Here is a 144179-nt window from a genome sequence, read left to right as displayed (position 1 = left end):
CCGGTGTGTGGTCAGCGGCTGGTAGGGCCAGCGCACTGGACCTGGTGATCGTGGCCGACTGGGCCAACGTGCGCGCCGCCCCGGTTGCCGTCGTGGCAGGCGTGCCGGGGGCGGCGTCGTGGCGCCTCCTAGCTCCGGCAACAGCTCCACCCGGGTGGTGCTCGCGGTTGCCGCAGTTGGTAGGGCCCGAGCACCTGTCCCGGGTCGTCCCACGCCGAACATCCGGGGGTCGACTCGTCGAGGTGGCCTTGCGGCTGACAGGCTCCGCGCCCTGTTCCCAGGTCGTAGTCGGCCAGGCGAACTGGAGGTCTGTGGGCCCGTCGGGGTCGTTCCGCGGGCTCGCTGGCGGGTTCGCTTGTCCTCAGTCGATGTCCCGGTCCGCGGAGGTCCTCCTTCGGCGGCGGTTGACAGTTCGTGGACTGATACGGGGTCCGTTCCCGTTCGGGTATGGCGGCTGATGCTGAGGCGGCGATCTCCGAGTCGGTCTCTCCGGGTTGCGTGACGATCGGCGTTGGCCCGTCGTCGTTGCATGCATCGGATTTACCTATGCTGTGCGACAGCTCGGCGATCTCCACGGCCTCTTCGTCCTTGCCCCGTGGGTAGTATTGCGGTGGGGGGCTCTCGTACAACACGCTCCCCTCCCAAGGTACCACTGCCGTCTCCGGTGCGTACTCGTGGACCTCTTCCGGCTCGTCTGGCACGTCGTGGGCAGGGTCGCCCCCGGTGTCCCCCGTGGCCGTGCTAAGTGCGTAATCGTCGAGGTACGTGGGTGGGCGCCGCCACAGCCGTGGTTGTGGCATCGCCTCGTCGTCTGACGCGGCCTCTGCGGGTGATGTCACGGGCGTGTCCGCGGGTTCGTCGCGGGGCCTGTTGGACGTGGTGTTCGTGAACACCAGGGTGCGGTATGGGCGCGGTTCGGGTCGGCTCCTAGCGGGGGTCGCTTCTGGCGAGTCGTCCTCTTCCTGGACTACGTCGCTCTCCGGCGTACGGCGTCCGTTTTCGTCCGGAGTGGGGGGTCCTGCGTCTCCGTCTGGGTTACTCTCCCCAGGTAGGGCGGTGAGCCGGATGTCGTCCCTGTGCACCTTCTTCAGGCGCCGTCCCTCCGTGCGGACTAAGTACGTCGTCCTGCCTAGTCGTCGCCGTACCGTGTATGGCCCGCCCCAGCGCGGGGCCAGTCCCGCGCAATAGTTGCGGGGTGCGGCTGAAAGTGGGTGTAGTCGCGCGAACACCTGATCGCCGACCTGCACGGCGGGTGGAGGATGATCTGTGGTTGGGGTGATCCGGTTGGCGTACCTCTCCTGTCTACGTCTTGCCTCGTCGTGCAGAGTCACCCGTCGTTGGTCACGTTCCTCCGTCGTCTCGTCGGGGTGTGGAGTGCCGTGTGTGGCCCATTCTCCCGGTAAGGGCAGGTTGTGGCCCTGTATCATTTCGGCCGGTGTGCGGCCGGTTGCGGCGTTGGTGCGGCGTCGTACACAGAAGAGGGCGTCAGCCACGTGCAGGTCCCACTGCGTGTGGTCCGCCCCCAGCCGGATCCGGAGCTGTGCCTTCAGTTCCTGGTTCCGGCGCTCTGTCGGGTTCACTCTCGGGTGGTAGGCGGGCGTCGTGTGGTGCTCGATCTGGTGTTCGTCGCACCAGCCCTTCCAATGTTGCCCCAGGAACTGACTGGCGTTGTCCGTCAACACCGACTGGGGGTATCCCCAACGTGACAGGAATTCCCTGGTCAGCAGGCTGATGATGGTAGGTGTGCGCACGTTCCCGCATGGATACGCCTCCGTCCACCGCGTGAAGAGGTCTGTCACGACGAGGAGGAAGCGTTTGCCGCGCGGCGTGCGGGGGTAGGGGCCCATTACGTCTAAGGCTATCGTTTGGAAGGCGGTGGTGGGTTCCCTGGGTCGTTGTTGCTCCTCGCCGTCACGCCGCCTCGCTTTCCTCGCCTGACAGACCTCGCATTCGCGCACGTACGTACGTACGTCGTACGTGACGCGGGGCCAGTGGTAGTGCCGGGTGACTTCTCGTCGTGTCTGATCGGTCCCCGGGTGTCCAGCGAGGTCGTGGTCGTGGAAGAACCGAAGGACTGCTTCTCGGGCTTCCGTCGGGACGTAGGTCCTCCAGTCTTCCTGGTGTCCGGGTGTGTGAGTCTGAATCAGGCTGTCTTGCACGCGCCACGCCTCATGTCCGGTGGTCGCTTGCTGGCGGCGTCTTGCCGTGTCTATTGACGTTTCCTGTGCTCGACGTACCCGGTCTTGGACGTCGGCCACGTTGTTGGGTGGGTCTTCGTCCCCGTCCGCGTCGGCCGTGATGCGCGCGCATGCCGAGTCGTGCGATGCGTGTCCGTGTGGTGTGTCCGGGGGTAGAATCTCCTCCCAGTCGTCCTCGTCCGTCAGCTCTGTTCGGTCGTCGGGTTCCCTCGACAGTAAGTCGGGGAGCTGGTTCTCCGTGCCGGGAACGTGCTCGACGTCGAAGTCGAACGACTGGAGGAATAGCGCCCATCGTATGAGTTTGCCTTTCCGCCCCTGCATCGTACGCAGCCAGGTGAGGCAGCTGTTGTCCGTCCTCAGTGTGAAGCACTTCCCCTCCAGGTGGGGCCGGTACTTCTTCATGGCCCAGACTACGGCTAGGCACTCTTACTCGTTGCTGTGGTACCGGCGTTCGGCCGGTCCGAGCTTTGCGCTAGCGTAGTCGATGACCTCGCGGACCCCGTTCGGGTCCGTGTGGAAGAGCACCGCGCCCACACCGAGTGCGCTGGCGTCGGTCTGGAGGTAGAGGCGGCGTCCGGGGTCTACTCGTGTGAGGGTGTGACAGCGAGTGAAGGCGGCTTTTATTTCTTCAAAGGCGCGTTGCGCGGGTTCGCCCCAATGGTACCGTGCCCGTGGTGACAGGAGGTCGGTCAGCGGTGCGATGGTACGGGAGAAGTCGGGAATGTACCCCCTGAGCCAGTTCACTAGGCCGATAAACCGTTGGAGTTGCTTCCTTGTCCGCGGTGGTGCCGCCTCAGCGATCTTGCGCAAGTGAACGGGTTGGGGTCGGTTGCCAGCCGCGCTTACTAGGTGGCCCAGGAATTCGACCTCCTGGGTCCCTATATGACACTTGTGGTGTGCGGCCGTGAGATGGTGTGTGGCTAAGCGTTCTAGGACCAGCGCCAGGTGTCTGGCGTGGTCCTCCCACGTCTCGGAGAAGACGATCACGTCGTCGAGGTACGCGATCGCAAACCGGCCCAGGTACCCCTCCAACACTCGGGTCATCATTCCCTGGAACGTGGCCGGTGCGCACTTTAGCCCAAAAGGCATGGCGCGAAATTGAAACTTCCGCCCGTCTGGTATCGTGAACGCGGTTTTCCCCCTGTCTTCCGCCCGTATGGGCACTTGCCAATACCCAGCCTTCAGGTCGAGCGTACTGAAGACTTTCGCGCGGCCGAGTCCGGCTACGGCGGCGTCGACGCTGATTTGAGGTGGGGGTGAGCTAATCGTGATCGCGTTTAGCGGCCGAAAGTCGACGCAGAAGCGTAGCGAACCGTCTTTCTTTGGGGCTAATACGACGCAAGCATTGTAATGACTGTTGGACGGTTCGACTACCCCGTCGCGAAGCATGTCCGCCACTTGCTCCCGGATGGCCCTCTGCTCCCGGAACCCGTAGCATCTCGGGGCCTCGTGTACTGGGTTGTCGTGGGTGGTCGGGATGTGGTGTTCGGTGATGGTGGTGCGCTTCAGTGGGTCGGCTACCGCGAAGACGTCCTGCCTTTCTGCCAACACGCGTTCCACTGCTGCTCGGTACTCGTGGGGGACGTTGTGGCGGAACTGGTCTAAGAATACTTTCTCCCCCTGACTCTCGGGGGTAGTGCCTATGGCGTACACCGTGAGCCGCTCGCGGGTGCCAATGTAAACTCGTCTGGGTTTCATTTCGATCACCGCATCTTGTCTCGCTAACCATGGTTGGCCTAGTACTATCCCTTCGTGTAAGTCCTCTACCACTAGGGCGGTTACCGTGGTGACGTCGTCCCGAATGCGTACCTCGAGTTCGGCTTGCCCCACTGTCCTTCCCGGTTGCGTACTGGTTGCTAACCGTAACTCGGCTTGGTGGGGCTGCAGCGCGCCGGGGGGTACCAGGTGGGGGGCCACAAACACGTGGCTCGCGCCCGTGTCTACCAGGGCCGCCGTGGGTTGTACGTTGACTTCCACGGGGATGCGGAGTAGGCCGTCGCGGGGACGGACTAGCTGGTTTAGTTGCGGTGTGGCTATTTCCGCGGCGGGTGTGGGTTGGCTCGGTTTGCTCGGAGGCGCGGGTTTTACCGCCGTGCCCCCGGGTGGGCGTTTCCCGACGTGTTGGTGACGTGTGGTGTTTGCCGGCGTGGGCAGTCGACATGCCAGTGGCGGGTACCTGCGGGGCAGCCCAACTGGCATCGCGGTAGTGGGGGTTCCTGCTGTGTCGATGACCCATCGGGCCTACCAGGTGGTGGTGCGTCCTCGATGGCTCGTCGCGGGCGGTCGGGTGGGTAGCCCCCTGCTTCCCGGTTCTGGACGCTGGCTATTCTCTGACCCATTGGGCGTCTGGCCAGGTCCCGGTCGGTGTTCGGGGGGTCGTAGTGTCGCAGTCCCCGGGTGTTCCGTTCCGTGTCTATGGCTTGTCGGACGTAGTCCTCAACTTCCTCTGCGCGGTAACACCGCATGAACGGTTGCAGTTCATTGTGTAGGAGGGTGGTAATGGTTGCGAGCGCGGTGGCTGGCGCGGCGCCGGGTGCTACTCGATTGAACAGTTGCATTTTCTTGGCCAGAAACTGCTCGACGGGTTCGCCGTCGCGTTGGCGTTCGCCATAGAACTGTGTCGTGCATTGGACCAGTGCGTGTTCCGTGTCAAATCGGCGGTTGAACGACATGGCAAACTCCTCCCAGGGCATGCCGAAGCGTCCCCAGGTGTTCCACCATTGGCGGGCGGTCCCCTTCAGCTGTTCGCTCGCTCGCCCCGACCACTCATCGGTCGGTATTCCGGACCGTGCCAGTCTGACCTCGCAGTGTGTTAGGAAGTCTCTGGGTACTTTGTGCCCTATTCCGCTGAACTCGGGTAGTGCTAACTTCCCTGTGTAGCACGGGTTGTGTGTATGCATCCCCGTGTTTGGTCCAGTGATTGCGCTTGGTGGTGGGATGTATTTGGGTGCCGGATTGGTCTGCGCACTCGTGAGGCCCACAGTCGGTAGTATGCCTCCCAGTGTGACGTTAGCTTGTGCCTCCGTCTTAAGCGGTGCCCATGACCATGGTAATAGGGTGTGCGGCTCGCCGAGAAACGTCTCGCTCCAGGGCTTGCCCCAGGTCTGCTCAGTGACGTTGTCCCGGGTGTTCGCGCATTGGCATGTCCTGTACCACGGCAGTGATCCCGTCAATAGGTCTATTTCCCTTGGTAATAGGCAACGCGTGCACACGAGGTCTGTAGGTGGTGCCTGCATGTAAAGTTGTATGTTGTACGTTCAAGTTCGCCGTCTGTGACGGGCTGTTTGTAGTCTGGGCGCGTGTTGTAGCGCGCGGGTTTGAGATCGGCGGCGGGCAGGTGCCCGGACAGCCGCACAAAGAGGAGGCGAAAACGGTCCGCGCGGAGTGGGGGTATCAGGATGGTTGCCCGAAGCGGAGAGCGTGAAGCGGGGTGACGAGGTGGGGGTAGGTGCCCGGACAGCCGCACAAAGAGGAGGCGAAAACGGTCCGTGCGGAGTGGGGGTGGTGACGTCGCTCCGTTGCTTGCCTCGCCGTGATGACGTGCGGGGGTGGGGGTGGTTGGAGTGTCCTTTGTCCGCTCGCCTCGTCGCGCCGGTCTGTCTGGCCTTCGACCCTTCCTGTGTCCAAAATGGCCGTTTCGTGTCTCCGCTGTCGCCTGTTGGTGAATTTATTTCGAAAATGTCCAGAAGTGAGAAAAAAAAAATTTTTCACGTTATTTTCTGCCCCACGCAGCGGGCGCCAAATGCCGTCGTCCGGGGTCTCGGGCTCGAGTCCCGGTGTGGCTCCTAGTGGGAAAAGGCGGTTCTTGATCTGTGTTGTCCGGGTGGGCGCCAGACTAGCTCGTTTCTAGTCGTGAATTTGGGGTCGTGGATGTATGTGCCCCTGCGTGGCCCACTAGGGCCGGCGGCGGTGTTGCGTGAGATGATTTTAAATAAGAGACGTGGAGTTGAGGTGGCGGTGTCGTACCTTTTATTCAGAGGAGCGAGTCGTACACAATACAACACGCTACAGAGGTCCCCGGGGGGTTTTATTTGTTATTCCGTGGCGCCGTATTGTTTGTGTTCCGCGTTACGTGGCCTCGGATGCTGTTATGTCTCAGACGTCTCACTGGGTACGCAGGTAACGTAATTTTGTAACACAAAGGCGGGACACAAAATACACTGAATTAAGGGGGCGCGTACAGGTTACGTGGCACTTGTTACTCGGGTAACGTAAGTTAGCAATACAAAATACGGGATACAAAAATACACTGAATTAAGGGGGTGCGCACAAGTTACGTGGCACTCGTTACTCGGGTAACGTAAGTTAGCAGTACAAAATACGGGATACAAAAATACACTGAATTAAGGGGCGGGCGATTGGAGACGGCCAATCCCGTATGCAAATGTCTCGGCGCGGGTATTGTGCCCACTGTGGTGAAACACGCATCGCAATTAAGTTTGTCCAAGTTCCCTTGCGGGTTTGTGGTCAGCGCCGTGCGCGTGACCTTAAACAAAGTTCTGTACGTTGCGGGAGACGGCCCGTGCCGTATGCTGAAGAGCAGCCCCGCTGACCAAGTGTGGTGCGGGGTGTCCTTAAGTTGATGCGGCCGGATTAGGTCCGGGACCGAAAAAAGGGACCGGGTACTCACGGAGAGGTTAAGTAATAAAAGGGGTTTGGTTAATTAGTGACTATATTTACCGGACGTTACTTTCAATGTAGACAAAGGATGTTGCCTCTCCGTGGGACGTAGGTCCGCCCCGGTCCATGAGCTGCGCTGAACTGCCGAACTGGCATGGCGTCCGAGGGAGGCTCGGCCTCTCTCGCGCCAGGCGTGACCTCATTACGCTAGACTCCAAACGGGTGTGTCTGGAAGAGATTTTATTGTTGCTAAAATCCTCATTTAATGTTTCAGGAGGAATGGGTACGGTTCTTCTCTTGTCTACTCAGGTTTCCGCGGCTTTGTCTTTAATTGCTGTTCGGGTCGCCTGACTCGGGTGGGCCATGGCCAGGGGTGTGTTCTGTTAGCGGGAGCGTATACTGGCGGGTGCAGGTCGGGCTCTGGGGTGGTCGTCGGCCAGACGACGTCAATACCTAATTAAACCAAACAAACGAACTTTAATACGACACTGCTGAGGCATAATGTAGCAAACGGTGATACGAAAATATAGCCAAAATTAAACACAAGAAGTTACCGCAAAAAGGACGGTGTAGGTATGTATTAAGTTATATCTGAAGTATGACACAGACTCCAAAAATAACAATAATTGTAACTACATTATACCTACCTTCTGCTTGGTAAACACACAGATCGTACCTAAATATTGATGAGTAGAACAAGTAAGTTGATTATTAAGCTGTAGAAGAATACGCAATTATTTTTTTTTTTTACTTTTTAGTGTATATTAATTTATTTGTTTTGGAATAGTTTTTTTAAGTCGTTTTTTTTGTTAAAATTTGTGTTTATTATTTACATCGGCGAGCCTTGAAATACACCCTTAGTCTATAATTGTCCTTGCAGATAATTTACCATATTTGGAATATCTGAATATTGACTTCATGTGTCAGATTTATCTTCAGTTACTTCCTAATGCTTGACGTCATTGTCCATTCACCTGTAGTTGTACACTTTATTGTGTGATGCAGTTGTAATACAATAAAACGCTTTCTCAAAATAAATTATAACTTCTTTCTCTACTATAACTTAATATCTAAAGGAATTGTTCATTTCTCCTTCAAGCTTCATCTCCTCTGTTTGTTAAAACCAAAGACTAATACAGTACTTTGCCGTCCGCCGCGGTCTCTTGTTCGAGGTCGGGCGCAGGTCCTAGCGGGGTGCCTGGCTTTCTTAGAGATTTCTGTTCCGGGAGGGTTCCATGCTAGCTCGGTGTCTAACCGTGTGATGGTCGTGGGTTTGTTTCCCCAGCGTGGCCCGCTAGAACCGTCGGCGGTGATGGAATTTGTTTCCTGATTAGGTTGGGTTGTTTAGGTTAATTTACATACACTGTTCTGGTTGTTCTACGGGTCGCACGTCGCGCACGGGAGGTGCGGTGTGGACGTTTTATTGTTCACGATTTACACTGGTTCATCACATTGGGCGCGAGGTCTACTCGGCGGTACATGACTGCCAATGAGGCGTCGGAACACGTAGCAGTTTTGATTACACTATTATTACAATTACACTTGACAAAACGGCACCCTGTGGTGCTCTTACGTACACGATTACATTCCACACGTTATCTGAGAGGGACACCTGCGTGCCTCTACGTGCGTTTACTTATTAAACCCTCACGCCAGTCGCAGTTGAGGGAGAGCGTTCGATTAGCGTCGGCTAATCTCGTAATCGGTAAATTGCGACGCGCGGGCCCACCTGTGTGGACTGCGGCTCGCTACAAAATTAAAAACACGTTTAAGCTTGGATGTAGCCTGTGCCTGTGCACTGGGCGATTAACTAAAGTTCTGGGGTGGCGGGAGATGGCCCGTACCGTATACTGCACGGCCCCACGTAATGCTTTGTGTGGGGCGTGTTAAATTGACGCGGCTGGGTTAGGCCCTACACCGGAAAAGGACCGGGCGCACACGGGGAGTATTTAAAAAAAGGTTTTGGTTGTGACTATAATTACCAGATGGACGTTCGGTGAAACAAAGAAATGCTGGCTCCCCGTGGGACGTGCGTCCGTCCCGGTCCGCGAGTCGCGCTGTACTGGCGTCTGGCCCTGGCGCGAGGGAAGGGGTGAGCTCCCTGTCGCACCAGAGTTTCTAAAGTTTCGTTATTCGTAAAAAATTACATTAATAATAAAAAGCAAGTGGCTCTAAATTCATACAATAAAACTTAATGATTAACTTAATATCTATATATGTTTTAGAATTGACATTTAATAAGTTTGTCTAAAATAAGTTTGAATATTAGAGTCAAGCTGGAGACTGTCTGTTTTTTGATAACTACTCCAGTGGCGAATGATAATGCTAATTTGGGGTGGTTTGCATTACGTCACATGTTTCACTACTGAATTTAGGCTGAAGGCCGCAAGGGTTGCACTCACAGCTGTTTTAGTAGAAAACTACACGTGAGTGACCCGGGCACTCCTACATCACACTCTATTAATTAAGGGCTTTTGTTTGTTTCTGATTACTTTATTATTGTGTGGGGAATTTCGTAGGCACGGGGAGTGTGTTGCATGCGTAATTAAAATGGTTCGCTATTCTCTACCTTGGGCTGCGGTCCGCTCACTTGACTCCGGTGGGCCATGGCTAGGGGTGCTTTCCGTTAGCGGAGCCGAGTACTGGCGGGTGCAGGTCGGGCTTTGGGGTGGCCTTCGGCCGTACGATGTCAACATTAAACAACTCATGTAAAACAAATATAGTCCTTTCTAGAACACAATAAGACAAAATAATATCAGTTTTACAATTAAAACATGAGTTCTGGGTTAGTGCACATGCATCAAACATATCCTAACGGACATAGAATTTTCATTGATATTACTTGTATATTTACAGTTAATATTTGATGTTGGAAATAAAACATATTGATGAGCCTTTCTGGGATATATTACAGCGTATGCAAATGACACCAAAAATACAAATTGAACAAAACTAATGTTTCGATTAATTTCGTGATTTATTTTTTCAGTGTCCTAAACCATGTTCAACTCTCACATACCATTTGCGATTACTTCTAGTAAATTTATAAATTCAGAACATAAAAATTATTGTGAAAAAATAGGAGTTTGCCACAGTATTGTTTATGTAATATGTATCAGTTTTTCTTATTAGCAGTTCACATGAGCTCTATGTTAGCATATAATATTTGTTGAAGATTACTGTTACTTTAACAGGAATAAAATAATTAATTACTTACTTTAAGAAACAATATCACCATAGGCTGATTTATTATCCCCCTTCGCCCCCTCCCCCTAACTACAAATGTAATGGCCTGCAAAGCTGTAAAATATTACCTGATGACATACGTGCAAAAATATGAGGGACGGAAAAAATTTCGTGTGAAAAATCGACACCAATGATATTTCATTGTACAGTATTTCCTTCGTCCCATTGTAGTAAAAGAACTATTAAGAAATTTTTAAGTCTTAATAGTTCATTTTGCTAGAAAAACGTAACAATTTTTCACTATACGCACAGTGCCTATTGCATCACAGCAACGTATATTTATGGTAAACCCAATAGAATATCTGAACTACGCTTTCGAATTGAACATACATATATTTAGTTCACATAAATATTCACACTGTCGACTACAAAGTTATCACGTTTTGTGTTCTGAACTTTCCGGCGCTCTTCGTTCACTTGGAAAAGAACAGACGAGTACGTGACAACAGCACGGCTTCCTTAGCCCACTGGCCGCGCGAAGCACCTCCCAGCAGAGCACTCCGCGCATTCTAGCGGGCTCTTCGGAAGCAACCTTTACCCTTGCGGTATCCAGAATAGTTTGTTTTTTGACTCCTGCACAAACTAATTACCTTTCTTGAACGCAGTAAACGTACGAATGGGCCCTAACTCTAGCTCTACCTATTTGCATACATGTTTTTTTGCAAATTCGTCACTACGATTTAATAAGATCAATTTATAATTCCATAAAATTTACAATAGCCAAGTAAATAATTTTTTATTTATTATTTATTGCACCACACTAATTTCTATCTATTCTAGGCTCAAGATAAAACCCTTAGGAATGATAAAACAGCAAAATATGTTCGCTAATTATACTTTCATAAAATTTGTAACATAAATATAAATGGTGCAAGAAAAAATTATTAGGTATAATATGCATGAGTTTTCTTTTGTTAAATACATTTATATTGCAGTTAAGTACGCATTTGCGGCTAGAACAAGGTTTATTCTTAACATGAAAAAATTCACAAACACCTGCGATATGTAAGGAATTTATAAAATGTAATTTTCAGGACCCTAAAACGCCCAAATATCTCAACTGCACCCTTAAGGACCATGTTACAATAGCCAATGATGATCGTAAATTTATTTATATCATAATATTTTGAATAAAGTATTATTGTTAATGTGTATTTAAGTTACTAAGGTTTTATTTGGAGTATATTTATATTGACGATTTACGTTCAATAACATACAAATAATTTGGTTACGCTCTCATCATTTGATCAAAAATTTTAGGTACTACTCCACCAGTTAGACCTTTAGTTTAATCTCAATTTACAATTGTATTTTTGAAGACATCTACTTTTGTATCAGGTAAAAAATTTATAAAAAAAACATCAAATGTTTTTTTTTTGCCGATATGGGAGTTAACAACACTTTTCGTATTCGGGGTCAAACTAAAATGGCGAGTAAAACAAACGCTATATTCTGTATTCCGGAACTCTCATTTTGAAAAAAAAAAAAAGGTAAATAAATGCAGACGACTTTTCAATAGTGTTTATTTATTTTGTGGCGTGCTCCTTTAATCGCAATTTAACGTATAATTTTTTAAAAAAATAGTTTTGACTGACCTAAATTTACATGCTTGATTTTGAAAATCTTTAAAGTGATACGCATTTCCAATGAAATGCCTCGCTATTTAATATTTTACTCGTACATTGGTTCTAATTTTAGGTTGGGTGTTTGAATAATAACCACACAATGAAGATTTATGTACACATATATTTCAAATTAATTTATATACCACCAGTATTTCAAGTGGAAATAGATTAGGTTTGGAACGTAGTTATACGTTCTTTGTTTATTCCTGTACTAGAGTTATTAATTGTTTTTGTGTGAGGATTGCCATTTTATAATTATTTTGTTTTTGCAGTTCTATAAAATAGGAATGTTATAATTGCGTGATTAATCTTAAGTAATTTGTTATGTGAGGGGCTTATCCTTAAAGATAAAGAAAAAATTTCATAAATTTTCATAAATTTATTTATTTATTATTTAGTTAGTTCCCGACGACCGCCTAATGAAATGTGAAGGGCATTTATATATTTGAAGTGCGTACGTAACTTTAACTAAGAGCGTAACTAGCAGAAAACAGGAAGTATTTGGGGTAGGCCATTTTTCGGATATCAAGATTGTTAATGGGAAATGTGGTTCTATGATTTAGACCAACTGACACGTTTTATCTGTTTTATAATTAGTTAATTTTAAATTGTTCAAATGCTTAAAAAAAAAAAAATCTCAGTAAATGTTTCATAAGTATATTGTTTGTAATAGGTATATTTTTCTATATTTTGACACTTTCAAAAGGAGAAAGGAGGTAGCTGCTCCCCCTTTTCCTCCATTAGATACGCCCTTAGTTTTAACAGTTTCTTAGATTAGTTAAGGAACATTTGAAATACTGTAAAGGTGTTAGCAAGCTGTGGTTTCTGGAGTAGTGTATAACTATTGCAATTACAGGGTTGCTACAGGTGTGAAAATTGGGAAAATAGGGAAAAATCGGGGATATTAAAATGGCCAGGAAATACCTGGAAAAGTCAGGAATCTCACCAAATATTGCTGTAATTTTTTGTGTGTCAGCAATATTAAACCAAAAATACCATTACCACAAATGTTCAGGTGCTCAAAAACTGCTCAAAGGTCTACTAATTGCCAAATTTTGTTGATCTTCCTTTTCCTGAAACCCTGGTCTTTTTACGGTTAACACAAAGGCATGACACAAATGCTTACTTACAAGTTTGATAGCCTACATTTGATAGTTTTAGGTGAGTCTAATAGCGATTATTTACAAACATGTTTATCTATTTAAAATGGTGGTAATTTTGCTAAGGTGACACATTTGAAAGCAAGTACGTATTTTCCCCTCAAAAAGCAACATGAAGTGATCCACGGAATGATTCGTGTCTGGAAGGTCAGGGAAACTTGTTGATTCAGATCGGAAAAAGCTGTAAATGTCAGGGTATTTCGGAATTTGAAGCTTGTAGCAACCCTGAATCTGGTATGCAAATATGAACTGTATAATAATGCAAGTTCTTTTTTTTTTGCAGAGGTGTGCAGAAGCAAGTGTCGAAGAATAACCCAGCGAAAGCTGATCTGAGTACCATCCAGGGACTGCTTGAGTACGTGGCAAAACTCTTCAGATCCGACACAGAGTCTTCGGTGTATGTCTCCAGCAGGCAAGTGCAGCAGTCTAAGAGTTAGTGTCATCTTTTGTTGATCCTGCTGTGTCAGCTTGTGTCGTCTCACCACTGACATCTAGTACGTGAAGTTACGAGGCTGAGAAGGATGAGGGGAGGCGAGTAGGAATGTGCGAGTCCAGGGTTTCAATGGCAGGCAGATTCTGCAATGGTTAGCCACTGCATTCCGCAGTATGGTGTTGAAAGGGACAACCCAACACACAGTCCTGAACCCGAGAAAGGAAACTCTCCAAAAGTGAAAAATCCCGGACCAGCCCGGAATCGATCTTGGGATGCCTTGCTCACAAGTCAGTAGCGCTAACCAATGAGCCAACCATTTATTCTAAGTTTACACCCGAGTTAAGAAACCTTTCCTGAAAACTAGGGTCGGTCCAGTACAGGTACCAAGGTACTTATCTGTCTTTTTTTGGGTATCTGCATTTGGAAGTATTTGGTAATATATCCAATGTACCAATACTTTATGGTGGTAAAAATAAACAGAGGATTTATTATCAATATTTAATATAAATAAATTGATATCTTGGAAATAAAGGGATACCCTATTAAAATGTGAATGACTTCCCTTTGTATAAAATTGTCGCGTACCCGCCTCCGTAGAATGCGTGGAGACGTGGCAGACGTCGCTCGGTCGTTTTCTAGTGTTGCCCGGCGCCAGCTCTCTCGCGTAGAGCAGCCTCCTGCGGGGAGGCAGGGGTGGACCGTCCGGCCCGTGTAGCTGCCGAGGGACGTCGCGCGCTGGAGAAATGTGCGGTGCAGGCTAGTTGTGTTAGTCCACGTGTTTTGGCCCGCGGACACGCCAGATACAAAACAACACTCACGCACACGGTAAAGAAAACGATAAAAGAGATTATACACACTATAGAACAGAATCCAAAAGCGATAATAGCGGCGAGTTTATGGAGCGTCTCGCGGGCGCGTCTAGCCTCGAAGGTGGCTCGCACGGGACTGGAGACCAGGACGCCGGCGCACTGCTCTCGCGCGCACGGAGCGGAAGTGACGTCATTCCCAAAGCCGCGGCGCGCTGCGGACAGGGCTGTGATCCGGGCTTTAACCCAGAGGCACGGAGGTACGACGTCAGATGCCCCCCCCTGGATAAGCCCGGGTCAATGCCGTCCGTGCTTCCACCCGAGGCAGCAGGATCGGGACGCCCTCTCCCACGGCGGTCGTTGGAGTTAGGGCCACCTTTCTCGCCCCGTACTCGCCGGGTTGTCGTACACAAACGCGTCCAGCTCCGAGCCTGTGACATAGTCTGCCAAGTAACGTGGGGCTCGCCGACGTCGCCGGTTGCGTCTCGGGAACGTCTCAGCCGGCTCCTCGACTGTGACTCTGAACTCTGCATCGGCGATGGAGGCACCATGTCCCCATCCACCTCGGGTGGGGGAGAGTGGCTCAGCTGCCTCCTCCTCGTCCGGCTCGGTCACCAGAGGTTGTTCGCCCGCCGCATCGGCGCCCGCCTCGGGCATCCCGGTGACGTCATCGATCTGTGTCCGCGTCGTGCGTCCCCAACGGCGTCGCCTCGGACTTGTGGCCGAGCTTCCTGCTGTTTCCAGGGTCGCTGTTTCGGGGCTGGGGATGGCATGGAACAGGCCCCGCATGCCTCGGGGTGTGATCGAGTCGTCTGAAGTAGGCGTTTCGTCCACTTCTACTAGGGTGACATCTTCAGAGACCAAATTTTCTCCTGGGACTGATGTTCTCCGTATGGTGTCTCGGTGCACTTTTCGCGCCCGCCGTCCATCAAGGCGGACTAGGTAGGTGCTCCTACTTAGCCGTTTAAGAATCGGGTGTGGTCCCGACCATCTGGGGCTCAACCCGGCACTGTAGTTCTTCGGCGCGCTGGACAGAGGCTGCGTGCGCACGTATACCAGTTCTCCAGGTTGGAGTTCCGGTGGCATTCGGGTCGTCTGCGGTGTTATCTGGCGAGTATAGGCCCTCTGGTGTTCGAGCGCTGTTGTCATTTCTGCCTCTCGCCGTTGACGGCGCTCCTCTGGATCTTCTTCTTCATCGGCTACCCCGTGGGCTGTCCATTCTCCTGGCAAGGGCAAATTGTGGCCTTGGACCATTTCCGCCGGGGTCATTCCTGTGGCTGCATTGGTTCTGCGACGGATACAAAACAGAGCCTCTGCAAGATGGTTGTTCCACTTAGTATGGTCGCTACCCAGCCTTATGCGCATCTGGACTTTCAACTCTTGGTTTCGCCTTTCCGTCGGGTTGGCTCGGGGGTGGTAGGCAGGTGTGGTCCGGTGTTCGACGTGCCACGAGTTGCACATCTCCCGCCACTGCCTCCCGACGAATTGGCTGGCATTGTCCGTCAGCAGGTCTCTCGGGTAGCCCCAACGTGGGAAGAATTCCGTTTGCAATATTGTCCCAATGGTGTTGGCCCGTACATTGCTGGTGGGGTAAGCTTCTACCCAACGGGTAAAGAGATCGGTCACTACCACCAGGAATCTCTTGCCCCGGGCTGTGCGGGGATATGGCCCCATGACATCCAGCGCGATGACTGGAAAGGGGTAGTGGGAATGCGAGGCTGTTGATGCTCCATCCCGTCGCTCCGCCGTGCTTTCCGCTCTTGACACATCTCACAAGTCCTCACGTACTCCCGCACGTCCCGGGCCATGCCGGGCCAGTGGTAGTGCTGACCGACCGCCCGCCGTGTTTGGTCTGCCCCAGGGTGTCCGGCCAGGTCGTGATCATGCATAAAGCGCAACACCGCTTCACGTGCCTCCGGTGGGACATAGGTGCGCCACTCCTGATCGGGTCCCATTCCTCGTATGTAGAGCACACCGTCCCTCGTAGTCCAGGTCTCACATGGTTCCGCTATTTGCTTCGCGCGTCTGCGCTCAGCATCCTGAGAGGTGCGTTGGGCATTGTGCACCCGACGTTTCAGCTCGACCATGTCCGCAGGAGGCGGGTCGTCGTCTACACCTAGAGCAAGCAGGCGGCAGGTTGGGTCCCTTGGGTGGTGGTGATCCGTCTCACGGCCAGGTGGCAGTATCTCGTCCCAAGATACCTCGTCCTTCAGGCACGATCCCTCATCAGGGTCCCGTGACAGGGCATCCGGCAGCTCGTTTTATACTCCTGGAACGTGCTCCATAACGAAGTCGAACGACTGTAGAAACAGCGCCCACCTCACGAGTTTGCTTTTTCGCCCCTGGAGGGTCCGCAACCATGTGAGGCATTGGTTGTCCGTGCGCAATACAAATTGCCTACCCTCGAGGTAGGGACGGTATTTCTTCAGTGCCCATACCACAGCCAGGCACTCCTGTTCATTGCTGTGGTAATTCCGTTCCGCGCGGCCGAACTTGGCACTGGCGTAGTCGATTATGCACCTGTCCCCATTTTCGTCTCGTTGATATAGCACCGCGCCCACCCCCTCGGCGCTCGCATCCGTCTGCACGTACAGCGTCCTCTCGGGGTTTATCCGTGACAGAGTGTGGCATCGGAGAAAAGCCGCCTTCAAGCTGTCCAGCGCCTGCTGTGCAGCCGGTGTCCATTGGTAGCGCTGTCGTGGTGACAACAGATCTGTCAGAGGGGCAGTGAGCGTGGAGAACTGCGGGATATAGTTCCGCAGCCAGTTGGCGAGGCCCAAGAGCTTCTGCAACTGCTTGCGGGTTCTAGGGGGTTCAGCTTCTGCAATTTTCGCCAGGTGCATCGGGTGCGGACGATTACCCTCAGCATCCACCACATGCCCCAAAAACTCCACCTCTCTCCGTCCAATGTGACACTTCTGTGTGGCACAGGTCAAGTGGTGCATCTGGAGCCGCTCCAGGACCAGGGACAGGTGCTGCACATGGTCCTCCCAGGTCTTGGAGTACACAATCACGTCGTCAAGGTAGGCTGTCACGAACTGGCCAATGTACCCTTCCAGTACGCGGGCCATCATAGCTTGAAATGTGGCCGGCGCGCACTTGAGCCCGAAGGGCATGGCACAGAACTGAAATCGTCTACCATCGGGCACCGTGAACGCAGTCTTTTCTCTGTCACCTGGGTGTATTGGCACCTGCCAATACCCCGAACGTAAGTCAAGGGTCGTGAACACTCGTGCATTGCCCAGGCCTGCCAAGGCCTCGTCCACACTGATCTGCGGTGGTGGAGAACTAATGGTGACACTATTCAGGGGACGGAAGTCCACACAGAAGCGCATGGTCCCATCCTTCTTGGCAGCTAGGACGATGCGTGAGTTGTATGCGCTGTTGGAGGGTTCAATGACACCATCTCGCAACATTTCGTGCACTTGCTCACGTATCACCTGTTGCTCGCGGAAACCATATCCCCTGGGGGCCTCATACACTGGTTGGTCATGCATAGTGGGGATTCGGTGTTCTGTCACCGTTGTGCGCCTGAGTGGGTCGGCAGTGGCGAAGATGCTTTGCCTTTCCCTTATGAGGCCCCTGAATGCATCCTGATACTCTGGGGGTACATCATTGTCCACATATTCTAACTTCGTGGGCTCTCTCGGGGGAGGTGGTGCTCTACCTAGTGCATACACTGCCAGGCGCTCATGTTTGCCAACATTCACTAGCCCAGAGGCCGGCGCTATCACTGTGTCATGCTCCACCAATCAAGGCTGTCCGAGCACTAGGTCCTCCCTGAGTCCCTCTACTACAACTGCTGCCGTCTGGGTAACCAGCTCCCTCACACTCACCGTTATGATGGCGTCCCCGATTGCTGTCCCGACTCCGGTGCTCGTGGCCAGACGCAGTGCACAGCGTCTCGGTGTGACGTCCGCTGGCGGCACCAAGTGTTGGGCCACGAACACGTGGCTCGCACCTGTATCTACGAGAGCAGCCGTCTGTCTCCCGTTCAGAGTGACGGGTACCCGCATCAGCCGGTCGTCTGGGGTAGTGAGCTGTCCCAGTGTTATGCGTGTCTCGGCCGTGGCTTCGGGAAGGAGGTTAGGTGGTGTGGGGGGCAGAACTGTTGGTCCTACACCCCCTGCTGCCCGTTTCCCGCCAGTTGTTGTTGTTGTTGTTGTTTTTGTTGTTGTCTTGGGCAGTCCTGGTGCCAATGGAACGTGTCCTGCGGGCATCCAAGGCGACACTGGGGTGGTCGGCCTCCGTCCCGCAGATTCCCCGCGCTCCGCCACTCTGGTGCGGTGGTCTGTCGTCTGCCACTCGGTGGGCCTTCGATTGCCCGTGCTACCATCTGCCGTGGACGTTCGAGCTGCATGTCTCCCTCTGGGAGAGCGGGCGCTCTGTACTCGTGTCTGGGCTCTCGTCCGGGAGTGGTCATAGTTGTCCGTCGCCCCAGAAGGCGCTGCAGGTTGCCCTCCGTGGCTACGGCCTGTCGCACATATTCTTCAACAGACCCGTTGCAATACGCCCTGAGGAAGGGTTGTAATTCTTCCCGCACTAACGCGGTCACGTCCGGCAACGCTTGCTCCGGCGCTTCCCCTGGGGCTATGCGACGATATAGCTGCAACTTGCCCGCCAGGAATCTCTCCACCGATTCCGTGTCCCTCTGCGCCTCGCCGTAGAAACGGGCCTTGCAGCTTAAGACTGCCTGGCGGTCATCAAATCGCTGCATGAGACGCGTGGCGAACTCCCGCCACTGCATATCGTATCGCCCCCATAGAGTCCACCACTCACGAGCTCGACCACGCAACTGTTCGCTTGTGCGCTGGGTCCACTCCTCTACCGGCACACTGCACTGTAACATGCGCCTCTCACACCACCGCACAAACTCCCGTGGGTCTTCGTGCACGAGCCCGCTAAACTCTGGCAGCACTATACGCCCAGCCCCTGTGGCAACCCGCACAGCGTACGCGACTGGCGGCGCTGCCGAGTTCGTAGGTGTGTCCCAGTCAATTAGGTTCGGCGACGGTGGATTCTGGTTCGGTAACATCGACCCGACGCGGTTGCCCGAGCAGCCTCTACACTCGTCACATCCCCCTTTTTCCCGGTACACGGCACTCGCTGTGTTCGGGGCTACCCTATGCATCTGCTCTGATGATGTATCCCTGTCCCATAACAACACACCCTCAGCAGTTTCTGTCTTTACCTCACTGCGCCTCAGTGGCGCGCACGTACACGTGTTCCGACACTGCCACTCTCCTGTCACAAGGTCCATGCCTTTCGGTAGCTGACACGTCGCGCACGTAACTGTCAACCCGCGCGGCAGCATTGTTTACAAACACGGGGCCCACGTGGCCGCTCCGTCTGCGCAGCCTGCCCGCGCAGGCTATCACCGCGCCCGCCGAAGACCGCCGGCGCGCCACGAAGATCACCGATGGCAGAACGGCGAAAGGGTGAAAAAGGAGGGGGTACCACGGTGCGTTATCCCGTTGGAGGGGGGTGGTGGTGAATCGACGGGAAATATAATCCGGTTGCGGGACGGGAGACGGCGATGCGTTATCAGCTGAACCGTGAAACTGATAGGTGTTGGAAACGTGGGAAAGGAATGGTTGTGTCCTCGCGTTGATGAGATCAGAAGTACTGTCTAGGTGAATAAGTGAATCCATCCATTGTCCCAGGTGGATTTTCACGCTGTCTGATCACTCACTGTACACTCTTTTCCCGCACTGCACGCGCTCTCCTGTGGACTTGCAGTTCGCCACACATACGGGCGCCAAATGTCGCGTACCCGCCTCCGTAGAATGCGTGGAGACGTGGCGGACGTCGCTCGGTCGTTTTCTAGTGTTGCCCGGCGCCAGCTCTCTCGCGTAGAGCAGCCTCCTGCGGGGAGGCAGGGGTGGACCGTCCGGCCCGTGTAGCTGCCGAGGGACGTCGCCCGCTGGAGAAATGTGCGGTGCAGGCTAGTTGTGTTAGTCCACGTGTTTTGGCCCGCGGACACGCCAGATACAAAACAACACTCACGCACACGGTAAAGAAAACGATAAAAGAGATTATACACACTATAGAACAGAATCCAAAAGCGATAATAGCGGCGAGTTTATGGAGCGTCTCGCGGCCGCGTCTAGCCTCGAAGGTGGCTCGCACGGGACTGGAGACCAGGACGCCGGCGCACTGCTCTCGCGCGCACGGAGCGGAAGTGACGTCATTCCCAAAGCCGCGGCGCGCTGCGGACAGGGCTGTGATCCGGGCTTTAACCCAGAGGCACGGAGGTACGACGTCAAAATAAAATAAAATTCCAAGTGCCAAATAACTTCATACTCTCAGTTATCCTGGAATTGAAGCTTTTTGGTTGAAAATTAATTTATCTCAAAACAAACTTTTTGTTCTCAGTAATATCTACTTACCTCCTCAAACACCACCAAATACCTAGCTTTCTTATTTTGAGGCCTTAGAAGATAAACTTAGTGCACATCAAGATGATTGAGTGACATTTGGTGACTTCAGTGTTCCTGGTGTCGACTGAATCAACAAACAAGCTGCCCACTTTGCACACGCTCATGTCAGAAACAAGGCACACCATCTGATCAATTTAATTTCTAAACTTGGTCTAGTGCAGTATAACAAAACACTTATCACCTAAAAATAATCTCTTAGACCTTATGTCTTGGCAACACTTCTCAATGCTGATGAAACCCTTGTTAAAGAAGATGTATATCATCCTGCCTTAAATATCAAGATAACATTTTATAATATCCCTCACATGATAAATTCCTCTTGTTTTTAAATTCTCTAAAAATGGTGATTATCTATAAGTCATCATTGGTCAAATTTTTTACAAATCATCTTATGTTAATCATCTTGTAAATGAATTAAATACTTTTATTTGTAACAGTATTAATGCTTTTATCCCTGCTTTTACAAAAAAAAAGCTACCATTTACCCAAACTGTTTTTCAAAACAACTGATTCAATCCTTGAAATTGAAGAAACACTTTCATAAACACTGTATAAGAAACAAAAACATGTTTTATGTACCTAGTCTAAATTCTCTTTCTTCCAGAATTGTGCTAAGTATCTAATCAAGCATGATAAAATCAGTTGGATGAGATAGATTAACAATGATATCAAGAACAGTCCAAAGAAGTTCTGCCATTATGTTAAAATAATGAAAAAATGTAATCAAGAACAGCATTCATTATAAGTGAATGGTAGTGTTTCGAGTGTGATCCAGACATATTATCAAATGCTTTTGCTGAGTACTTCTCAAGTGTTTATGTGTCACGCTCCTTCTACTTCTGTTGTGATACTATTGCTGTTCCTGTAATCACTTTGGGGTATTAAGGCCTTAAAAACTTTATAATAAAAGGGGTGTTCCCACCTATTAGTACGTATTCTAACACATTTATTTAACATGAGTTTGAATACTCAAAGTCTTTTCAAATGAATGGAAAATTGCAAAAGTTATTTTAATTCAAAAAGTGGTTCTAGATTAAAGTCTCCATCTATTAATGACCTATATCTCTTATAAGTGGTTTTTCGAAAATTTTCAAGAAAATTATTTTCAAAAATACAAATTTCCCATTATAAAATAGATTGAGAATCAACATGGTTTCATGTCCACAACTACAAACTTGATTACATTCTTCAATCCAATTAATAACGAAGTCACCAACAGGGGTCAGGTTAATGCCTGCTATTTAAATTTAGCCAAAGCTTTTTTTGACTCTATTAGTCATCCATTATTATCAAGCAAATGATCTAATTTTGGTTTTTGTGATAATTTTGTCAGTTAGTTATCCAGTTTTCTCACAAACAAGATTTTTTTGTGTCTATTAAAAACAGTAACTCCGCACATTTTGAAGCTACTTCTGGTATCCCACAGGGCGTTACGTTATCAGATCACCTTTACTTTTTAATAAATCATTGAAGACATTACTCTTATAATTTCGCATTCTTCCGGTTTATATGTTTGCAGATGACTTAAAAACTTGTAGAAAAATCACCACTTTAAATAATTGTCTTGTTATTTCAATCTGACATTATTACAATTAATTTTTGGTGCAAGTCAAATCTAGTTTGTCTTAACAGTGACAAAAATAAAATAATATCCTTTACCAGGAAATATCGTCTTACAAAATATGATTATAAGTTAGATAATACCTTAATTCCTAAAATTTCTTCTTTAAAAGATCTTGGAATTATTATAGATTCAAAAATATTTTATCATCAACACGTAGATTATCTAACTTCTAGTTTCAGAAGAACACTTTTCCTTATTAAATACATAATTAATTTTGTTACAAATTCTGATTCCATTTTATCTCTTTTCTTAGCACTTATTAGGTCATAACTTGAATATTGTTCAGTAATATGAATCAATATTATTTCCTCTGACAATGATAAAATTGAAAATTTTCAAAATAAATGTATCAATATTATTGTTTAAAAAACTTTCCTTCTTCCGAAATTAACTTCTCTCTTTGACCAGCTGACTTATCTTGATTTTCTCTTCATCACAAACTTTATAGTTATAAAATTCATTGGAAATATGTCTTGGATAACACTGGTATTAGAGTTCCTCATTTTTTTGAGTTGTAAAACACCTACTTTATACTTTACAGGAAAATTTATATTATTTTTAGACTAATCAATAACTATAATAGATTTGATCAACTTGGAAATAAAACTAATTAGCTAGTAAACATAGTTATTGACATAATTAGTGTATTCTCATTTTATATAATTTACTCTCCATGTGTTATAAAATCTATAAATCTGTTTTATTCTCCATCAAATTTTGTAGTTTTTGATTTTATGAATCTTTATAAGTTTGATTTAAGGAATGTTTGTTTGTGTCTGTGTCCATTGTTTGTTGTGCCCTTTGTGTAATGTATTTAAATTTAACATTGTTGCAATCTTTTCAAGGAGTCTTGGTGTGCATGAGACAATTGTAAATAAGTAAATTTTACTAAATTAAATAATTTTATACATGTGTTTATATTAATATTGAATACTGAGTATTTTTTAAAAAATCTAACTATATTGAATTTATACTTTTTCAACAGTATTTATTTTACTCCAGTCCTTTTATTATTTAACTAGCTGCCCGACCCGGCTTCGCACGGCTATACTAATGGAAAAAAATTAAGCCACATCTCCCATTTACAGTAATGGTAAATAAAAAAAAATTCAGTGAAAATTTATTACAATGCTGTATAATGTACCGGAGAGAAAATGAATAGCACCGATGGTTTCCCGACTCGTGCATGCAACGTACAACTGATGTACCCGTACTTCACTACGGCAGTCTACAGGCAGATCACTCTTGCGCCGCTCATTATACATGCCCCTCCTTGTGGGTACGCCACTGCCGCGCGATGCCCGTTGCCATGGAGATGCAGAAGGCATGAACAATGCAAAATCCTGTTCTCATGCAAAGTACCCACTGTTGCCTGGTTTTAACCACCCATGGGATCTAATTTTCGGAAAATGTCATCCTGCGTAACATAAGGAACATTACTGTGAAGTTGCAAGTCTGTAAAATATATATACTTGAAAAAAAGGGCAAAAAAAAAAATTAAACACAGAGAGAGGAAAAAAAAACAATAGTTTAGGTTTGCGATCTAAAGTGATAAAAAGTATTTAAATACTAATTGAACTCTTATGAGGGTACTGATTGCTTCGTTGTTAATATCACACGGGTGTTTTTTTTTACTTGTATGGGAAAATTAAGAATGATAAGGCATCTAGTGCGTGGCAACAATGTTAATAGGCAATAGGAAATAAACTTCTAGCGCCTGCGGCATTGTCAACACACACTTATTACGTGTACTGCATGTTGTATCTAACCCCCTCCAACGCATTTGATTCTAAAGTGGACTTTTAGTAAGGATAATATAATATAGCCTATAGCCTTCCTCGATAAATGTACTATCCAACACTGAAAGAATGTTTCAAAACTGACCAGTGGTTCCTGAGATTAGCGCGTTCAAACAAACAAACAAACTCTTCAGCTTTATAATATTAGTATAGATTTCTATTAATTATTTGCATGCAAAATGAAGTTAGTTTTTTATCATACCAAGTAAGTATAACTTCTAATGCTCGTACATAAGTAAATGCACCCATTCTTTGCATGTGATGTGTGTATTGATTTGCGTATTGGTAGTATATATTGGTCCGTCCTGCACTTGGTGCTGATGCGAGGAGCTGGCGCCGATGTCCGCCATCTTGGACTCTGATGTCATGGCGGCCATCTTGGATGACTGTGACCTTTGACCTTGACTCCAGTTGCTATCTTAGATCATGCCATTTTGGATCCGCCTTCTTGGGCTCTACCATTTGAATTATGTCACATCCACCATTTTGTTTTCTAGAACTTTCCACCATTTTGAATTATGATGTCATCGTTGCAATTTTCGTTACAGCCGCCATATTGAAAATCCATATTTACAATCAGAAAAATTTGGGAAAAATTTTAAAATTTATAAAAAAATTAATAAATCAAATTTTAATAAAATGTTAATTAAATAATGCACTTACGTCATTGAGCTCTGATTCCTTGGCTTGAATCCGGTGAGGGCAAAATAAATAATGGCGATGGATCCTTCTCCCATGGTAGCTGCTGGTAGACTGAGCCCCCAGCACTAATACCAATGCATATATGACCAACGCCCATCCTACACCCCCCCTACTCCTACCCCTCCTTCGTTTCCCAAATTTTTTCCTTGGAATTTTTCCCCGCAACCTCCTACTCCCACCAATTTATCCCCCAAATCCTCCTTCCCTAAAAATTAATTTTTTCCCTGGAATTTTCCCTCTCAACCTCCTACCCCCCACCCCCAATATTTTTTCATGGAATTACCCTCAACCAGGTGGGGCAAGAGTCACCCACCTGACTGCCTCAAACATCACAAGACACAATTAATACAAAAAAGGAGAACAAATAAATAAATAGTGCAGAAATCCATTTGTATAATGTGAACAACATTAATTAATACATTTGATAACTTGTTACATTAGTTAATACTGAAATGGCACATTTATCATACATCAGAATATTGATTTACATAACATTAGTACAAACAAGTATAACAGGTCGTAAACTCAATAACAATTTAACATTTAAATTATAAAAGACAAAATCATAAATATGAGTCGCCCCTGTGGACCTGGTAAGGCGTGGTAACAATCCAGAAAAAACGAGATGGCAAATCAAAAAGGGCAGAAGGCCTGAATCATGCAGCCAAGAGGTGGCAAGGCATCAAAAATTAATCAAGGCAGGCTCGGCCGCAGGGCGAACAGCGCAAAACAATTGGGCATGACGAGCAAAAGCGAACATTAAAGTCAAAGGCAATAACAAGCCCCGACAACAGGCGCCAGCGCCTGGAGTGGAAGAGACATATAAGTCTGAAATGGGCATGGCCGAGCACGCCTACAAATACGCCTTACCAGACACAGGAGCGACGGGAACCAGGATCACTGCCGGTCGACAGACGAGTGAAGTGGCCTGCTCACTAATGGTAAACAAGTGGGCGGGCGAGGGGAAGAGAGAGGGTGGAAGGGGTGGCAAGGAAGGTTTAGAAGGCCGGAACGATCTGGAAGGTCGGAGGAGGAGGTGGAAGGAGGGAGGGAAAGGGGAAAGGAAGAAAGGGGTGGGTTATGACAAGCAAAGGAGGGAAAGGAAGGGAGGAGAAGCAAGAATTGACTGGAAGAAGGGGGGGGGGAGCCAAGGACGGGAGGGGAAGGAAGGGAGGAGAGGTGAGAATGGACTAGAAGAATCTGGCCATTCTTCATCCCCCCTCCTTCTCCCTTTTTCCAAGGAAATGGTCACCCACTTCCTCCACCCCTTTCCCAATAATTATTTTTTTTCTTACAATAAACCTCACACCTTTCCTAACCCCCTTTTTTCCAAAAATTGTCACACCTCATTTCCCCCTCTCCATCCAACATTCTCACCTTATTTTCTGACCCCACCTACCACCTTGACCTTCTTTTAGGCTATAAATATTGTCCTGATGAGCCAGAGGACCCCTTCAGTTTACAGCAGTTCCACCAGTCGTCTATCGAGGAGTCAATGTTTGCTTGTTGTGCAAACGAGGCGAAGATCATATCGGCAATCGTGGCCTATGGTATAGTCGGTATGCTAGCGGCTCTGTACAAGGAGACAGAGTTAGCATACCTGCGTAAAGAGTTTCTGCTTGTTTACGCACTGCACAAAATTAGATACGTCTACAAATCCCTGCCAGCGTACCTACAGCAGGTTGAGGAATTTCAAGACTGTTGTCATGTACAGAGTGCGAAAAGGGTGTGTCTTCCATGCCTGACACACCACACACGAGGTCGTGGTGCAGGAAGTGGCGAGAAGCTTGTAGCAGGTCAGCTCCTGAGTGTTGTACCACCTCCGACACGAGCATCTAGGCGCCCCACCTCGTCAAGGCCAGCCTGGCTGTATGTTTGTGTAACTGTGAGTACTGGCAATTACCTTATTTCTGTGCAACGTCCAGTGTCTTATGTCCTAAGAGGGCCACGTAACTAAGCAACTTTTCGTGACATCCGTCATTGGTGGCAATGAAGTCAGGACTCATTAATTCATTTTTAAACCTCCGTGCAAGTGGTTCGCTCCGAACAGACAATCACAAAGTGATAATCGAAAATTGACTTATGAAGTGCACTCAATATCGTGGAATGATGGTGATGTGGACTATCACCTAGTGAAAACGGTGCTGTCGGACCTTATCGACCCTGAAGATGACGTAGTCGACGTCCTCAGAGGCCATCAGAAACTTATTGTGAGTGAATTGGGCAATGCAAAAATTATTGATCTACATAAACAAGGAAACAGCCCGCATCCAAGAGACTGATCAAGATGTATGGAAACCAAATTGAAAAGTGTGATAAATTTTATAAAGTTTTCCACTGTACACATTGTAATAGCCAGTTACTGAAGCTGTGGCTCTATGCCAATCATTTATACGAAACTAATGAGTATGTGCTAACTTTTTAAATATTGTTTTCTTGGTAAATGGCTGGTGCAGGATGATGAATTGTTGTAAATAAATAGGTATACCATTGTCTTTTGTTTTATTCCATTTTATTCTGATTTTCACATAAAAAATGTAACGTTTATTAATTTTACTTTTTCAAACCATATTAAAAAATAATAATTTTAAATAATGTTCAAAAATATATTTTTTTAATGACAGATGTATTATATTAGAAAAAAAATTCACAGTTCAAAAATTGTATACATATATTTTTGTTAATATACATTTTCAAATATTTTGCTTTTGCATGTAGAACCGCAGGCAGCATCTCTCTCTTCCTCATGAAAATGCTTGCCCCTGTTGCTCTCCGTCTCACCAGCTCTCTCTCTCAAGCTCACCGACTTTCCTGTCAGACACTTAAACAGCATGTCACAGTCTGAAACAAAAACTTTTAAATCGTCACCCTTTGCGTTTTTACACGCTTGGGACCGTCTGTAATACTAGAGTAAGTCATACTTTAGTATTACAGGCGCTTTACAACAATGCAAGCTTACCGGAAAGAATTAGTGCTTAGATTAACATATATGATACATTGTCATAGCAACACTGAAATTGCCCAACAACGATGAAAAAATGCTGAAATCTTGCCTTTCAACGAAGAAACAATGCGGAAACCCTGTGTATCATCAACAGGAAGGGGAAAGATGACAATTTCTTGGAAAAAAATGACCTTGGGTAGGGGTGAGGGGTTTGTTGTAAGATAAAAAATTATTATTTGGAAAGGGGTGAGGGAAGGGGTTAACAATTTTTTTTTGTAAAGGTGATTGGGGTAATTGCGAGAAAAAAAATATGGTGGGGGTAGGATGTGGAGGGGTAAAATACCAAGAATTTTTTTTGGAAAGGGGAAGAGAAAGAGGCGGGAGAGGAGAAGGTGAAGAAGCGAAGGGGTAGAAGGAGCGGAGAGGGTAGGATGGGGTGTTGTTTGTATATGCATTGGTATTAGTGGTGGGGGTTCAGCCTGCCGGCAGCTACCATAGGGAAAGGATCCATCGCCATTTTTAATTTTACCCTCATCGGGTTCGAACCGAGGACTCTGAGCTCCATGATATAAGTACATTTTAAAATATATATTTTATTAGAATTTGATTAATAAATTTTTTTATAAATTTTAAAATTTTTCTTAACATTTTCTGATAATAATTAAGGATTTTCAAGATGGCAACCGTAATGAAAATAACAATGATGACATCATAATTCAAAATGGTGGAAAGTTCTAGATAACAAAATGGTGGAAAGTTCTAGATAACAAAATGGCAGGGTCCAAGATGGCAGATGGGATCAAGGTCAAGGTCATCCATGATGGCCACCGTGATGTCAGAATCCAAGATGGCGGACATCGGCTCCAGCTCCTCGCACCAGCACCAGGTGCAGGAGGAACCAATGTATACTACTCGTATTGCAGTAGGAATTTCCTCATGTTCGAAAGAATTAAAACCAGATCATGGTGTAGCATTTGTTTTAAGTGCTACTCTATAAGTTTTCAGGACTTTTTCAGAACCTTTAACGCACAATTTTTTTTAAAAATAAATGGTAGTTTTAAAATATAAATACATAACAGAAATCAAACATGAGCAAGTCCAGTATGAAATATTCTGCAATTTGCAGAATTGTACAGAATAAGGTAACAAAGCTAAAACATTTTCAGAGATAATTTCCACATGTTAATATAACCTGAGGTGAGGCGTCAAGAACCAAATGAAAGTCAGCTAAAGGCTTCTGGAAACTGAAAGGTCCATGACCTTGAGCATAATTGCTGCTTATTTAGGGACTTCTTGTGACTTCCGTGACCAGTTCTTCAGTTTCCTTACCTTTTCCTTCCTTTCAGTATTTTTGTGACCTGCGGACACACTTTAGAGGGGGGCGCGGAAAAGTACCATACTGGTATGGTACTTTTCCGTATGGCACAATTCCGCCTCTCTTCTTCAAAAAAGACGGAAAAGTTCCATACTGGAAAAGTACCATACTTGAAAAAGGACGAGGTGGAATTGTGCCATATTTTTTTACACGCTCCATGGAATGACTGCAACGCCTCTGTTCTCAGAATAGTGTGGAGAATTCGCCTGTAGACAGCGCTGTCAACTCCAACAGTGTCTTCGGTTAACTCAAATGACGCCAGATAGCAGCACGTCCTTTTTAAAGTATGGCACTTTTCCGGTATGGTACTTTTCTGTCTGTTTCGAAAATGCGAGGCGGAATTGTGCCATACGGAAAACTACCATATTTTACTACCAGATTCAATAACATTCGGGCCAGCAATAGATTGGCTATGATTTTTCATTATTTTTTTTAAGGTTTTAAAAAATATATACAAATATTTACTAGGTATAATCTATAATACAACATCACTACAAAATTCATACTAAAATTTAAATTTAATATATTTTGCATAAACTAAGAGAAAATGAATGAAATATCTACACCAGAATTTTTTATGTTTATTATACCTCTTCGGATATTATCTTATGAGAATGAAAAATTCACTGAGGTGCAATTCATGTAAATAAATATCCACTAGTGTCAGATATTTTTATTTTATATTATTGTACTGAAAATTTGTGTAAAACATCATGTTAGCTTTTATACTATATGTATCCATGGACTAGAAATTCTGTGATTATTCATAACCGGTATGTTTCAATCTTTAAAATTTGAGTAACTTTTATGATTGACTAACGTATTGAAAAATTTAGCTGGGAATATTGAATTAGCATGTTAAAAAAAGACTGACAGCAAAACACGTATTTTTTGACTTGGTCTGCAAATTCACTTAATGTTTCAATTTTATGTCAGATTTGTCTCGTAGAAATATCTGTCAAGCTTCTAACAATATGCATGTCATCCTTGAAGACGTATTTTACCATAATTGATAATATTTGAGAAATAATGCAACTGTATGTCCAGCAAGCTTCAGTTATGCTTTGTAGCATCCTCTTGCAATTGCACTGGTGAACGATACTATTAAAATTATTATTATTAGGTTGGTTGAATTTTTGTTCACATACATTAAAACTGAACCTGAGAAATAAATCAAACATTCATAACTCTTCTGTGGTAGTCAACTTAAAGTACAGTGGCATACTCTAGAAATTTAGAGATCTTGTGTGATACCAATCCAAACGTGTTAAAAGAAATGTAACTGTTAAAGAAATATATTTATGTCAAACTTACAGTGCTCAAACGACATAGATTTAAGTATATTACTACTTTTTTAACAAAGAACATTTTTTCTACGAGGTGTACATTAACATTAAATGAGAACTTTGATACGTACGTGGTATACTGTTTTGATTGGAACAACTTTACTTTAAAAAAAAATATTAAGTCACATTAACACCAGTTTATGATAATTATAAGGGAAAATTATACTTTTAGTTTAACATAATATGTTTAAGTTCTTATGCATATTTCTACATCTAACTTAAAAAGAGGAAATATTCTGGATATATATTATTGGTTAAATTAAATTAAATAGTATTAAAATAATGAAGGCCGGGCTTCAGCCAAACTCATTGTGGTGGTGGGATAGTAATTTAAATGTAATACATTTACTCATGCGATTTACATAATTTTTGTGATAAAATTGTGAAACAAAAACTATATTATAGATTTTGAAGACCTTAATGGTGCTATGGTTTCAAAAGTTTAAATATTTCCTTAAATATGGTTATATGATGAGATATAATTTTCAAAGTATCATAAATTTCAGGCTATTCATTTAATCACTTAAAGGGCCCGACTGCACTTTTGACTGAGTTGAATTCTTTAAAAAAGTCCGCGAGTATGATACTCTATCTGAAAAACAAAGCGACAGCATCAGTGGTGCCAACAAGGGGGAGGGCAGTACCCAGGGGCAGTTGCCCCCTCTACGAGTTTGACTGGAAAATAGTTTCACATATAATTTGAAGAAAATTACACATAACATATTAACAACTGTAGTGCTAATTAATGATTATGTGAAGAATACTAATAAACAGACAGATTTCCTTAAAAATTGCCTGAATAATTTTTAATTTCTATATTTAGAGTATAAAATTATGAAACAACTGACTTTGCCCCCCCCCCCCCTCCCTCCCTCCCTCCAGGGAAAAAAATCCTGTGGGAGCCCCTGGACAGCATCACATTTTGTAATGGAAACATTGAGGAAGCGAGCTACCAGCACATGATGTTGGTGGGGGGAAGCAGGGGGGAGCGGATGACGCGCGGGTTGGCGGAGATAGGCAGCTGTTGCCAGCTCCTTCCAGGAAGGTCACTTAAACCCTCTCCCCGCCAACGCAACAGTGTGCTTGGTAGTTGTGCCAACCTCTCAGGCTAGGTGCGAGGCAGACAGTTCTTCATTTACAGTCTTCAGTTCGTTAAAGGATAACATACTGGTCTGGTTTCTCTTGTTATATTATGGGAATGTCAAAACACAGCTAATACCTTGGAAGGAGTTAGTCAAAAATTTGTTACATCACGGACACAGTGAGCCAACAAGACGAGACGGTAGCAGCAAGGACAGTAAATTAAGACAAAAAAAGGATTTTGGACAACACCATGACAAACAAATAACACGACGATGATACTAAAAGATAACATTGAAAAAACAATGACAACACAAAGACGCTAAGGTGAATCCAATGATGTAACTCAACAGTATTCCTAACACAAGGATAAATAGCACAGACGAATAAAGGGCTTCTAAAAACAACAGTTGCGACGTACGGGCGAGGGATTGTAGATTGTTCGCGTCCTCAGGACAGATAGTTTCTTGTCACATACACTGTAATAGTGTATGCCCAAAACTTCACCTTCAATTAATTGTCATGTTATTTAAAAGTTTGCGTTTGTCATTGGCAGTTTGATTTTTTTTAAATTACATTAGATATTAATAAATATTAATATTGAATTCTCTTAACAGGCCATTTTTTGTTGACCTGTGATTGTTTTGTTTTATGGATTGTTTTGTTTACACTTCTATTAAAAATAGATACAGGTATTAATGCAGAGAAGGATACTCATAAGAGGAATCGGTGTATTTTCATGTTTTCCGTAACAGTACGTCTCAAAGACAGAGATTTGTCAAATTTGTTCCGAACAATTTGTTTCTCAATTTGTATTGTATTACACAAATAAACACCACAGGGATTATAAAAACACGTAAATGATACTAAGATAATCTAAAATTCCATTATACGTATAGCACTATCTTTGTAGAAGATTTTCTGGAGGTAGGGGGTGGCTTGTTGCCCCCTCCTTCACAAATAATGGTTACTTCCATGGTGCACGATACGCACAAGAGATGTGAAGTAAAATGTTTGTGTAATTTTTATACAACTAGTAGTTACATCAAAAATATTACACATTAAAATTACTTTGAAAACATCAAAAATAATACTACGAAAAGTGTTTATTCAACCAGCTCATTACAGTATTTCGAAATCAACCCCATTCTGCATATTCTGCAACACCATTCCCAATAACTGCATTCATGCAGTTAAAAGCTAAATACACGACAACTTTATCATTATCTTCAATTGCAAACATGAATGGTTCTCAAGTATACATTAAAAAAAAACTGTAATAATGGTTTGACAGGTTGGGCACACTGTCAATATTTTTTTATACATTGATTATTAAGGAAATTTTTTTCCAACACACAAGTACGCAAGAGGCACGCTGGTCGTGTGGTCAGAACACTTGCCTCCCACCAAGAAGACTGGGTTCCAAATCCCAGCGGGGTCGAACCCGCATTTTCACCAGTGGGAAAACGTTGCGGCCTTTGACGGGGTCTGTGGGATTTCTCGGGGTACTCCCGTTTCCCCTACAAAACAATCCCGTCGATGCTTCATACCCCATCCAATCCACCTCATGCACCGATATGTCTGTCCCTCAGGCGGGCAGCCGGGTCCTGTGAATGTGTGCCGCAAATTAGGATTTTTGGCACAATCCTTAATTTTGAATTTTAAAGTTTTTTTTTCGGTAGTCATTTTTAGCGGCTCATATTGGATCTGGATCTGATTTTTGCCGATGCAATGCATGTCGTGCAGTGTACTCGTCTAACCCCGCTTCTAACGCACATTCACTGGCTGATATTCTCCTCCTCCTCTCCGTGTCAAAGAGTGCTTTCCCCAGCAGACTATCAGATCAGGCAGTTCCTGAGAACCCTTCTTACGTGAGCGAGTTTCGGACACGAACACGAGTCGTCTTGCCCAAGCCCTCGGCACGTCCCCAGGCTCGGTAGAGCCTCCTTTCCGACTGAGGTTGCGAGTTTTCACCCCCCCTCCCCCTTCATAAAAGGCATCACAGGGAACATTGGCCAGAGAAATGACCTGGGCCAATAACCCCGACGACTCAAGGCTAAGACACAGCCTTCCTAACGTATGGCCGCGCTACACCACTGCCCCCTGGCAACTTCTGTTATAAGCTATGTCCGCTAGTCCTTTTGCCAGTCGCCAGAGATCGGTACCTGTCCCTCGATTAGCCCCATGTTGTAGCAGACAACTTGAGTGAGTCGATATTTACTCGTTTCGGACACCTCTCAGTAGGTCGCGCGGACATCGGCCAGTGCTACCAACTTCGAGATATCGAAGTCAGAGTTTTATTTATTTACCACTCGGAAAACTACGGACTGAATCATATCATCGGCGAGACGCCCCACAAGACTCCTGTCCGGGCGTAACTAAAGATGTAGTCAGCTCGGCAAGGGATGCTGTCCCTACAAGTCCTTTTATTTAGTTCTTATTCCATCTACATTCATCGTAGAAGTAGTTATATTTAACATATACATATTTTTTTAAATTATGGAAATGTCCGTGACTTCCGTGATTTTGCGATCTTCGGATCCTGGCGAGCTACGCTTCGAACACTAGAAGCCACCTACCTGTCTGACAGGGTCCAAGGGTCCAAGAGCCAGATCCGGACATAGCAGTTCCTCCTTCGAGTCCTCCAGCAATCAGGACGACAAGGGCGCCCTGAAGACATAAGATATCTGTTTCGGCCAGCGAGCACCAAACCTCCGGTGCTAAAGTTTTTTTTTTTAACTTCCCTAACAACTTTTGCATCACGACGTAGACAACATCAAAAACCAGAAATATTTATTTTGGGACTTTATAGCACTTATTGATCACTCTGGGATTGTTTTTTTCTAACGTTTTATTTCTTTATTTTTGTTTACCGACGCTAAATGAAACCTAATATTCCGTTTAGGGCCGGCCCATAATTTCAGATATTTTACAAGACATATTTTTAATTATGTAATTTTAATGAGCTTTAATGTAAATTTAATAATTCAACGATTTAATAATTTAATATAATTATAATATATATGTGAATCAATCAGAGGTTATCAATTTCATGTTAAAAGCATTACCAGTCAAATAAACATATAGATACTTATATCTAGACGAAATCACACCTTGTTTCTTTTTTTTTCCTTTTTGAAACTAAAAGAATCACCGTTACAGCAGTGTATGATAAAAGGTTAACATTGATATGTAATTTAAACTTATTTTCCAACACTGTACAAACGTAACAAATGTCAGCCTCATCCACGTAGACCCTGCCTCAGGCGAGGAAACTGTATGCATATTTACATTTCTTACACCAGTACGTAAAAATAATCTTCTGGTATTTTTCACGGTACATGGCTGAAAACAGCCCCAACACAACCAAAACAGAACCACACCAGATTTCAGACCAAGAAAACTGACTGTGAATCCTGACAATCCATCAGATACATAAAGAAGGTTAAATAAAGTAGTAATATATATTCTGTTTTGTAAAATGATCTGCTGAGTTTCACTTTATCGTACTTTTTATGTAACCTAGTTTATTAACCAAAAAAAAAACTTAATTGAACTGATACCTAAAGGATGACAATAGGTTGTGTCATTTTAAACATAATTTAAATCGTGCAATAATTAATTTATTTTTTATGGGTTGTCAGGGACTTATGATTTTTGGTCACGTGACTAATATCAATACAATGGATTTCATTTCATCTAGTGACCTGGAGTTAACATTTGAAATAAAATCGCAAGCATTTGATTGCTGCTTAATTCTATAGCTTCTTAGATAACAGCCATAATTTACCCATGTCTTTCGAGTATTCGAACTATGTGATAAGCATTTCATTACTTAAGACCATACAACGATTCATAGTAGCATTTTTATATTGAAATTCACACATTTATTTGAAAGTAATTGTTATCGTTTAACAGTTAACCAAATTTAAAGCAATAACAATAAAATTTAATTCGATGTAGCAAGAAAATGATTATTACAATTATTGAACGAATTAACACCTTTATTTCACATGTTTGAAAATGTATTTTTAATACATAAACAAATATTATTCAATGTTTTAAACTACAGCTGTCAATATGATACGAGCTGATATCAGGTTTATGTATGAGAAGGACACAGTTTTGCCATAAAAGAAACAAATGATCTCACTACTCATTCACCACCTCTCATCTCAAACAAATAACAGATATCTTTATGCTTTTTTTTGTAAAGACAATATCAACATTAATCTTTAAAAAGTATGTTCAAAAAATCTAAGAACTTAAATTTAAAAGCTGATATAACTGATTTTCATGTCTTGGAAATTTCTGGAATTTTTGGTGCCAGTGCAAACTTATTGCTTACTGGCTGACGTAATATAGGTATTTAGTAAGTAACAACAATATATTTTGGAGGAAAAAACCTAAAACAAACACCAAACGACCCATTAACTATACCTTTGTAGGTATGCTCGCATCCACGATTATTGTTTCGAGTTTCAATTTACAATACTCTTTAAGACCTTTGGATTTTTATTTGTATGTATCAATAAGCGTTACAAGAGTTCTGAAAGTATTTAAAATTCTTTCAGATAATTAATATTAACTACATTTATTTCTTAAAGACTTTATTTAATAATATAAAATGAAGATTTACTCAGAATTTAACTCATGCCAATGGTAGGCTATGCTATATTTTATTTATTTAGTACAAAGTTATCAGTTTACGGTGACCACATAAATAAGAACAATGATCCACAATACATTGCCTAACTATTTTTTATAAAATACGATCATTATCAAATTTTGAGTATCAACATTAGCACTCTAAAAATTATAACAATTATTTAATTCTTATATTAAATATTATTATATTAAAATAATTTAATTTTTATAGCATTTTTCCTGAAGCATGTTTGCAAAAATATTTTTATTATGAAATACATTAATTAATATTGGTTTATAATTTTTCAATAAAATAAATAACAGAATTTTGAAAAATAAGTGTAAATTAAAGCCGATCCCTCGCGGGTTAATGCAAGTTTTCGATGCACAATATTGTTGCCAAATACATAGGCCTATTATAACAATCTGTCATCCCATATAGAAAAATTGGATAGTGCGTTTTGTTAAGAAAGCATACAGCAATCGATGCTTGAGTTGTAAGATTGGCCTAATAAATTGATTACAGTGAGTTATTTAAAATGTATTTTTTTCGGGAGTAGTAGTAGTTTTCCGTATGGCACAATTCCGCCTCGCCTCTTCGAAACAGGCGGAAAAGTACCATACTGGAAAAGTGCCATACTTTAAAAAGGACACGTGCTGCTATCTGGCATCATTTGAGTTAACCTAAGAAACTGTTGGAGTTGACAGCGCTGTCTACAGACGAATTCTCCACACTATTCTGAGAAAAGAGGCGTTGTAGTCATTCCATGGAGTGTGTAAAAAAATATGGCACAATTCCGCCTCGTCCTTTTTCAAGTATGGTACTTTTCCAGTATGGAACTTTTCCGTCTTTTTCGAAGAAGAGAGGCGGAATTGTGCCATACGGAAAAGTACCATACCAGTATGGTACTTTTCCAGTGTGGTACTTTTCTATCGCCCCCTTTAGAGTGCATTTCAGATCCCTGAAAGATATTCTACACTTAGATCTGTGTAACATCTTGCCCTTGGCTTCCACACAACTTGAGTGTCTGATGTCTTGTGCAGGACGGACACAGGCGTCCACGCTATTCGCTCGTCTGTTCACTTGGACATCCAGAAACCATGGGACCCAGACGAAATAGTGAAGAGCTACAACAGATATTTCTTGAAACATGACTTTGACATCAGGTGAGCTCATTGCTGTGTTCATTTTGTACGATGGATACTAAAATTTCAGTGTTCCCGGGGACAGGGAAAACATTGAAAACAGGGGACTCTCAGAGATTTGGAAAGGCATCTTTGGAACTTTTAAAACAAAAGGGAAATGGACAGAATGTTAATTAGTTAACTGGATTAGTGATTTGTTAATACTGGTGTTTTCCTTTATTGTCAATCACAAGTTTATGTGTAGTTAAAAACCCATTATTTTGCATAATTTATTAAAAATAAGAGAAACAATCTATTAATCAAATATGTAAGTAATTTAATGATTTGAAGTTCGATAAAATGTTAATAGCCATTCATGTACAATCAATAATGTTTTGTTTCAAAATTTGATCAAAATTTGTGGTTTAATATTACAAACTGGTGACATTGGTTGTGTAGCATTAGTGGAAACGATAACAGCATACACTGTGTACGTTTAGGAAAAGACTCTGTGGTCAGTTTGATGTGTTATGTGTGGTTGAAGCGTGTTTATTTGTAGTTTAATATATTTATGCTATCTTACAAGATTGATTTATGAGACATGGAAATAGGTAATGTTTGGTTGGACAGGAAAACTAAGGGAAACGTTTTAGAGGAAAAGTGTGGGAACCCTGTAACTGTATTTTTTTTTGTATTCGCATTTCGTTGCATCGTGACGCTTGTGTTCGCAGGTTGCAGAGCTGCCAGCTTGTGCCCGAGACCTTCCACGCGAGACACAGCGTCAAGTCTCGCACGTATTTGTATCGCTTGGCGGTCAGGAAGCCGGATGTGCCCGTCTCTAAATGCTCACTGAACCAGATCCCAGTCACAGAGTTGAAGAGATGCTACTTTTTACCGTGAGTCCAGTCATTGTGGTCACTTTGGTCTAGAAAGTTTCTGTCTTTACCTTAAAGGCAAGAAGTTTAAATTCTGTCGTGCGTGGACTCCATACCACAATTTTTTTCTAATTAGTTATATTACATTTGTTGTAATATGTATATTCTGCAGTAAAATGTGTTAGTAATTCCTAGGTTATAAAGCATATCAGTTTTCTGGAAAATTAAAAAAACAACACAAGAGTTTTTAAAAATTGTTTTCTTACCGAGGCTAGTCAACAAACTTACAATTTCCAATCTTCTAGAAACCCGACCTTTGATGTCTGCTCCGCGCAGTCTGCTATGTCCCTGTTTCCTGGCGAGAGGAACTTCCGAACGTTCGCCAAGATAAAGAGGATAGAAGAGGAAGAAGGCTCTGCCCCGCCCACGGTGCGGACGGTCTTCAGATTCGTGATCGAGCCGGGAGTGCCGATGTTCGACAGCCTGTACTCCCCGGACAACTTTCACTACAACTTCTGGAACATTATCTGTGAAGCACGCTCCTTCCTGAACAAACAGGTGAGTTACGTGTGTGTTGGGTGGCAGGGCCGTTGCCGGGATTTCGTGAAGGAGGGGCCCCAATATAAGCATTGTATCATTTCTTTGATGAGGTAGTTTTCTTTCTAATTGAATTTCAAAAGAAAACTGATTGTCACACTAAAATCTCAGAATGGTAGACTTTTAGAACTTCAATGATTAAATGGTAATTGATTTTGCTTGAATAAAGATAACTTGAATTTTTTGGTTTTAAGCAATTTTTTTTTCAATACTTTGTTCGTAAGTGGGTTGATTGATGATTTTGTCGAAACAAGTCACAAATACATAATATACAATTAATGTAGCACACATGTCATGTTTCTATGAAAGACATGCATACAGGAACACATGTGCAAACCGGCGTTAAATTTAGATGACTACTTGGAAAAAATTCCTGTTGTTTCTGTGGATGAGGCACATTAGGCTATAATGTGGGTGGAAATACATCGTTGTAGCCTTCTTAAGGATTTCAATAATCCGAAATTCCTCTGTAGCCATTTTACAGTTCAAAACTCGGGCTAACTCAAATTAGTCTGACTATTACATACATAAACACTTGAAAAGGTTGATTGAATGCTGAAAAAAATATTTCAGTTTGTGACAAGTCTGAGTCGTGCCCAGCTTAGACAATGATTGTTCCTTCTTCATATAAAAAAAATTCGAAAAGTATTCCGTCAGATGTTGATTGTAAAGTTTTGTCTGATTATTAATTTACTCAAACCTGTCTGTGGTTATATTTAAATAAAAGATATTAAAATTAATTTGGTTTGATTTATTCTTCTTTCGATGAAAGTACATGTCTGTCACATGATTCCATAACGTAGCAGAAAATGAAATGCTCAATTATGCAGATTGCTCCTGCAGTTGTGCATGTGTGTGCAAGTGAGTAAAAAAGTTTGTGAGGGTACAAACATGTTTAAGTGTGCAAAAATGTACAAAAGTGTGCAAGGGTGTATAATGTGTGTGCAAAAGTGAGTGCAAGTGTGTGCAAGTTGTACTGTTGGTAGTTTATTTTTGTTTATTGCAACTAGTATTTTAATTTTAGTCTGTACAAGTTTGCACTAAAATATTGGACAAGTCTCATGATACAAAAATTACAATGTTGGAATGACAATAGTTGAAGTAAATATATTTTATATGGTTTTTCATTATCATTTTAAATTTTCCAACCCTGAGTCCTTAATGTAAAAAAATAAATAAAGATATTCAGTGCTTTATCATGAAAAGAATAGGTACCGTAATCAAATTTTTTTTTAATTTTTAATTTTAAGAAACTATATATTTTTGATATTTGTTTATTGTAAATGTCAAGGCTGTGTAAGAAGGTTTTATTGTTAGCATGGAAGTAAATGTTTTTTTTTCTCATAGTGTACCACGTATTGAGTTTCCCAAAAACAGTGACAACGCTAATTGTGCGTTCATAGTGAACTGGCACCAGCGTCTCAGTTTGCTAAGAACTCACAGATGCACTGTCCTTATAGAGGCACAAAAATTAATCTTTTTTTTCTTCTTTTGTTTTGTACTGTATTCAAGTGTAAATTATTCCTTTTATTTTTAAGTACTTTATATTATATAGAGAATATCCCAAATAAAAATAGCTGAATTATATATGCACACTATTGTTATTCAGCTAGGTTACTGACACTGAAAATCAAAACAGTTGTCATATTTGTTTTGTGATTTGTTTTCATGTAGCTAATAAACTCTCACAGGACCTGGGGCGGAATCATGGTACAGTCTTCCTGGATTAAGTTTTATCAGTTTTTCATGTTTTTCCATGGGTTTCAGAGGTGTGTGCTTTGCAGGAAGAAAAAAAAAGTATTGTCTTGTGACATAATAACTATTATAATAGTGATGGGAAAACTAGCTGATTCTTGCTTTGACAATCTTGTTCGTAATGGTCACAATACTGTAAATTTTATAAAGTTAATATTTTTTGTAATGGGCTTGTACCAAAATTGATTTTTTGGTTGTTCTAGTGCTAACAGCATACAATTTTCAATCCTCACCACTCTTTTATCATTATATACTAATTGGCAAATAAACAGCAATGAGTGTATATGATAATCTGTGCATGTTGTGTGAAAACAAGAATGTATGTGAACTGTTAAAAATGTTTGCTTATTCAGAGAAATGTTTTGTTACGTTGGTCGCTTAAGTCCCCAAAAAGTCAAAAATTGCTCAAAAATAAGGAAAACATTTCCATGTGTTTTTTGTTTGCTCCTGATTGAAACTGCGTGATCACCTTAAAATAAAAAAAAATGGTTTATAAAACTTTGCTGTAATGTTTTAATAATCAGAATGCAGTTTGTACTAAATTCCACATTTGGAAATTAGGTTAGGGAATATAAAACCAAGGGTAATCAAACATAAGATATTTGGCAGTTTGACGTGTAATTTTGAAAAGACTTGGAAAGGTCACCAAGTTGTATTCCTGCCTGGGTGGCCTGGCTATGTCCCTGTTGGTAGTTTAGTTTTTTCTTAATTGCAACTAGTATTTTTTTATTTTAGTCAGTACAAGTTTGCACTAAAATATTGGACAAGTCACATGATAAAAAAATACAATGTTGCAATGACAATAGTTGAAGTAAATATATCATATATTTTTTTCATTATCATCTTAAAATTTTTTTCAGTCTGCTTCCAGCCGTGGAGTGAGTATATAGCTGGTCAACCGTCTTTCATGTAAAAAAAAAAGTAAAGCACAAAATTAAAACTATTTTGAAATATATATATATATATATATATATATATATATATATATATATATATATATATATATATATATATATATATATATAAATATATATAAATATATAAATATAATAAATATAAATATAGTAGAAAATCATAGGAGGAATGGTCATAGACACACCAAAATGAGTGTGTCATTTCTCTATGTCCATCACACGGTCATATAGTAAAGTCTGGATAAAATTCGGCAATCACTTAAAAACATGTTTTTTTTTTTAATCCGTCAACTTGCTACAATTCACATTTTTACGAGCGTTATTGGGTCAAGGCTGCCTCTTTTGTGCTGGCAAGGATTGCTAATAAAACGTTGGATTTGCCCCTGTGTCATCAACATGGCTGCCGAGGATGGTTCAATTGGAATCCAAGATGGCTTCCCACTAGCATGTAAATAAATGAAATGCGTGTGCCGGCAGGTGCGTCGCATGGTGGGGGTCTCGGTGGCGGTCGCCCAGGGGCGCGTCTCCGTGGAGAGCGTGCGCCGCATGCTGGACCACCCGTCCCCCGACAGCTGGGACCCCCGGGCCGTGCCCGCCCCTCCCTTCGGGCTGTACCTGGCCGATGTCTCCTACGACCCGCGGGACCTGGTGCTCCCGGGGCCATGAGCTTCCTGGAGGAGATCAGCCGGCGCAGGACGGGCCTCCGCCCCTGTGCCACGCGCGTGACCACCGCGACGGGCTCCGTGCGCGAGGAGCGGCGCCGGCCGGACGGCTCCACCGTCTCCATGCCCGCGGCGTGGCGCTCCCCGGGCTTCGTCGTGGACACCCGGCCGGACCTGCAGGTGGCAGACGTGCTCCCGGGGCTGCTGCTGGGGTCCCAGGACGCGGCCCGGGACGCGGGCGTGCTGCGCGGGCGCCGGGTCACCCACGTGCTGAGCCTGGGCGTGTCCGTCCCGCCCCTCCCGGGGATCACGTACCGGCCCGTCGACCTCCTGGACCTGCCGGACTGCCCCCTGGCGCCCGTCCTCGCCCCCTGCTTCTCCTTCATCGACGCCGCGCGGGGGCAGGGGTGCGTGCTGGTCCACTGCAACGCCGGAGTCTCCCGGTCGGCGGCCGTCGTGATCGGCTACCTCATCAGGCTCGGGTGGAGCTACGAGGCCGCGTACCGCCACCTGAAGGAGAGGCGGAGTGCCATCAGGCCAAACGAGGGCTTCGTCCGAGCTCTCAAACTATACGAAAAGGAGATTGCCACGTAGGCTTCGGACTTTCAGGTACTTACAGCAAAATAAAAAAAAAAAAAAAAAACTTTTAAATTGCTTTACACCACACCCAATTGTGATTTGATTGTTAGGAGCAGATAGTTTTGTGTCTAACCTAGATGAGACAGTAGTGTACATGTGTTTAAAATGTATTACAAATATGTTGTCCGAGTGTTTTCGTTTGCTTTTAATTTTTTTTTTTCATCAAATGTTTTATGTTTGAATTAAAATTCACTTGAAAAGTCCATTAATACCATTTTGTTTCCTTTAATCACACAGAAGTGATTTGGAGCCACTAAAATCTTGCAGGTCTCATCAAAAGCCTATCTTTACCACCACTGGCCAACATCTCTGACCACCCTCACAGCCACCAGCTAGCTACGGAGCTGACAGACCAGCTTTCACACCTGGAAGGGATCTTGCTAGTAGAGGCCTGCGAAGACTTGGAAAATATTAGATATTCGTGAATAATTTGATATTTGGCATTTGATTTGACATATCAGTCATATTTTTGATTTTTTTTTTAAATTATTTGTGTATTAATACATCATTTGGGACTCATTTACAAAAATATTTTGGAAATTATGTAACATTTACGAGTCTAAGCTGATTTATTGAGATACTTAGATTTGTTTTCTGCAAAATTATTTACATATTTTTTTTTATATTTAACAATTAATCATTATATTAATATTGTTAAAAAAATAATACATCAGTTGTATAACTAGTTAGATCAACAAAACAATTTTAAAACTTAAAATTTTAGTGATACAAGGAAATGCTTTGCCAGTTTGTTTTTTTATTTCTCTCCATTTTACACCTTTTTATTGTGTTTACATATTATCTAACACTTTCGACCGAAACAATTCTTTATAAGATGATCTATTGCTGCAGGAAGTTGAAAAAAATAAACTAATAATTTCCGTACAATGTGCACTATCAAATAAATTATAATTTATTTTGAACTTTCCAAATATTATCTAAAAAAAATTTTCTGAGACAATTTTTTGTACGACTAACTTTTGCTGAAAAACTTGTAAATATTACCTACAAATTTTCTCTGAATTAATTTTTGGTGCAACAAACCATTACTGCAAGGGATGGAAATAACAAGGATTGACGGTCAAATAAATCATCACTCCTTTAACGGAGTGTAAGTTATTGTAAAAAAATTTAAACATTATCTAAAACTTTGGCTGAAACCAATTTTTCTTGAGATAAACTATTACTGTTCCAGACTTAATTCTGGACAATATGGGTTTACCTGTAAGAATTGAACTAACCAACAAAATATTTTTTTTTTATTCCACAAGGGGGGGGGGGTAAAAAAAAACCACGTAAGAGAGTGGGAACCCTGAAATAATTCCTTACTACAGGGAACGGTCTATGACTTCCCCAGTATCGCTGGTCCTACAGACCCCAGTGGGAAACATGGTGGGAGTTGCCTAGGCTGATGGGTTTTCTCTGGGTACTCCCCCCACCGTCAGTGCTCATTAGCATCTCATCAGTTGATGTCATGACATCAGCAGGTGACATGTTGAAACTGCATTTTAAACTAACTCTTAGATTTTTTTTTAGTTAAGTGTCCTATAATAATTATTACATTATTAGCCATATTTTTTTAATTGCATCTGGTACAGGAAATTTTTGCTGAACATTTTTTAGCAATTGCAAAATCATTAAAAAATTGATACATGTTTGCAACTGCAGCACAAGATATTTTTTTCTACATTCTTCCCAAACTGTTACTACCAGCTTATCAAGAATGCATACCAATTAATGACTAATTAGACTGGTCAGTATTTTAGTTTCCCCACCTTCTAGAAATAGTAAATGGTGATTTGAAGACTGGAATAAAAAGTGCTCATTTTATTTACCACAAATATTTATTCGATCAAGTGCAAATAAATTACATCTCCATTTATCTCCTTATTACAAAATAAAATATATATATTTCCTTCTCTATCATAGTGGTTAACATATGAAGTTTACACATTAACCCTACAACTCTGTCTGCTCAATTTTCCTTAATACTCTGTCTGGGGTCATATTTGACCCCATCCTATAATCCATTAAGAAAATTTTACTGAACTGCCAATATGTATCGGAAATATTTATCAGAATTTGATCCAGTTATTTCCATAGGTATTGCATGGTTTAATGTTTCTTAGTGTTCACTATACAGTATTACACGACATTTGCAGCATTTTGAAAAGTTTCTTTCACTTAACTGCAAACATCATTCAATCACCTCCATCAGAATTTATTCTAGACTCGTCTTCACAGTTTTTGCATGTAGTTAATGTTTCAGAATGTTCCTTGCACACAAATATATTACATCGTTTGCAGATTGAACTGTATTTGGTGTCCTTTGACCGGGGGCAAATGAAGCATCTTCCTCGCTTTCTCATTTGATTGTTTGGGGTTGGTTCTGGATGTTTTTTTTCTAGAATATCACCAAATCCACACATTTTGATGCTACTAACAATAGCCGTGTTTCTTGCTTGTGGTAAACCGACACGGTGCTCCACTTGAGGCTTTGCCATTTCTTTAGCCAACTTCATTAGAAACAGACGTCTCTCTGTTTTCTCTAAGCCTACGCAGAAAAGTCTGTAGGCGTTGAGTGCAGCAAGATCAACGAGATCATAAAATATAGCTAACGGCCAACGTTTCGTTCCCTTTTTTACAGAATAATGACGGCTCACTTGGTCGAGTGTGTCAACGCCTGATTTTGTGGAGTTGTAAAACAATACAACTTCCGGTTTTCTTTTCAAGTTGTTTTCTACTGGTACTGAGAATAACTGATGTGTAGACAAGAGAATCACAGCCTTATTTTTTTTTGGAACATAAGAAACTAATAGTGTTTTGCCACTGCATGCAAATTTGGTGGTGTTTTCTTCTCTAGTTTTTGAAGGTAGCATCTCATTTGGGATTTCTTTTCGTGAAGAGCGTAGAGTGCCTACAAGAGTTAAGTTCATTTTCAACAATTCTTGACCTAAGTCAAAGCTCGTGAAAAAATTGTCAGTGGTAATGTTTCTGCCACTCTGAGCTAGATGTTTCACTAAATCTGTGACCACTCTCTTGCCTTGATTCACTTCCCTTCCATCACATGATTTTCCAGTGTAAATCTGAAGATTCACCAAATAACCATTTTCACAGTCTACAGCACACCAAATCTTAATGCCATACTTTCCTGGCTTGGAAGGAATGTAGACCTTGAAACTACATCGACCTCTGTATACACAAAGATGTTCATCTACAGTAATGTTACTAGAAGGTATAAAAGATGTTTTGCACTGCACAACAAACAAATCAAATAGTTCTTGTATAGGTTCAGCCTTATTTCCAGTCCTTTCTTTTCTTTCAAGTCTTGTGTTGCAATCATCGAAACGAAGGGAACGCAAGATTGCCTGAAATCGTACCCGTGACATAGTAGCACGGAAAAGAGGAATGCCGTATTCACAATCCCAAAATTCTTCAATAGGTTTCCCACGACCCTTTTGTACACCATACATAATCAGCAAACCTAAAAATGAAATTAGCTCGCGCCTGTCTATATTACGCCAGTCTAATAGTTTTCCCGACATTTTCAGTTCATTTCCCCGTTGATTGGTGTACCGAATTATAATATCTATCATTTCATCTGTAAAAAACTGTTTGAAGCAATCAGTAGCCGAGTTAACAACAACTGTAGTAGGAATACTTGATACAAATCGTTGTATGTTGCGAGATGGTAACCTACGAACTGTTGGTTCTTTAGTACTCCAGTCAATATTTCTACTTCTACTTACAATTATTGTATCTTGGTTTTCTCTTTCTTCATCCGAAGTATAATTTTCTTCTACTTCAATTTCATTCAGACAAATGTCATCATTTTCTTCTATTTGTGTCTCTGTCCCATCATCATCAGCATCACTACCATCTGAATCACTGCTGCTATGAAACAAGTCTTCCATAGCTTGTTCTACACTGTAGCCACGTGCAAAATTTACACCTTCCATAACTGAACTAGAATGAATCCCAAAACACCCACACAAAATTGTTATTTAGCTAACAATCTCAATCTACAACTTTGAGGTTAGCTCACAATAACAACAAAGGGTAGCATCACCAACTCAGAGTAGCCAACTAACGTGTACTAAAATCAATGTTGCCAAATTACGCTTTCTGAAATCAGTGTTAGACGGGAAAACCAATTGACAATTACAAACTAAACAATTAGTTGGCAATACAACCAGTTAACTCCCAGTGTCTACCAGTCTTTGTACTCCCACCCGACTCATGTACATTAAAATCTCTGGGATATACATAGGTTTTTGAAATCTTAGCAAAAGTTACATTTAATCTATCTGGGGTCATAAATGACCCCATCTTAACTGTTTTTATGAATTGTATGTAAACAAGTGCGTAGAACTTGTCGTAAATTTCAATGAGCAAACTAATTAATGCTGCAAGAAAAGTCATTAAACTTCAGACTTGTAGATTAAATTTTAGACATCCTTCCGCCACATGAAAGATGCTTGGGGTCCCCAATGACCCCAGACAGAGTTCTAGGGTTAAATTGAACAAAGCTATTGGTGATGCATCAGAGTTCTGGTGCTAATGCTACATACAACCCATAACAAATCAACTATGGTGATTAACTAGATAACAACTTTCAGGTCCCCTAGTTAGTGTTAGTAACAATATCTGTGAGTACATGTAAATAGCCTAGAACTGTCCGTAAAAAAAAAAGCTGGTGAAAGATATCTACAAATCTTATACACAACATCCCATTTCACTTGTAAAGATAAGTACAACCTAAACTAACATCACGCAAATGCAAGAAATTGTTAACATTGCAGTAGTACGTATTTACTTTTTGAGTTACATATTTCTTGCATTCACCTGATAATATTAAAAAAAAAAAATTAAAATAGGTGAAGTATATAATGTACATATTTTACAGATTATCCAATCATTTGGCTAGTCAAAGACCATCTGTTACCAGTGCTTGACATGCGTTCTTTCATTATGCTTCATTGTTCAGCACTCTGTTTCACATTTACATGTTTAAAAATTAGTGCCTTTTTCACACAAATACCACCTGCATCACCCATCCATGATGTTACTGTAGGTTAGCCTGACAATTTAAGGAGATTAAGTCCCCCTCATTTTGAATGTTTTAAATCATCGCTACAATTTCAATTTTGTGTTTTATACATGTATGTGAGTGTGAGTATAATACATACATACAACATACACACATATCTAAATTTATGGAATTACATATAAGACATAAAAACCTAGTCTTAAAGTCAGGGGGAAGAAGCTTAGACGGAACAAAAATGGTTCAGCTGACCATTAACAAAGATACATCTGCTTTTAATTTGCTTATGGTTTTAGTTTCAGTGTAACTAACAGCTGCATTTACATTCAAGCCTGTATCATAGTTTTTGCTTTGATTTCTGTTAATGTTGGTTGCTATGAATTTATGACCGTTTCAAGTGACATTACACACTGTATATTAAACTGGTGGTTAAGGCTCTGTCTCAAACATGTTGATTTAAATTTTTTTAAATTTCTTTTATTTAAGGGCTATTTATAAAATTTTCACTTGATGCCTACTTTGCATTTGTTGTTATGTCAGAAAATTTTTCAACAGATTTTTATTTAGTGTAATATCATGGGTATATAAAGGTGCACAACAAAGACATACGTGAATTTTAACACCAACCATATTGTACACCCAAAAACACAAGTTGAAAATGTTTATGACAGAATGACAATTACAAGGGAAGTATTGAATTGATATTAAAGAAATAGATGTTAACTAAAAGTAATAACAAAAAAAAAAAGAAAAGAAAATCAACACAACGTGAGTGTGACTGAGCCTTAATACTGATAATAAAACAAAGATTTTTATTTTATTTTACATCTTGTTTTCGAGGTCGCTGGCAATGAATGTATACCAGACACAATTCTCAGAAATAGAGAAAGGAACCATCTCAGCATTTTCGTGGTATGATTTTGGGAATCCATGGAAAACTAAAATCAAGATGGAATGACTCGGGATTCAGAACCCGGTTCTTACGAAATGCTAGCTCAATGTTTTACAGTTTCGTCACCTCGCTCGGTGACAACACAGAACATAACACCGGGTTTTAATCGACGCGCGTCCTGCTTTGCGTCTGAGGCAAAGCACTATGTCCTGGTTGTTGATTGTCAAATCTGTCTGCCCTGTTCGAGAGACAGGCCTATCATTCCACGATAGAACTTTTAACAAATTTTGTTTAACTCTGCATTATTTTGATTCCTTGTCATTTCTCTTGAATGATAAGTACATTAGGTAATCATTACTGGAATTGCCTTCTCAGACACCCAGCAGTGTGACATGAGACAACCAATTAGATCAACACACACACACACTGCAATGAATATAAGTGAATGTAGGTTTGCTTGACATACATTTTGAAAACACAACCCATTATATTCGAGGTAAAAACTTGACACACAAAAAAATATTCCTTTAACACACCACCCAATAATGAATGATTGGGATTGAGGCACTAATTGGTACGTATACTATCAAGCACCGGTAACAATTATTTATATTTATGTATGAACCACTGAAGTCACTACATTATGTACTGGCAGTTTGCAAGTAATCCCTGAAATGTAACATGTTCTGTAAAATTTATTTTAGGTACATATTTTTAGAATGCATTTTCACAATTTTGGTGTGTGCATGATTAAGTAAAACATTTTTCTTAAAAAACATTTACTCTATTAAATATAAATATATATATATATATATATATATATATATATATATATATATATATATATATATATATATATATATATATATATATCAAAACATGATATGCTACATAAGTGTTCTTGTTGCAAGCATAGATGTTTCCTGGGGGATAAAATAGAACAAATTATTGCAGTTACATACATGTTTCACTAAATAACGTAGAATAGAAGAACTTTATTTACAGGACCCATTTTTTTAAAAAATATAAATGTAAAATATAAATACATTTTTAAACTGACAAAATATAATTTACAAACACGAAAATCATGTAGGTATGCCCGCTTTATTAAAGCTATCAATTTTTTAAAATATGATTAATGTTATGATATGATGGTATATGGTATGATTAATATTAATTTACATTACACATCCATAACTAGTAACATAGATGTGCATTCTCTCACCATGATATGCCACCGGCCAAACTTTCTGCAATAAATTATAATGCTCACAATTTTCACACCAAAAACAATACCGCTACAGCTCAACAATTTTGAGTTACACATATTTATTAACATCACAAAGTGAACTGTTTACTTGTGATAACTTATTGGCTGAATTTCGTATAAAATTCGCTGCTTGGGGGCATGCTTTTTTTCACTAAACAATCTGATCACTCATTTGACTGCAATGAGGTATGCCTGTGATAGCACTTGTTTCCTTTTGATTGGTGGCCATTGCAAAAGAACTCAATCATTTTCACCAGACCATTCAGGATGTGTTGGCTTCCACACTGGAAGGCTATGATTGGTGTTCTGACAGTAGACATGTATCTGAAAAAAGCCCAGCTAACCACGAAATACTGACAATTCTACAAAGTTTTAACACACATCTGGTCTGGAAATCCTTTCACGAAACATACCTGGCCTTATCGGTTGTTATTTGGAAATGTCACTCTCACAATTTTTTGTTTTGTTTTTGAAGGTGCTGCAGAAAAACAGTGCCACGGAATGTATTATAATTCTATTTGACACTATTTCAGCAATAGTACGGTTGCTCATTAATCCAGAAATGTGGCAGTTTTGCGCGGTTAAAAAGTTTCACAACATGTAGAACTTTGCAATGTTTTTCATATTGAATTCCACATTTTTATTTGTGGCCATGTTACACAGAGAAGATTTTTTTGCAAGTCACATTTTATGATATGGCAGTTTTTAATCTGGATTGTTACAAATTCAATTGCTTAATCACAGCTCTCAATAACAAGCAACTAGTGTCTGTACCTATATGTTTTACAACAATACACTTCCACAAATTATAGTTATTCCATTACAAAATGTACTTCCAACTGCACATCAATATTTTCTTTGGTATATATATCTTTCAATACTTTCTTAAAAGTAAGTTTTTTGAGTTGTGGCAGTATTGTTTAAGGTGAGTGAATTATCATCACAAACACTTTGGACCACATTAACCACCTTGTGCTCCTGTGGAGGACATTAACACTGCACACTTACCGTGTTTTATCGCATAATCATCGCACCGTTATTTTAGGACATGAAAATTTATAAAAATAAATTTCTCACATAAATGTCCCATAATTTTTTTAGATTCTGAGCGCTTTGTGTAGGTAGTTTTCCAGTATAAAACAATGTATTTTAAAGTTTAAATCTAATATTCATTAGGATATTACCACTTAATTATTTAATTAACAGAAATACGAAGCTGTCTGATTTGTAAGGTTTCTTTTAAAGACGTTTTCAAACGTTATAAACTATATCTTTTCGTCTTCGTTGCAGCTGTGTACCGCGTATAAAAATGTAGCTAGCGCTAGTTGGCATCATTCATGATTGCCATGATTGGTTATGTTGATTCCCGTATAGAGAACACGCACGTAGTCGAATATCAATACAAATAGCTCAACAATTGCATGCTACACGCATGCTCTATCCAGTGCCGAGTTAACTACATTTAATAGCTCATGCTTTCTCGTGATGGGTACTACGACAATAGTTGTGCATTCCGACTCAAGTTCACATTACAGTTTTGGTTTTTCTATTTATTATTTATTTATTATTTATTATTTATTAAAATTTGTGACATGCACACCAACAGCCGAAGCTTTAGAGGTGTGCACAGAACAAGTAATACAAACACGACACATACAAACGAATAAATACAACATAAACAGGATAATAAAAGACGACACATACAAGCGAATAAATACAACCTACACAGGTGAACAAAATGTTTTTGTTGCATGACATTAATTTAGATTGTTTGGCGTGCATTTGTATACTCTACTTTTTAAATAAAAGTACTTTCTATGCATAGTTTTTGTTTTTACAAATAATTTTACCTAATTATTCCCCCCCCCACAACATAATAGTCGCACACTTACTTTTCAAACTTTATTTTAGTGTAAAACGTGCTACAATTATGCGATAAAACAGGGTATTTGCTGCACCAATGACATTCCCAACCTCATAAGATTCCCTGTCAAGTGTCGAGTTGCAACCAAACTTGTCGTGGTTTCCAGTGTACAAGACCTAGGTCAGCTTTTCAGAAATGAAAATAAGATAAATTGGCACTTTCAAATATGAATATATGACTTTAAGCCACTTGGTGGTAGTATAGCCTTGCTTGTTCACATGTATTCTAGAAACTTTCAGGGCATTATAAGGAAATAATGTGATTGTTAAAAAGCTTCAACAGGTCATCCACATAAATCTGCAATAAAATTTCCCTATTATGCAATTTTCTGGAATAAAGCAAGAAAATCAAGTATGGTTAATTATTTATATGTAACCGAACCATGCATGGTATGTACTTATGACTGCACTAAAATTCCATTTGAAAAAAAGAAATCCCTTTCACAGTCTGAGTGCTGGCAGACTGGAAAATGATTTTCCTTCTTTAATTACTATCTTTCAATAATTTCAATTTCCACAACTTTTCCAGGATTTCAAGTAAATTCCCTGAATTTCTCTGACCAATTAAGGCACAATGTATCACAACTGGCATGTTTCATAAACAAAATGATCACCTGATTCAATCTTGCCAACATATTTTTGTGATTATATTTTTTATATGTTTGCTTCTTTTTTTTTTGGTTTCAAAGTTTAAAAAAAAATATTTAAGTATAAACTATAAAATCATTTCCATAATAGTTTTTGCTTAATAAAATAATTGTCAGTACATAAGGCATGAAAGTCAGGTTTTCTTCGAGACTAACACCATTGAAATAAAGACACAAAAGCTAAGAGTGATAATATACTGACACCTGTGCACTTAAACATAACATTTTGCAGCTATACCAGTTGTACATTGGTTCTAACCTTTGGTTCTATTTCAAGCGAAACAGATTCAAGAAACAATATACCTTACATTTAGCCAGCAGATTTTTACACTTACCAATGGCACATCAATTAGATGATATTGTATACAGGTGAGTTGGGCTTTATGAATAATTAAAAATGAGTGTTATGTCGGTTCTACTTTTAGCAACAATTCTCGGTTTGGTTCCTGTTCTTAAAAATCTGTTCTCTGTTCTCGGTGTTAGGTTAACCCCCACACAATTTCCATTCACACTAAAGATAAAGTATGTCCAAATACATGGCATGTTTAATTGTTCAATATTACTTCTAAGCACCCTACTTTACAATAGTTTCACCTCAAATAAGTCACCTAGCCTCTAGGTAGCACAAGTGCTTAATGTATTACTAGGTGACTACAATAGCAAATAACCTACAACATGTGGTGATGCAAAATCTAGTTATACATTCTAGGTTATGTAATAACTTTTTTTTTGCTGAGTCACTTGTTGGTTTAGGCACATAAAAAGTTAAAAGTATTATAACAGTTCTGATACTACAACAGATCACAAAACACTGAAACTTTAATTGCAAACATCTACAGTGTTCATGAGTAGTAGACAACTGTAAATCATGGTAGTTTATTTTTACACAGGGCTACTTTCAGTTAAAATGATCATCCCTGTCTCCAAGTGAAAAGAGACAGAAAAAGGGTCGGGATCTCATTTGTTTACACTGGACACATCCTGCTGGGGTGGTTATCTTTCCAAATGTAGCAGAAGGGAAGGGGGAGGGTAACTGTGGCCCACAGCAATTTTCCAAGATTCACGAACCTTTCTTTCACTGTCACAAAGGGTTGAAATGGAAGTTACAAGGACATGTGCATTAGTTGCCCAAAATACATGCCCCCCCCCCCCCCCCCCCCCCCTACAACAGCTACAACAACATTTTAAACAAGTCTATTGTATTTTTACCACTGAAAGGTTTGACTGTTCAGCTTTCCTTGGTACCGGTAAGAGGATTATATTTATGGTTCTGGGTGAGAGTTAACTTGCTAAGAACCGGCCACCGGTAAGAGGATTATATTTATGGTTCTGGGTGAGAGTTAACTTGCTAAGAACCGGCCGAAACCAAGAATCGGGACTGACCCATCACTATTAAAAATGTAGATACTGCAAGTTATATTATCACACACATGTAAACACAGCTAAGTTAGCAAATCTCTCACAATTACAACAAAAGTTACAGAACTTATCATCATGAATGTGTAAGTACATAAATCACTTGTGCTGACAGTCCGCAGTTTGCATAAAAAATCCATCTAATGTCTGTGCAACATAAATACAGAAGCTACAAGGGTTACTTTAAATTCTCGCTCTACAATCTCAGTAGCTGCAGTAATATCAACACAATGGGCAAGGATGGCACTTAGTACATGTCTGTCTTCATGTAGATTAAATATAAAAATACTTAATTACTTTGGCCTCATCCATATCACTTGGCTTTAAGTACTACAGTATTCTAGATCTAAAATATCACATGACCTTTCAGTAATACAATATTAATTTTATATAATACAAATTTCATTACTAAATGAAGTTTTATACATACAAATACAAATTAATGAAAATACTTCAAAATATATTATTGTCATCAGAGTAACATTTTATACACATGCTTGCTAACACTTAAATTCAAACAGTCAATATCACCTGAATAAGTAAAAATGCACCATGGAATAAATGGGAATGTTTAGGAAATGGTATAAAAATGAAGGGAATGATTAATATTGTTAATGATCATACAGAAATAGCATCTATGATTATGCCATGTATATAAGGGTTCAATAATATTAGGCTTGATAATTTTCATCAATGAAAGTGCACCACATTTCTATAGTTCAATATTTGTTATAAAAAAGTCCTTTGTTTCAATGGTCGAACAATGGAATCACAAATATGGTAAACAAAAAATATTTCACTAGAGAATGCTTAATTTTTTTTTTTGCAAACTAAATGAAGTTTAAGATATTGGTAATTTATATAAGATTACTAAACTATAAAATTAAGGGACCATTAACATTGGTGTTAGATGAAAGAAAGTTTACAGCAAGGGCTGTAATATAAAGCATTCTTTAACATTATAGTAACATACAATAAAATAATGTAACTTAATATCTTTACACACACAGAATATCCTGGAAATTACAGCCCATTTTATATTACTGTATTTACCCGCAGAAAGGTTACCCCTGTGTATGGATCACACCTATACTTTTGGGTAAAAATATATATAATTTTAACCATAAGGGTCCCCCTCGAATAAGAGCTAAGGGTTACACCATATATCTGTCTTTCCTAAAATTCTGTGGATATGGTGCCCCTAGGTTCTTCTTTGTCTGTATACTACTCCACCCCCTTTTTACGACCCTTTCAATTTCCGCATTACATAACAAAAAGACAAAGGAGAAGACTGCTATTTTTTATACCCTTGTTTCTCTTTCTTCTATTGTATTTTTTTTTTTTATACCCATCCCTTTGCTGCGAGAGAGAGGTGGCGGCAAGCTACTCTGTCAGTTCCTTCTATAAAAACTAGCACTCAACTAAAAGGAGTGGCTGGAGGAATATAAAAGGCACACTTATAAACACCAACAGAATTTTCAGTTCAAAGCGTGGGAAATATCACGCAAAAAAAAACAAGCATGGCTGAGCACAGTTGCGTCATGAACACCTGTCAAGATTGACACATTAACTGTGAAGGGTGCCAGCTGATGGGACATTTACAAAGATGAGGAGGAGGGAGATCCATCAACACTGTCACATAGCCTCACCCACATGTACACACAAATGTACATACACTCTCGCTCTCTCTCGCTGGTTTATTTTTACATTTACCCCTCGTCGTCATGGCAGCACAGCGCAGCACACACGTCACTCGCCGGCAGACGGCAGGTGTAAGATAACTGCGCTGTTCACAGAGCTTCACACTACTGCCGAGATATTTTTAATTTAACAAATTATACCAACTCCTGCAGATAATTAAAAATGAACATAGTTTAGTTATTTGCGCTAATTACTGAAAGGGTTCACTTTTCGGTGCACACACAAGTGGTCTCAGAAAAATTCATGCTGATATTTGCCCAAGTCAAAAAGTATATGAGAATCTGTAACCTCCACACTTTACATGTAACTATTACTTTCTAATACAACCATTCCCGAAACTTTGGTCATATTAACACATGAATTAAAATCACTTTTCGCAACATAACCTAAAAATCCAACCCAGAAACATTTGTCCTATTTACAGTGCAGTATACTTTTTTTTTAAACCCAAAGTGAAAAACCCGCATAAGGGTCACATTATACTTTTAAATCTAAAAATCAGCATAAAATGTGCAACCCATATGCAGGTAAATACGGTATTAGTCTTCATTTGGTTGAAATGAACTTGTGTCTAAAGAAACAAAAACCACTGTCCCATCACTGACACATTGATAAATGTAATAGGTGGATATGTATTACAAATTACGCCCAATGTTTCCTGCTTGCTGCGTAGACTACTCCTCTGTCAGTTCTCCAGGTATGCTGAGTGCTGATGAGCACCTGCAAATTCACCAAGAAGACAAACATAGCATTATAAAGAATTAAAAAACATATTTTGGTTGCAACTGGATGCCAGCATCATGTTAGTCGTAAGGCCAAGAGTGCATAAGATGAGACGGAGAAGGTGGACCTAATTGCTATCACTTCGTCTCACATACACAAGAGCATCTTAGTTTCCCATTATTGCTTTTAAAAAAAAAAAAAAACCTTAGTTAAAAAAAACTACATATCTGCCTCCAAACAGTATCACTTAGCCCCTTACCACCACTGCAGACATGCACATTGATTACAGAACATATAGATTTCTCTATGTATCTTTAAATTTTAACAGGAATGTATTAAACACTTAAACCTTCCGGAAGAAATTCTTTAAATGATGGTGAAAATTGCATAAAAATCCAATGTGTAGTTTAAAAGAAATAAGAGAACAAACAAACAGACGTGGATAGCAACTTTGTTTTATACTATTTAAAGATAATCCAACCACAAACAAGTCACCTAGCCTCGCCTCTAGGTAGCACAGCTTCACTTCTCACTAGATATCTGGACCAGAACTGTACTGACATACCGTGGTGCAGCAATAATATCTAGTAATACATATTAACAACTGTTTTTATTATGGGTCAATTTTTAATTGCTTAAAAAAATTGTAAATTTATGTTCATAAGAGATTAAAGAAATTACAGTAGAACCCTGTTATAATGTTTTTCAAGGGAGCAGAAGAAAAAAACATTATAAGCAGGAAATCTCAATTTAGCACTTAACAATGTTCGAGCTTTGTACCAATGGACTCACCAAGCTATGTAAACAACTTTAATGTTAAAACCAAAGATAGTATACTTGATACATGAATTTTCTGAAACAAGCCAACAATTTTTTAACTTCATCTTGTTCCCTGGTTAAATTTTGTTTGTCTTTAAAGATACACTGCCACATTTTTTGTAAAATTGTCTCACGATTCATGACGACAACATTAAGAGTGAGAACGTCTACTCCTTTGCCACCTGAAAATGTTTAATTTTGGGATTCCTACGTATGAATGAAAAAAAAAATATTTGTAAGCAATAGAAAACACTTTTAGTTATGCCCTCGCTCAATGGTTGGCAACTTAAATATCGTAGGACTATGTACGTGCATCTGAATACCCACTGGAATGGCAAGGAAGAGAAGAGTTGACTAAGGGTGCCAACTGACACGTAACTATGAACATTGTGTACCTTCAGTATATTGCATAAAATTGTATTTTAACAAACTTCATGTATTGTATGACAGTGATTGTAAACATAAACATACATAAAGGAAACTTTTTATCGTAAGTGTTGGAATAATGTGGTTAAAACATTTTTTCCCCATTTATTGAATGTTACAAAGCAAACATTATAAGCAGGAAATTACACTATTTATGAACGTTATATGCAGGAAATAAATGCATTGTCCTTAAGGGGGAAATATTGGGACTTTAAAAATATGACATTATAAGCAGGAAAACATTATTTGCAGGAACATTATAACAGGGTTCTACTGTATATTAAAAAAATACCTAATAAGAAAAACTAGTATATGGCAGCAGCAATACAACAAAATTATTGAAAGTTATGAATGTAGGTATTATAAAATGTAAGGGATGCAACCCTCAGCTAAAATGATTTAGGGCTGCAAAAGTGGAAGCAAACACTACAGATCATGAGTAGTAGACAACACTAAATTATATATATATACAAACACACACACGCATAAATTTTTAAGTACAGTTTATAAACAAATCTATTTGTCCTGTGTTAATTTTCCACAGGTTTACTTTTAGTTGAAATGATCACCCTGTTTCTAACTAAAAAAAATGGATAAAAAAGCGTTAGGAACTATGCACAAAGAGCTCTTTTGTTTACGATTCAACAAATTCTGTTGGTATCTTTCCAACTGGGCGGGCTTTCACAAGGCGATGAAGGAAGGGAAGGGAAGACTGCAGTGTTAAATTATATATTTTCAATCTCATTTCAATGTTCATAGAATATCTTCTTGATTTTGTCTCCAAGAATAAAAACAAAACCTTCTTGTACAGCTCTAATTTCAATTGAAACATAGAATAGCAGTAAGTATTCCCACTCACAGAAAAATTAAATAAATAAAAAATTATGAATCTCTTAACAAACATTATCCAAAGTGCACTTACAATTAAAAGTCGTGCATGTGAGTGTATTTAAAACTATTAAAGGATCAGGACAGAAAAAAAAAAAAATTATGATAAGTTACACATGGACGGCTCACCAGTGAATACGTGAATGGCGGCGGTGTTGAAACGACTGCAAATGCGGAGCAGGTATTGAAGCAGCGGGACTAGACGGCGGTGCGCAGGCTGACTCCGCGGGCGGGCAGGGAGTTGCTCTTGGCCGGGATCTCCCGGGACTGCGAGTGGGCCACCACGATGGACAGGCACTGAACCCACTCCTCCACCTTCTTGCCTCCTTTCGGCTTCAGGATCAGCGACTGGTCCCCGGTGAAGATCTCGAACGCCTTCGGGATGTTGCGGGCCCCCCGGCTCACCTTCACGCTGCGGATCTGGTTCACTTCGATGGGCGTCACGTCTTTGTCGTCCTTCTGCAGGGCACGACACGAACTTAACAGTAGCATACAGCATAGGCACAGCTGGTTCATGCACAAGATCTACTTTCAGTGTTCTTCCGCCACACATAAGTAGCATTGTCACGAGCCAAGTAACCTGTAGGCATGCGTAAAGCTGGAGGGGGGGGGGGGGAAGCATGTGCATGGCAGAACAGAAGTGCAATTTCTTGCTTATGGGATAGGTAGAGCTAAATATTAGTATTTTATTATTGAACAAGAGATAATAATCGAGCATAGTAAGGATGCGGGTATGACCTCGAAGAAGAAGAAAAAAACTCAGTAGTAGACAAACATAAGCAGCATTAAAATAATTCCGTAGCACAACTGCTGCGTCATTTCTAAGTTTCCCCTTCCGATCATTACAACTAGCATATAGCATGCTACGCTACGTACCTATCCCTCCGATTTTGACCCCTAGTGCATGCGTTGCAGTGGCGTCGCAGCTAACGCACTCTCCTCTTCTACCTGTTCCTCCACCATGTACCTAACTATTCCTCTCATGTGTTTGGAGTTTTTGTAACGCTCGAAAATTGTATCCTTCTCAGCAGACGTTTCACTTCAAAAATATTAAATCTTTGGAAACAGAAAAAATGATTTTAATAGACTACATCTTTTTTTAAAGCACATAAATGAAAGAAACAAATCTTAGCAGCCACCAATTTAAAAACACCAATTTAAAGAATACAACTTTTTTTTCCTTGACATCCTAAATATTCAAAGTGTTTACCATAACGTGAACACGTTCTTTCTGTTTTAATTCAGGCAGTAATGTTTTTCAATGATTGATTTACAAAAACACTCAGTAAAGAGTATTATATTATCATATTAAAAAAATATCAACAGCTTTGTTTAAGACTAACTTGCATAAAAACCAGGAAAAAAAAAGATTCCCATTCATTCAGCAGGCTCTATGTTAAAAATATATGTAATAGTACTAGGGCATAACAGCTTGTTGACACCAGGGTGTTACAAATTTAAAAATTCTAGGAAGGCTGTATTTTGGACTACAGCTGCCATTTTTTTTATATAAATTTCAAACTTGCTGAATGGGAATATTGTGTACGGAATAAATAAAATAATTTAACAAAACTGATATTGCTTGGTTTTTTGAAGAGAATTCGAAGAATGTCTTACTTGATGGTCAGGTAGCCATGCCAGAAGAATTGCGACACCAAAAATTGCAACAGCAAACCACGGCAAAATCGGTCCATAGTTCACGGCCACTGGCTCAACTGACTTTATATCAACATACGCAATAATCATCAGAGAGCATATCCACGTCCATTACCAAACAATTTTCTACATGCCCCATCATTTCTCGCAAGGTAGACGGCGGAGGCTCGCTCAAGTGCAAATTTAGCGTCTCGATCGGGGGCTCGTTTTTCTCCACTGGCTCATTTATCTCTGCTACCTTTTAACTCGTTTATACCTATGACACTTCTCTGCATTTTTAATTGCTTCTGTTCCAACGATTTCGCTTGTTTATTTTCTTTTCTCCTACATAACCCGTTTTCGCTTAGGCATTTTACGATTAATGGCTCCAAAACCAAAGTTAGTAACTTTAATGTTATTTCAATCAACTAGCACTACTCAGTGCTCACCCTTGAGCAAATTATAGTTTTAATCACGCAAATCTGTTTATTACTTTCAGAGTTACAGACCTCACTGACTTCAATTGAATGCTCACCACCCAACACTCATTACATTATCACTGCAAATGTTAACCGGTAGGTCAACGTAACGACCACGAGCAAAGTCTGCTTTACTAAGATATATTAACTTCAACTCTGTAGCTTTCATATTTTACTAGTTTTAAGTGGTGTCAAATCCTCAGCTGAAGTGACACCCAACCCGAGATTAGAGACATTCATGTTCCTGTCGGAAAATCATTACAAAAGGGTGATGGGATGAACGGGTGAGGGGAAAATGGAAGTACCTGAGAAAACCCAATTGCTCACAGCAGCGTCTGCCATGCGTTTCCCCCTCACATGTAAATAATAACAAAATGTTGCCCCGCCCGGAACTGAACCCAGTCTCCCTGGGTGGGAGGATCGACAGGGGGCGGACAGCTACGTACAGAGCCCTTGTAGGAGAGGTGGACCCCGGACAGGGTGAAGTATCGCGTCCTCCACCGCCTGAAGAGCCTCCAGCGGCCCTTCTTCTCCTTGAGGCAGCCCTCGATGACTGGCTGGCTGTCCTGCAGGAAGCCCACGGCGCGCTCCGGGTGGTTGCACAGGAAGCAGCCCCACCTAGCCTCCTCTGCGTTGGGGGTCGCCTCGAACACGTCGAAGAAGCCGCTGTGTCGCAGCTCGTTCAGCAGCAAGTCCTGATCCTACAACGCACGTCCTCTGCCTCACACACAGGTGGGGGGAGCAGTGTCAGCTGAAGCCTGCAGTTAAATTATTCACGTGGTGTCTACAAATACACAGTGAACCAATTTCCTGGTCTTTCAGGACATTTTTATTTATTTATTTATTTATTTAATATTGTAAATTGCCATCCAACAGCCGAGGGCTTTAGCGGTGGGCACGACACATATATACAAGGACAACATATAAACAATACAAACAAAATACAAACAAACAAGTAAAGTTAAAATAAGTCTAACTATTAAAAATAAACATCAAAATATAAAAATAAAAATGCACGTAGAAAAAGGAATACACATGCAAAATTTCGAGTTTGTAGGTTCGACAGTTCCTGAGGATTCGAGACGAGTGAGTCAGCGAGTGGTATTTCGCTTCATACAAACCTTACCACCCCTTTAGGAAGGAAGTTAAAAAAAATCCCTCCATAATGTACCCCTAGGGTACTCAGGGAATATTTCCTCTAAATTTCAAATCTATAGGTCCACCAATTTAGGTTGTGCATTGTCTGTCAGTCAGTAAGTGTTAAGAGTTTTATTAAGTAGATTATGGTGCATTATGAATATAAATATTTCACATGAGCTCAAATGTCTGAAAATATTGAAGATGGAACAAAATAATTTAATAAGTAACAAAGTAAAAAGAAATTTATAAATAACGAAAAAAAACTTAAAAACAAATCAAAAAATTTGGTAGGTAAGGCAAGGTGTATTATTATTAGGCCTTTGTGAATATTCTAATTTTTGGATACGAATAATAAACTATTCATATTTGATTCAATCTTGAATACTAACACTTCAAAATAACGAATATGCGTATGCTTACGAATACTTGACATAGTATATATACCTCATGAGCTTGTCATATACTAACGTTCACTGGTGAGACTATGTCATTTTAGCGATATAAATATCCTTTTTTAATGTTTAATAAGACTTCATAATCAAAATCATGGATAATAAGCAATGTTTTAAACATACAAAAAGTACTTTTTTTTATTGCTCTGATGTCTCGCTTAAAAAGTGATGGAATAATTCATGTAAACAATTCAAAAAACAGCATATTTGTCATTTCAAACTTGAAAACAAATTATAAGGTTTGTTTTACTTGAAGTCTCTTTCTGACCTTGTAACTCTCGGGGGGGCACCCTTGATGGTTTTACTTGCTGGAAGCAGTTTGGCTAATGGCCATTTCACCCAAGAGAGCAAGATGCTCTCAGGACACTCGGGTCATGCCCTTGATGCTCCTCCGCTTGAGGAAGAGTTGCAAGGACAAGTCGTCTGCTGGGTGTTTCAGCATGATCATATACGGTACTTCTCTGTTGTTCGTAATGTTCAGTGCATAACGATATTTTAGGGAAATAAATAACTTATTTATCCAGTTACAAATGACAATGATGTTGGCATATTTTTAAAATCATGATATTTTGAATAACTTATTTTTATTAACTTGTTTTTATTTATTACCAAAGGTTATGTGGAATATATTTATTTTGACAATCTTTCATTAAAACACACACAATATAATTGATTAAGCTCTCATTATTTGTGGCACGATATTAGGTATTGCCTAAGAAATTTCCCGTTTAGACGGATCTTACTTCGCAATTATTTTTCAAGACATCTGCTAATGTAATGTGCAAAAATAAATAAATAAATAAATACACCCCAAGTCATTCATTCTCTTCGTATATGAGTGTTATCAACACTTTTTGACCTAGGTACATTTGCTCCTCTTACCACTCCTAGGAAGCAAAAGATACTCCGAGTCAAACAAATCTATTATTTGTAGGGCCTGGAATTTTTCGCGATCGCGAATTTTGCGAAAATTCGCGCGAATTTCGCATGAAAACGCGAAAAGTAAGTACATTCGCGAAAACCACAACATTTCTATATTACACTGCGAATATATCCCCGAAAAGTACCATTACAGTAGAATCCCGCCGATGCGACCCCCCTCTGATGCGTCCATTCCGTTTATACGACCGTTTTTTGAGAAACCGTGAAAAATTTGAGCAGAGAAAGTCGAAAATTTGAGTAAAATCGGCTGAAAAACAAGTCTGTTACACTTTGTTGGGCACTGTGTTCAACTGTCCACGCAGCAGTGTCTAGCCGAGCTCGGCGCGTCCACTATCGCACGAAAAGCCGTCTCAGCTGTCATGTTATCTTACCCACCCGCACGAAAAGCCGCTGAGGTAGCTTCTGCGAGAGCGTAAGAAACTCGTCCGGCCAGGCTGGCGGTAGCGGCGGCTTGACGTCATACGTGACGTGACGCGACGCGGCGCTTACCTCTCCCATCCCCTGCTAATTCTTCAAGGCTCATCCCTCCCAGAGTCACAAACCATGTAAAAACACCCCCCCCCCCCCCCCCTTTTCCATCTAACATTTCAACACATTCTCTTCCTTATTTCAACCTTCTGCATGAGAAACTGTCAGCATCCTCCTCCCCTCCCACAACGCGTGCGCCAAAAGCCAGGTTGTATAGTCCATTCTCGGTAAAATAAATATTTTTATATGCTTATACGACTGTCCTTCGCCGTTAATAAATACTTTATACATAAGTTTAAGTTATTATGAAACAATTTGTTTATTAGTCACACAGCAGTTTCTGCTGAAAAATCACTAATATCTCGAATTTTATTGAATAGAAAAATTTAGCAGGGCTGTAAATATATTTATTTTACTACATAGTTACTTTTCCATCTGCATTCCAACGTGTTTTTATCTTTTTTTTTTTACGCTGTGAAGGGACGTGGACAAGATAATTGCTTCAGCTGTCAAAATAAACATCGCTGACGGCAAAGGCGGGTGCGCATCCTGTCGGTCTGTCGCTGTGATTATCTACTCCAAAAACATGTCACAGCATTTCAGGATAGCATTGTTCTTATATCTTTCGTTTATAGCCGAATGTTTTCTACCCGATTCACACAAATTCCTTTGTCACGTTTTTAACGAAAATAACCACCAGCTGGCTAGCATAGCCGAACTCGCGTGACGCGAATTCACTTAGCGCGAGTATTTATCGGACCCCATTGTTCAGGGTATGCGAGTCCGAGGTGTAAAATGAATTTTAAAAAGTTGTCTTTTTTACTCCATAGACTATCTGAATATGAAATCTATGCGAACAAAGGCAATTTTTTATGTATTTGGATATATTTGGAGGGGAGGGGGGGGGGGGGGGAATTGGCCCGAATTCTCTATTGCGACCATTCTGTTTATAAGTCCGTTTTTCCGGGAACCGTGAGGGGTCGCATCAGCGGGATTCTACGTATTTGCAGATCACTTATACTCACGTAAGGTTAAAGTATCATTTAACCCAAAAAAATTCCATTGACAAACACCTAAATTGGGCTAAGCATGTGGCATCGGCAGCCGAAAAAAAAAAATTGTAGTTGCAAACATCTATAGCAACGTGTCTGTTTTGTGTAACTGTTTTGGATTTAATTGGCTGTTATTATGCATATTAGTCTATTCCTAGTATACATGGATTATTTATTAAATATGTAAACTATTATATTCAATAACTGCACAATTTAGTCAACATTTAAAATACCGGTAAAATTTTCATTGCATAACGAAAATACCGACTTTAAACCACCGCTTTTCTAATTTGAAAGTACCGCTTTTTGCATACTGAAAACACCGAAATTTTCCAGGCCCTAATTATTTGTATTCTTTTCGTCACACGCACAATAAGTGGGAAAAAATAAAAAAATCAACAACCCAGGACTAAGACACCACTAAACACACACTTAATTGAGATCGGTATTAAAAGAAGTAATCATCATAGTTTCAGCAACGTATAAATTGATTGTCACAATCAATCTAACACCATGTGATACAGAAGCAGCTTACTTCATGTATATATCTATAACGAAACAGACGTTCGAACTAAAAAGTATACAAATAAACATAAATAATGGTTTAAGATGCAAGATAAAATGAAATTAGCAAAAATTGTTTTTATACTACTGCTGAACTAAAATTACAATTTACCTGGCTACCATTAACGAAAACCCATGAATAACTAGAGTTTAAATACGTAAATAAGAGCTAATTCAATTAATAATTTGGAAATACAAAATTTAAAAAAAAAAAATTCATATTTTCCGTTTCAATGGATTTTAATGTATTTTGCAGTTCACAAAAATTTTTTGATCACTACGTAGAGTAGCAGGTTATGGAAAATACTGCGAATAAGAACTGAAATGAAAGTTTGGTTGGTTAGGTTAGGTTGAGTTAGGTTAGCTGCATAAATAAAAAAATAAAAAAACCAGTTATGTCATAATTTAAATATTTCAACAAAAAATTTTCCATATAATTATTGTAACTGAGTTAACTTAACCAACCTTCCAAAATTAGTAACATTCGTCTAATTTTCCGAAGTTGTAACATGTGAAAAAACAATTTAGTGCGAATCTAATCCTCCTTGTTACCATTTGAATTTGATATTCGTATTTGATTCAAACCAAAAAACTGATATTCTTACAGGCCTAATTATTACGGTGCTTCATCAGTATAAATATTCCACGTAAGAGCTCAAATTTCATAAAATATTGGAAGAAAATACTGAAGATTGCACAAAACTATTTAATTAGTAACACAGTAAAAACATATTACAAACAAGGACGAAACATAAAAAAAAAATATATAAAAGTTGCCAATTGCAATATAAATATTTCACATAATAAATCAAATGTCTGAAAATACTGAAGTTTGTACAAAACTACTTATTTAGTAATACAGTAAAAACGAATTGCAAATACGGACAGAACACCAAGCACAGATGACAACAGTAGGGCAGGTGCGGGCAAGGGGCCACTCACCTTGGTGCAGGGGAACGCGGAGGTGACGAGGGTGAGGAACGTCTTGTTCTCGCACTTCAGGATGTCCCAGCAGTTCTTCAGGGCGCTCACCGACGAGTCCCTCGAGCTCAGGGCCGACTCCGATCTCGCCTTCGCACAGAGTAAACCCAACCACTTCAAACTTAAATACAGAAGTGTAAACATCAAATCACAAATTTTAACACTTTGTTTTGAAGTGGTATTTCTATGATACCGCTTTGAAAAAATGTTACTATTCGCAATGTTTTAGCGGTATTGCCGAAATACCTCGCGTGAGTAAGCCTTGTGCTGATATCTGGCGATCCTAACAAGAACAAGCAACATTGGCTGCTTTAATTTTTCCTTCCGCCACGTCTGCTAAATGTTACACACTAGATTCTATTTATTTTTAATATATTTCTGTATGCCTCAAAGGGTTAATATAAATTTTAAAATGTTACGGTGGTAATGGCTTGCAGTTTAAGGTGGTGTCTCACACCATTTTCTCACAATTACTATTAGTTATAAGCTATTTCTGTAAATTTAACACTACACCTCTTGGATTCGTTTTGCTGTCACAAATAATCTACCAAGTATAATATAATTGCTGTAAAATTTTGTGCAAGTATTCATAATTGTTATCACTTGTGCAACATTTGACACCTATTACATAAAACATAATTATTTGTGACAGAACTACAAATGCAAGGAGGTATTGTTTAAATTGACAGAAATAGCCCTCAAAAGAAGAAATGACAAGAAAATGAAAAACATGAACATTGCATTTAGGAAGGAAAAAATTTTAAGTGTAGACCAGCATAAGAAATAAACATGTATGGGGTACATACCAAGTTATGAAAACTTGTGCTTCAAATTGCTTATGTCACAGACTTATAGGCAGTTGGGGAAAAAAAAAAACCTTAATTCAGTCACAATATTATTTTATATGTTCATATGTTGGTAACCAAATATTATGTTTACTTTTTTGTTTACTTTTTGTTGTTTGAGAAAACAATATTTATGAAATAAATGTGACTCAAGCCATGGTAAATCAATATAAGAATTTAAATTAAAGCGGTATTATATAATGCTGTGGTATATTTTCACAATTTTGCTTTTTTAATGTTTAAGTATACTCTAGTTTTTCTTGGTACAAGATCCCAGGTTGACATGTATTTGTCAGCAGTTTATACGAATATACTAACGTTGGCCTCTACTCGGGTAAACACGATATTCAGATGTGCACTTAGCAAAGCTGGTACCATCTACTTTCAGACACCTAAACAGTGGTACCTGTGAACCACGACAGAAGCCAACTATGTACCTGTAAGGCCAGAAACATGAGGTGTATCCAAATGCGAGGGTTCCTGGTCTTCATGGTGAAGAATGTGCGGTTGTACAGGCAATGTTCGCCACGACCTTGACAGGCAAAGTGCAGCTTCGCCAGTTTCTTGGTGTTTCTTAATTCTGCAAAATACAAGGAGGAGAAAAGACATTTCAGTAAACACAATTAAAAATAGTAAAAAAACACAAAATCCATATTTCAAATTTCTGGACATCCACATGCTTTAATATTTCAAAGTCTTCTTCAGCCATGATAAAAAATTAAATAATAACAAATGTAATTTCATGAATTATTAAACTTAAGAACTATAACCAATTTAAAAGTTTAATCTTAAAGCTTATTTTTACAAAAACAATAAAACAACAAATTTGACCATCACAAGTACAAAAGGTTGGCCAAATTTGTGTGCAATATTTAAGATCAGTTTCTTCCATGTACTTTTTTATAAATCCCATAAATGTTTTACAGCTATTAAAAAATTGGTAAACTGCCAACTGGGGTGATTACTACAAAATAGCGATTTTTGGTACAGTTCCACTGGTTCTTCCCAATTGAACAGACACCGAGAACCGAAAATATAATCACAAGAGCCAGCGCCAAAGTCATAGCATAATACAAGGATAGAATAATGGTGAAATAACAAACCCTCGATGGTGCACTTGGCTGGAGGAGGAATCCGAGCAGAGACTTTCTCCATGTAGGCCTTTATTTTATCCAGGTGCTTCTCGCAGAAGTGCTGGACTGTGTCTCGCATCGGGTACGGCTCAAACACACTGATCCTCTAGCAAGTAACAAATATACCTATTAGATTACGAACAACACACACTAAAAAAACTAATATTATTTTTCTGCCGAATTTACCTTAATATTATTTTTAAGTAAAGAAAAAAAAGTGCTTACTAGAATTTAAGACACCAAAAAAATTTTGTCTATAAGACTATGAGATAAAGATGGACTTAAATTTAAGTCAGAACAAACATTCACTTGATAATCTAGTCGATTCTGCATGTGTTCTAATAATGCTAATTACAAGCATTATCAAACTGTATTTTATAATTTGGTAATTTAAAATTAGCATGTAATAGAAAGGAGCAAATTTTGGCCAGTACACTTAAAATTAACGTAATTTTACAGCAGAAGATTTCCAAAGTAAAAATAAATGCAATACTGGTATGATCATTAATTCCGGGTTTCAAGAGAGATTTATAACATAAAATAAGAACTCATTCATTATTTATCTTTTATTTACCTTATCGCAGCATTGGAATGCAACAGCTAGAGTAACGCAAGTACCCTAAGAAAACCCACCAGCTGATGACAACGCACAAAGTGAGTTTGGCCCTATTAGGTATCAACTCTGGATTGCCGAAACGAGAGTGCGAATGGTCTGACCACAGAACCACAGTGCAGCCTGTGTGGATACTGGTTTTTTTGGATGGAAAGTGACTATCATATTGAATGCTAAATATAATTGCTAATATATTTTTCAGTAAAGAAAAACAAAAATTATTTGTTAATACTTAAATATTTAATTAAAAAATTTAATTTATAATATTGTCAAAACAGATAGAAAAACTTTAAAAATAACACAAATTAAATTTTCATAATAATTTTCATAAAAACAATACTTTATCCATTATTGGATTACAATAAAAGATTTATGGTTTTACATTAAAACAGCATGCAATTGAGGTTCTGTGAATTTAGGGATTTTTTGTGTTTAAAGTTTTTGCATCGTGCTCAAAGCTTCTAATCAAACAAATAGAAATTTTCCTGCCTAAGTCAACTCAAATATCAATGTACAACAGTCTTGGTTTGTTTTGCTTAGTCGCTGCTTCGCACAGGCCTACAACGAAGCCCCACGGAGAATGGGTCGACTCTGCACGCACCTGAGACGCTGCGGCCACCGCCACGTTACCCGCCTGCTGCTGGAGACAGTTGCCGATGATGGTGACGCTGGTGTTGTTGGCAGCCCTGCGGGAGGTGACCACCGCCGCGGGCAGCGTCTGCGAGGTGGCGGTGGTCGCCCCGCGTCCCGGCCCGACCACGTGCGGCTGCGACGACGTCATCGCGTGCAGGCGGCTGCCCGAGTTGTTGAGCTGGCTGCTGCGACTGTTCCCTGCGGCGAGATCGGCAAACCCACCTGTCTGACCGACGCTACGAATAGTTCGGAAGGGATGAGCCAATCAAATCCTCTAATACCGTCAAATCAACAGCACACCCATTTCTCGAAGTAACGCCCTAATTTGATCCAGGAAAACAGAGAGCTAATCAAAACAGAGCAAATCGAATAACTTTATTCCATTAAGAGTATATGCTGATCAAAATAATTTGTCTTGCTATCAGGTAAATGTGATTGCTCCCTAACATTTTAATCAAGACAGTACTCCCGTAAAAATCAATTTACAGTATTGTAGGGGTGGTCGGGCAGAGACATATAGTTTCGGGCGGGCTCGGGCGGGTAACCAGCCTATACCTTCGGGTTCGGGCAGTTTCGGGTCGGGCATCAAATTAAATCAATTTTGCGCATAATGTAGCCTGCTTTCTTTACAAAAGAGTTTTTACACTGACTGTTTAGTATTTATTTAAAAATTAGCTACAATAACATCTATCAATTATTTATTAATTTAATTTCTAACAACAAAATGCAAGGTTATGCCAGTTACTGCATTCCCTTGGTTAAATTTTGACTAAGCATAACTAGTTCCTCAACATGTTCGTCCAGCAGTCTCTCTCTTCGAGAAGTACACACATTTCCTGCTGTAGAAAATACTCTTTCACTGGCAACTTGACTGGCTGGAATTGGCAGATATTTCAAGACTAAGTTTCTCAGAGCAGGAAAGCGCACTATATAGTCAGCCCACCATTTGCAGGGATTTTCATCTTGCTGCAGTAAAGGTTCTGCCAAGTAACTGTCCAGTTGTTCACATGGAGAAGCATTTAAAACATAACCACCAGACAGACGTGTTTCTGATGAAGCTTTCTGCACCCTACTCCAAATACTGCTACTTTGAAAACTTGATTGTCCATCAGAAGTACTAGGTGTATCTGAAAAAATAAAAATTGAATATAAATATTAAATACTAAACTTTCTATATGTCTAAAAGAACCAAAACATTTTTAAAGGACATGCATAATCCTTGAAAGGGCTGTGTAGACCAAAATTGTTCAGTGCTACATTTACATGTGAAGTTATTCTATTAGTATTATAATATGTTATCAGCTTACATTTTACAGTGTTCTCTGATGGTCCCAATTCTTTTTTGAGATTTTTTTTTTACAATTTCCTTTCTTGCTTGTGTCAAAACACAGTCCTTGAATCTTGGGTCCATAACTGTGCAATAGCAATGAGGTTCCATGTTTTCAAACATGGGAAATCTGCTTTTTATTGCAGCATAAAGATTCTTAGCAAATGTTTTAGCGGATTTCTGTGCACACAAACCGTTCACATAATCCTCTAAAAACGAAGTAAGACCATACAAAATGGGAATAACCATTGATGCAGTTGGTAGGTGGTCAGTACTAACATCCCTGGTTGCTTCATCAAGAGGTTTTAACACTTCAACATAACCAGCAATCAATTCCCAGTCATTAGGAAGTAAGTTTTCACAGTTTGACTTCACAAGCTCAATTGATAAAGGCAGCTTGAGTTGCAGCAGTCTGTGAAGCATTGCATACTCGCTGTTCCAGCGTGTCTTTACATCCTGTATAATTTCCAGTGTTGAACTCATTCCACATTCTGTTTGTTGCTTTCTTAAATTTTCCGAAGCTACGTCGCTCGACTTGTAGTGGCCCACAATCTGCCTAGCTTTAGCTAACACTTGAGGAGCTCCAGTAGTCGCCTTCTTGGCATCTGATATTGTCAACTGCAGTGTGTGTGCAAAACATCTCATTCCAGTCAACTGCTCAGCCTTCCTCATTGCTGAACACATGTTCGCAGCATTGTCGGTGATACAGTAAACAGGTATTTCTAACTGTGAGAGCTGATAGTCCTCCAAAATTGACTGCACACACTGGCATATTGCATCTCCTGTATGGCTGCCAACAAAATGTTTGCAGCCCAGGCAGTAACATCTCATTTCAAATTTACCAGTCATATAATGACATGTCAGTGACAAAAAAGATATGTTGCTCCTTGAAGACCACATGTCACTAGTTAGGGAGAGGGACATAAAATTGTCTTTTTCAGAAAGGATTTTTGACAGAATGTCTTCTTTCATAGACATGTACATTGCTGGGATCAATCTACGTGAAAACGTTTGTCTTGAAGGCACTGTATACTGGGGTTGTGCCTCTTCAATCAGTGCAATGAATCCTTCCTCTTCAACAACAGAAAAAGGATGGGAATGCTGAGCTATCCATTTCCCAATTTTGTTGGTAAGTTTCTCAGCTTTCGAATGTGTGGATGGCCATTTTTGTGTTCCAGTAAACTGTTTCATTGTCATCTGCTTCTTGTGTGGCTGATTACCTTCTTTGTCTTTCATCGTTTTTTTCACACTTGCTTCTTTCTTCATAGTTTGCAACTCCATGAACTGTTTTTCAAGATTAGGATGTTTTTTCAAGTGCCTTTGCATGCTTGTTGTGTTGCCGTAAAGTGTTTTAATAACGCCGTCACAGTGTGTGCATTTAGCATTGTCTTTATCCACACGGGTAAAAAACTTCCAAATTGGTGTTTTCAAGATTAGTTGAGAGTCACTATTAGAAAGTATGTGGTCTTGTATGCCTTCACTGGTGTGGGTTGAGCTGCTTGCTTGGCCCTCACAATTATTTATACTCATGATGAGGTAGGAAAACTTATTAATTATTACTTAAGTTTTTGTATTAATGGAGCCATTAACAAGTGCACTTAAATTCCTGAGAACTGCCAAGACAATATCAAATATTAATCAGTTTTGGCCAAACACTTAATAATTTCAACCAGTTAACTTTTTCCGAAAATATGGCCAATGCAATGATACGCTTGAAGAATATCTCGTTTCAAATGTATACAAACAGTACTTCCATTGTTCCAGCAGTTATCATTGTTTGTTGGTTTTACTTCATGGCCAGCGGCTCAGCTACACGGCCAGTCATTTTACCGTGTGTAATAGTAAACACTAGGGTTAGATAATAGGTGAAAACGGTAAAACGTTTTTTCAAATGCGCCAACTGGTTCAAAAAAACTGTTGTTTTTAATTTTATGTCATCCTTAAACATTATACGGACAAAAAGCAATATTGCACTTTTGATTTGAACTGTCAACTTAAAGTCGCCGTCTTCGTCCAACGAAAAAAAAAGTCACAATCGCTCGGGCACGCGCATATCTTTTGTACTGTGTTGTCTTTGGTGCCATGGTGTCTACAATCACAACCAACATGGCCATTCAAATAAAACGATTACCAATAATTTATGTCTCATTTTACGATTGCGAACTTAGTTTTTTAGCCAATCTATTGTAACGCCGTAGAGTTTTAACAAAATGTACGGTATTTAACTTAGCGTAACCTTTTAGGTAATTTACAGTTTATTTAGAGGCTTTTTTTTAATTTACGATGTATAATGTTTTAAGGTTAGTAAATAATTCACGGTTATTTAAAACTTATATAAAGTTCAAAATATATTTAAGTAAACGCATGAAGCTATTTATTTTGCAGTTTTTAACAATTTCGTTACCAATTTCTGAACAATTGATCTTAAACACAAATTTTGCCCGATTTTTCGGGCAAAAACGATACCCGACCGGTACGTCGGGTATTTGTAGTACCCGAAACGTGACCCGAAATTTCGGGTACCCGACCACCCCTACAGTATTGATATATGTCTAAATATATTTGAAGTACAATTAAAACAAGTATTAATAACATTTTGAGATTAAAAAACCTGAATTAATTACAGTGTAAATCTTCACGGACTACATTGTTTACATAACAGGGTAGACATAAACAACATTTATGAGTTACAAAATCATAATTTTAATAATATAGGAGATATTTCAGTAATAAAAAAATTTTAAAAAGCATAAAATAAAAATTTTGTATTATTAGAAATATCATTTAACAGGTTAACTGAATTCCCGATTCAGTTGTTTACTAATTACATGTCAGCCTTGATTTACCACAAGAGCACCCTGCTATGTGTGAGGTAAACTAGCCCTGAAAACTTTTGGCTTTTCTCACCAGAGCTGCTGCTGACATGCAGGATGGCATAACATAAAACTTTGGCTGAGTACTCAGGCATCATTGAATTTCATGCATAATACTAACCACAGAACTACATTAAATGAAAATGGGCTAAAACAAATATGCAATGAAGGAAGCAAATAGCTAAATTACGAAAAGAGCAAAATATGGTTCACTGATTCATCACAGTATTCACTTGTTGTATTAAATGCTACACAAGTACCGTTGCTATTGTAAACACACCGAAATGAAAATGCACATGCTAGATGAAAAAGAACGCTACTTTGAATCTATGCCCGCGCTTCTTCGAATCATGCTGTAAATTATTGGCGTCATTACTTCAAAACAGCGCAAATCGAACAGCGTTATTTCGGGAGGTGTGCATATTCTCAAGGTATTATATTAAATGAAAAAGCTTAAAAAAATATTCTAGAAAGAAAAAACATGTATTCAAACACTCACACTTTTGTAGTTGACAAGACTACATTATTTGTGTCTCAAGAAGCTAATTCACCACTAGCTACTGCGCCTGTGCACGCGCGTGTGTGCGTGTCTACGGATTAAATAATTCTTGCTAGGGTCCCCAAAATCTGCCCAATACCTTAGTAGCATGTTGTAAAATATCCTGGTATTTCACAACATGTTTCAAAAATACTAAAATTCTGTCATTATAACTTTCTCTTATTATAAGCACGTGACTTGACTCCAACAAAGCAACACGTTATCAAGTGTTCCTCACCAACATCCTTGGATGAAGCCTGCACCACGAGGGGGCTGGTGTGTGTGACGCCCTGCGGGTACGAGGTGGACACGGACACCACCATGTCCCGGTCGTCACGAAGACCAGACGAACTGCCGCCTCTGAAACACCAAGCAAACACTCGCTGTGAAACAAGTTGTAGAGCCAAGCAACCATTACATCTTACACTGAAAGATAAGTTGGAATTATAAGCAACAGCTAAAAAAAAAGTTCAGAGAAAACATTTGTGAAACATGACAAAACATGCAAGTTTTCAATGTTTTTCCCCCAAAATTTCATAATTTGTATGAAAACACAAAGTTTGCATGAAATACAATTAATTAGTATATCTCAAGACTTGACCAACCCTACTTATAAACACATAGATAATTCACAAATTTGTAACACAAGAAACAAATTTTGGCAACAAAGTATTTCACTATCTCATATATAGTAATTTTTTCTACAACAGTGCCAATCAATAGTAGTGATGAATGGCATAAACATTATACATTGAAATTCTTAAACTATTTGGAGTTAGTTTTACAATACAGCTTTTATAAAAACAAAAATAATAATGTAGAAATCCTGTGTTTTAAAAAAACAACACTGGACTAAAAATAAAACCGACAGTTCTCATCTCTACCGCTTGCGTGACTTGCCGGAACGAGGACAGGCGGGATGGAGGAGCGGAGGAGTGGCGCTCACCCGGAGCCCTTGCCGGGCAGGACGGTGGTGACGGTCACCCCGCCGCTGGAGACCCTCTGCCGGCCCCCGTTGATGGTGGTGATGCTGCGGCTGCCTGGGCCCGCCGGCACCAGGTTGATCTGCTGGCTGGAGCTGAGGCGCGTCATGCTCTTGTGCAGGCCGCCCACCGAGCCCGCGCGGCTGCCGCCACCTGCCGTCCCCGTTACCACATGTATACCTCTGTTCCTGAACCACTGGACGTTACACTCAGCATTTCAAGTGCAATTACTCCTCGCTAACAGCCACAGCCAGCTGGGAAATGTAAAATAAATGAGTGTTAGATTTAAGAAGCCAAGAAAATATATTCAGAATTTTGGGTCTGTTTTCTGCAACCTAGCACCTACATGCCTTATCATTAAAAATTATTAATAGTAGTGTATTTTCATGCATATAATAAGTTTTATCAAAACTTAAAAAAATTTTCCTGGTTTAAGAAAACATATCGCCAGTTTTTATAATCTCCTTTATTTTACATTACTTCCAGTTTAATGCATTTTTATCAATTTTTCATGACTCCTTTGGGAAAAAATTCCTTTCACTGTGAGTTTAGAGTTGATTAAAAAAATATTGAATAGTTGCGAAAAATTTATCATTTAATTCGAAGTTCAATATTTACTTTAAAAAAACATGATACACACAAATCAATACATGGCAAAATTGACAGAACTTATAAATAAGGATAAGATTATAGAGAACCACTTTAAAACTTTTTCAAAATTAAAAAAAAAAAAAATCTTACATCTTTTTACATGATATTAATTTTGATACTTAATAAGACATATTTTAGATGATATTAAATAGATCTCAAATTCACTGTGCCACTATAACCATTAAATATAGTTTATTAAAAATTACTAGTGTTAGTGATTATTTTGCTACTGCAAAAAAAAAAAACAATTTTAGGCTTTGACTATAATCAAGAAGTTTGCATTTATTGGGTTCTATTATACCAATAATTGCTTTTAAATAAAAAAAAAAAAAAACCTTCCAGGAAGTACAACCAAATATGTAATAACATTTCTGAACTGTCCTGTACAAAATTTAAAATTTCTATTACTAATATTTTAGTTTTTAAATAATTGGCCTATTTTGTGAGATTTTCTGAAATAAATAAAGAAAATTCTGCCTTTACCAACCCACAGATGGCCAGTTCTCTCTTCACTCACTCTTATTTTTGACAGAACCTTGAATAGACATTTAACAGTGTGTGTGACCATGCACTAAAATGCAATCTGAAAAAAAAAATTACAGTCTGGGTGACTGGAGCACATTTTTTTTTGGTAAATTATTATCCTTAGTGAATTTACATATATTTCCCGGATTTCAAGTAAAATCCCTGAAGTTTCCCGACCAATTCCAACTTCCCTGATATTTTCCCTGACTTTTCAGGACGAGGACCCCCTGCGTTCACTTCAAAGTGAACGGCAAGCCCGGAACGACAGGCGAAGACCGTCCATTGGCGTGCCCCCTCACCCGTGTTCAGCCGGGTCATGCTCCTGTGGGCCGCCGACGTGTGCAGTCTCCCCGTGCTGCGGCTGTCCCCGCCCAGCCTCGTCCGGCCAATCACCAGCCGGTTCACCTCCTGCCGGTTCAGCCAGTAGCCATCCTGGTGGCCGTTGTGGTTGTGGCTGTGGTGCGGGTACCTGGCCACAATCCACAATCAACGCCACCGCCTTCCCACAACTGCTGCACTCGCTGTTTCAAAGTCATAAAAAAAAATTGTGTGGGGCTGTGTCGGGACGCACGGCCGCTGTTTAACCTGAAACGTCTGTGTCAGCGAGTCACTCTTAGTGCAATGGATTGAAATGAAAACGAGACATTAACTGCATACTGAAACAGATATGCGAGTGCTATCTTCACTCGAACTGTCCACTGGTGCAGGTGCAATAGCGGTAGAAGTGCTACTGGAGTCGGCATCGTTCACTGAGTGTGGTGCCGTGGCAGCTTTGCGACGTCCCGAAACAGTCTCGCCTACTCAGCACCGTGCATTGGGGTACCTGTGCGTGGCCCACAGCCTCCTCTTTCCAACGATAGGCGTGATTTATATTTTCGGTTAGCTCCTGCACGGGCTGAGGCTGACAATGTATTTTAATACTTTTTTACAGGCTTACTTTACATTGTTACATATAAATATTGTCCAAAATCACTATTTCCGGCTTAAATAGATCAATCTAAATAAACTAATAAACTACATACACAAACACATGAGTCAAAGTGCTATCCCATTTAAGCCGTGAGCAACATTGAAAATAAATGAGCGAGAGCGCAGATTTTACCAATCTGCATGGTTTCCCAGACACAAACTCAAGGTTGTATCAATGACCTGACTATATACAGTAAAAACTCATTTTCACGTACTCATATATCTGTCTTACAGTTCAAGAAAAGTTTCCGTTCTGTCTCAGCTTATTTGTGCGTAAGAAATATGACACTGGTGTCAACCCTCCTCCTATTTTCGTCTGCTTGCTGTGCTACTTTATTACTGTGTACCATATTCACTACAGCTTTTCTGACGTCACTTTCTCATCAGTAGAGTGATTTACTAGAACTCCTTTGAAAAAGCAGGTCATAATTAAAAAATAAAAAGTTTTATGGCTACAATTCAAAAGCAGTTGATCAGAAAGCAAAGAATATTGTGATAAAAGGGGTTTCCTTAACTAGTAGCCGCAGGGAATTGACTCCTCCTCTCCTACATGGCATTCCAGGGTGTTATTCTCTGTCACACCTACTAATGCCCCCTTAGCACCTAAACGAGGTTCAGAATTAAGTAAACAAAAGTGGATTGAAGTGACTTAAAACTTGCAATAGCTTGTTAACCTTGTTATTTATCACAGGGTGCCAAAGCTACAATCATTTCGGGTCTGTATTAACGAGGTTTGCCAGGTGGTGTTCGCGTCCCTCTCGTTCACTCTGAAGGGGTGTCATGACGCACGGAGGTGCATGGATGGACGGAGCACACGGTAAGGTTCAGGGCAGACGCACCTGGCGTTGCCGCCGAGGACTGCCGCCACGTGCTCCTTGCTGCCTCCCGGGGCCGGCTGCTGCGCGGGCTGGCGGGCGCCCTGCTGCGTCTCCGCCCGCCCGCCGCCCACCTTCACGATGGTCACCCCGCCCGAGGTCTGGTTCACCTGCGAGTTGCTGCCCACACACAAGCACAGACACACGTCGGCACTCGGTCCACTTCCGGAGAGGGAGTTGACATTCTTCCCAGTCAGATGTCAACTATAACTGTTTGGAACTTCTACAATCACTGCGTCCGCACAAATATGTAGTTAAACTTTCTCTCACCAAAAACATAAATTTCCCTAATTTGTTTTCAATAATTTACAAATTTTCAATTTTCTGAAAAGAATTAAAGAAAATTGTATCACCTACCATTATGCTTACTTCACACATGATCACTCTCAACTACCACCATACTTAATTAGAATCTATAACCAAACAACAAAAATTAAAACAGAACCTAAGCCATTTCATAGTGTCTGTAACTATGCGGTAAAGCATGGCAGAACGGAGCACGACGTGCCCCTTTTAAGTTGCTATCACTGGGGATTACCCATGACTACTTTTCCACGACTTCCCAGACACCCTGCAATAAATCAAAAGTCTTTAGAAAGGAAAGAATCGAATGATGATCGTAAGTGTTGCATTCTGGAGGACGCAGGCTCCACTCCTGGTCCATCCACTATGATTTTGGCTTCTCATTATTTCCTGAAATCACCTCAGGCAAACACTGGAATGGTTCCTTTGAACAGACAATGACCGGTTTGTTCCCCCAGATTGTTCGGCCTGCACGGCAGCGACGAGAGCGCACCTGCCGAGCGTGCCGTTGGCCGCGGGGTCCTTGTGGCCGCACTGGCGCACCTCGGCCAGCATCTTCTCCGTGAAGAGCACGGGGTAGCTGCTGCACAGGAGCTTGGCCTCGCGCAGCAGGGTGCCCTGGCTGCCACGGTCCGCCTTGGGCAGGTGCTCCAGCACGAAGTTCAGTGCGTCCTGGGCCCGGTCCTAGCACGGCACACCACGCCTCTCATCCACCACCGGCCCGCCCCAACATCCCGGCGTCACTCCGGTCCGCGCCCAACCACCACGGCGAAACATCATTACAAAATTCCTAAATACTAGGGATGGGACGAATCCACATTTTGGTCAAATCCGAATCCTTTTTTCGAATCCTCAGTGTTTGTCATCGAATCTCGAATCCCAGTCCCACACTAAACTTCACCACACATGTTATTAAAAAAAAATCACACATTTATTTTAAAAAATTACATAGGCCTATGTATTAAAAAAAATCACATGTGTATTTATAAAATTATAAAATAAGTGCATAGTGTATACACCTGATATAAACTAGAGACAAATAACCTCAAAAACCACATACGTAAGTTTGCATCTGTCTTAATTCTCTGTTAAATTAATCCTTCCTATGTTTTCAATAAAATAGGTTTGTATAACAGACACCATTTAAAAAAAAGTTACTTTTTGTCTGCAATGCTATATTATTGAAGGTTGGAAATGATCAAGTAGTTATGCTAATTGACAAAATGCAGCGTAGTTATCTTATGTTTGTGCTATTTCCGTTACCTTAATAATATAGTTTAGGTATACAATTTTCAATTACTAGGTAAAACTCTTAAAAACCCACCTCGAATCCTACGAATCCTCGAATCAATAGGATTCGGTATATTCGACAAATCAAAGATTCGATAATCCCATCTCTACTAAATACAGAATGTCCCAGTTTCAACGGTATATTACAACAATTTCATTTAGACTATTTACAACAAAACAAACTACCAAAGCTTCAAGTGCCTAGCTTCAATTTGATACTTCAGGCAATATTTATTGCTGCCAATTGTTCATGCGGTTTGTTCAACTAGCTACTTAACATCTCTAAAACGGGCACCGACATCATTGTTAGTAGTATACTGCTAATGTTGCAGACTATGGTTAGCACAGCTAAATTAAAAATGAAAAGTTTTAATTCACTTTATTTTAAAAGTAAAAATACTGCATTATAAAGGCCTATGCAGTATGTGCTTTAACATTGTTTTTATATCAATCATCAAACATCTTATTTTTCTCGTACAATAGTCTCTAACGTTCTTGCTACCAAATGAAACAAATTCTGGTTGTAGATGGGCAGTAAAAAAGACACTCACAATATACTCCATGTTTGAATTGCTACGCGACTCTATGGACCTGCCATTATCTGTTACCCAATCTTATTTTGTCTGCGTCTGCCTCACACGTGACATAAACGTAGTGTGGCATGAAATAATATTAACTATAACAGACTAGCTTTTTCAATGCTTACTTTCCTAAGTTATGCAATATAACTGACTGAATTTTTTCTGCACATAGAGTTTAAATTAGAGGTAGCATTAATTGACATGAATGTAATACTATTTGTTTGGTAAGTAAAAAAAAAAACACACACACACACACACACACACATATATATATATAAAAAATTTTAATGCAGGAGATAAAGTAAATACAGATGTGTAGTTGTTACTAAAACAGTAATTTACATAGCAGAAAAAATAGGACCCCCTGTAATTAACAAAATAACACTTAATTACATATACGGTTTGTAAAAGTTAGTTTCGCAGAAAACAATATATGTTTTATCTCAACCCTTGTCAATGCTGGTGTTTTATTTTGTTTATTAAAGGAACTTACTTTGATTTGACCATTGAGACTGATTCACTGCTACATAAGCACTTTTACGATATAATAATTTGTAATAAGCATGTCAAGCACTACTGGGGACAACGCAAATAAACCAGCTTGCATTTGAGAAATGTATCAATTTCATAACGTAAAAAGTTAGTTAGTATTAACAGTTACAATACAAAAAAAAAAAAAGGAAATTTTTTCAATCTATTAATTACGTACATCAATTTCGGTACTAACTTAATTCTAAATAATTTTTCATTTATCGAATTTAATACATCAAACGATCATGTTTATTGTAATCTGAGTTGAGATTTGATTAAAAATGCTGATTATCTGAATCCTGAATACTTTCAGTTATATCCAGAATACTTTCAGTTTGTATCCCAGCTGCCGCGGCTACAATTTCATGATTTTTTTTTGTTGAATTTCTTTGCTGTATGGTGTATGAACTTGCACGTTGGTGTCACATGGTGCACGGACAGTGCGAGGAGGGCGTACTACCTTGCTGAGCTTGCCGACGGACGAGATGACCTGCGCGGCGAGGCACAGCGTGCTGGGGTGGGACGCGGCGGCCAGCTTCACCTGGGCCACGTGGTCCACCAGGCACTGGGGGCGCGTGCCCGCCATGTTGAGCAGCACCCGCATGGTGGCGGGAGCCGTCTGGGCCGTGCCCAGGTACTCGCTCAGCTGCGGCAGGCTGGGCTCCAGCAGCTGGGGGGCCGGGGGGCAGGGGGCGACACGCTACCTCTAGCTACCTGCTCCGGTGTCTCTCCGACCACTCCATCATGCATTCACGCTGAGCCAGACCTGACCACGAACTGGAGTAGCAGTCTGGCTAGCAATTAAGAGTTCCAACACAACATGTCTACAAATACCAAGACTTTTTACAGAACCTTTTAATAATATTTTTTTTTTACAATTGTTACATGTATCACAGGATCAATTTTTTATGAACAGTAAACAAAATTAAACATAATACCTAGGGACCCCGAAATGTTTGTGAACTGGAAATTAGCGAAAAAATAAAAAAAATATTAGCTTGATTTTTTTTTAAGTTCTACGTGAAATTTAAACCTTTTTTTGACGAAACATGAATTTGGGTGCGAAATACAGCTGTTTATCACGAGATGATCGACGCCATTTCTAAAATGTCACACCGTTGGTCACAGGTGTAACACAGGAAACAAATTTCAATTAGAAGAGTATTTTAATATCTCAAACATATTTTTTTCCACCACAACGCAAATACAATTTGTTCACACCACTTTACAGAATTTTTTTTTATGTTGCAATCTAACCCACCATTTACACAATGTCTTAGTACTTTTGATGTACCTAACCCAGCAACTTATGAAATAGGTTAAATTACTGTCATAATCTGTTTAACTGAAACCTGGCTTAATAAGTCTAATATTAATACTCATTATTTCAAGGACAATTATCATATCTTAAGGAATGATAGAGATGCTTTGCTGACCGAGAAAGTAACCGGTGGTGATGTTTTAACAGCAACTTTCCTTCAGTTCAACTTATCAACTCTCTAAATTACCCAGGAATTGAAGCTGTGTGGGTGAAAATTAAAACTGTCTAAAAAAATTTGTCATTCTCAGTAATATCTACTTACCTCCACAAACTACTCTAAATTCATTTTTGTCTTTATTTTTAAGCGCTTGAAGATAAACTTGTCTGTTATCAAAATGACAACATTGTGTTTCTCAGTAATTTTAATGTGCCTGGTATTAGTTGGTCCTGTAAGACTCACAATATTGTACATTTGCTCATCAGAAATAAGGTGCTGCCTATGCTTAATTTCTCATCCAGTCTTGGTCTACAACAGTATAACATTTTTATAAGCTTTTTCAATTGTTTTTCTGATTATTTGTATTTTAGTGTAAAAATTTCCGATTTTTCGACAGTTCCTGAGAATGTATTCATGAAATCGCGGCTTCATTAAATCCGGGATTCGTAAAATCTGGTTTCCAGTGTATCTCATGCAATCGAGATAAGTCGAACGACGCAGTTAAAATATTAAGACAGTAAAGGATCATTCCGGTATTAATGATTAATAATCCAGTTTGGCAACTAACATCAAGTTAATTTACCTGTGTTTTACACGTTTTGAAGACACTTTTAAAGTTCCCTGAATTTTCCTTTTTTTTTTTCTTTGGATTCTCCCTGTCTGCAGGAAACCTGCAGTGATTTCTCGAAGCCACTGGAAACTGATGGGGTCTGACATACAAATCCAGCGTCTTGCTCCACAATAAGGGCTAAGACTAGGCCTGTGTGAATAGCAGTTTTTTGGTTCAAATCTAATATAAATACCAAATTATTTGCGAATACGAATATCAAATTTGAATAGTAAGGATGATATTTAGAATCCCACAAAATTTTTTTTTCACATCATGTAACAACTTCTGTAAGTCTTATTAAACATCAAAAAAAGAAGGTTATTTATATTGCACAATTGACTTAACGTCAACAATGAAAATTGGTATAAAATAAAATTAATGAGGTAAGCTGCTGTGACAAATTTTTGTATGGAAAAAAAAATTTATTTCGAAGTGCTAGTATTCGAGATTGAATCTAATATGAATACCGTGTTTTATAGCACAATGGTTGCACGCGCATAATCTTCGCAACCATCTTTTAGGCTGTCAAAATTGGGATAAAAAAACTTCTCGCGTAAACGTCGCATGATGTTTTTGGTCCCACAAGTAGATGCCGAGCGCTTTCCGTATAAAACGATGTATTTTAAAGTAGAAATCTAATATTTATTTGGTAATTACCACTTACTTAATAAATTAACGGAAAAATACGAAGTTATTTGACGTGTAAATTTTCTTATAAAGACGTTTTTAAACATTATTTCCTTTATCTGATTGTCTGCGTTGCCGCAGCGCTTATAAAAATGTAGCCAGCTCAACATTCATGTTTGGTTATGTTGCTTCCCGTATAGAGCGTGCGCACGTAGTCGCTCTCTGTCAGGTGCCGAGTTAACTACATTTGATAGCCCGCATTCTTTCGTGGTAAGTGTGTACTACGACACGTTAGTTCACGCCAGATTCAAGTGGCTTGCGTTCGCGTTTAGAGTTTTGGTTTTTCTATTTAAAGTTGAATAAAGGTTTTTGTTTAAGGAATTATTAATATAGATTGTTTGGCGTGCTCTTGTATACTTCACCTTTTTTTTAAGTAAACGTACTTTCCATGAACGGGTTTTGTTTTTATGAATAACTTTACCTAACAAACCTAACAAAAAAAAAAAATTTTCCGCACATTCGTCGCACCCCTACTTTTCAAACTTGATTTTGGAATACAATGTGCGACGATTATACGAGAAAACACGGTAGTTTACTGCTGGTATTCGCAGAGGCCTGGTAAAGAGCGCACGACACTCACGGAGGAGTTGCTCTTGGCTATGAGCGCAAACAGGCCGAGCAAGGCCAGCTTCTCCGGGTACTCGCAGAGCGGCAGCAAGGACACGAGCGGCATGACGTGCTCGTGGAGAGGCTCCTTGTTCACCTCGTAGATCTGGGGCAGCACGCGACACAAAGGGTAGTTCCCTACCCACACACGTACCAGCACACAGGTAACACACATCGCTCCGCTGGAACCGTTACACCACAGCACTGCACACAGACACTTTTCAACCGGCACTGCAACACAGAATGGCTTGCGCCAACATGCATCACAAGTGACCCACAGTCCAAAATGCATATATTAATACAGTTTTTATCCATCACATAATGAGTTTACAAGCTAAAACAGCAGAGACCCACTAATCCAGATTACAGAACCGGGACATATCCGGATCACCCAAAGTCCATATTAAACGGAATTTGCCTTAAAATGCAAGTAATACAGGTTTTAAATAGCTAAAACTATAAAAATCTATGTTTTTTTTTTTTTTTTTTTTCACAGATAAAACTTTTCCTACAGCTTATGCTGTATACGTGGACTTCAAGATTTAACATATGAACTGATGTAGGATTACAAAACAAAATACGTAAGTATCTTCTTTTTTTTTTAAAATCCATTACTGATTAACAGGATATCCAGATCAGTGGGGTCTGGATTAGTGGGACTATACTGTGCATTCATTAGATATGTAACAAAAAAAGTTATAAGTAAGATTTACTTTGTTGTCATATATTTAGATTACAATTAAATTTTAAAGACATGGCTATAAGAGGTCAGTTTGCAAAAGCTGATTAGTTACAAATTATATAAGTCATTCAAATACTTGTATTAACAGTATGCCTTTGCAAAATATAATATTTTTAGTTGGAATTGAATATGAATATCAAATTATTCTCGAATAAGAATATTGAATTTGAATACATAGTTAGAATGAGAATGAAAATCCCACTATTTTTTTTTCTACATGTAACAAATACACAGGGAAAGAGAAAGTAAATATTTAGTATAGTGGCTCCTGGAAAATTAGACAATTAATACTAAAACGAAAGGTTAGTTGGGTTAAGTCAGCTATGTAACATATTTAAATTACGAATGAAAAAATTGTGTTAGTTATGCAACAATCCTAATCCAACTTAACCTAACAAAACCAACTATTCATTTCAGTTCTTATCAGCCTTGTTTCCCAGAACCTGCTACTCTACATACTGATACAGAAAATACCATGAAATCGAATCCATTTCACGAAAAACATGAATCTTTTATTAAAAGTGCTGTATTCCCAAATTAGTGATTAAATGAGCTCATACTTAAATATTTTGACCCAAGTTATGCATGTGATTTTGTTGTTAACAGCAGCCAGGTAAACTGTATTTTAGTTCAGCACTTTTATAAACCTAATTTATGCTAATTTCTTAATGAAACAATAACCACTATTTATTTATTAGGTTTTTTATTGTGTTTTTGAGTCACAAAATCTGTTTTGTCACCGAAACATACAACAATTAAGCTGTTACTGTGTCGCAATGGTGTTCGATCAATTACGACTATATCAACATACATGCCGTTTAAACTATGGTGTTCACTTCTTTTAATGGCCATCACAACGTATTGTGGTGTTGTAGTCCATGGTGGTTGATGTTCTCCCCCCCCCCCCCCCCCCCCCCGCCATTATTGGCACATGTGACGAAACAATTAGTTTTCAAGTTTGAAATAACAAATATACCATGTTTTGAATCGCGATTTTTCCACTGCCATTTAGCGATGACAGTAGTAAAAATATCTAGAATACTTATTAGCATATTTAAAATGGTACTTCTTGTTCACATATTTGAATGTGAAATCCCATTAAACATCAAAAAAGCACAAATGACTTAACCTCATCAGTAAACATTGGTATAAGACAAACTCAGAAGGTATGTTAATGCTATGTCAACTATTCGTACCCAAACTAATATTTGATAATTCCAAACATTAGTATTTTAAATCGAATCTAATACAAATAATAAACTATTTGAATACATATTCGAAAATTTTAATATTTCCACAGGCCTAATTAAAAGAAAAACAACATTAAACACATTTTAACTATACAACATCATTCTTATTTTATTTTGTTATAATAATTATGATGAATACTAAAGTGAAAGGCTTAATGCCAAAAGTTTCGGTGGAACTGGAATTATTCTGATATGTGGTGTAAAGTCAATCATTTATGTATTTCATTTATTTTACAGAAAAGGAACAACCAACCATATAGCTTTCATTTCGTGACACAAATAAAAATGCCTATTAATTTAGTATTTGGAAATACATAATATAAAACATTAACTAAACTTATTACAGGTGTCCACACAGAAATCTGTAATAAATTTTTTCTGATTTTTCCTAACCAAAATTTCATTTATTTTAAAATAAATTTATTCATTTTGGAATATTTTATAAAATAATTTAAAAACACCCAACCTCCACCATTTCCATAGCTGGCCAAGTTCTCTCTCTACTTTCTTTATTCATTCAGAAACTTCCATTCACCATTTTATAGTATACTGGCTGCCCGAACCGGCTTCGCACGGCTATACTAATGGAAAAAAATTAAGCCACATCTCCCATTTACAGTAATGGTAAATTAAAAAAAATTCAGTGAAAATTTATTACAATGCTGTATAATGTACCGGAGAGAAAATGAATAGCACCGATGGTTTCCAGACTCGTGCACGCAACGTACAACTGATGTACCCGTACTTCACTACGGCAGTCTACAGGCAGATCACTCTTGCGCCGCTCATTATACATGCCCCTCCTTATGGGATCTAATTTTCGGTAAATGTCATCCTGCGTAACATAAGGAACATTACTGTGAAGTTTCAAGTCTGTAAAATATATATACTTGAAAAAAGGGCAATAAAAAAACAAATTAAACACAGAGAGAGAAAAAAACAATAGTTTAGGTTTGCGATTTAAAGTTATAAAAAGTATTTAAATACTAATTGAACTCTTATAAGGGTACTGATTGCTTCATTTTTAATATCACACGGGTGTTTTTTACTTGTATGGGAAAATTAAGAATGATAAGGCATCTAGTGCGTGGCAACAATGTTAATAGGCAATAGGAAATAAACTTCTAGCGCCTGCGGCATTGTCAACACACACTTTGTACGTGTACTGCATGTTGTATCTAACCCCCTCGAACGCATTTGATTCTAAATTGGACTTTTAGTAAGGATCCCTAATGTTATTGATAATATAATATAGCCTATAGCCTTCCTCGATAAATGTACTATCCAACACTGAAAGAATTTTTCAAATCGGACCAGTGGTTCCTGAGATTAGCGCGTTCAAACAAACAAACAAACAAACTCTTCAGCTTTATAATATTAGTATAGATATGACTATGCACTCAAACACTATCTGACAAAAAAAAATGCTTTCATAGTCATTTGATTTTCCTCTCAAATCACTATCACTGGAGGATTTCCACTACTCTTCCAGTATTTCAAGTACAATATATCCCCTAAATTTCACTGACTAGTTCCAAATTCCCTGAGTTTTCTCCGACTTTCCAGAACTTGGACAGCCTGTATGACTAAAACTAAATTTAATGATGGTCTGCTTGCAAGACGGATCCGTTGTTTAGCGTGAATGAGGAATACGTTCTGACAGAAGAGGTAAGGCAGCATGCTGAGACATTCTTTGTTTATTATTATGCAATTGGTTCTTAACGTCTCATCGGCTGGGAGGCCCTTACAGGCGGTCTCACATAACAAACGCAGTTCGAGGGGAATTCGGGGGCAGGAATCGCCCGTGGGTCACGACAAGGAACCAGCCCAGCATTTTCCCTGGATTGTTTGGAAAGCAATGGAAGGTCGCGATAGCCGGACTGGGATTCACACATTGAATGTGAAAGTATTATTTTTAAAAAAAACGCACCATCTTGCGTGATTTACTGAATAAATAAAACCGGGGCTTGATACTCCACTGACAGCGAGGTCATTACAGGTGATGAAGGGTGTTGAGATGGGAACGGAGTTGGGTGAACGGGAGCGCGCAGAGGAACGGGAACCGAACCAGCACCGCCTGGTGGGTGGTGGTGCCGAGGAGAACGCACCTGATATGATGGAGTCGATGATGAGCTGGATGTGCTTGGCCAGCAGGTCGGCGCTCTCGATGGCCGCCAGGGACAGGTACGAGGACATGTTGCGGGACAGCTCCTTGTTGCCCTTGTGCAGGAACTTGACTGCGACGGGCAGGGCCCGCTTCATCACGTCCTTCTTGCTGTAGTTCTGCCGACAAACAACCCGCGCACTGCTGGAGTCGTCGCCGAGCATCTCCTCTGCTTGCCAACAACTTCATGTTAACGCTAATCACTAATACGCCCTTCGAGGTGAGTGAAACAGATTAGTTTTATGTACCCGGCAGGTCACAAAATTGTATTTGGGTGAATCCATGTAAAAGTGAGCCTCAGCATAAAAAAATAAAATAGGTAAAATATTAAATATTACATTCTCATCTTATCATTTATGATTCATGTTATGTGCCTAAACAAATAATTTTACTTTTAAATTAAATTTGATTGTAATTTTTAATGCTTGTATGTTTGCATTCATTGTTTAAGTAGTGTCACACCTTTTTAGGGTGTTTTGGAAACAGTACTATTTGCTACAATGTTTACATCATTCAGCTGAACTATTTACAAATTGAAGCAACAAGTCTACTCTCATTGAAACTGGCAAAAACTTTTGATAGAGGTAAGTGGTATCTATAATATTATTGGCATAATAGTTTAATGTTGTCTTGTCACACCCGTGACAGAAAAAGGCACAAAAGTAAATTTTCTCTTATCTCAGTAGAAGTAGTTAAATCTGCTCTTCTAAAAGTGATGTTATGTAGCTGACAATTATATCCTTAAAGCTCCCATTTTTTGAAACTTATATTTTTTAAAGAAAATTTGCTTCTTTTTATGTCACACCCGTGACTACTTTATGACACCACTACATTAAAATATTGATTCAGCTTTCTTAACGCATACATTTTGTAAGACAATTTTGTAGGACGCCTTTAAAATGTTAAGACTTACTGTTTATACAATAATTTATCTTTCAATGGTTTGGGAATTAAGTAAAACTTTAGTTGATTGTCACACCCATGACAGAAAAGATATATACAAATAATTTTTTGCCTTATTTGAGCAGGATGTAGTAAAAATTGCACATGTCAGATGGAAGTTGTGCACTTGACTGTTATATTATAAAATAACATACAACATAATTAGGAGTACGTCTGTAGATCACCAAAATGTCACTGTTTGTTTTTCAGATAAAATGAGTTCAACAGATCGAATGAGAAAGCTCCGTGAGAAGCTTAAGAAGGACATAGAAAGGAGAGAAATACACTTGCAAAAGGAACGGGAAAGGGACAAAAAAAGAAGAGAGCGTGCGAAAAAAATGATGTCCAAGCAGAAGTTAAAATTAAAGCGTTTACAGGATGCAGAAAGGCAAAAGCGGTGTAGGCAGAGCAAAAAAGGAAAAAAGTGGAATAAATATTAAACCAAACCTAGGCTCATATCGCTGCCGACAATCTCTCGGCAAGGAGGGAAATCAAATAAAAAAAGCATTACCACACAGCCCAGGGAAAAAAATGGCAGTTATAAGAAAGTTAGTGCATGACACACCGGAAGTTGCAAAACATTTACTAGAAGAGAAAAGTGAGCAAAAGAATCCACTTCTTGCGATGAAATGTGTCAACGTACTGTCAAACAGTTTTATTGTCGTGACGATGTAAGCCGCCAGGCACCAGGCATCAAAGATGCCATATCAATCAAAGATTCTAAAATGGATATGTGTTATTTTGTACAGAAGAGACACATGATAATGACTGTTAAGGAAGCATTTATCTTGTTCCGAATAGTGTGTCCTGAAATAAAAATAAAGCAATCAAATTTCCACGAACTTTGCCCCAAACATGTTCTTTTGTCTTTCCAAATGCCTCACAGTGTTTGCATTTGCAGATATCATTCTAACATCAGTTATCTTGTTGAATCTATCAGTAAGAAAGTTAAAACCTTTCCAGGTAATATAAATGAACTGATAAAAAAACTCATGTGATTTATTGAATGAGCAATGTGCAACTGGTTTATGTGAGGTCTGTGCTAATGAAATCTTTCTTCCCCATGACTGTGATGTTAATTCAACCATTATTTGGAAAAAATGGAGTGAATTAGACAATCGACCAAAGCTGGTAGATATCAAAGGTCCTTTACAGAATGCTGTTAAGGAGTTGAATGCACAACTGCCGACATTTAAGGTACATGCTTACGTTAAGAAGGTTCAGGCTAAGTCATTTGAGGAATGCAAGTTAAATGCTCAAGACAACTGCATCTGACTTGTGTGTAGGTGAAAACATAGAAACCCTTCAAATGAATGACTTTGTCCTGGTAGAATTTGCAAGTAAGAATTCTTAGGAATACTTTATTGGTCAAATTGAGGGTAAAGAGTTCAGTGATTTTCATATAACATTTCTGCGTAAGAAAAGTGATTCCTGGATTTTTTTCTTTCAACAACAAAGTGATATTTGTCTGGTGTCAGCCAGTGATATTGTGATGAAACTTCCAGAACCATCATTACCAGGTGCCACATTAAGGGCTGCTTCCACCATGTCATTCGCAGTAGATTTGTTTCAATATACTGTAGGTTGATGTTTCATTTATAATTTCATATCATGCATAGAAAACAAGCCAGAATTGTACATTATCAGTTCCTGTTTATGTAATTACTGTGTTAACTCTGAAAATAATTTTTTCATAGAGTGAATTGGTAAGTGTCACACCCGTGACAAAAGTGTGTCACACCCGTGACAGAATAATTTTTTTTTTAGTAACCAGATGTAATAGTTATTGAATTTTCATGGGCTTGAACCCAATTGTCTTGAAATCCTTTTTTTTGTAGTATCATAGTTTTACATTTTTAATTCTGATAAATTCACAGAATTTAACAATGATATTAATGGCAACGAAATGAACTGTCTATTTTTGTCACACCCGTGACATAACTTTCCCTATTATTGAATCAAAATAACCACCAAATAAAACAAAAACGAATTAGCTCAAAATGTTCACCTGGTATTGTACTACAAATGTGTGACCATTATTTAAAGCTAAATAAATCATAATGTTGTAATAAATTATTTTGAAGGATGAAAACTGCTCTGCAGATGTCACACCCGTGACAATGGATTAACCCATTTCTTTCATGAGAGCAAGTTTACAATTTGTTTCAATCCTTGGTAGTCTTTGGCAGACAAAAATACTGTGATCAATATATTAGTTTTACGTCTTAATTTTTCATTAAAACATGGACTAGGTTTTATTTACCCTCTGGGTGCAGACAGACTATTTAGTAGTACATTTCACCTAATCTGAAAACTCGAAATCAAAAAAACGCACCAAAATTCAACTTAAACATACAGCACAACCTTAAGAAAATCCCACTTAAAAAAATCAAATATTCTGCTTAATTATTTCAAAATGTAGCAATTGCTCTATAGGGCCATAAATGCATACAATTTTACCCTCTTATGAAGTTTTTCTTGTGAGAAAATCAAATTTTCTAAGTACCTTGAGAAAATTCTAAACAAGGTTTCACTGTATCTTCGCTTACACATATTTCAACTGACAATGCATTGGTAAAGAAATTTCATATTTTAACATCTTGAATGAAACAGCACTCAGCAATGATTTTAAAGTGTAACGATTACCTGGAAAGAACGGTATTTAGGAATTGCACAAGCACTTTCCCCTTAAATTTTATAAAACCTAAAAGAAACTATAAACATATACATTTATTTTTTAATGAAAAGTTCTAATTAGTTAACACATTATATATTAATATATATATATATATATATATATATATATATATATATATATATATATATATATATATATCTACTGTGTGGTTCATTTCCCAAGATGAGACTACAATATCCATTCATTCAAATTGACAGATATACTGATACATTACCATTATCAGCAAAATAAAGGATACTGACATCCTTACAATTATGAACAACAAATTATATTAAACTACATTATTTAGAAGTTGGCAAAAAAAAAAAAACACCGTTTTAAGCTTTAATTTAGTTCTAATAAGATTTAGATTTAAAATGATGAAATTAATGTGTAGAACCTTTCTTGGTACGGTATTTTGGTAAGTTGAGGTAGTTCTGGGAGCTTTGATTTACAAAATATTATTTTTCTCCAGGTGCTCCATTTCAAAAACTATTTGGTACTGAATTTTTTTAAAAAACTGTTGCATTTGATGAGTCTAGAAAAATTGGTAACCGCATTCAGTAAATACTGGTATTTGAATCTTGGTACATTCCTACACAATATGAAATCAAAATCATGGATTTCATCACCTTGAGCCCATCTCATGTTTTTTTTTTTTTTTTTTAATTCTAAAATTATATAAAACCTAGTAAGAGGGAAATGATATCGAAGCACAGGCAGCCAAAGGTAGTGGGGAAAAAAAAATTAAGGTCTTTAGAGACGATGAGAAGATATGAGATGAGAATGGCGTATTCATTCAATGAATGTGTGTGTAAGAGTGAGGGGGGGGGGGGGGGGGGGGAAATGGGAATACCCAAAGAAAACCCATTGGCTAACAGCAACATTCACTCAAGGGCAGCTTCAGGAAGATATTAGAGGGGCTATCGTACAAAGAAACGATGCAGATAAAAAAAAAAATTTTTGAAAAAGTCAGATATTGGCCTTGGAATATTTTCAATGTTATGGTCTCAAATATATATTTGTTTCTAGGGGTGTGCGAATATTCGTAAACACGAATAGTTGCGAATAGTAACTGACGAACTATTCGCATTCGTAAGTCGAATAGCAAAATTTAAAATTGCGAATACCGTATTGGCCCGAATATAAGGCGACCTGCCGTTTCAGGAGGCCAAACAAATGTTAAAATAATTTTGGTAGAAATTAATGTGAAAATTCATTAGACATACATTTTGTGTTGATAAATCCTTTTTGCATTTATGTATACAGCATTTAACTTTCCGTTTCACAGCTACGTATTACTATTTAGTAGTGTGTTAAACGTAACAAAGCAAACAAAGAATGCAGCTTGCCGGAACAAAACAAGTGGCTAGCTGCCATGGTGAAGCATATGGCCATGAATAACTTCGGTGACGTGACCACGAATATTTGTCCATATTACTCTCTGACAGTGTCTCTGTCATATGAATTTTAAAGAATAATCTAAAATAATTATGTTGTTTGAATGTTTTTACATAAATAAAGAGTGGATTACTGTGAAATTATTAAAATAGCTTTTGAAGAAACGTACCAAATTCCTGTAAATATGGCGTCTTCGTGCGTGTTCGGCCATGTTCGTTTTACAAAGAAATATTGTGGAAAGATAGTTGGCAGCCATGAATTACCAAACATTACATCTGAAATGTTCTACTTCTTAACTTAACATTTTCTGTTTGTAAACGTAAACAATCGTCCTGAAAATAGCTGTGATATTTTAGTACAAATATTTACGTTAAAAATCTGAAATTAAATTAATGTAAATGTTAACACGCGATTGTACACAAAGTACAAATATGATATGTGTAATAAAAAGTTGACATTTTGAGATGCATCAACATTCACATTTTTACTCAAGAACAAATATTTTAATTTTCAGCTTTAAACAATTGTGAATTACTGCAATATTGGGTGGATTTATCGTTTTGCCCGTGTGAGGTAACAAAGTTTTAGTTAATATAAAAAATCGTGAACATTTTGTTTAAAAATGTTTCTACTGTAGCTTTTAGCTTGGAGCTAATGTTTGCGGTGCTGACGTCTTGGGTGCGAAAATAAGGCGACTTCCAATTTTCTCATTTCTCATTTATGTAAAAATGGTCACCTTATATTCGGACCAATATTTACATCAAATATAAAATAGATAACAATTATTAAATATTAGGTAAATATGTAGTGTACGGATTAGCGCCAAAAAAAATCGTACAAATCTGAAATAACTTTCATTATATGCTCTTTTACGTCCTCTTTTCATAACCGCCTGCGGAGATAAGAAATTCCAATTACTTTTGGAGATATCGCCTTTTTTTTTTGCAATACAAGACCTATGTAATCATTCGACCGTCGCCATTTTATATTTTGCTGTGTACGTGAATGCCTAAATAACAGAAATTTTCCGTTAGGTAAGGTTAGTTACATTATAAATACTTCAAATTAAACGGAAATTAAAAATAATATCAATTTATTTTACTTGTTGTATAGTTTTAAGTATTTATGATGCAACTGACCTGAACTAACAAAACGGGACAAAGGTAGATTAGGTCAGGTCAGCTACATTATAAATACTTTGAAACTGAACGGATATTAAAAATAATAAAATTAATTTTAATGGTTGTTTAGTTTTAAAGTATTTATAATGTAGCTGACCTAACCTAACAAACCGGAACAAAGGATTAACAGTAGGAACGAACGTAATTTTTTAAAGCATAAAAATTTGAAACGTTAAAAACTCAAGTTGAAGGCGGCCTATTGGTTCATTTGAATATTGGCTTATCACGAACTATCACGTGACAACATTATCCAAAAAAAAAAAAAACAATTGATACTCGTAAACAAAAAACAATGATGATAGCCGTGTGAATGTGCAGGTATAGTGATTAAAATTTAAAAATTCGATATCTCCTAAAGTAATTGGAATTTCTTATCTCCGCAAGCTGTAATGAAAAGAGGACATAAAAGAGCATATAATAAAAGTTATTTCAGATTTTTATAAAAAAAATTTTACAATAATTAAAATTTAAAAATTCAATATCTCCAAAAGTAATTGGAATTTCTTATCTCCGCAGGCGGTTATGAAAAGAGGACGTAAAAGAGCATATAATGAAAGTTATTTCAGATTTGTACGATTTTTTTGGCGCTAATCCGTACACTACATATTTACCAAATATTATTATTAATGAAATAAAAATTCATGCCCTCAATAACTCTTATAAATACTAAATGAACTTTTTTTTTGTGGTTTCATTCACAGAAAATATCTTGTATAAACTAAATCGGTAGCCTAAAACTCACGTAGTTTCGGTTCCCTACCATGTTCGTGCAACTTCAGATTTCTCTCAAAAATTGAAATAAAAAATCGAAGGGTTAGGTTAGGTTAGGTCAGTCACAACATGCTTGAACTTGTGATTTAACGGCTGAAGTGGTGTTAATACCAAAACGCAAAACTTCGGAAATCTTCGGAAATTCTTGCAGGGAACCGAAACTAAGTGAGTTGTAGGCTTCCCAAACTAAATATATGAAAACCTGCCATTGTTCAGTGTGGTAACATATAAAAAATATAAATATTACAATTATTCGACTTCGAAACTATTCGCATTATATTCGAAAATTTTACTATTCGATTCGAAAATATTCTACCATCAAAATCCACTATTCGCACACCCCTATTTGTTTCATACATAATTTTGATAAAAGAAAAATATTACATATGAATTTAAGTATTCAAGAAACCATAAATATATCAACATAAAAAAAAAATAGGGCTCGGTAGAGGCTATTCAGGCTCGGCAGAGGCTATTCGGGGCCGCGCTTGCAGCCACCAGGCGCCGAGACCCGGCGCGAGACGAGGGAAAGTACCTGGAAGATGCAGGATACAATGTCGGACGAGATCTTGGCGTGCGGAGGGTCCTCGTCCTTGTGCGAGGGCTTGAGGTTGTGGTTGAGGCACGACTCGAGCAGAGCGACCAGCGCCTCCGCGTGCTGCTCCATGGACCCCGTCTCCCTGCGGGGCACACCGTGCCGGCTCGCTCCGTCTCACACGTACTCTCACAGCTGCCCTTCACAAGTTTCATTACACTTCTTCCTCGATCAGTAAACTACAGTCCTTTCGGGCTTACTTCAAACCTTTAGAAATCAACTGCTGAAGAAAAACATCCCTGCTCGTAAACCGGGAGGAACGTGTTCACTTTCACATCTTAGTGGTATATCACGAAAAGTAAGGCCAGGCACACACAGAATTAGACACAACACAACACAACACGATGCCACAGACCACCATGCAATACACACAGAACCACAAGCGGCACGACACCACAACACTGTCGTCGTCATCAGACATGTAGCAACTACATCGAACGACTGCTCCAACTTCGTCGCGAGCGGACTGATAGGCTGCAGTATGCTGTGCATGTGCAAGCATAAAAAAAAGGCATAGGTAACGTAATGTATTACTGTTTATAGGCGACTCGTTAAAAACTATTTTTCATTGTTACTTTAATTTGAGTAAATATCCAGACACCACTCGGATATCTTGAGCAGTTCTACACATCGCGTGGTTTACTTCTCAAGCTCTGTACACTGTACGTGAGCCCAGGTCGAATTGGATTCGACCCACCACCAATACACACGTATACAAGCATTGCTCGTGTGTAGGACGCACGCTAGAACAAGGTTAAGTGTGATAGCCACAGGGGCATAGCCAGGAGGGGGGGCGAGGTTTAGGGGTTCAACCCCCCTCCCCCAAATTAGGACCCAATCTTTAATTAATTTCTAATTTATCACTCAAACAAATTTCATATTAAAATTAATAAAATTTTTACCATTACAATATTTAAATTTAAGTACCGAAAACTGCTAAAATAGCACTATTTTACACCTTAAAATCCAAATTTTCCCAGGGGAGGACCCCCGGACCCCCGCTTTAATACGGGGGGCCATGCTTCTTAACACCCCCCATACACAAATCCTGGCTACGCCACTGGATAGCTAGAGTTTAGTATCTCCAACATAACAGGACACCAGGCCGGCGGCAATGCGACAGGAGAATGACGGCAGCAGGCGTACCTGATGCAGGAAGTGACGCGGGTGACACATATCTCCACCACGCTCTGGTCATTGTCGTTGTTGACGTAGTCCGGGAGGCTGGTGATCTCGGCGATGGTGTTCACTACCTCCGTCAGGTCGTTGATGATGGCTTGGTCGGACACGGAGAACAAGTCACCGGCCTGCGGACACACCCCACGCTCGGCTCGCATGCATGGTCCAGCTGCCTAAACTTTTGAATCATGTTGGCCCCTTGCCAATCTCTGGATAATAGAGACCAATTAAGATTAAGAGAGCCAAATAAAAAATTATAAGAATAAATAATCTTTGCACAATTATCACAGAGAGCTAGAACACACAACCACACTAGGGTGTCGCCAGGAGGGGGGGGGTAGGGGGGTAGGGGGGTAGGGGGCAGTTGCCCCCCCCCCCTAGAGCCCTACAGATTCAAAAAAATGTAGCCAAATGCAAAAAAAATACGTACTTTTCCCACAACTTGCCCCCCCCCCCCCCCCCCAGGCCATCAGCTGGCGACGCCCTTGCAACCACATATTCTAAAAATGCACTGTGTGAAATTTACAGGCAGCGTTATTGCTTCAATTGATCTGTTAGGAATATGTCTCAAGAGTATGAGTTATTTTTCTAAGTAGAATTCACCATCATGTGTGAGCATGATAACCTGTTTGAAACACATATAAACTTCAGTATGAAATGTATTTAAATTGTGTTGTTTTACATTGATTTTCCTCACATTTTTTTTTTCCAGATCAGCACCAGTCCTAACTAATTCCACTGAACCATGTGAGTTGGCTGTCTCTCTCTCTCTCAGATTCTCAGATGTAAGCATCGCTCACGTATGCTGTGTTATTCATTTTGCCATAGCTTTACACACACATTGATACTTTATTATTATTCTTTTCACCTCCCAACTGCCTTACCATTGAGGAAGGACTGGTAAAACCTTACAGCTCCTTGGCTGCTGTGAGCAACCCAATCAACAGAATACTTCTGGAAGGAAGGAATAGGGAGAGAAGCCTTCGGGACGGCTGAGGGAAGACGTTGCCCGGGCTGAGGCTGGCCAGATCCTTGGTTGCCCGCTCGAGTGGCCGAAGATGCGCATCAACCGTGATTTAATATAAGTCCATCTTCAGAAAGTCTCCAGCTAGCATTTTCTGACTTTGTACGTCAGAAGATAGGGAGTTACGACGCATTGGCGAAACACTTCCGTGTCGGTTGCTTTCGGCCATATTGTGCTTCAAGACAACGTTTGCAACTCTTCACTACGAACATTTCTAACGTTTGGTGAGATCCAATTTGATTATAAACTTTTCAGGACTTAGATGGTATCGTCATCGCCATAGTTGCATTTTCAGCAAAACTGTATAATTTTCAGTGTAGCTGAGTACCACCCGGAGGTCCGCCAGACACAAGAAGATTGGTCCCGACTCCACACAGCTAGTTCCGGCAATTTTATTGTATATCCTCTGGTCCTATCATATTTCAAATTTACAATTCAGTTTTACAACAAAATGAAATACCTAAGTGAAAGGATATCTGCATTATTCGCTCTAGAACTATACAGACATTGCCAATCGTTGAATAAACCTAGTATTTGTGAATCAATTCTATCTCATTGAATATTAATTGGACCATATAGACCTGACAGTAACTTTAAGCAGGGATACGCCACATATCTAATCTCACACTCTCTCTCAACACTTCAGTGGCGTGCTAGCTGGGATAACAGTTTGGTAACCACACCAGCAGCATCTCGGCCTGATGCCGAGGGAGGATAAATTTATTACAGAAACCAAAAACAAAAGTCTATTCGAACTTTAAATAAGTTACAATAAAGAGAGGTAGGAAAACTCTATATGTTCACACAGACATACAGTTTGGTCGTCCAATGCGGGACCATATCCACTATATATAACATGAAAACTACAAATTCTAGCAAAATGTGGTATGGACGAACGTGTAGCGTAGCGTGCTAAGTTTTTTTATGTGTATGTTTCAGGTAGGTGGTGTGTGAAGAGTGAAAGGCACAATGACTTCCATGCAAGAAAAGGCTCAATGTGTTCTGTGGTATCACGACAGCAGGTCCCCTGTTACGGTTCAGCGCAATTTCTGAAGGGAGTATGGACGTCTACCACCTGATCACAAGAGCATAAAAGCTTGGTATGAGACATTTAAAGAGACTGGTAGTTTGGGCCACCGTTCGCGAACAGGTGGGTCATCCTTCTGTAACAGATGACACTGTCCACGCTGTTCAAGAAGCATTCCAACGAAGCCCATCCCAATTCGACACGTCAGGCTTCCTGTCAACCTAGTATTCCACGTTCAACAGTGCACAAAATACTTCATTTGTATGCGTACAAAGTTCAAATTGTTCAAGCCTTGCAACCAAATGACCACAAACATCGCGCTGAATTTGCGACAGAAATGTTGCATCGTATTGACGATGATAATGCATATCTACAGCGTGTGTGTGTCTCCGATGAAGCAACATTTCATACGTCTGGTACAGTGAATAGGCATAACGTGAGTATATGGAGTTCCGAACATCCTCATTCAATTGAGGGACATGAGAGGGATAGCCCAAAAGTCAATGTTTGGTGCGCCCTTCTGCATAACAAAGTCATTGGGCCGTTCTTTTTTGCAGAGAGCTCAAAAACAGCGCACATCTACCTAGACATGTTGGAACTCTATGCAGCACCTCAGCTACAAGAGTTTCAGCCTTGGGTTGTGTTCCATCAGGATGGTGCACCACCACCACATTGGGGATTGAATGTCCGTGAATTCCTTAATGATTCCTTAATGTTGGATTGGACACGATGGACCAACATCCTGGCCACCGAGATCACCCGATGTTACCCCCCTTGACTTTTTTCTTTGGGGATTTGTTAAAGATAAAGTGTATGCAACACATGTGCCTGATGTTAGAACACTGGTTCAACGGATAACAGAGGCAGTCGCTTCTGTTTCAGATGAAATTTTGAAGAAAACGTGGCAAGAAATCGAATATTGCCTTCATGTTCTGCGGGCCACTAACGGTGCACATGTAGAAGTTGTCTAGTCTAGTCTGGCAAATAAACTTTATGAGTTACACAAAAGGTTCGTCCAAACCGCAGTTTGCTAGCATTTGTAGTTTTCATGTTATTAATGTTTTTAATGAGGGAAAGACTTTATGGACACCCTATAGTATCGGTAGGGCTGTACTATAGAATATGATACCTGAAGTTATTTTAATAAAGAAAGGTATTTTATTCAAATCAAGCATGAGAATGATACCCAACCAAAACCACTCTAATACTGTTTGTCCTATAAGAATGTAGGGGTTGTAATTAAGTCAACACCGCCATATTGGTGACGTTATCAATATAGTTCTAGTATCGGAATCCAGACTACTCCCAAAACTGTTTCTGACGATAAGAATAGAAGAAAAAGTAGAAGAGCTGCACAAAAAAAAAAGACTCAAGCATGAAAACTTAATTACTTATAATTGCATACAAGAACTAGTATTATTTAAGACATAGTAACTTATTATATGCATCAATATTGCAGACTATATATTTTAGTTATGACATATTTTAAGAATACTATCAGTGTCATAATAAAAAAAACATATTCAAAAAATTGCCTTACCTTTGACAAGTCTTTCTTGCTAAGAACTTGAGTAAACAGCTCATGCATTTTTTAAAAGCTTTTTAGGTATACTTGGATGAGATCATTTTTTCCTGTCTTCTCTGCCACGAAGCTCCACACAGAAGCTGTAAAATAAAAATTACTGAGGCATAGCACTACTGATATAAATTAAGGAATATGTATCCATACAAAGAATTATAGGTTAGGTGTCAAACACCTAAGTCTTTGCATTAGTAATACATTTACTGTCAAGTTGACGAAAAACATCATTATGACAGGAACCAATATGTAAATCAAACAGACATTAAACTTTGGCACCACAATAACTTTTACGGCATACTTAACACACCTGCCTGCTTTCACCATTCCAAAGATATTATCCTTCAAAACATACGTAACGTTTACCAACACGTCATTAAAGTACTTTATTTTTCTAGGCTTAAATACTAGTTTTCAATAATGAAATGATCTTAAATCATTAAGCAAATATTAGCCAAACCAAAATTGTTATATCTTACAATAAATACATACTTGTAAATCCCAGATTCTTGAAACCACGACTTTCGCTGAGCTGTGTTATCTTATCTTTATGCACTTTGCGGAAGAAACGTGATAGGTCACTGGTTTTTTGGCTTGTTTTGAATTCATTGGAGTGTTGCATGTTGTTCAGATTTTTTTTTACATGTAAAATAAATTAATTATGTATAGTGAATGAATGATTTGTATCGCGTAACGTCAGAACTGTACGTGCATTGGTGATATTGCAATATATACTGTAGTGTTTGTATTGTGACAATTAAAATACTTGTAGAGGTTATGCTCACAATTAAAATACTTGTAGAGGTTATGCTCATATATTTTCTAGTGAGCACACTGTTATAAAAAAAAATTGTCCGCGTGATGACCACGCACGACAGAAGTGAAGATAAATTATTTTCATTTTCGATCCAACTATCCACATAAAAATGAATGTGAATTATAAACTCAATTGCACAAATAAGTAACTCTTTTTCCACACGAATATATAAGTTGTAAATTCTTTAAATTAAATAAAAGAAATATGGCAACGTCAATCATCAGCAGTTATGAAAACTGAGGAGTAGACACACACAAACAGCGTTATGAGAATTTCATAGCATCACTGCTGCGTCATTTCTACCTCTCCCCTGCCGTCTATCCTTCCAGCTATTACAACTAGCATATAGCATGCGGTTCTACGTACCTAACTCCCCCCCTTCCTTTGCCGTCTTCCCATTCAATTTGACCGCTAGTGCATGCGTTGGAGTGGTGTCGCTGCTGATGCACTCTCCTGCTCTACCGGTTCCCCCACCACGTACCTAATTATTCCCCTCATGCGATCAAATTTTTCGTAACGCTCGAAAAAATTACTACCATCTCAGTAAAGAAGTTTCACTTCAAAAACTTTTAAAAGAATTACCCTGTTTCTAATTATTTTAGCATCAGTAAAATTTTGACCCATTAGTGCCTTGTTTTTTTACAGTTAACTTTTGTTTCCTTTTTCTTCCCAATAAATCGTGTTTCCCACTGTCACCTCATTACTTCCTCTTCCATTGCAGCTGACCGGAAATAAGGATTGCTTGGTTATATATTTTACATACGTTCACAAACAAAATAAATAAAGGGGTTGAACTGCCATTTACTTTCACTGTGTCCACTTGGGAGGGTAGGAGACACAATGTAATTTCAATTTTTACTTTAATAGCCCAAGAATAGAGTTACGTTAGTTAAATGGTAATATCCCGTAACCATGAGGTAAACAAAAATGCATTGATTGCTAAACAAAACTAAATGCTAACATTATTTAACTATTCATACAATTTTGTTGGCCTGCAATTCTGCTTTATTTTTTTAATTGAGTTTTATGTCTTGCTGACAAAATTTATTACTGATATAAATCTGTAACATAATTCAGAGACGAGAAGAGTTCTGCTATAATCCAGGATTCATATTAGCATTTACTTGGTGTAATTTCGGCAAAGCAGGATAGCTGGACCTGAGATTCAAACTTGCGTCATTCGTATCAAGAGTCCAGCACCACTGTACCACCTCAGTCCATTACTTGATTTCATAAAACTTAGATAGGTGAACTCAGAGCTTGGAGGCAAATAATTATTTCAGGCCCCCTCCCTATTATTTAATGCACAACGTTTCAAAATCCCCAGTTAAAAAAAAAAAAAGTACGAGTAACTCAGTTCATGTAACAGAAATGAAATTTCTTTGGTAATTCAAACCTCAGCTCATAAGTATATTATAAGGGTTAAAATGGCAGAGAGGGAAATAAGACAATTTTCTAAATAAACATGAATTTAAAAAATTTTTACTCCAAAGTAAGCTCAAACCCCACTGTGTTGCCCTCTGCCCAAATACTCCCTAAAGTCAGGGCGTCGTCAGGCGCAGGCGGGTCCCTACTATCCCTGCAGCATGGCAGGGTTCAACCTGAGCCTCACTCTACCATGTGCAGCCTGCTCAAGGCATCGGGGCCCGACAAATTCTCTGCACCGTCCGTAATCTATCATCCATCCTTTTCACGTCAGAAAAATTTCACAACAATGTTTTACGAAAATGTTGCATTAAAATTTGGCCTTGAAATTTTCTCCGATCGCACCCAAAGAATTTTCACTTCAAAAATTGTGATCTGTGTATATTGTATAACTTGAAAGGTTTCCTATGAAGCACATCAAAATAAACATCTTGAATTTTCCCGGCTTTAAAAAAATTGGGGGCAAATGACATCCATCTTGAAGGGGAGAAGACGTGGTTTGGATACACTACAAATCAAAAGATAATCAATTTTCGAAATTTTTTGGCACTAACCCCCCCCCCCTCCCCCCCCCCCTTTCCATCCTCCTCCACTCGAGGGGGCCTCATAACTACACAAAAAGAATATTCATTGCCCATAGCCCTAAAGTAGTGGTTTTTTTGCCCCTCTTTTCAGCAAATATGAATGAACAAAAGGATGAGAGCTTCGTTGAGAGTTGGCGCACAGTTCTCTTTGATGCTCACAATACCCCATGTTAAACATAGCGTGTGACACAAAACACTTGGTATAGCAACGGTCAACATAACACTCGCTGAAATCTTTTTTTGTATGATCCGTTGAACAAAACCCATGTTAGACTGGAAGAGTGACCCAGTAAACACTTTTTTATTAATTAACTTTTTGTTGAAAAGGGCCATGACTCATTCTCCAAGGGGGGAGGGGGGTGGGTTTTTGACTCACTGACGTCCAACTTCGTAATATTTCTCCAAATTGCACCTCAAAATCAATTTTCAGTCTCTCGTAAATTTCTGGGACAATTAACACCCCTTTCCCCCCCTCCCTCAACCCCAGGAATCACCCAGGGGGTCAGAATCAATGGACTTCAAATCAATTTGAGGGCAAGTGACCCCCTCAAAATGAGGAGGGAAATTGAACCATCTTGGATCTGAAACACAACAAAAAAAGGAATCAATTTTAGAAATTTATGAAATTTTGGGGGTTGACTTTGGGAGGGGGTTGTAGCCTACCCCAGGCAAATTTGCCACCATGCCCCGGCCTCATAGATACACAAAATGCATACCTTGAAAGTAGTGGTTTTTTGCCCCTATTCCTTCAGGTTATAGTCATGAAATTTTTGTATTGTCATTTGGATTACATATACTGGCAAAGTTTCAAATCTATAAGTACAACAATTAGACATAGGTTAAAATCAAATTTTAAGATATAATTACATAGTTACAAGTGAATTAAATTTGTATAAATTCCTCAAAATGCACTTCAAAATCAATTTTATAAGTCCCAAATTTTTGGGCAATTGACCCCCACCCACCATAGAAGTCTGATGGTGCCAGAAGGCCCCAAAATCACGTCAAAATTAACGTACTTTAATGTCCAGACGTTCAAAAAATAGGGGGCAAAAGGCCTCTCACCTGAAAAGGTGGAACGGGAGGTTGAGGACCCTGAATGGCTCGGAAACACTGCAAATTGAATCCGAATCAATTTTTGAAATTTGTAGTTTTGACCCCCCTCCCACCTCATGGGGGGGGGGGGGGGGGGGCAGTTGACTTGTGGCAAATTTCCCACCATGCCCTGGACTCACAGATATACAAAAAGCATAGTTATTGCTCAGAGCACAAAAGTAAGTAGTGTTTTTTTTTTCCCCATATCCCCTATGACTTTTCAGGTCAAAGTAATGAAATTATTGTATTGTCATCAGGATTACATGTACTTGCAAAGTTTCAAATTGATACAATTAGAAGTAGGTTAAAATCTACTTACAAGATTTGATTACGTAGTTAGTTATTTACAAGTGAAGTTGATGAAAGCACGTTAAAAAAAAATAGAACATTTTGTTGCTAGTACAAAATTGTGTGCAAGTTTCCATGGAGCATATTTTATAATTTTTAGAGTGTGTTGTTGCATGTATTAAATGAGGAATTTTAACTATATTTGAATTTGATTAAAAAATTATTTGAAAGTTATAATAACATTTTGTAATGTAATGTATGGATAGTACCAGTGGCGTAGCCGGATTTGTGTATGGCGTGTGTTAAGAGGCATAACCCCCCCCCCCCCCCCCCCCCCCGTATTAAAGCGGGGGGTCCGGGGGTAAAATTTGGATTTTAAGGTGTAAAATAGTGCTATTTTAGCAGTTTTCGGTACTTAAATTTAAATATTGTAATGGTAAAATTTTTATTAATTTTAATATGAAATTTGTTTGAGTGATGAATAAGAAATTAATTAAAGATTTGGTGCTAAGGGGGGGAAGGGGGGTTTAACCCCTAACCCCCCTCCCCCCCTGGCTACACCCCTGGAGAGTTCAAACCTCTTTGTTGCAAAGTGACAGAAATTAAGTTTGTATAGTTGAGGTTTGATTGTTCAGAGATATCTGTCAAGTTGAATGCAGGCACATTGGAACAGTGATGTGTTTGTTTGCGCAGGTACTGGGACTGCTGCTGATGGGAGCGCGATGACGGAGCACGAGCGCGACGACGCGGGGGCCGCCAAAAGGAAGGCCATGCAGGGGGGTGACGCGGCCGAGAAGAAGCTGAAGGCCGGGGACACGGACGGGGAGGACAGCGGGACCGGCGCAGACGTCGCGAGCCACCGCCCGGCCGGGAGCGACGGTGTCGACTCCTCCGACGCGTCGGGTGACGGCGCCGGGACAGACGAGGAACCCAAGCTGTCCAAACGTCAGATGAAGAAAGAGAAAAAGAAGGAACTGTACAGAGCAAACCTGGCTGTTAGAAGGTTCATTTCACGTGCAGCAAATCTTTTAAGAGTGCTGTGTATTTTGGGTGATCTTATGTTTCCAAGGTCTTTGTAGCTCTGATTAACCTCCACACCCATCCTTTCACTCATTTCACTTCATATATGAAGAAAGAACCTCTTTTTCCTATGTTGCAGTTTCAGTCCTCAGTTACATTTATTTTTAATTTTTGCCCCTTAAAATGCCACCTGATGTGTATTTTGATGCTATACAATATGCAAAAATGCTTCGTCCAAAAAAAAAAAAATTAAATTTGAATAATACATGGCAAAAGCGCACAAAGAAACGAGGACAGTGCTAACGGCAGTCGGCGTGTGTTAAGCGCCCATGCACTTACACACTGCAATCTAAGAGTAGGATGCTCTATAGCAATACTTAATTGTTGATTGACTTACCTTCTTTGTATTGAAAATTTAATCCCTAACTTGCAGAAGTCAGCTTCTTTTGTATACTTCTGAGAGACAGCAAAATTTCAATGTACATATTTGTGTTTTCACAGGTGTTTCACAACTTCATGTGAAAGAGTTATTCTTAGAAGTTTCAAAGTGAGGTGTCAAGAAGGGTTTTTCAAACAAATATGCGTATGAAGATCCTAATAATTGCTCCCTATGCACTTAAGTTGGTGATTATGTTCATATTCTCTCATTGAAATACGTCATGTGGATAGCTTATTTGCCACTTAAGAAAATAATGCTTTCTATACTTTTATTTTCGTAAGAATCACAATACTTGAATTGTTTAGCTCATCTTTAAAGACACTTATTGTTTAAACTGAAATTTTTTTGAAAAGTTTGCTTTTATATTTGTATGCTTGTATTAATTATGTTTACCATAGGATGTGTGAACTTACATCAGAAATATTTGTTTAAGAGTAATCACTAGAGGCGAGATTGTATGGTAAATAGAGATAAAATCAAAATACTGTAACAGCAAAATTAAGTCAATAAACTGCCAAACATCATAATGGAAGTCAATAACACTGAAATACAGCAAAATTCACCTCAATTTCCTCATTATAGCTATTAAAATATGAAATTCATTTTTCAAATCTTTAGTTTAGGTTTTCCTTTAAAAACTTTAAAGTAAAGTATTTAAAGCAGTTTATAGCTGATACCATACAGTAATGGGTAAAGGTCTAGTATAGAGAAACATCACAAGAAAATGTACTTGTATAAAGATTTTGGACTTTTGACATTTTATATCGATTTCTTGATTATTTAATATTTTAGTTGCAGATTTTGGTTTAACCGACTCTCATAAATATATTAGCAGTATTGTTTAATTCACACATTTTAAGTGTCTTATCACGAATGGTTGAAGCAGTCGACATGTACTTACTATTACATGTTTCTTAATTTTTAATGGCAATAAATATGAAATCCGCTATTGTTAATGGTGAAATTGACTATTTTCATAATACCGTAGAATCTTGGCTCTGGTGATCAGCGATATTGTGAGCACTTGCATACGTGTTTGTGTGTGTTTGTGTGTGTGTGTTTCTTTGTGTTTGTGTGTGGGTGTGTGTGATTGTGTGTGTTTGCGTGTGTGTGTGTGTGTGTGTGTGTGTGTGTGCTGCAGGGACTCGAGATGTGTGTGACGGATGGTGTTCCAGGGCGAGGGAGAAGGAGCGGCAGCGACAGAGGAAGCGCGAGGCGCGGCTGAACAACGTCGCGCTGGGTCCGTCGCGGAAGGAGCTGAAGCGCTGCACGATGGCCGGCAGCGACTGCAGGGTCAGGATCGCGATAGACATGTCGTTCGATCACCTCATGAGCGAAAAGGTTGGTGCGGTTGTAGCCGCTGCGTTGGGCTGCACTGCGGCGTCACCTGTTCGGACCTTGTTCCGCAAGTACATTTCCCCTTGTTTCCTGTACCGTGGTTCTTTCATTTGAGAAATAAAACTGTAGCGGACAATAACATACTAAGATTTGCTACAGAAGAATATTTAATATTTTAGTTGCAGTTTTTTTGTTTAATTTTCAACAATATATGTAGTATTGGTGTATGTACAAATTTTCAGTGTCTCACCAAGAATTTTTGAAGCAGTTCATATGTGCATATTATCACATGTGTTTTAGATTTTAATTATGATAAAATTTTAATGACTATAACACCATCAAATCTTATTAATGTATGATTGTGATAAAACCAAATGTCTGGGTGTAAATGTTTGTGAAATTTTGGCTGTTTGGTAACCAACCTAAATTAATTTTATCAATATTATCATATTATAACAATATGCTATTTTTGTGTACTCTTATCTTTTACAGCAACATCATTACTGTTTATATGCCACTGGCCAATCATTTCTTGATTTGAGTGAAGAGCGAATTTTTGTAGTTAAAGAACCATGTGTAACAATGACAGCATGTATTGTGGAACTGTTTCAGTGAAAAATAAAATTGGTTAAGTTCCAGCACTCTTTTTTTTTTCATGAACTTTTGAACAAAAATCCTGAACTCACACGGGAGGAAAAAACCTAGAAATTGGTAAATTATTCTTATATTGTAAGGGAACTTGTACTGTAATTATGTCTGGTCATCTTTACCCCAGCCAATCTGATTTGTTACATGTTAAAACATACATGGTAGTTTAGTGCAATACACTATTTTCATGCTGATGCTGCTAAATTGTTTAGAGAACTTAAGAAAAGGTGTGAAAATTACATATTTAAAGTTTTACCATGTTGATCTATGTACATGACGTATTGTGTATACATATTCTTGTTTATTTTCTTTAATTTGCATCACACTTATGTCTAGGGCTGTTCTGATACCTCATTTTCCAATACTGATCAACATTAATAATTAGTGGCCACACTATATGACTAGATAGGTAATTGAAAGATAGTTTTTTTATAAATATGTTTGAGAATTAATTAAATTATTTTATTTCTAAGTCTAAATTCAAAACAAGTTATTTGAAAATTGTGCATTATATATTTATTAGATAAACTTCTTCATTTCTATTTATTTTTAACAGTGCTTAAGGTATTAATTTCTATGATTTAACTTTAAAAATGTAGTTACATAAAATTATTTTATTGAAGATAAAAATATCATTAAAACTATGACAAATAAACATAGCAAGTATTTAAAAAAATCAAAGTTCTGAGTATATTTTTCCAATACCTGTGTTGATACCTTGGTATGGAACAAGAGCTAAATATCAGCTGATATCCGATACCAGTTTTAGGTATCGGAATAGCCCTATTTATGTCCTTAAACTTTATTTTTGTGGAGTGCACAGTTAACAAAATGTCATGCATATAATTAATAATAACTTTACTGTTTTCTTTAGTTTCAAATTCTAATGATACATACTAATAAAGTAATATACTGTTTTTACTGATCGTGGTACAAAATTTTGTTTCAGGACTTGGGAAAGTGCATTAAACAGATCCTGAGGTGCTACAGTGCCAACAGACGGGCCAAGAACCCCTTGCAACTTCACATCACAAGCTTCGATGGCAAGACGAAAGATGCAATGGCCAAACACTCTGGTTACAACAACTGGGATGTTCGTAAATTGTACATACGTACATCCGTACATACTGCCTGCATTTTTACTGTCCAGATCTTATTCCATAAGTGTGTCATCCAATTGTATTTTGTTGTAGGTATATTTTCAACCAGACTCGTATTTGGACTTATTTGACCGTGAAGACATTGTGTATTTGACAAGCGAATCAGAGAACGTCTTACACGAGTTGCAAGATGACAAAGTGTACGTTATTGGAGGCCTCGTGGACCATAATTCACAAAAGGTGAAGCACATTGTTGTTTTTAACTGTACAGTTTTGCCAGCATGAAGTGATAGTGTTTTTGTAACTTAGTAAATCACAGATGATGCTGTCCTTTCCACATAACTAGAGCCAAGATTATATGGTTTTATTTTGAACCTGATTTCGTCATTTAAAACCACACATTTCGTCGTTTATTCGTCTTTTAAAAAAATATGGCTTTTTTAAGTTATTCATGGTACTTACACAATATATTTCACGATTGTGACATAAAAAAAAGCAGTTGGGCCTATTGTGTTGTTTAGAATCACATGTAATCAACATTTTAATGTTATGGTTAAACATTTTCTCTTAAAAAGTACCATACATTCTCAGGAACCGTCAAAAAATCTGATATTTTGGCACCAAAACAAAAATACATGGGGAAAAAATTGTAAAACTCACAATAAAAGTTTTTAAAAAGCCATTATTTAACACGCAGCATATATTGTGTGTGGGTTTATAATAATCATACTAATGTTCGTATAAGAGAGAAAAAAAAAGGACATTCTGCTTAAAAATACGCTAGCAGTAGCTTGTGCAACGTAAGTGGGAGCGCGGGATTCTCGTCTAGATAGGCTGGCGGCAGCACAGGCGGCGGATGCATGACGTCATACGGCCTACCTCTCCTTCCCTTTTCCAGATTTCAAGGTTCATCCCTCCCAGGCATACAAACCATCGTGTCTCTCTCCCCCTCCTCCATCAACATCCTTTGGCATGTGAAACTGTCAACATCCTTCCTCCCCTTCTCCAAACTGCGTGCGACCTTTGAATATATATACTGTATAGAAGTCGCCAGCCCAGGTTAAAATTTCTAATACGGTTTTGAGGTAGTTGGTTAATTCACCGCCGCAATCGCCACCATCTCTAGGGCATCGACTTGTGGTGGTCCCTAGCGGACAAGTGTCAAACTCTTCAAACACCCCTTCCCCCTCCTGTTGAACGACATTGAGCTGCAGTGAATGATAGGTGGGGGTGCGGGGGAATGACAGCGGGCGACAGTGCTGCACTCTAACGTGTAAATAACTAAGACCATACAGGGCGTTACGGCAGCACACTGCAGCGGTGAAGTTCCCAAGCTGCTCATCATACGCTTCTGAAAAACATAGAGTAAATCCTATCCATTCGCGACTTCTATACAGTACCTATATATATTCAAAGGTGCGACGGAAGCCAGGTTTGTATAGTCCATTTCTGGTAAAATGAAAAATTTTTAAGGGGCCCTGCGACAGCCATTTACCGTTAATTGTTTTGATGCAATTTGTTTGTTAGTTACACAACATTATTTCTACTGGAATATCACTGAAACTTCAAAATTTATTTAATGAAAAAATTAGCAGGGCCGTAAAAGTATTCATTTTTACCGAAAATGAACTATACTCTCCCTTCCTGCCGGACAACATTCTCGGCGCATGACGCATGGCAACTACAGTCGTGTGCCGCGCACAGCCACGAAAAACCTACGTGATTTCCAAACTACACAAAATATCCGACTGGAGTCTGTTTACGAAAAGCATTTAAGAATTTGTTAATGCCCAACTGGTTCTTTTGATATCGGATCAAGAGGATTTAGAGGAGATAAAATGGCTAAAAGGCATGTCTTCGAAGTTTTAGGTGTAAAAAACCCGTTACAAATTTCTTGAAAGTATCTGAGGGAAATGCATTACACATTTATCTTTATTTTTCCACCATATAATGTTACGGTCACCGCTCAAATTTCACAATTATCTGACAGGAACGAGATGACTGCGCACCAGTTCAGAGCCGTGCTAGAACTACCATTGAGCGTCGCTCTTATTATCCCGTTTTACTAACACACACGCTGACCAGACGGCGCCCTAAAGCTTATTAGAGGAAGCACGTAGAAATGCAAGGCAGGAAATTCTTCCAGCTTAACCAGGACCCGGGCAAGTCTTGACTATCAAGCTTTTCACATTAAAATATAACAGACTTGTATTGTGTAATTTCTGTGTTATTTAGAGGTTTTTCTTAAAAATCGCTTTTTTCGCATTTTCCATATAAATTCGCGGAAAATATCGCGATTTCGCGATTCACCATATAATCGTGGCCCTACACATAACATTAAATTTATTATGTATTTGGTTAGAAACTACACTAGTGCTCTGATCCCACATCAGGCATGAATAAATTGTGAGACCATATTGCTGATTTGAAACATAGAAACCGCTGAATGTGTTGGTTAAAGATACTACATAAAAGGTTAGTTTTTTTTGTGAGCTCAGCACATGTATGAAGCTTATTCAGATCACCATGTTACGTCACTCCAACCATGGATGTTAACCTTGTCACCAAGTGGGAAAGGCAATGTATTTCATCAAATGTAATTTCTTTTGATAGGGCTTAACTCTCGAGATTGCGGAAGAGAATGGCATACAGCACGCGCAACTACCTATCGCAAGCTTTCTTGAGATGAAGACAAGAAAAGTTCTGTCAATTGTACATGGTATGTAGGTGAAGGACTCAAGTACATATTTTCACCGTGAGGAACAGTCTTAATGGTGGAAATATTTTGGTCTGACTCACAGTCTACTGGGTTCAGGATGCCATAGGAATGTATGACATCTGTAATGACATGTAGGAGAACAATGGAAAAGTTTTATGTCATTATTGTGGTATCCATAATCTATAGCAAACATTTCTTGTCTAAAGGTTTCTATCTGATAATATTTTATGTTGAGCATGGTAGTATGTATGTGACCAGTGAATATAGTTTTTTCCATATACAGGGATTAAGCCCTGCTATTGTGGACTTTTTAAATTTTTTTGCTGTCAATTACATTTAGAGTTATTTATATTAATTTTTGGCATGACAGGGCATAAATAATTTTTATCATGCTCCTATGTCATTCTACAGTCTGATGTACGTTTATGAACAGGCTACTGTCTGAAACTGCTGGGGTAAGAGTAGTTGATTACTTCTCAGAAGCTACTACAAGTGTTGTAGTCATAATCATGACTTCAATCCATGAATGTTGGCAGTAATTTAAGTGTTCAGAGCTATGTCCTATGCATGTCGAGACAAAAAACGGCTGTTTGGCAGTCTGTGGCTTAATATTTAAAAAACCAAGATCGCAGGATCTAGTTTCCTTATTAAGGAGTACTGCATTTTGGAGAACAGAATCATAAGTTTTCAGTTCTTTAGAAAAGTATGATGTAGGGTTTTTTTCTGGTATTCACTAAATTTTCTATCTGTGTCATTGTGGATTTTGTTTCTGACTGTATTTAAATAATTGTGTACTTTTTTGACGTACAGTCAATTCTGGTTTATCTAATTATCTCCTTAGCTGCTTATCTGCACCACCTGTAGAACTATTTAATAAGCTTAAGGAACCCGCCTAGTCAGGGGTGTATTTGTGTTAGTGAGGCAAGATTATAAGTGCCACTCTTGTTAATGTTTATAGCGCAGTGTTGCCTCTAAGTGCAAAGCTGTGGACTGGTGCATAGTCTTCTCATTGTGTATGAGGTAACTATGAGGTTGTAATGGTGAACATAACAGTATGTGGTGTAAAAATGAAGATAAAGGTGTATTGCAGGTCGTTTGAGTGGGAGTTACATGCTTGACATTATTCTGAAAACACTTATTTTAGCTTATTTCATTCTCCTACAAATAGTTTAAAATTGAAATTCAGAAGCAGAACTACAGTAAAACCCCATAGTTTCGACCCCTCACGATTCCCGGTAATAGGGTCATAATAGAAGAGGGGCAATAAACATTTTGGACTGCATTCATTTTAACAGCTGAAATCTTCCAAAAAGAAAAGCGTTTTGGACCACCTACTACTGTTGCTAAAACGACTATAAACACAATGCAATAGTATCTTTAACAAGCGCTAAGTCCATTGTGACACTGATTACATAAGGAAAATGTTAAGTAGAAGTGGGCCGTAAATATATACCTACCAGAGAGGTCAAGAATGTTAAGCACCGTGACAGAGCTTTGTTATCGCAGGCGCAAGCAAGCAAGACGTGGAATGTTCTGAAGAGACGAGGGTAATGCAGGGTAGGACCGGACAGCAGCCAACTGTGCAGTGTGTGCCGTGCACGGGTAAAAGGGACAAACTTTTTTTTTTGTTTCAACTCACGGAAAAAGATTATTGCCCGAGCTGTAAATGATAAACATCGCCTGTGGCTATCGTGAATATCGCTAAACCAGAAAGATGCGAGTGTCGAAGTGTTCACTATACTGTCTTATGATGACTAATATTTAACGTTAACAGTTAGAATTTTTGTGCACCAAGTATTAAGGACAGTAAATTAAGACATATACAAAATTAATTTCTGTAAAATTATTATTTAATTTTTTTTTTTAATATTTTAAGTTACTGAACAAAAGCACACATAAAATAAAATAACCTTGTTTTTGGTTGTGAATTTGATAAAAAAAAATTACTTCCCCTTATTATTGGCTCTAGAATACATATTTATATTTCTGTATATTGGAGCCAATCGACCTAAATCCAATTTTGTATATATTTGTCTTTATTTCCAGAGCTTTAGTTGAGCCAGATAAGACTTGTGTAGTTACAATGTTATGTACCAGTGGCTGTCACAAGAAGTCCTTTATTTGGAATAAATTAAACATAAGTTCATTCTTGCTGGCCCCATATCATAGTGGTTGATGGAAAAAATCATTTCACTATCCTGTAAAGTTTTCTAACTGTGACAGGCTAGTTGGTACTTACTTATCCATCACTATTTTACCCAGACAAAAACTCTGACTTTCGCCAATCTGTGGATAGGCCTCAGTAGAGACAAGATTTTGTAGTTTTATTTTTAGTACAATTTTGTTTTTAAAACAGAAGATTTCAATGTTGCTGTTTTTATTTTTTACATATTGTCTTTAAACATTTTAAAAAAAGTGTTATTATTCAGCGAATGTGAAACTGAAATATTTATTAATACTTAATTCACCAAAATAGTCTTTACTTTGATTGACACCTGATGCACATATACAGTAAAATCATTAAGTAATAACAATGTCTAGAATGGAACTACTCTGACAAACAAAAAATAAATCTGCAAATTTTTGTGTTTGAAACATGTGCCGCCATTAGCCCATTAATGCAAATGTGTGTTACTGGCGTAAGAGATGCAAGATCAAACAGTTTAATATCAATTTCTTTTCAGTCAAATTAGGTCATACATTCTGGTACAAAATTAATGGTACATAAGTTACATGCAATGAATTAACCATGATAAAACAATTCTTTTTGTAATTTGAGTAAAGTTTTGTCAAATTGCTGATTGATTTCATGTTTACGGTTGCATCTCGGTGTTATATATTGTATTGGCATCAGGGGCGTAGCCAGGCGAAGGGGGGTTTTAGGGGTTCAAACACCCTCCCCCCCCTTAGCACCAAATCTTTAATTAAATGTCTTATTCATCACTCAAACAAAATTCATATTAAAAATTAAAAAAAAAAATTGCCGTTTCAATATTAAAATTTAAGTACCAAAAACTGCTGAAATAGCACTATTTTACACCTTAAAATTCAAATTTTCCCGGGGGAGGACCCCCTTACCCCCCGCTTTAATACGGGAAGGGGGGGGCATGCTTCTTAACACCCCCCATACACAAATACTGGCTACGCCGCCGATTGGCATGCTTTGCAGTGTTATTTCGGTGTTGTTGCAATTCACCATACAGTCTTGTCCCTACTCATTAAGTGATAACATAAATTTGAGATTGATTGCTGTTTCACGTTTGTGCTGCCCCTCCCTCGTGCAGTGTTCGAGATCGTGCTGTTGGTGAGCGAGGGCATGTCGTGGAAGGAGGCGCTGCTGCACGTGATGCCCGCTCGCAAGGGGGCGGCGGAGAAGAGCACCGCGCCCGCCCCCGGACGCGAGGCCTGCGGAGTCGCAGACGGCAGCCCGGGAGACGCGGACCGGGCCCCCGTGGATGCCGGCGGTCCGCCCGACACCGTGCCGGCAGCCAGCCTGCCCCCGGGGGTCACGGCCCAGCCCGACGCATGAAGCCACGAAGCACGCTCATCTACCGACACGCGCAACATCAGCTCGTGCAGATGCTTCAGCAATGTATCGGCAAGTACCTTGCAAAACTTGAAAATTTGTACAGAAAGCGATGCTGTGATTAGTGCTTAAGTGAGGAATAAATTTTTGTTATGAACCAGTGCCTTTTTATTGATGTGTTAAAAAAAACTTTATGATGGGTTCATTTTGCAATTCCTGCTTAGATAATTTTTCTTCTTCATATTGTTACGATTTACAGGGTTCGTGAAGGGATAGCCCAATTAAAGATTTAATTTCACACACAGTTTTATTGATGGCCACTACTTATGTCACTTACAATTAATGTTCTAAGATGGCAAATAATTAACTACACTTAAAGAAATGTCTATTCCCCAGTCGCTCGTTTTCACACACTGCACACCTCACTGGGTCGCACCTCTGGCACAACTCTTGCCGTAGCACCCCTTGTGGTCCTCCGTCGCAGGACTCCGTCACCGCCGTCGCACTTCCCCTTCACCGAGATCCCACTCGACGCCTCGCTCGGAACTTCACTCAGGACTCCGCCGCACCCGCGGCACTATTGCCCAAAAACTTCGCCGCGGGAAAACTCCCAACTCCACTAACTCACTCCCTGCCCTGGAACCTTCGTCCAAGGATTTCGCCACTCTGCCGCACCCACGGCACTATCGCCCCGGAAGCTCCGCCGCGGGAAGGCTCCCGCCTGAACTCTCTGAACTCCACTGACTCCCTGCCCTGACGTCCTCAGGCATATATATATAGGCACCGGCGCAATTCCAGAACTCACGAGAGCATCCAAGGCCAGTCGCGTCATTTCGAGCCGTCCCGACGGCGGAAATCTCTCGAAAACACGTGTCGGCGGCTTGCGTAACTCCGCAGCTGGCAGGTTTCGGATGTCAAACTAACACTGCCGTGCTGGGGTGAGCAGAGGGCTGGAGGGAGATAAAGCGGCGACCCAGGTGTGCACGGCACATCTCATGTTACGGCGGCATGTGATGCAGCCCAGCTAGCTCTGCACCTGCACGTGACGTGGCCAAGCTCATGTTCGTAATAGGAACTTTTAGCACGTTTAATTATTTTTTTGGCAAAATATGAAGCCCGTAAGGTAATTCTTACTGTAATAAATATTAAAAATTGAGTTTCAGTTACAAGTTAAAACTATATATATTTTTTTGGTAATACAGTAGAACCTTTATTATCTGCGACCCCAATTAACCGGGTATTTGGTTGACCGGGGTCGCAATTAAAAATTAAACTTTTGGGGAGGGGGGTTCCAAGCTTGTAAAGTGTGATTCATTAGGAAAGGGACGAAAAATAAGTAAAACTAAAAACTTCATATTAAAAGTAGAAACGAATGGAGAAAAAAAAATGGACTAGAATTGCCTGTGAGAACACTTATAACTTTCTTTGAGCAGGAAGATTTTGATTACCTTCATATTATAACTTTAAGGAATATTAAAACAGAAACAAAATTGTTTTCAAAAGTAAAAAGCAAAAATTTGTAAGACTACTTTACTAAAACGTAACTAGTACATATATATGTACATATTTCCAGAATTTGTTGATTAAATGTAAGTTATTCGTTAAATTGTACGTAGCTATGCATATCAAATTGTAAATATCATTTATATTTTTCACTTAACTGTGTCTTAGGTCATTACAAATAATTTAATTCATACATATTTTTAAAAATTAATAATTAGTGTCAGTAATATTTGTACATTTGTTTTGTAAAATTTCTTACGAAATTTTGCTGTATTGTATAACCTAAATACATTTGAATTAGCTTCTCCGTGTTGACTTCTCCCCATTACCCTGGTTAATCAATGTTCTACTGTACATTATTTCTAATGTGCTAGCATCATGATAGTAAAGTAGGTTAATTATATGCAGTAGTGAGTAGGTATTGTAACTTTTCCCCTTCAATAATTAATTTTAAACGAATTCATATTACTACTGAAAAAACACTGCGAGTTAGCTGAAAAACAACAATTGGAAAAATTAGTGTGCAATTGACTTGTTAAAATCATTACCTCCAGTTTACAAACAGTTGTGGTTGCAAAAATTCATCCGTTATCTCAACATTGCCCACAATGTGTACTTAAAGTGCATCAAGTTTAGTACCATTAAGGATTCTACAGATCTAATTGTGTTTGCCATACTGCTGAAATTAGACTTGCAGAATAAAGATTAACAGAAAAAATATATTTGAATTAAGCATGTTAACCCAACACAATCAAAAATTGAAGGTTTTTTTTATAAATAATTTAATTTGTTTTAAGGTTACAAAACATTACAATTACATACATACTTCCTTTAAAAACATAACATTTTGCATCCAGTTCATTGGACAGACACACAGATCAGAGCACTTGTTTGTAACATACTGATAAGGCTTTCAGTACCAATAAAAAAAAAATTACATATCCAATAAATGTATGTACCATCAGTTCTGAACTGAAAATTGAGCATTTAAGTAATAATCAGTTTCTTCAAGAAACTTCCTGCTGTAAGGAACATTGTTTTAAAACATTGTACTTAACACAAACTCTATTATTGATTGCATTACTGCATGCCACATCACGAAGCTACTAATGCATGCAAAAATATTCATTAAAATATCACACATCATTAATTCATTAAGTATCCATTCTGACATAAAAATCTAAATTGCTATTCATTTAACTAAATTATACATAAAACTAACTTCAAGTTTGCAGTATTAAATTTTAAACTGCAAAAATACTTTGAAAAATAGTCAACTACTACACAGCACGGGAAAAAGAAACTATTTCAGACAAGCAGAATAACAATAAAAATAATTAAAATCGAAAAAGCACCAATTCCTTTTTCTATAATCAATATTCCATGAAAATGTAAAAAAAAATACTAAAAGACAAACCTGCAAAATTAGCTTTCAACATATATGCAGAAAACCGTTATTTTTCTAAAATTTCAGAGGGTCATGAATCTTGAGATCGTAAAGCACCTAAGAATAGTTACTGCTGTTTCTCACAGTTATGAAGTTTTCTGACATGCCTGTATTGCCAGTAACGATCGACCCATTCTGAATGAATGTGCATTCAAACCGGTACACCCCTCAAGTTCACAGCCAGCTACCGCAGTAGGCAGATGGACGAACTACGTAACACCCCGCCCAGGAAACCAGGACATGTGAACAATTCTCAACATGGTCAGTAATCAAACCCTGAACCCTGGAGTCTTCACAGCAGACTTCACAGTCTGTCAAAGTACAGGTGCAGGAGTATATATTCTGATTACTGATGTACACAATACTTATTGAGGAATAATTATGTAATTGAATTTAAGTGAATAATTAATAATGAGATAAAATTTATTGCATGTAACTGGATAGTAGCTCAATTTTGTATTAATAAAAACTGTAAAAATTGTCTACTAACATGCTATGTTCACCCAAATAATCCAAGCACAAGTTTTCATAAAATGTGTGTTGAAAAAGCACAGTGTGCAACTTATTTAAAACTTGGAAATGCTGCATAGCACAAGTTCCGTCAAGCTCCAACGTTGGTTAACCTGCTGTCTGAATGAACAAAGGACATCTTGCATGTGGTTTGAAAGTGCATGTTTTTGCGAGAAAGATGTTGCTACCAAAGGTTTGCAGTTGTAATCATATATGGTTGACGTTGCTGGAAAACCCTAAAATGATTAAAATTATGAGGAAATGGGAAATCATGCTACAGGAAAAAAGTACATTATTGTGGAAAGTCGTATACGTATCGAGAGTAAAAAAAATTGATTTTCAGTGATGGCAGTATTGCAGTAAAAATTTTATTTCAAAGGTGAGGATTTGTAGTGTGTGCTTCTTCAAAAGTTTCCTGAATTATCTTGTTTATGATCTTTGTAACGTAGCACTGGTTTTAGACATTCATGGCTGAGAAATTAATGCAGTAAACATAACAGCTGTGGTCGGTAGACATTTTATATTCATGGCGTTTTTCCGTCCATCACTGTTAACATGTTATTTAACAGTACCACCATAAATAAAATATTTACTGCCTGATATATTTACAGATGTGTATTTACATAAAGATTCTTAACATAAATACTGATACATTAAATAGTACTACATACTCTTGTAACAAGAACAAAGAATGCTGGAGAAAATAACCGGTAGACATAATGAATGGTACCAAATATGCAATTATTTTTACAGAAAACCTTAAAAATTAATTAATTCAAATAATTACATTAAGTCCAGAATAAATATTTCCTATAAACTTGAAATATGGTGCCAAGTTCTGTTTTTAAAAATTTGGTGCCAAGCTTATTTTATGCAACAAATATTTTTGGTTATGGTCTAAATAATAGGTGTGCAAGGCTCATTCAGGTAAATACGGTATCTATTCAATGTGAGTTTGTCGACGATCTAATGATGGCCAATGTGTTTAACATTAATGCAGTTAAATCTCCTTAATCAAGCACATTCAGGACTACGGCCATGTTGGATTAGCAATTAGGCCAGATTATTGAACATTGATAGTTTTGTTGGATATGCCAAAGAAAAATTATAATACAATTGAAATAAGCTACCTGATGGCAATAAAACGTACACATGAGCATAATATTGTTTGCTGAATGTCAAAATCCAGTGCTAGATTCCCAAAACGTTCCTTTCGAAAAACACAGTATGTTAGTTAGGCTTTGAAGGTTAGTAAGTACTTAGTCTACATATAAATCAAAATGAGAGCAATGAACTTGCAAGTTCAGGCAACCGTTGAGTACTTGTAAATTTGGCAGTAAGAATCATGTTATTTTTAATATCCCTCGAAGAATAAAGCTCTTATTCTCACTGGCAGGTTTCGAAAAGCCCTATCGAACAAGGACTAGGTGCGACACCATAGAACTTGCAGGAAATTTGTCTCATCATAGTTAATCCATGCAACCTGCTTGCCTAGAACTGCCTCCTGATGGCACAGTTTCTGTCATGATAAAAAATTATAATCTATCGGCTGGTTCTTCTCCGGGAAAAGCCACTACGAATAGTCCTCCTCGGATATCATTTCAAAGTCGTCACTGTCGCCGGAGGAGACCTCCTCGTCCCTGCCGGGAGTCTGTGCCCGACCCGTCGACAGGCCGCCCACCACGGTCGACAGCAGGCTCTGCCCCATCAGCCCCAGGCTCGACATGTTCTTGGAGACCGCCCCCACGACCGTGGACGCCAGCATCCCGCCCAGCGACTGCCTCGGGGCTTCCTGCCGGGGCCTCTCGTCCGAGAACGACAGCCCCCGCGCCAGCTTCTCCTCCTCCTCCTCGGAGCTGTCGCCATTGAAGTGCGAGCTCTGGAACTGGATCTCGGCGACATCGTCTTCGTCCGAGTCGGAGGCCTCGGGGTCCAGCCGCCGTTCGGCGCGGCCGAGCGTCTCGGCGGGGCCGGGCGCCGGGAGGTCGAACTCGCTCTCGTCCAGGCCGTCGACGCTGCCGTCGTCGTGGGAGGGCATCGCGTTCACGCCCGCGCTGAAGGACGTCTGTGTCCCGGTGCCCGACGAATCTGGAAGATGACGAGCCCGGCGCGTAACCGAACACTGACCCAAGTGGAGGGCACGAATCAAGACTAGGGATGCACCTTCGTTGAAACAATACTGCCTGTCATTCCGGTATTATATACGTTCATGATTTGATCAGATGTATAACTTTTTTTTTATTACCTTCTTTTATTTTATTATTATTATTATTACTACTACCGCTGCTACAACCTAAAAGGTACCTCAGGAAACCTAAAGTAAGCAAACACCTTGTAACGGTTCGTTACATACAAAAATAAAAAGATTTAAAGCGTCGATTTTAGTTTTTGTTTTATTCTTTCAAACTATAATGCACAGACGAATCCAAACACTTTCAATAGTTTGTTCATTCACTCGACACACATTCGCCCGTCGAGAATACTCACGGTTCGCGCGATGAGAATTAATAAAAAAAAATAACGTTGATTAAGTCTTTCAACAACCTTTTGCAGGAAATATCCTAAATATGTGCAGCCTAGAACACGGCCGCACCTAGCGAAAAACCGCGAGCCGCCGAAACGCGGCCTCGCCTGGCAGCGATCGCCCGACAACTACTGATGAACTCATGACACGTCTCCTCCACGTAGGGAGTAGACGTCACATGACCTCACCGACGAATCACACGCACGCCTCATTCATGCTTACAGATACAAGCCAATCAGAGAACAAATTACAATACATGAAAAACCCTGTACACACATAACTCGGGGCTTCCCTTGATCTGTCTCTTTTCAATTTCACATCAAAATCGGGGACTCCCATTCTCGTTTTCTCTCCCACACCGTGAGACAGCAGTAATCACTCAGTTCCCACGCAGTGGGGGAATTCCCGTCTTTATCTCGGTTGGCGGGGAAGCACTGTTTCTTTCTCACTCACACTTACAGGCCTCTTATGCCTCTCTTTCTACACATCACCCCAGCCCAGACACAGTACCGTGATCTATAATATTATATTGCAGCACGTTAATTAAAATTAAGAACAGCAATCATAATACAAATTACTTTACAACATTAAACTTATTGAGAAAAACCTAAAAAGTAGGCCCAAACAGACAAAAATCTAGTAAAACGGCTCATTTGTGAATAATTACATAAAAAATAGTAATGATTAAAAATGTCTGTTAAAATACAAGGTACATTCTTAAAACACATAGCAAGTGAAAAATATCAACCCTAAAATATATAACAAACGGTAAAATATCATTAGAAAGACTTTTTAAGAAATATTTACATTCATGAAAATAGTTTAAAAGAAAAATATTTATTTAGGAGGGCAGGGTTCTTGCAACGTTACAACCTGCTGGTAAAGTTGCAGGTTTTACCTTTCTTTCTGTAAACATATCACAATACCTTTCTTGCATTAAATATTATCTAATGGCTTTAAGAAGATACTTTAAGAAGAACAATACTGCCTGTCAATAAGGCCTGTGTGAATACCAGTTTCTTGATGTGAAGCAAATATCAAAAGTGAATATAAAAAATATTCAAGGCTGTATTACACTTAGTTTTATAAAATACTGTAATGAAGTAAAAAAGTAATATTTTAACATTTGTAATGATTATAAAACCAATTGGGCCCTATGTTTAACACCATTTAATAGAAATAGTGCAAAGTAAACCTACGTGCAAAATTTGATTTTTTTTAAGTAGCCCACTTTATTCCCACAAAACAAACGTGACACCAGGGTTGAAAGAAAAAAACAGGTTTTCGTAAAAAAAAAATTGGTTGTCTGTAAAGTCGGTTTATGGATTATAGTTTAACGTGTCAACGTCATAACAAAACATTGATGTAATGATTGCATACTTTTATGAATAAAATTGAATCATTTTTATTGAATTATCACTGTTTTGTATGGATACAAAGGAGGAGTGCAATGAAATCTACAATTTAATTGATAAATTTAGAATTTACTTTTATTTGCACTAATTAATTCAAATATGTTTATTGCTTTAACGAAGAGATTATTTTAACTATAACTTTTATACGTGTTTGCTATTTAACTTCTTCCAATCTGTGTTATTCTGTTAAGGATAGGACGATGATAGGAAAAGTAGGAAACGAATGTGAGTGTTTCAAGTTTAATGTGCTTTGAAAAAGTCAAATTGATGGTTGTTCCAATCGAGTGGAAGAGAGATAGATGCGACGCAAGCGTACAATGAGCGTAACGGGACACAGTGTAATGGGACAATGTGCGTAACAGGACACTTTTTTGTGTGCGAGCCGGCATTCATCGATTTATTAGACGTCACGTGAAAAACCAAACTTTTTTTTTTGTAAAAACCAGGTTTTTTTTGTTTAAACAAAGTTTTTTTATTACATTAGTTATTTTAGTTCTCAGCATGTTCATGTTTCTGCCACTCATGCTGAACCAAATAAGTTATAACATCAAAGAACTAATAAGTCCAGCAAATCTGCACATCTGACTGGGACTTAACCACAGAAAGGGTACTTAGGTAAATATTTTACGTCATGGCATTTCCACAAAGTAAAAATAAAATTATAAAACATCAATTTTCCAACACTAGAGGCGTTCCTGCATTTACCCTGAAAATGGTATTAATAAATTCCTACTAGTTTCTCAGAATTCCCAGTTTTTAGCTCACATTTCACATGTCGCTGCCTGCCATTAATTGTTTATCCATGTCTGTGTGTTTATTTTGGAGAAGTCAATGGTATTGGTTTATAATAAAAGTAGGTAGTTAATATGATGACGTATTGCAGTTGTAGGGGAATATTAATGTTTATATTTTCTGTTTGTTGATTGTTCAAATATCATTGAATTATGAAAGTTTTTTTTTTATCAATTCATTTAAAGTAGTGTTTTGAATCACGTAGTAAATGAACAATTCATATGTTAGGTTAGCAACGTAAAAAAATACTCTCAAGTATTGTGGAGAGTTGGTTGGGTTATTATATTATATAGCCTTAACTAATCGACCATTCACAATATTTGAAGTTCAGTACAAATTCACAAACTGACGAGTAAACAATTAATGGCGGCAGGAGTGGCAAAGCACAGATATTGAAATGTGAGCTAAAAAAATGATATTTCTAAGAAACTAGTAGGAATTTATTAACACTGCTTTCTGGGTAAATACAGGAACTACTCCAGAGTTGGAAAATGGCACCATTATCGCTTAAAATATTTTAAGACTACCAACATATTAAAAAAATCTTAGAAATAACTAGGGATGGCCCAATCAAATCCTCAAATACCATCAAATCCTTAATATTCAAAGGATTTGAAATTCGAGGAAAAATATTTGAACGATAATATTTGAGTAAGTTAAGTAGATTATGATAACCTCTGAAGTTTAGTTCAATTTTATTTCTTCATACCTATCTCATTACCATTCCCCAAGATACTGTACTTTTAACATGTAATTAATTTAATAAGATTAAAATATGTATTAATTCTTGAAACTTAATCTGTGAATAATCCATTTAAAGTGTAGAATCTTTCAATACCATAGTCAATATTTTTCCATTTATTGCAAATTAGTTTAATTTTGACCCTTGACACCTAGATTTGAATCCAAGGGTGTATTCGAGGTACTTCTTGAGATTCAAATTCGAGATTTGGATTCGAGAAAATTGGGATTTGGCCCATCACTAGAAAAAAAAAACCTTACTAGCAATCGGGAGACATGACAGCAAATCAAAGAGAGAATGCTAGTCTCACCTCCGGGCTCAGAGTCGAGAGTAAGTGATTCTGCGAAGTGGTTGGTCTCTTCAAGGTCGTTTTCCTTGTCAGAGTCCTCTCCCGCACGCTGGAGGAACACCAAGTTCTCGCCCGACTGGTCGGGCAGGTACTCTTCCTCGCTGTCGTTATCTGCGGCACCCAACACCAACGATGGATACAGTCTTTCAATGATTCTTGCAATGGAAGAAGCTTGATTAAAATTTTATTTTAAGACACATGCCATTGGAATATGCAAACACACAGAAAACAAGCCTAAATCAGCCAATGTCAAAGGTTAAATACATGGATAGCACAGAGAACTCAGGAATAGGTCAGAAAAATATCTCAGCACAGACTAACACGTAGGTCGATGACATGACAGCTGAAAAAAAAAGTAAATAAGACAAAAAAACGACCTAGGACAAAACAGCGACAAACAGGCAAACCCAATGATGATACTATACAGATAATCTTGACAACACAGAGATGCACAGGCGAACCCAGCAATGTGACTTAAGATATTCTGGACACCACCACGACAGCACAGTAAAACACGGTAGGCTTCGTACGGCAAAACAGCCGAGACGTTTCGGGAACTGAGATCTGTTTCCGTCAGCAGGCATCACTCTTGTCTATTAATGTGCTTGAAAGGAACTATCTGCTACCCAACATTGTTACATGCATCAAAAGATATGGTGAAACAAATCTGAGGTGTTAAATTTTTTCTGATCTATCCAATTATCCAGATATGCCTGTCATAAAAAAAAAAGGAGCTTATTGAAGTTAAATTTTTTTAACGATTGGGCAATTTTTGAGTTAGTAAGTGAAATGGCGCAGCAAAATTAAAATTCAATGCACTAAAAAATTACCTTGACCAACACAGATAAGCAAAAATAAAAGTAAATTAGTTATAACAATTTTGAGAAATTTTGGAGAAAAGCTGTGAATTAAAATTAGTTTACTCATTCATATTCACAATTGAATAGAGCCATTTATGGCATCAACAACAATGATGAGAATTAAGGTGAGCAGAGCAACTAATGCAAAATCTTGAGAAATGTGAACGTTAAAAAATAAGGATCTACTTAAAAATTACTATGTACAAGAGATGAACAGACGTAAAATGTTTAACAACTGGCGTCATACTTAAGGACTTTATGATTTCACCTAAGACGTAAGGATATACTACTGGCTCGCTGTAGGAAAGGTTTTGATGGAGATTGAAAACTGACGAAAACTAGCTTCTACTGCGCAGCTTAGGTTCCCCCCTTTCCCTTCTTTGCGACAGAGAGGGAAGTGACAGAAATTCTCTGTCGCAAAGAAGGGAGTGAGTGGGGAACCTAAGCTGCGCAGTAGAATCTCGTTTTCGTCAGTTTTTAATCTCCATCAAAACCTTTCCTACAGCGAGCTAGTAGTTAAGGTTTGAGGAGGGTTTTCTCTTCCAGGTACGTATTCCAGTTCTGCCCTGCCACATACTTCAGGCAGCCTTCACCGCCCTGCTCTGCAGTGCCCGATAGCTGCCGGCATCGGCGTAGCTGTGTTCATAAAGTTGGGGGGGACAAATAATGATTTTGATGTCATGTAAACCCATTCCCCTCCTACTAAGACGGGGGGTCCGGGGGTCCTCCACCGGAAAATTTTGATTTTAAAAGTGCAAAATAGCGCTTTTTAAGCAGTTTTTGTATCTAACCATTGGATACATCGATGTTAAAATTATTATTGTTTCCTTAAGATAAAATTTGATGAGTGAAGAAATTACAAATAAAGTTGGGCAGAATAATATTATAACATAAAAATATCACGGTCTAGAAAGTTGGGGGGGACAGTCCCCTCCACCCAAAAAGTTCAGGGGGACACGTCCCCCCTGTCCCCCCGGTTCCTACGCCACTGGCTGCCGGCCACGCGAGGCAGAGGCGTGCGCTACTGACCCGCCCTGAAGACCGCAGGCAGGGCCCGCAGTCTGTCGAGCGCAGACTCCGGCAGCAGGTGGTTGCACGCCCCGGGCAGCGTCATGGCGCCCATCACCAGCACGTACAGGATCAGGAGGCCGGGCACGGCGCGGCCAATCACGGTCAGGCCCAGGAAGAACGAGCACATTCCCACGCAGAACTGGAAAAACCAGTCAACTTTTTCAATTAGTCATTTCATTAGGGTTTAAATGCCTCAACAACTCTCGGTCATCAGAGATGATGAGAACAGAATGGAGTTTATCAAAAACTAATGTTTTGGGGAGTCTGCAGTAATGCTGTTTACCCATTTTTTTTTGCACTGTATCTGACGGATTCTGATAAGTGCTGCTATCTGCCATCTCACAGTATCTTAGAACATCAGTGTTCTCCCTGTAAAGAGTTGTGGGCCATAAACATGTTTTGGAGTGATATCTTTATAATTTTTGCTTCAGGTACACATCAGTGTTAGTAGATGGCTTCGAGAATTCATTTAGTACTTTTCACTTAGTGAAATCTACTGTCATAGTTTTTAAGTTCTATGTTGCAGAAATGTAAGACCTACATTTTTATTATTTTTGCACATAATCTCATTGATGGCGAATGCGTTTGGGGTTAAAGCCGATCACAGTGATCGGTATTCCTCACATGATTGTTGGGACATATAATTTCCCCTATGGAAATGTTTGATGTTGATGAGAATGGCATGGGAACTGTGCAGGAACCAGCAAAGTTTCCACCCCAAAAAGTAAAAAGATTGCATGCTCTGTGACAAGTTGGGAAAGAGGTAAAAACATCCTAATCTGTGCCATGAATGTTGCAGGAAAGTTCATTCCACCTATGATCATATTCCCTCGCCAAAGAATGAGCCCTATTCTTCAGAAAGGTGGCCCCCCCCTGGAGTTATTATTCTTGTTCTAAAAATGGGTGTTCAAATGAAGAGTTATTTTTGGACTGGCTCAAACAATTCAATGAACACACATAACCACACTCAGAGAAACCATTATTTCTAATACATGACAACCATAACATTTATATCACACTAGAAGCTTATGAACTCTGCAGGAAGAATGGTATTATATTAATATCTATTCCACCTCATACGTGCCATCATTTGTAACCACTGAATGACACCTTTTATGGGTCTCTAAAGAAGGCTTACAACAGGAGTGTGATGTATTTATGAAAGAAATCACTGGAAAATCATCCACCCTGATGACTTTTCTGACCCTTTTTTGCAAAGCATATCCATGTGTGCTTACATTACGATGGGAATTTATGCTTTTAAATCAAAAGTTTTTTTTTTCCTTTGAATGAAGATTTCCTACATAAGAACATATGCCAAGTGATTCAATCTTAGAGCTTCCTATGCTAAAAAAAAAACTGAAAATAATAAGTTTCTGATGATGTCTTTGCATTGTAGATACCAGGTCCATCCAGTAGGCATATCAATGATTTTTTTTTTAAATTGAAAAAAGTCTGGTTAAAAGTGCAATATAAGGGTATCAACTATCAAGTGATATAACAAAGATAATTACGCCACCAAAAAAGAAGAAAAATATTGGTTTGGAAACTGCAGCAAGTATCTCTGTTCTGTCACTTAATACTTGTGGCTGAGTGACGGGTTCTGATTGTAGGGTCCCTGTCATCGTCAAGGCAAGCTGTCTGCAAGCACGGTAGGGACGACTCTTGTGTGGCAGTGTCCGCGTTACTTCTCAGGCGAACGTTAAAACAGTTTATTGCACACAAAGGTCAAAAAATATCAAAGTCAAACAGAAGCAAGTATCTGGGCATGCCCGAAAGGATTTGTGAATGGTAGGATTCCCCCAGTAATGAACGTTTGGTATGCACTCACCACTTCTGGTTGCTCACTTCGCACTGTGCGTAGCCACACGTAGTAATCCCTGGCAAGGCAGTGTGCCATGCTGAGGTAGTGGCTTATCTCAGGTACTGTCAGGATGCTGCCAAACAAACGTACAAATGTGGCAACGATCAGAATCAGCGGGCTCTGTGTCTACAATGCTCTCCCCACTGCTACAAGCAATAAAATATCACAAATTGATATGTTACTAGCTGAAGTACCCGGCCTTTCCCGGGCCAAGCACAGGTGAAGGAAATGTTTAAAAAAAAATTGTATGTAGATAGTAATTGTATTCTTAGTTTTAGCATCACGTGTGCAATATTTCATTATGAGTTGCCCAAATATTGATTCAAGGGGTAGAAAAAAGGTGTTTGTTAAGGAAGGGGGGGGAAGACAGAAAAAAGGTTTACGAAATTCTCATGTATTCAAATAACATTTTGTTGAATATCAGATGTGGATACTAGTGTTCTTTATTTTTAACGTCAAGAGTGCAAAATTTTGTCTAAATAATGTCAAAATAATGCTTTATGGGGTAAGAAAGGAAAATGGGGGTTGCTTTTCGTAATCTCATGTTTTTAGTGAATGTTTTCTTCAATTGGATGTTGTCGATAACTTCCCCTTTTTCTGTATGTCAACTGTTCAAAATTTCACCAACGGAAGCCTAAAATCTGCTTTAAGTGGTAGTAAATTGAAATGGGGATAGTTATTTCTAAATTTCATTTAGCAAGGAAAAAGGGTAGGTTTACAGTTTTTTTTTTTTTAATGAAAATCAGATGACAGTAATTTCCCTTCTCTTTTGAATTAAAGTGTGCAAGATGTTATCAAGTAATACCAATTCTATACTTTCAGTGGTGGGAAAGGTAGACAGGGGTGGTTTTTCCAAATCTCATACAGATGGATTGATAGAGATAAATTTTTAATTAAATGTACAGTTAATTTTTTTTTAACTTGAACGTCAAGTTTGCCTAATTTCATTATATAATACCATAATACTGCTTAAGGGGTAGTAAGGGGAATTAGGGATGGTTTAACAAAATCTAATGTAGATTCAGGGATGTAATAATTTCTTTAAAATGGGACATACAGTTATCTTCCTCTAAATTGCAAAATTTCATCAAAAAGTAAAAAAACTCTGTTTTAGGGGGTGGTAAAGGGGGGATGGCTGTGGTTTTTCGAAGTATTTTTTTCTAAATTATATGTTGAGCAATAATTTTCTTCTTATTTGAATGACATGTAAGAAAATTTTCATCAAGAAGTACTATGTTTCTACCTTGAAGGAAGGGAAAGGTGATAGGGTGGTTTTTCGACATTCCTCTTTTTTCTAAATTTGTTTAAGACAGCAATTCCCCCTATAAATTTAAATGCAGTGTGTACTAAATTTCATCAAAAAAATATAAAAATTTTGTTTTAAGGGGCGGGGGGAAGGGAGAAGTAGATGGTTTTTTCAAAATCTCACCTAGATGGTGATGCTCCTTGTGTTTCCAAGGTCAAGTGTGGCAAATTTCATTGTGATTGGATTAATTATTTAGGAACGTATTCAGAACAAACAAACATTCATTTTTATACCTATAGATTTCAAAAACCTTAACTAGATCTGTCTATCTTGTTTATCTTTGGATTATTTATTCGGTCATGTTCCACTTTACTGCAAAACACTTAACATTTCAAGCAACAAGTACACCAATCAAGCCACTTTCCTACAATGTGTGTCGCTCTAGATTGCACCGCAGAGAAAACAGTGAACACTGAGGCCAGACATATTGTAGGGTTACGTTTTAAGGGGTCCACCTGTTCAGGGGTGTATCTGTGTTAGTGAGGCAAGATGATAAGCGTGACGCTCGCTGGTGCTTCTAGCGCGGAATCGCTTATAACCGTAAGAGAATGAACTGGCCCGCACTCTTCTCATCCTGCTTGGAGCAACTGTGAGATCTGAGCGGTAATCGAAACAGTAGATGGCAGATAAATGAAAATAAAGGTGTAATGCAAGGCCCTTGGATGCATTCGAGAAGCTCTACCGGGCATTTTATGTCAAAAGACCACTCTGAAGACACACGTTTTACCCAATATAAAAAATAAAAAAAACAGCTACTCATTTGCCCTCAGCACATTCTTAAACGCAGTTCGTGAAGAGACACCACTCGGATATCTTTAGTGGTTTTCAAATTACATGGCTTCTTCTGAACCTCTGCAAACCGTGCGTGTGCCCACGTATATGTGCTTATTTTCACTGATAGGTGCTCAGTTACATTTTAAATTGTATATTAAAAAAAGTTTTACTTTTAACCACATTGTACTAATCATGTATGTTTTAAGTTATCCCTGCATCCAAGTTAATACATTCATAATTACTAACATTAGTTAATATAATAACAAGCCTACATAAACACACAATGAAAATACAACATAATTTTTTTATACCGATACATAATTACAAAATACTATCATGCATTTGTAATAAAATAAATAACTTGTGCTAAATGTATCAGAATGTGTTAATGTTTCATAGCGAAACATATATAAGTACGACTAAACAGGTGTAAGCAATAAAACGTAAGTATGTATGGTACCTAGTATGTATGTACGATAAAAGTTAGATGAACATTCAAGTTTTATGAAAAGATCTGTTTAGCCTAGAGCCGTAAAAACCTAGCCTTTGTGGAAAAACCGACCATTCACAGAATTACATAAACAATGGTCAAATGAGTTACCATAAAAATTAGACAAAAAATTCTACTAATTCGACACTATGAATTCTAAGCATGGCTCTAGAAAAAAATTAGTGTTTAGTGAAAAAAAATATGAAACGCAACATAAAATTCATGAAATATTCAAATAACTGTGGAATACCGCACACATTCAGATGGCCAAATCTTCATAAAAAAAAAACAGTTTAAAAATGCACCATTACAAATTCTGCATTCAAAAACTAAATTAGAATTTCAGAACGACTAGACAAGGTTTGCTACATTCCAAAGACTGAGCCTAGATACAAAAGCAAATTCTTGCGATTTACACGGCCAGAACGTTCCAGTAACAAACTCTAATTATTTAGAAAGACCTTCAAATAAAGAAAAAAAAGACATAAATAATTCATAAGATTGCAGAAAATAAATTATTTTTAGATAAGTCCAAAATTTGGGAAACAGCACGAATTTTTTTCTCGGCATTATTTAGGCATGTGTGAGTGATGTGACAGCATTTGAAATGTAGCTAACCTAACCACATCTAATGTTCAAAACAGTGAACTATTGTATTGCAATGTTGTTTAGCAGTCATTAAGTAGACTGAGAGGAATTTAAAAATACAATTTTCCCAATATTAATTAATTTTTTTTTAGAAGAACATCTTTTCTATCAAATTATTATTTACTATTTACAAAATTACTTTTATAATAGTATTATACATAAAAAAATTATTATTATTTAAAATGTTTAAACGTTGAAGGTAGGTATTCAACTTCTTTACATCATACTCAGTAATTTTATTTAGATTTGTTTCTATAAAGGTTGTTGACACACTTTTTTTTTTTCACATTTAGAAGTAGCCAATAATAATATTCCTCTTAATTTAAAATTAGTTGTACAACATTTCACCAAGAAGTACCAAAATTCCACTTTAAAGGGTGGAAAAATTTAATGGGGATGGTTTTTAGGAATATTGTGTAGACAATGACATTTCTCTGTTTTTGAAGGTCAAGAGAGCAAATTTCATCAAGCTTTAAATTTGTATAAAAAAATGCCTACAATCATAAACTCTTATTTAAATGTATGTATATTAACATATTCACATACACCCAATCAATCATTTAGTTATATAATTATAAGATTAATTTTTAGTACGTACCAGTAAAAAATTAATGTTATATGCCTACCTAGTGTAAAGTATGTAACCAATACAATGTACTGAGCAGTGTATTTAAAGTTATTAGTTTGACAACTTACTTCAAATAACAATAACATGATTTTCTCAATTACAGTGTTCACTTAAAGTGTAATAATGAGTCATATGTGAAAATGTTTAAAAAAAAAATTAATTAACCAGGATTTGATCCCATGAGTTTAAAATTAACAGCTAAGCATAATAACACAATGCTAAATATAAAAGCTCTGTAATAAAGGTAAAATACTGGGTTATTATTGTTTAATCCCAAAACAATAATGTTATTTTTTAAGTTGTTACTTTTTCTATGTGTAACTATTAAGGTCTATAAAATTTATTCCAGAATATTTTTGCCATCACAGGGATTTATTTGGCACACAGATACACTTGATTATGTCCCCCGGAGTTTATGCAAAAGAATATAAAATAGGTTATTGCCGGTACACGCAGATGACTTCGGCACCAAAGCACCTAGAGAAATTTAACATCAAAAAATGATTTCAAGCAGTTAGCAACATTGTATTGTTTTAATCAAACCTGCACAAACTTTACCAGCCATAATAAATTACAACTGCGTAAAACTGGGAGAAAACGTACATTGAAAATTGACCAAATATCCTTATCGCAAATGTTTTAATGTGGTAGGATCAAGCGATACTGCTAGAATGAATGTGCTGCGTAATAATTCTCCCGTTTTCTGACGACTTTCCTACTTATATTGTCCTACTACAATATTTGATAACACCATCAAACAATTGTGTATAATATTTCCTCTTTTGTCTATCATTTAGTTGAACACATGCCTTCTTTTTATTTTGTGTAACCCATCAGGTAACTCAAATGTTTGTGGAGAAGAAAACAAAGTTTCTATACATACCTTGGATGTACAGGTGTCCAGTCTTGTGTTTCAACCCCTGTAGGATGGGGTAAATAACATTTCTCCGAAACAAAATTATATGCACTTATCACAAGAAGAGCCATAAACACGAAACAATAGAAGGACAACTCAAAACTGGTGGAAAACCTGCAAAATAAAAACACAATAAAAACCTATACATCAGGCAACTCCCGTATGAAAATTACAGCTCTGACACTCCTGTAGAGAGAGAAGCTACTAACCAAAACAAAACATTAACCACAATTACGCTCACGAGACTATACACAGGATTTTCCCATATCAACAATTTTTGAACTTCGACAACATAATTTTCAAATCTCCCCAAAGTTCGTGCTAAAGTATCTTGTTTAGATGTGCTAGCAGCAGCTGCATGGTTCCGTTTTTTCCACGGCAAAAGTCGCGAAAACCACTCTTGCACTCGTTTAGCCATCGATATTAACGTCACTGCTTCCAATTTTATTTATCAACACCAAAACACAATACTGCGTATTATCAAAATATTTTGCGTTACATTCCGACCGCACGTGACCGTCCACTTCTCACATAAAACTGACTGTTATTCTCTGCGTCTCTTCACCTACGCTGTTTCTCCCTTCTGGTCTGTGCTTCTGGTTTTCTACGCGTTATTTTTGTTGTTCTCCCTCGGTCGGTCTCGTCCGCGAACAGTTGAGCATCGCAGTATCGCAGTGCGCACCACAGCTGTGACGACTGACAACCACAACACATCTGGCGAATGGCTATGTTGCGCAATCGCTCGGTGTCGGCTACAGCTCAATGTTACGTGTGTCAAGTTGGCGACCACACATTGGAATTTCAAGGTCAAAATTTGTCACGAATTAGTGCTCAATTTGTGCTAATTTGTGCCGTAGAAATCAGAATTTGTGCTGCATTACGTAAAAAGTTATAGCATTTATTAAGGTGGTCGCCAACTTGACGTCAAGTTGGCGACCACCCAAAGAAAATATCAATTTTTTGAAATGAATTTTATGTCACGAATTAGTGCTCAATTTGTGCTGCCAGAAGCCAAAAATTCGAGCTTATCGCAACGTAAACTAAAAAGTTATAGCCCTTGATATGTTTGAAGCGAATTGACAGCTGGCGACCACACATTGGAATTTCAAGGTCAAAATTTGTCAAAAATTAGTGCTCCATTTGTGCTAATTTGTGCCGTAGAAATCAGAGTTTGTGCTGCATTACGTAAAAAGTTATAGCATATATTAAGGTGGTCGCCAACTTGACGTCAAGTTGGCGACCACCCAAAGAAAATATCAATTTTTTGGAATGAATTTTATGTCACGAATTAGTGCTCAATTTGTGCTAATTTGTGCCGTCGAAATCAGAATTTGTGCTGCATTACGTAAAAAGTTATAGCAAATATTAAGGTGGTCGCCAACTTGACGTCAAGTTGGCGACCACCCAATGAAAATATCAATTTTTTGGAATGAATTTTATATCACGAATTAGTGCTCAATTTGTGCTAATTTGTGCCGTAGAAATCAGAGTTTGTGCTGCATTACGTAAAAAGTTATAGCATATAGTAAGTTGGTCGCCAACTTGACGTCAAGTTGGCGACCACCCAAGGAAAATATGAATTTTTTGGAATGAATTTTATATCACGAATTAGTGCTCAATTTGTGCTGCCAGAAGCCAAAATTTCGAGCTTATCGCAACGTAATTTAAAAAGTTATAGCCCTTGATATGTTTGAAGCGAATTGACAGCTGGCGACCACACATTGGAATTTCAAGGTCAAAATTTGTCACGAATTAGTGCTCCATTTGTGCTAATTTGTGCCGTAGAAAAAAGAGTTTGTGCTGCATTACGTAAAAAGTTATAGCATATAGTAAGTTGGTCGCCAACTTGACGTCAAGTTGGCGACCACCCAAGGAAAATATCAATTTTTTGGAATGAATTTTATATCACGAATTAGTGCTCAATTTGTGCTGCGAGATGCCAAAATTTCGTGCTTATCGCAACGTAAACTAAAAAGTTATAGCCCTTGATATGTTTGAAGCGAATTGACAGCTGGCGACCACACATTGGAATTTCAAGGTCAAAATTTGTCACGAATTAGTGCTCCATTTGTGCTAATTTGTGCCGTAGAAATCAGAGTTTGTGCTGCATTACGTAAAAAGTTATATCATATAATAAGTTGGTCGCCAACTTGACGTCAAGTTGGCGACCACCCAAGGAAAATATCAATTTTTTGGAATGAATTTTATATCACGAATTAGTGCTCAATTTGTGCTGCGAGATGCCAAAATTTCGTGCTTATCGCAACGTAAACTAAAAAGTTATAGCACTTGATATGTTTGAAGCGAATTGACAGCTGGCGACCACACATTGGAATTTCAAGGTCAAAATTTGTCACGAATTAGTGCTCAATTTGTGCTAATTTGTGCCGTAGAAATCAGAGTTTGTGCTGCATTACGTAAAAAGTTATAGCATATAGTAAGTTGGTCGCCAACTTGACGTCAAGTTGGCGACCACTTAAGGAAAATATTAATATTTTGGAATGAATTTGATATCACGAATTAGTGCTCAATTTGTGCTGCCAGATGCCAAAATTTCGAGCTTATCGCAACGTAATTTAAAAAGTTATAGCCCTTGATATGTTTGAAGCGAATTGACAGCTGGCGACCACACATTGGAATTTCAAGGTCAAAATTTGTCACGAATTAGTGCTCCATTTGTGCTAATTTGTGCCGTAGAAATCAGAATTTGTGCTGCATTACGTAAAAAGTTATAGCATTTATTAAGGTGGTCGCCAACTTGACGTCAAGTTGGCGACCACCCAAAGAAAATATCAATTTTTTGAAATGAATTTTATGTCACGAATTAGTGCTCAATTTGTGCTGCCAGAAGCCAAAAATTCGAGCTTATCGCAACGTAAACTAAAAAGTTATAGCCCTTGATATGTTTGAAGCGAATTGACAGCTGGCGACCACACATTGGAATTTCAAGGTCAAAATTTGTCAAAAATTAGTGCTCCATTTGTGCTAATTTGTGCCGTAGAAATCAGAGTTTGTGCTGCATTACGTAAAAAGTTATAGCATATATTAAGGTGGTCGCCAACTTGACGTCAAGTTGGCGACCACCCAAAGAAAATATCAATTTTTTGGAATGAATTTTATGTCACGAATTAGTGCTCAATTTGTGCTAATTTGTGCCGTCGAAATCAGAATTTGTGCTGCATTACGTAAAAAGTTATAGCAAATATTAAGGTGGTCGCCAACTTGACGTCAAGTTGGCGACCACCCAATGAAAATATCAATTTTTTGGAATGAATTTTATATCACGAATTAGTGCTCAATTTGTGCTAATTTGTGCCGTAGAAATCAGAGTTTGTGCTGCATTACGTAAAAAGTTATAGCATATAGTAAGTTGGTCGCCAACTTGACGTCAAGTTGGCGACCACCCAAGGAAAATATGAATTTTTTGGAATGAATTTTATATCACGAATTAGTGCTCAATTTGTGCTGCCAGAAGCCAAAATTTCGAGCTTATCGCAACGTAATTTAAAAAGTTATAGCCCTTGATATGTTTGAAGCGAATTGACAGCTGGCGACCACACATTGGAATTTCAAGGTCAAAATTTGTCACGAATTAGTGCTCCATTTGTGCTAATTTGTGCCGTAGAAAAAAGAGTTTGTGCTGCATTACGTAAAAAGTTATAGCATATAGTAAGTTGGTCGCCAACTTGACGTCAAGTTGGCGACCACCCAAGGAAAATATCAATTTTTTGGAATGAATTTTATATCACGAATTAGTGCTCAATTTGTGCTGCGAGATGCCAAAATTTCGTGCTTATCGCAACGTAAACTAAAAAGTTATAGCCCTTGATATGTTTGAAGCGAATTGACAGCTGGCGACCACACATTGGAATTTCAAGGTCAAAATTTGTCACGAATTAGTGCTCCATTTGTGCTAATTTGTGCCGTAGAAATCAGAGTTTGTGCTGCATTACGTAAAAAGTTATATCATATAATAAGTTGGTCGCCAACTTGACGTCAAGTTGGCGACCACCCAAGGAAAATATCAATTTTTTGGAATGAATTTTATATCACGAATTAGTGCTCAATTTGTGCTGCGAGATGCCAAAATTTCGTGCTTATCGCAACGTAAACTAAAAAGTTATAGCACTTGATATGTTTGAAGCGAATTGACAGCTGGCGACCACACATTGGAATTTCAAGGTCAAAATTTGTCACGAATTAGTGCTCAATTTGTGCTAATTTGTGCCGTAGAAATCAGAGTTTGTGCTGCATTACGTAAAAAGTTATAGCATATAGTAAGTTGGTCGCCAACTTGACGTCAAGTTGGCGACCACTTAAGGAAAATATTAATATTTTGGAATGAATTTGATATCACGAATTAGTGCTCAATTTGTGCTGCCAGATGCCAAAATTTCGAGCTTATCGCAACGTAATTTAAAAAGTTATAGCCCTTGATATGTTTGAAGCGAATTGACAGCTGGCGACCACACATTGGAATTTCAAGGTCAAAATTTGTCACGAATTAGTGCTCCATTTGTGCTAATTTGTGCCGTAGAAATCAGAGTTTGTGCTGCATTACGTAAAAAGTTATAGCATATAGTAAGTTGGTCGCCAACTTGACGTCAAGTTGGCGACCATTTAAGGAAAATATTAATATTTTGGAATGAATTTGATATCACGAATTAGTGCTCAATTTGTGCTGCCAGATGCCAAAATTTCGAGCTTATCGCAACGTAATTTAAAAAGGTTATAGCCTTTGATATGTTTGAAGCGAATTGACAGCTGGCGACCACACATTGGAATTTCAAGGTCAAAATTTGTCACGAATTAGTGCTCAATTTGTGCTAATTTGTGCCGTAAAAATCAGAGTTTGTGCTGCATTACGTAAAAAGTTATAGCATATAGTAAGTTGGTCGCCAACTTGACGTCAAGTTGGCGACCACTTAAGGAAAATATTCATTTGTTGGAATGAATTTTATATCACGAATTAGTGCTCAATTTGTGCTGCCAGATGCCAAAATTTCGAGCTTATCGCAACGTAATTAAAAAAGTTATAGCCCTTGATATGTTTGAAGTGAATTGACAGCTGGCGACCACACATTGGAATTTCAAGGTCAAAATTTGTCACGAATTAGTGCTCAATTTGTGCTAATTTGTGCCGTAGAAATCAGAGTTTGTGCTGCATTACGTAAAAAGTTGTAGCATATAGTAAGTTGGTCGCCAACTTGACGTCAAGTTGGCGACCACTTAAGGAAAATATTAATTTTTTGGAATGAATTTTATATCACGAATTAGTGCTCAATTTGTGCTGCCAGAAGCCAAAATTTCGAGCTTATCGCAACGTAATTTAAAAAGTTATAGCCCTTGATATGTTTGAAGCGAATTGACAGCTGGCGACCACACATTGGAATTTCAAGGTCAAAATTTGTCACGAATTAGTGCTCAATTTGTGCTAATTTGTGCCGTAGAAATCAGAGTTTGTGCTGCATTACGTAAAATGTTGTAGCATATAGTAAGTTGGTCGCCAACTTGACGTCAAGTTGGCGACCACTTAAGGAAAATATTAATTTTTTGGAATGAATTTTATATCACGAATTAGTGCTCAATTTGTGCTGCGAGATGCCAAAATTTCGTGCTTATCGCAACGTAAACTAAAAAGTTATAGCACTTGATATGTTTGAAGCGAATTGACAGCTGGCGACCACACATTGGAATTTCAAGGTCAAAATTTGTCAAAAATTAGTGCTCAATTTGTGCTAATTTGTGCCGTAGAAATCAGAGTTTGTGCTGCATTACGTAAAATGTTGTAGCATATAGTAAGTTGGTCGCCAACTTGACGTCAAGTTGGCGACCACTTAAGGAAAATATTAATTTTTTGGAATGAATTTTATATCACGAATTAGTGCTCAATTTGTGCTGCGAGATGCCAAAATTTCGTGCTTATCGCAACGTAATTTAAAAAGGTTATAGCCTTTGATATGTTTGAAGCGAATTGACAGCTGGCGACCACACATTGGAATTTCAAGGTCAAAATTTGTCAAAAATTAGTGCTCCATTTGTGCTAATTTGTGCCGTAGAAATCAGAGTTTGTGCTGCATTACGTAAAAAGTTATAGCATATATTATGGTGGTCGCCAACTTGACGTCAAGTTGGCGACCACCCAAAGAAAATATCAATTTTTTGGAATGAATTTTATGTCACGAATTAGTGCTCAATTTGTGCTAATTTGTGCCGTCGAAATCAGAATTTGTGCTGCATTACGTAAAAAGTTATAGCAAATATTAAGGTGGTCGCCAACTTGACGTCAAGTTGGCGACCACCCAATGAAAATATCAATTTTTTGGAATGAATTTTATATCACGAATTAGTGCTCAATTTGTGCTAATTTGTGCCGTAGAAATCAGAGTTTGTGCTGCATTACGTAAAAAGTTATAGCATATAGTAAGTTGGTCGCCAACTTGACGTCAAGTTGGCGACCACCCAAGGAAAATATGAATTTTTTGGAATGAATTTTATATCACGAATTAGTGCTCAATTTGTGCTGCCAGAAGCCAAAATTTCGAGCTTATCGCAACGTAATTTAAAAAGTTATAGCCCTTGATATGTTTGAAGCGAATTGACAGCTGGCGACCACACATTGGAATTTCAAGGTCAAAATTTGTCACGAATTAGTGCTCAATTTGTGCTAATTTGTGCCGTAAAAATCAGAGTTTGTGCTGCATTACGTAAAAAGTTATAGCATATAGTAAGTTGGTCGCCAACTTGACGTCAAGTTGGCGACCACTTAAGGAAAATATTCATTTGTTGGAATGAATTTTATATCACGAATTAGTGCTCAATTTGTGCTGCCAGATGCCAAAATTTCGAGCTTATCGCAACGTAATTAAAAAAGTTATAGCCCTTGATATGTTTGAAGTGAATTGACAGCTGGCGACCACACATTGGAATTTCAAGGTCAAAATTTGTCACGAATTAGTGCTCAATTTGTGCTAATTTGTGCCGTAGAAATCAGAGTTTGTGCTGCATTACGTAAAAAGTTGTAGCATATAGTAAGTTGGTCGCCAACTTGACGTCAAGTTGGCGACCACTTAAGGAAAATATTAATTTTTTGGAATGAATTTTATATCACGAATTAGTGCTCAATTTGTGCTGCCAGAAGCCAAAATTTCGAGCTTATCGCAACGTAATTTAAAAAGTTATAGCCCTTGATATGTTTGAAGCGAATTGACAGCTGGCGACCACACATTGGAATTTCAAGGTCAAAATTTGTCACGAATTAGTGCTCAATTTGTGCTAATTTGTGCCGTAGAAATCAGAGTTTGTGCTGCATTACGTAAAATGTTGTAGCATATAGTAAGTTGGTCGCCAACTTGACGTCAAGTTGGCGACCACTTAAGGAAAATATTAATTTTTTGGAATGAATTTTATATCACGAATTAGTGCTCAATTTGTGCTGCGAGATGCCAAAATTTCGTGCTTATCGCAACGTAAACTAAAAAGTTATAGCACTTGATATGTTTGAAGCGAATTGACAGCTGGCGACCACACATTGGAATTTCAAGGTCCAAATTTGTCACGAATTAGTGCTCAATTTGTGCTAATTTGTGCCGTAGAAATCAGAGTTTGTGCTGCATTACGTAAAAAGTTATAGCATATAGTAAGTTGGTCGCCAACTTGACGTCAAGTTGGCGACCGCTTAAGGAAAATATTAATATTTTGGAATGAATTTGATATCACGAATTAGTGCTCAATTTGTGCTGCCAGAAGCCAAAATTTCGAGCTTATCGCAACGTAATTTAAAAAGTTATAGCCCTTGATATGTTTAAAGTGAATTGACAGCTGGCGACCACACATTGGAATTTCAAGGTCAAAATTTGTCACGAATTAGTGCTCCATTTGTGCTAATTTGTGCCGTAGAAATCAGAGTTTGTGCTTCATTACGTAAAAAGTTATAGCATATAGTAAGTTGGTCGCCAACTTGACGTCAAGTTGGCGACCACCCAAGGAAAATATCAATTTTTCGAAATGAATTTTTATCACGAATTAGTGCTCAATTTGTGCTGCGAGATGCCAAAATTTCGTGCTTATCGCAACGTAAACTAAGAAGTTATAGCACTTGATATGTTTGAAGCGAATTGACAGCTGGCGACCACACATTGGAATTTCAAGGTCAAAATTTGTCACGAATTAGTGCTCAATTTGTGCTAATTTGTGCCGTAGAAATCAGAGTTTGTGCTGCATTACGTAAAAAGTTATAGCATATAGTAAGTTGGTCGCCAACTTGACGTCAAGTTGGCGACCACTTAAGGAAAATATTAATATTTTGGAATGAATTTGATATCACGAATTAGTGCTCAATTTGTGCTGCCAGATGCCAAAATTTCGAGCTTATCGCAACGTAATTTAAAAAGTTATAGCCCTTGATATGTTTGAAGCGAATTGACAGCTGGCGACCACACTTTGGAATTTCAAGGTCAAAATTTGTCACGAATTAGTGCTCAATTTGTGCTAATTTGTGCCGTAGAAATCAGAGTTTGTGCTGCATTACGTAAAAAGTTATAGCATATAGTAAGTTGGTCGCCAAATTGACGTCAAGTTGGCGACCACTTAAGGAAAATATTAATATTTTGGAATGAATTTGAAATCACGAATTAGTGCTCAATTTGTGCTGCCAGATGCCAAAATTTCGAGCTTATCGCAACGTAATTTAAAAAGTTATAGCCCTTGATATGTTTGAAGCGAATTGACAGCTGGCGACCACACATTGGAATTTCAAGGTCAAAATTTGTCACGAATTAGTGCTCCATTTGTGCTAATTTGTGCCGTAGAAAAAAGAGTTTGTGCTGCATTACGTAAAAAGTTATAGCATATAGTATGTTGGTCGCCAACTTGACGTCAAGTTGGCGACCACCCAAGGAAAATATCAATTTTTTGGAATGAATTTTTTATCACGAATTAGTGCTCAATTTGTGCTGCGAGATGCCAAAATTTCGTGCTTATCGCAACGTAAACTAAGAAGTTATAGCACTTGATATGTTTGAAGCGAATTGACAGCTGGCGACCACACATTGGAATTTCAAGGTCAAAATTTGTCACGAATTAGTGCTCAATTTGTGCTAATTTGTGCCGTAGAAATCAGAGTTTGTGCTGCATTACGTAAAAAGTTATAGCATATAGTAAGTTGGTCGCCAACTTGACGTCAAGTTGGCGACCACTTAAGGAAAATATTAATATTTTGGAATGAATTTGATATCACGAATTAGTGCTCAATTTGTGCTGCCAGATGCCAAAATTTCGAGCTTATCGCAACGTAATTTAAAAAGTTATAGCCCTTGATATGTTTGAAGCGAATTGACAGCTGGCGACCACACTTTGGAATTTCAAGGTCAAAATTTGTCACGAATTAGTGCTCAATTTGTGCTAATTTGTGCCGTAGAATTCAGAGTTTGTGCTGCATTACGTAAAAAGTTATAGCATATAGTAAGTTGGTCGCCAACTTGACGTCAAGTTGGCGACCACTTAAGGAAAATATTAATATTTTGGAATGAATTTGATATCACGAATTAGTGCTCAATTTGTGCTGCCAGATGCCAAAATTTCGAGCTTATCGCAACGTAATTTAAAAAGTTATAGCCCTTGATATGTTTGAAGCGAATTGACAGCTGGCGACCACACATTGGAATTTCAAGGTCAAAATTTGTCACGAATTAGTGCTCCATTTGTGCTAATTTGTGCCGTAGAAATCAGAGTTTGTGCTGCATTACGTAAAAAGTTATAGCATATAGTAAGTTGGTCGCCAACTTGACGTCAAGTTGGCGACCACTTAAGGAAAATATTAATATTTTGGAATGAATTTGATATCACGAATTAGTGCTCAATTTGTGCTGCCAGATGCCAAAATTTCGAGCTTATCGCAACGTAATATAAAAAGTTATAGCCCTTGATATGTTTGAAGCGAATTGACAGCTGGCGACCACACATTGGAATTTCAAGGTCAAAATTTGTCACGAATTAGTGCTCAATTTGTGCTAATTTGTGCCGTAGCAATCAGAGTTTGTGCTGCATTACGTAAAAAGTTATAGCATATAGTAAGTTGGTCGCCAACTTGACGTCAAGTTGGCGACCACTTAAGGAAAATATTAATATTTTGGAATGAATTTGATATCACGAATTAGTGCTCAATTTGTGCTGCCAGATGCCAAAATTTCGAGCTTATCGCAACGTAATTTAAAAAGTTATAGCCCTTGATATGTTTGAAGCGAATTGACAGCTGGCGACCACACATTGGAATTTCAAGGTCAAAATTTGTCACGAATTAGTGCTCCATTTGTGCTAATTTGTGCCGTAGAAATCAGAGTTTGTGCTGCATTACGTAAAAAGTTATAGCATATAGTAAGTTGGTCGCCAACTTGACGTCAAGTTGGCGACCACTTAAGGAAAATATTAATATTTTGGAATGAATTTGATATCACGAATTAGTGCTCAATTTGTGCTGCCAGATGCCAAAATTTCGAGCTTATCGCAACGTAATTTAAAAAGTTATAGCCCTTGATATGTTTGAAGCGAATTGACAGCTGGCGACCACACTTTGGAATTTCAAGGTCAAAATTTGTCACGAATTAGTGCTCAATTTGTGCTAATTTGTGCCGTAGAAATCAGAGTTTGTGCTGCATTATGTAAAAAGTTATAGCATATAGTA

General features: G+C 39.0%; 4 protein-coding genes across 7 annotated transcripts; 2 read left to right on the top strand and 2 right to left on the bottom strand.

Moving 5' to 3' along the window:
- The first annotated feature begins 42096 nt into the window (after positions 1-42096).
- Positions 42097-42567, top strand: LOC134536440 (dual specificity protein phosphatase 19-like). Its single transcript, XM_063376154.1, has one exon. It carries the CDS (start codon positions 42097-42099, stop codon positions 42565-42567), a length of 471 nt encoding a protein of 156 aa, XP_063232224.1.
- A 10351-nt stretch (positions 42568-52918) lies between these two features.
- Positions 52919-101262, bottom strand: LOC134536728 (protein melted). Of its 3 annotated transcripts, none has more exons than XM_063376611.1 (19): positions 101153-101262; positions 100622-100746; positions 96998-97158; positions 95792-95936; positions 88229-88403; positions 84103-84266; positions 81208-81417; positions 78839-79029; positions 78007-78162; positions 76498-76667; positions 74986-75175; positions 74278-74399; positions 69270-69499; positions 68026-68161; positions 67360-67502; positions 66039-66167; positions 60925-61179; positions 58494-58823; positions 52919-56228 (listed from the first exon to the last, which is right to left on the bottom strand). In XM_063376611.1, the coding sequence occupies exons 2-18, from the start codon at positions 100667-100669 to the stop codon at positions 58563-58565; spliced, it is 2886 nt and encodes a 961-aa protein (XP_063232681.1). In that variant the 5' UTR covers positions 100670-100746; positions 101153-101262; the 3' UTR covers positions 52919-56228; positions 58494-58562. The 3 variants fall into 3 exon arrangements, with proteins under 3 accessions (XP_063232681.1, XP_063232683.1, XP_063232682.1); XM_063376613.1 differs by lacking the exon at positions 101153-101262 and adding an exon at positions 100971-101133; XM_063376612.1 differs by lacking the exon at positions 101153-101262 and adding an exon at positions 100862-100964.
- On the top strand, positions 101177-115816 carry LOC134536729 (tRNA methyltransferase 10 homolog A). Of its 2 annotated transcripts, none has more exons than XM_063376615.1 (7): positions 101177-101237; positions 105563-105872; positions 107504-107669; positions 109264-109407; positions 109508-109654; positions 112028-112133; positions 115418-115816. In XM_063376615.1, exons 2-7 carry the CDS (start codon positions 105592-105594, stop codon positions 115660-115662), a joined length of 1089 nt encoding a protein of 362 aa, XP_063232685.1. In that variant the 5' UTR covers positions 101177-101237; positions 105563-105591; the 3' UTR covers positions 115663-115816. The 2 variants fall into 2 exon arrangements, with proteins under 2 accessions (XP_063232685.1, XP_063232684.1); XM_063376614.1 differs by having other exon boundaries at positions 101231-101364.
- A 3903-nt stretch (positions 115817-119719) lies between these two features.
- Positions 119720-134232, bottom strand: LOC134536727 (reticulophagy regulator 3-like). The gene is made up of 6 exons (XM_063376610.1): positions 133708-134232; positions 133466-133612; positions 128704-128809; positions 126831-127011; positions 124903-125052; positions 119720-121207 (listed from the first exon to the last, which is right to left on the bottom strand). Exons 1-6 carry the CDS (start codon positions 133914-133916, stop codon positions 120693-120695), a joined length of 1308 nt encoding a protein of 435 aa, XP_063232680.1. The 5' UTR covers positions 133917-134232; the 3' UTR covers positions 119720-120692.
- Between the last annotated feature and the right edge of the window lie 9947 nt (positions 134233-144179).

The sequence above is a fragment of the Bacillus rossius genome, chromosome 11 (assembly GCF_032445375.1).
Source record: "Bacillus rossius redtenbacheri isolate Brsri chromosome 11, Brsri_v3, whole genome shotgun sequence".
Lineage (NCBI taxonomy): Eukaryota > Metazoa > Arthropoda > Insecta > Phasmatodea > Bacillidae > Bacillus > Bacillus rossius.
Note: the sequence above shows the minus strand (reverse complement) of the source record. Positions and strands in the feature narration are given on the sequence as shown.

Excerpts from the sequence above, each read along its gene's own strand:
- LOC134536727 (XM_063376610.1), bottom strand. The coding sequence starts at position 133,916 with ATGGCTAAACGAGTGCAAGAGTGGTTTTCGCGACTTTTGCCGTGGAAA. Across the intron at positions 133,613-133,707 it reads GTGGTTAATGTTTTGTTTTG|GTTTTCCACCAGTTTTGAGT; the intron begins GTTAGTAGCTTC and ends TTTATTTTGCAG. Across the intron at positions 121,208-124,902 it reads TCTCGACTCTGAGCCCGGAG|ATTCGTCGGGCACCGGGACA; the intron begins GTGAGACTAGCA and ends GTCATCTTCCAG.
- LOC134536440 (XM_063376154.1), top strand. The coding sequence starts at position 42,097 with ATGCCCGCGGCGTGGCGCTCCCCGGGCTTCGTCGTGGACACCCGGCCG.
- LOC134536728 (XM_063376611.1), bottom strand. The coding sequence starts at position 100,669 with ATGCATGAGCTGTTTACTCAAGTTCTTAGCAAGAAAGACTTGTCAAAG. Across the intron at positions 75,176-76,497 it reads CATGACCCGGCTGAACACGG|GTGGCGGCAGCCGCGCGGGC; the intron begins GTGAGGGGGCAC and ends CGGGGACGGCAG. Across the intron at positions 68,162-69,269 it reads CGGTGGCCGCAGCGTCTCAG|AGGATCAGTGTGTTTGAGCC; the intron begins GTGCGTGCAGAG and ends GTTACTTGCTAG.
- LOC134536729 (XM_063376615.1), top strand. The coding sequence starts at position 105,592 with ATGACGGAGCACGAGCGCGACGACGCGGGGGCCGCCAAAAGGAAGGCC. Across the intron at positions 109,408-109,507 it reads CTGGTTACAACAACTGGGAT|GTATATTTTCAACCAGACTC; the intron begins GTTCGTAAATTG and ends ATTTTGTTGTAG. Across the intron at positions 112,134-115,417 it reads AGTTCTGTCAATTGTACATG|TGTTCGAGATCGTGCTGTTG; the intron begins GTATGTAGGTGA and ends TCCCTCGTGCAG.